At 39.3% G+C, this 144,179-nt stretch overlaps 1 protein-coding gene across 1 annotated transcript; it reads left to right on the top strand.

Moving 5' to 3' along the window:
• The first annotated feature begins 69,093 nt into the window (after window positions 1–69,093).
• On the top strand, window positions 69,094–126,258 carry EMC2 (ER membrane protein complex subunit 2). The gene is made up of 12 exons (XM_072330401.1): window positions 69,094–69,212; window positions 74,577–74,690; window positions 77,026–77,090; window positions 81,080–81,165; window positions 83,735–83,792; window positions 95,170–95,255; window positions 95,427–95,486; window positions 97,805–97,886; window positions 99,018–99,128; window positions 100,706–100,810; window positions 107,135–107,221; window positions 122,681–126,258. Exons 1-11 carry the CDS (start codon window positions 69,173–69,175, stop codon window positions 107,219–107,221), a joined length of 894 nt encoding a protein of 297 aa, XP_072186502.1. The 5' UTR covers window positions 69,094–69,172; the 3' UTR covers window positions 122,681–126,258.
• Window positions 126,259–144,179: the final 17,921 nt, after the last annotated feature.

The raw sequence follows: 144,179 nt of genomic DNA, 5'->3' as shown, positions 1-144,179 counted from the left end.
GGGGATAGCCTGTTCCTTCTTGAGGAACCAACCTTCCTGGGCCTACTGTGCAGGACTGAATTCCAAGGGACCTTCCCGACCAGTATCCCAAATAGTTCAAAGTCCACCCTCTGGAAGTCTAAGCTAGTGATTTTGCTGATTCCCCTCCAAACTTCACCCAGAATCAAGAATTCCACCATTATGTATTCACTCCCCCCAAAGCAGCTCCTGACCTCCACATCTCCCACCAGTCCTTCTCTGTTTGTGTACAGCGGTTCTATTGGGGCACTTCCCCTGGCAGACTCTCAGGAGCTGTGTCAAGAGGTTAACTTCTGCAAACTTCTTCCACATGCTTCTTTCCCCTTGTCCTATCAGCAAACCCTGTGAAAGAGTGTCCCCTTCTTTCTTACAACACCTACTTAGATATTGAAAGATCACTATTGGGTCTTCCCAGTTCTCGCAGCCTGTCTGTGTTGGATAAGAATTCCACCCCTTTGGTCATTTTTATGGCTCTCCTCTAGATACGCTCCAAGAGATGCAAGTCTCTCCTACACTGAGGACTCCACATCTGGACACAGTAGTGGGGGTCAGATCTCAATAGTTCAGAGTAGCAGGACAGAATCATCGCCCTTCACCTTCTGTTCATGCTTCCTTTGATGCAGCCCAGGATACAGATGGCTTTCTGGGCTGCAAAGGCACATTGATCAGTGTGCCATGAAACTGACCACCTCTCCTGTGAGGAAAGACTGAAAGAGCTGGGGCTTTTCAGCTTGGAAAAGAGAAGGCTGTGAGGTGACCTGATAGCAGCCTTTTAGTATCTAAAGGTGAGCTACAGGAAAGAAAGGGACAGACTATGGTTGGACTTGATGATCTTCAAGGTCTTTTCCAACCTGGGTAATTCTGTGATTCTATCTGGTGACAGAAATGATCTCAAGCTTAAAGGGGGTAGATTTAGGTTAGATATAAGAAAAAAGTCTTTTACAGTGAGGGTGGTGAGGCACTGAAAGCGGTTGCCTAGTAATGTGGTTTGTGTCCTGTCCCTGGAGACTTTCCAGGTAAGGCTGGATAAGGCCCTGGGCAACCTGACCTTGCTGTGGTGTCCTTGCTGCAGAGGAGCTGGAATATATGGCCTTCTGAGGTCCCTTCCAACTCTAAACTGTAAGGATTTATTGATTCTATTGCTGCCTGTAATCGGGTTATCTAGATTTATCCGTGATAGAGGCTGCTGCCCCTAGAAGGGGAGAAATGAACAAAAACAACGGCAGCAATCTAAGGAAAGAACTTATTTTACTAAATACGAGACACAATATGATACAATATAACTACAACTACTATATCAAACAAGGCAGAGAAAAAGAAAGAGAGAAAAAGAGTCCCGGAGAACCGGGGGCCTACTGCAATCTCTAGACGACAGGCTGGAACGTTGCTGATAGAGCGAGACGGCAGGGATGGAGCGCTCCAAAGCGATAGACAGGGCGAAAAGAGGGACGTTCCAGCCTGGGAGCGAGATTATATGTGTGTCCTCCTCCTCTGGTGATTCGTCTCTGGCCGCGTTGTCCCCTGGGATATGTAGTTTCCTCCAAGAGCTGAGTACTCGGGATGCTGCCATTCCACAGATCTGGAGCATGAACCTTCCACACTTCCGCATACCCTCTGTTACACTTCCACATACCCTCTGTTACACTTCCACATACCCTCTGTTACACTTCCACATACCCTCTGTTACACTTCCACATACCCTCTATTACACTTCCACATACCCTCTGTTACACTTCCACATACCCTCTGTTACACTTTCTTATACCACCAAAACAGTTCATACCGCACATGATGTCATGATGTAGAATATTGACAGCACAAAACCATGACACTGCCTCATGTCTAGCTTACCAACCACCACTACCCTCAAGTCCTTTTCAGCAAGGCTGTAGTCCATCATGTCCCCTAGTGTTGGGGTATGAAGTTGTCTTTGTAAGGATTTATGAGTGCATACGGTAGTTCTGAGAAGATGGAGTGTTCTAGAATAGGTGAGGTACGGCCTGTAGTTTGTTAGTGGGTGAGGGGTTTAGGTAGGTGTGTGTACAGGTCCTCTCACGTGCATCGGTTTTTGCGTAGTGGGTGTACGTGTCTGCACGGGATTTAGGCTAGTATATAAGGAATGTGACGCAGCAATAAATTGAGAGAAGACTTCATGGCATCCATGGTTATGTCTCTCTCCCCCGGATGGTCGATGTCCCAGGATAAGTCAGGTTAATTGGTGGTTACATTACCCCTTACCTTCTGCTGTTAGCAGGAGTTGCCCCAACGCAGGTGCAAGAACTTACACTGATGAGGTTCTTCTGGGCCCACTGCTGGAGCCTGTCTGGGTGTCTCTGGATGGCATCCTGTCCCTCAGGTGTGTCAGCCGCACCATACAGCTTGGTGACATGTACAGATGTCTCTGTCTCAACAATCTTTTGCTACGGTTTTGATTTTGTTTTTGAAGCTAGGGAGAAAAGGCAAGAGAAAACATCATTTAATTTGAAAATAACAGATTTAGCTGTTTCTGCTTTGTCCAATTCCTTTCTTTCAAGATATTCGAAAGGCCTTTTAGAAGGCAGATGTAGATCTGGGATTTACAGCGGACTTCAGTGAGCTCAGTTGAATTGCTTAGGAATAAATGAATTTGGTTCTGCAAGTATGACATAGTATGCTTTAAATATGTAACACAAAGGAAATTGTAAGTAAAGCTTTTTATCCCAGCATTCTGGAATCAGTGAGGAAGGGCATAATTCCATTTCGAATCTTTATTATTGGTGATGATAGGTGAACCTGAAAGAAACCAGTTCTGTTTTCTAGTCCCATGTTGTTAGCAGGCAGATTTGGAGAGAAAACAAAGTTCAAGATAGTCCAACTCGGGATCAGAGGAACAAATGAAGCTTTCCAAAGTTTTAATGTTGTAAAGTTATTTTTCAAAACAGCACTATAACATTGTAAGTTAGCAACATATTATTAATAAATCTTTTGTTGAGTAGCTTAAATTTCATTAGGAAGATGTATTCCTTTTTTTAAGGAGAGAGGGGGAAAAAATCCAATGTGCAATTATTTTGAAACGTTTTATCTTCTGGAGGTATTATAGGAATAGAATAATAGGTTAATATAGAAATGTTCCCCAGCCCTTCATGCTGACAGACTCTTATTACTGTTTTGCTTTTCTATTCTTTAATGTTTCAGTTTTAGATTCAGGTAAGAAAAGTAAACAATTTTAGAATGACAATTGCTTCTTAAGTAGAAAAATGTCTGATTTTGACATGAACCTGGTTTCAGCCAGGAGTTTAATGACCACTGTTAGATAGTCTCAGATATATTTTCTTTTTATAGCTTTAAAGCAATCAGGACCCGAAACTATTTTATCTTAAGGTGTACCTAGTATTTTAAAGCATTTTTAAAAGCTTCTTAATGGAGAGGATGCTTAATTTTCCCATGCAGACTTCAAGCATTATGTAGCAAATAGGTACACTGCTTAAAAAGGAAGATTGACTAGATTTCTTTCCATTTTTTTTTCATTTTCATTAAAGAAAAACAAAAAAGTAAAATCACATTCATGTATGTCAGAAGTAGTACCCGTAGAAGTTTACTAAGTTGGTGGGGAATTCATTTCTGTTGCATTTTCTTATTTTAGAATAGTGCAAATGCTTTGCTCCTGCTTTTTTAGTTACTGCACTGGCTAAGAAAGATTGTGATGGAACTGGTCATCTTCCTTTCAATAACTGTGGCATGTTGTAGGTACCATATTGGTGTAACAAGGGCTGCAAATGAGTAACACAACCTCACTTTTGACTCATAAATGCAGAGTTTTAAAATAACTGGAAGCAGTACTGATATAAATGCTGTGCTTACCCTGCTTGCTCTTTCTCAGCCTAAACTAAAAATGTTACTATGAGCACACTGGGCAGTTGTTTCCACATATTAATCTTGATCCCCAGAATCTTTCCCTACCTCCAGGTTTTCTGCTTCAGATGGGATTTTCACCACCACCATTTCATGCCCTTTTCTTCTTTCCAAAGCCTTATCTTTTGGGGGAACCCTTCCCTGATGTGCTTCAGCTCTCGTTTTCCCAATTGCAGCAATTAATGTACAGAAGCACAATGTATGATCAGCCTCCTCATAGAGGGCTTGGCTATGGATTTGGTAGGTGCCATTCTGCAGACCCTGTTTACCAACAGCACCTGAGAAGCAGCAGTCATCTGAGAGTTTAAAAGTTCAGTTTTGAACATGGACCCGATTATCAGCTGCTCAGTAAATATTTTTCTGTTAACATTTTGTTTGTTGGTTTGTTTTGCTTACTATGATAACGCACCAAAGATGCCTGAAAATATAAAATGAAGCTGGCTGCTCTCATTTTTTGTCCATGAGAAGTGGGCTGAGTCACCATGCTGACTGTGACAAAAACAGTCCAGCCTTAAAGTTCTCCTTGTACTCATCTCAAATCAGCTTCTCCAGGAGGGATAACATTGTCGGCACAGTTGATGAGGAGGAAAATTGAAGCAGGGTGATGATAAAGACTTACTCGGAGCTAACACAATAGACTGGTAGCAGAAGCTAGGAAAGAGGGAAAGATCTGACCTCAGTCTGGTCTCTAGCAGTACTTAATTGTTGTAGGGGCCTCCACTCGGTAATGAGTCTAAGACAGTGGAAAGGCAGAGTTTCTCACGGCACGGGGGGTTGTGGTGAAGATGTTCATTCCTTTTCTTTTGTTCAAGAGCTGTCTTTGAAGGCATTGTTCCTCCACAGCTGCAGTAGCCTACATTCATTGTGATAATTATGGGACAATATGTAGGATGGATGATTGATACATGAGATAAAGTTGTGTAAGACTATTACTAGGAGATCATATGGAGATAATAAATTATGCAAAGACAACTCAAAGAAATAAGCTAAGGACAATTTTAGTGGAGTGCAAAAATGGAACGGGGACAGCAGATCCAAACCGGGCTAAACATGGGTGGGAAACAAAATACAGCTGTCCCTTCAACAAATCACATAGCCAGGCATGAATTGTTACAGACAGGTAAGGTAGAAAAAATACAGGAAATAGTTCACAGATGGAAAATGAAACCAATTCTTCATGGTTATGGAAAGCCCTGCGCTCCCTGTGCTCCTCATCTCTTTCTTTCATACTAGAACAAGACCTAAGTGCACTGTTTTTTTTTGGCTAGGAAATCCAGGTGTGTGGTCAGGGTCTGTCTGTTGGAGAGGCTGGAACCAGCAGGAGACAGAGCAGCAGAGCTTGTGAAGCAGCCTGGTTACAGCTGCAGAGGTGCTGAGATACAATGCAGGAGAGACCACTGCCTTCCTGAGTGAGATGCACTCAGAGCATGGGAAGCAGAGCACAGGTAGGTAGGAGGTCATTCCTAAAGGGTGTGGGATATGTGGATGGTAGCAAGTAGGCAAGTAATTTTCTTTCTTTTTTCTTTTAGCGTTAGTAACATTAGTTCCCATCTCTTTACTAAGGTGTTTTGGGAGCCAAGTATTCTCACATTTCCCAGCTCTTTTCTTACTGAGTCAGTTTTGCTGTTCTTGGCAGTTTGAATTTAGCTTCAAGAACACTTTGGAAGACTTTGTAACAAAACAAAGCAAAACAAAAAACAACAAAAACAACATCAACAACAAAGTAAAGATGCAACCAGATTAACTGTTGCTATTATTAAAGGATTTGATGAGGTCAAGATACTTATTATTAACAAGCACCTACCAAGAGAGAACACTACTTTGGCCTTTTAGCAGATGCTACAAGGTATGAAGACCCAGTTGGATGCTTTGCAACAGGAACAAGCAGTAGAAGGAGGACTGTCAGATTAATGAAATCACCCTGTGTTTGTGGACTTCTCTCTCCTTTGAAAATAAACAGAGATTGGCTGCTGATTGCAGTGTTGAAAGTGCCTCCAGTGGTATGAATTGGCTCAGAATCACCATTCTAAATGCAGCCTCAGAGAGCATGGAGAAGGAAGAGCTGTCTTTCTCACTGTTGTATACAAAGTATGGTACTGATCTACGCAGCTTTTCAGCCAATGAAATACAACGTCTTTGGTTGCAATAACAATTCTATCCTGCCCTAACAAGGCTGTCACATTTGAATGTCTGAAAATCCTGTAGAAAAGTCTCTGTGACATGATACAATCTTAGAGAGTTTGACGCAAAGGCTGTTGAAGGTGGTGGAATGAATCTGTAGACCTCACTGGATTTTAGAGGATCGGATATGAAATTTTGACCAAAGAATTAGCCTAATGGATAACATAATTGTCTGCAACAGCATAACATTTCCCACACTGTGTTTAATTACCTTAAGATGTCTAAGAAAATAAAAAAAGTCCATTTTTCCTTTCCCCTCCTAAAATACTGAAAACTTATCAATTACTCATGCTGATCTTTTACAATAAGTCATTTGAGAAATTCAGGCAGCACTAGATGCATATGGGTATAGGATGGTTATGAAACTGTGAAAGTCCGATGTTTTAAGTTGTGGAAACAACCTTTGCTTGTGATGTTACATTATCTTTAAGCCCACAAAGAAGGTGTGGGGGTTTATTTCCATCTTTTTCTAAGCTGAGTTGTTAGCCCTTGAAAAATGGAAGTGCTGATATAATTTGAAATAGTATTTCCTGAAGGGCCATGTTGGAGTAATATTCTAGGAGCTTAATAAGTCCCATTGTGAGAGTCATTTGTCATTTTAACCCCAGAGGCAAATTTGTAAAGGTTAGTGAAGGCTATTTGTCAAAGTTAAATAATTCAGCTGCTTAAATTTGTTGTTTCTAAAATAAGTAGCTTGAAAATACTATCAGTTGTTGTTTTCAGATTATTTAGTTGCTTTTTTTTGTTTGTTTTTAATGGTTTTGGATAGGGTGGATGGAAAAAAGTGTCTAAGCTGAAATTGTTTACTCATTTACTTAATTATGAAGAAGTGGTTTTCTGTGTAAATACAGAAAACAGAGCCAGAAAGCCAAGACCGCACAGTTAAAGAAAAATAGGATGGTCCCTCTGTTTTAAAAAACAAACATCTCCTCATGTTAATTGCCAACACTCAAAACAATGAAGTTGTTTTAAATAGGATTTGTGTAAGAAGGAAACCTAATGTATTGTAAGTTAAAATTAATTCTGTTCCACCATTTGATCTCCTGTAAATGTGAATGATGGTTTGCAATTCCAAAATGTCCTTCTTGATATGCATTTCAAATGGTTATACTTGTAGATGGAAATGAAAGTTTCCAGTCCAGCAAATTCCACCTGCTTAAAAACTTTAAGCTATATTATAGTTATATAAACTATCTGGAATGCTAAGATAAAGGGCTGATACATTAACTGTGCCTTTGCAGTAGCAAAAGGATTTGTGGTTATTGCTTTTTAACATGTTTTTTAAAACGTAATTGTATGAAAATACTTACTACTGAAAAACATATTCCAATTAACTGTAGCACTGGCAATCTGTGGGGAGTTGTGTAACAGCCTTTCTTTGTTTAAGTCGGAGGAATTTCGACTTTTCTTTGTATTTTTCATCAAGTTATTTTTATTATTTATGGAGTTTAGGTAGCTGAGTTTGCAGTAAGCATGCTTACAGGGTTTGATTTAATTAAAATAGCCTTTAGCTAGGCAATAGCCCTTCCACACAGCTTTATAGCCAGTCACACCAAATAGTAAAACAAATACTGAAGCAAAAAGGGGAGTGCTTGTTTTCCTAAACTTCTTAATCAGGAATCTCATCCCAAAAGATGGATCAAATTATCATTTTTAATTTATTCAACATAAATGAATTAAATTGAAACCTGATTAGCTCACAGTTGGGAGAATCTCTCTGCAATGACTTGGAACATTTGCTAGGGATTATCTCCAAATCCCAGGCCCCATATTCTTCTGCACTGCCTTTTCTAGTGGCATCATTTGTTCACAGTAAGAAACCTTAGACCTTTCTTTTGGAGAATTGCTGAAAGACTTATGCATCTTTCACCTGTGTTTTTAAGTGCTTATACGTTCATATTATGCTCAAGAATTATCCAGTAAGAATTTCCTGACAATCAGTCAGTCAGTGTCTATAAAGCCCTTAGAGTTAGGTGAAGGCATTGTCCTGTTACTCTAAGCAGAAGGGAACTGCCATGACTATAAAGTAGTAGTTCCATTAGTTTGATGTCAAAACTATGCCTGCTTCTTTTCTGTTAAAGACAAAAGCTCTTGTGAAAGTGCTTGCTCATTATCGAGAAATAATGGGATAATATGGTGCAGTTAAGAATAAGACTTCTCATGCTTACATCAACAATATGCTAATGATGAGCATAACATTAGCCTGTTGACATATTGAATGCTTTAGAATAATCGTTATGTCAAATGTTTTTAGAAGTTCTACAAAGAAGTCATATTTTAAGTCCAGATCATAGCCAAAAGGTGGCAGTATTCTATTCAATATTCATTTACAAAACAGTAAAAAATGCACGTGTTTAATAATGCTTTATCTCCTTCTAATATTGAATCAAACTAGATAATTGTATCCTAAAATAAAGTCAGTCTATTAAGAGTACTCATTTAGAATGAAATCCTGAGAAATAAATTAGCAAAAACTAGTCTGTATTACGTAATTGTTACGTACTGTGGTTCCATTTTTCCCATTATATGTGTATTTCACTGACAGATAATTTTTTATGGAGTGCTTAGGTAGATCACAAACTTACCTAGAAGTCTTAGTAGAATTAACTGTCTTTCACTTCAAAAATAGACATTAACCTCATGTGATTTTTAATGAGCCAAAAACGCTGCTGTATGCTTTATACACACTGGGGACTTTCGAAGTGTTTTTCATGAAGGGAGTATGGGCTTTTCTGTGCTGAGATAACAGTAAGTTGAGGAATTGTTGAAATACTGCCTCTCTTAACTGCCAGGCTGTTTAACCATACATCAGTGTTCTGTCTTAGAAACATTTGCTTGAATATAATTGCACTTACAAACATTCTCCCCTATAAATATTTAAACTTTCATATAAAAATATTCTAAGTAAATTTTGATCCACAGCTATTCAGATATAAAATTACTGTAGTGAGAGAATTGGTTCAGTACAATAAGTACATTTTTTACATTAAATACTTCTAAAAATCAGTTTCTGCTACAACCTTTTAGAAATATTCACAGGAAAATCAAGTGGTCGATAATGGGAACAGGCCTTTGATTTGTAAATATATTTCACCCTTTTCAGTGTTGAAAACTTTTGATTAAAATTATATGTGATAGAAGAAAACCAGACTGAGAGAGCAGGACCTGGGAAATCTGATTGCAGCGGTACTGCTTTTTAACGTATTTCCATACTCGGCTCTAGTAGAATATAACTCACACCCATCTATCTTTTGTAATGTCAAGGAAAACAGAACTGGTAGAATTCCTAAGGGAAATAGAATTGTTAGGCCTCGAAGTTCAACACTGACTTCTCTCTTTTGTCTCCTTATTTTTTGGAATAGCCCATTTGCTTGCTAAATCTTTAATGGCTGCTCCTTTAAAAAAAGGCCAAAAAGCTGTTTTAGGAAGCATATTTCTGTTTGTGCCTCAAGAAGAAGGTGCTGTGAAAACTAATTAATTACTTAATCAAATAAGGCAGACCATTGTATCACTAGCAAGGACTTGGCAAACATCATGAATGTAAACAGGACGGAGACAGCAGACAAATACAGATAGATGTGACAGAAGGATCTAAGACTACTCAGAAGACCAGAACAAGTGGCGTTAATTTCTCACCCATTCATTCATCACTTTCTAACAAAAAAAGAAAAGTGCTAGGGAAGTACAAGTGTGTGTTTAATTGCTGACTTTGCTAATAATCTGTTTTGTGCTGGGGTCCAGTGTTTGTGATCCCTCTGCTTCTACAGTGTATTCCCAAAGGGCATTTTAGGAAAGCTAAATTATGCAGAAAGGCCTGGAAATTTCCTGAAATTATTCTGGGAACAAATCCAGAGGACAGTGAAAACTCAAACGTATTCTTGTGGATATTGAAAAGAGCTGTTGCTTGGGGCAGTGTGTTCCCAAGATAGTTATGTGTGTTCCTGGGTGTGGTGAAGTCTTCTCAATATATGCAACAAACCTTAAAGAAATTTGGTCAGGAAGCACAGCATGACTACAGCAATAATATATTTACATGATGTTTCTAATACTGTGATCACATCTGAAACGGAAGACAATTTGATACGTTTCAAGTAAAATGTAATTGTCAGAGTTTTGTGTATGTTAAAGAATTTCTTATGCATGCATGCAAAGCTTGAGCAGATTGTGCTCACAGTTTTCTTGTAATTAGGCTAGGTTGTGTTTTTTTCCCCCTGCATTCAAGAATTATGCCTAACAGTAAACTCTTTTGTGATCACATGAAATTAGCACTTTAAATTGAAGTTTCTTTACTAAGAGAAAGGTGAGCTTCCTAAACAGAGCAGTACAAGTGGCAAAAGCATTGGGAAGATTTTCTGTAAATTACACTGATATGTGGGAGGTTTGCATCTGCTGGATGTGTGCGTGCTGTACACCATACATTTACTGCTCTGGGTGCCCTGTGCCTATACACTTGTTTTGTGGGGCTGCTATCTCTGCTCTTTGGAGAGGCTGTGGTTTCCTCTTGAACTTTTCTGCTTCTGCCAACACCTTCTGGTTTGTCTAGCTGCCAAATGCGGCAGCAGGCAGAATGGGGGAGGCTGTGTGAACGTATGGCCATTCCTGAAGTGCATGTGCTGCATCACATCTTGTTAATAGGGGGAGACTGCACTGCTGAGGCCCTAGGGAGTTAGCCCTATGTCTTGCTGACACTTCTACTAAAGCATAACTAGCTTGCACATTTTGTCCCCTGTGTTCCTTCAAGAAAAGTTTGCAGATAAATCAGCAGTTTTTATGACATAGCAACTGTTTAGACTTGTCCACATTAATTGCGGATGTTAACAGGACATTTGCTCTTTCCCATTTGATGTGGATTCTCTTCTGGTGCTGTTTTTGCTGCAGACCATTTAGTATCTAGCTTGCCATTTGGTTTTCCAAGCTTCAGTTTTCACTGAACACACTTGTTCTACTTTAGTTAAATTATTATCATCCTTTAGTAATGGGCAAAATTTGCCAAAAACTGTTTCATTGGAATACTTGCTTCTATTCAGGATTGCTTTTCAGGAATAAAGTCAGAGCAAAATTGGTTTCTAGGAATTTTGATGTCTGTCAGGGGGTTTGGTGTTTAACTTGGGCATTAAATGCACGGCAGCATACAAGAGAAATATAATTCATATGAAACTATGTCCAGCTTTCTTGGAAATCACACGGAGACATTTCAGGGATTGAAATGATTTTTGTGCCTCCTTTGAGATCATGAGAGCATTGTTAAAGGATAAGTAGACTGGAACTGAGGTTGCTGTGAAATAATGGAAGCTGCAGGTCTGTAATTACAGGCAAAATTACATGGCACATAAGCTTAAATACAACATGGGTTTCACAAGAAACTGCTGCTTGCATTGCAGACTTCTGTGAGATTATACTCAAGATTCTGTAGGACTGGTATTTTCCGTTTCCACTTTTTCACATTCCTAAACCCACCCAATTTGAAAAATTAATTTTGGTAAATATTGTAATGCTTCTAAGTATTGTTTTAAGGACTGCTTATTGTTTGATATCCATCATATTGTAGAATATTAGTTTGCCACTTTTCTGCCTGAAACTCAGAGCGTTTTCTGTACATGATTTCCTATTTTAGGAGAAATTTCTGACTTTACAATTTCAGTAACGCTACATAAAGGATAAACCTTCTTTTCTGTCCCCCTCATTCTTCCTTCATGTATCAATAGGGAGCGTTTCGAGGAGGATTTTCAAATGTGTGATGTTATTCTTTGCCAAGGATTTGAAGTCTCACATACCTTTGTGGGACCCTTTACATTAGGCTTCAGTGGCTTGAAAGGATTTGAAAATAGTGGAAGCTGGGAGATAGATAGTTAAGAAGCAAAAGGGAGTGTTAACCGTTTGCCTATGAGTGTCATCCTGCAAAGCCTTAGTTAAGCTAGTATTGTAGGTCCTTTCCAACCTTGTGATTCTATGATTCTATGATTCTCTGAAACTGTTCCTGTGAGTAGTTATTCTTATATTCAACAGCCATTTCTTCATGTGTAGTTTTTTTCCTGAGATCAGACTTCATTAGCTTAAGCTTGCTGAGAAGTAAGGTGTCTGAAGGCATGTAGGTAGTTCTGAGTCTCTTTTTAGCAGTTTAACCTGTGGGACAGTTCAGGCAACTTGGAAAGTAGGGTAGAAGTATCAGAAGGGAAAGACTTTCACAGTTATTCCTAGAACTGAATGCTGACTCTAAACATATTTGTTCTACCAGAGGATGAGAAATTTAGATGCCAGGAAATACAGCTGACAATCAAGTAGATCGACATTTACGTGGTAGTCAGCCCATCAGGTATGTGTCTGCCTGAAGGGTATTGAATATTCTCTCTTTTCCTACAGAAACCAAATAAAAGGCCTCCTATTTATTTCCATAGAAACTACAGCAGGTACAAAGATCACTATAATACTATTTGATAGAGTAAGTTCTTAGCTTCAAAACACTATTTTTCAGTGTAGTCTCCACAATTATCTTGGCATTTTTGCCAGCAATGAACAAAAGCCTGCATGCCGTGCTTGTGAATACCTGCAGCAGTGGAGGTGACCCACTGTCACTGTCACCACTCCTGACATGCACCACCTCCTGCCTCACTGTGCTCACATCCACTGGTTGGTCTCTATCAACATTCAGCAAGCATTAATGAATGTCAGTGGGTGCAATTTTTTGTCCACGGAGGAATTCAATTCCATACCATAGGCACTTCCATGTCAGGTGCCATTTTGTCAGTGTGTCCCTCTGCTGCCATCTGTCACATATCAACAAAATGTAACGGAATACTGGTGGCTGACATAATAAAACAGGAGGCGTTACTTTTGGAGCAGGCCTCATAGATAAGGAGAACTGGAAGGTATAATAGCAAAAAGAATGTGTGTGCTGAGGGGCAGTAGGGGTCTGCTGATGTTACAGTTCTACTATGAGAAGTGACAAAACAGAAGATTGTCCTCCCATTGGCAAAATACATGAAAGAATCACAGCTGTCTCTACAAATACTTAAAGTATCTTCAATGGCTCTGAGCTCAAATTAAACTGACTGGCTCTAGCTATTGTAGAATTTATATGTTGTAGAACTTTTTATCTACATATTCCTTCCTTGGCTGTACCTGAGGATCATTGGTACGTAGATTTTTAAAAAACATTCAAACATATATGAAGATACAAAGTTTAATGACATCCCTTAATGAAAGTGTTAAAGATAATTTAAACAACGTTGCCATGAATAAAGGCACTATCTGTTTTTTTGCAGTGAAGTCATTAGGATGAGCTGGTGTGAAATAGCCCAAAGCAGAACTCCTTGCAGATACTAGCTTTCCAGAGTTTACAGTACAACTTAATTTGCAAAAGCTTCAGAGCAATAGTAGGCTCTCTGATAGAATATTTTCATATTTGCATGCATATTACTGGCTGTTCCATTCCTTCATATTTTAGCATACTTGTAAGGTTTGCTACCAAAAATTAAATTGAATTAACATCAATTGTTAGTAAAGGCATGGTTGGGCCCCTCCTAAAGCTGAAAGTGTGGAAGTAAGGGATGATTCAACATACTGCCTTCTAAACAACCACATGCCACTTCAGCTCACTAAAATAAAATTCACTTCTCTGCTTATTGCCTTATATAGAGTATAAATTACCTTGGAATCCAATTCAGTGTATTTGTATTTCAGATTTCACTGCTCATAGTGCTGTATGTTTTCCTATTTACATGAGTTACACTGAGATTATGAGAGGCAGCTGTGGGCTCTGCTTATCTGTTAAACAGTCACATGAGTAATTTGATTTACCAAAGTGCAGGGAATGCAGGTAACTTTTTTTTGTCATTGTTGCTCAGTAAATTAGAGGCAACTGACAGACATATAGGATAGCTGGACAAAGTGGCAACTCTCAGTTCACTTTGCATTGAAATCATTTTATACTTTGTTTTAAACTACATTTTGTCTCACACCATTCCAAGGAGATGTCGCCATTTTTTTTCAGTTACTCTGCTGTCCTCCCTGTGTCCCCTGTGGCTTGGGGCTGTATTTCTTGGTTATTTGACAAGCTCCTGGTGTTGGTGCAGGGTTCTGATCAGAAAGAGAAAAGGCTGTGATGGTGCTGAGGGCTGTCATGAAGAGGTATTGGCAAAACCAAGCAGCGCTCTGGGCTTTCAGGCTGCAAGTTCCATAAAACGGTTTGCTAAACATCAAAACTGGAATATCAGTCAATTTTCATCAGCTGCACTGAAAGAAAAAATAATATTGTTCTTGTAGGCATGATGGGCTGGAAGATTCATAGCAATATGCAGCAACTGATTCTGTGTCCTCTAAGCTGTTCCACTCCTTTGCATGGGTGGTTAAGTGTTGTCAGAAGTCTGGTGTAGTTCACAGGCAGGATTCTTTCTGTCATCTGCTCATCAGTAGCCGGCCCTTACGAGCTGATGCCAGGAGCAGAGGAAATTGTTTGTGGTCATGTAAAAGTGCACTGGCCCTGGCACAGGGCTGTCACACAGTGGGGTTAGGTGTGGAGCTTCCTTGGGCCTCTTCTCATGGTTTTGCATTTCTACACAGCTTTCTGTCAGACCTTGAAATTAAACTGATACTTGAAGCCAAGAGCTGGCTCAGTTGGTACTGACATGAGTCCAGTAGTGCATGCAACCTCTTTTTTAAAATCTACTGGTAAAACCTTGCTTGCATTGCAATTGATGGGAAGGTTTGAAGGCAGGAGAAAACCAAAGACGTCAGCAGGATTGGGGTTTCCCCCTAATACCTTGGCTTATGGTATATGATAGACTTGGCTTAGGAAGGGCTGGTCTGGAAGCATCTATGTGGGATCAGTGTGCCCACATCCATGGGCCCTCATGGGATGCATCTGTGTGTGCTGAGGAAGCTGGCAGAAGTGACTGCCAAACCTCTTTCTATTGTCTTTGACAGGTCTTGGAGGTGTGTGAAGACTGGAATAGCCAATGTCACTCCAGTCTTCCATAAGTGCAAGAAGCAGGGAAACTACAGGCCAGTCAACCTGACTTCTGACCCTGTAAAGGTGGTGGAACAGCTTGTTCTGGATGCCATCTCCAAACAATTGGAAAAGAAGGTCATCAGGATTAGTCAGCATGGATTCACAAAGGGAAACTCATGCTTGACCAAGTTGTAGCCTTCTGTGATGGCATCACAAGCTGGGTATGTGAGGGGAGAGCAGTGGATGTCAGCTACCTTGACTTCAGCAAGGCTTTTGATATTGTCTCCCATGACGTCCTGATAATGAAGGAGGGAAAGTGTGGGACAGATGAATGGATGATGAGGTGGGTTGAGAACTGGCTGACTGGCTGAGCTCAGAGGCAGTGATTGATGGTGCAGAATCTGATTAGAGACCCGTGACTAGCAGTGCTCCCCAGGGGTCACTGCTGAGTCTGGTCTTGTTCAATGCTTTATCAACAGCCTTGAGGAGGGAATAGTGTCCTCCATCAGCAAGTACACCGATTATACAAAGCTGGGAGGTGTGGCTGACACACCTGAAGGCTGTGCTGCCTTTCAGCAAAACCTGGATGGGCTGGAGAGCTGGGCAGTAAGAAACCAGATGGGGTTTAACAAAAGCAAGCGTAGAGTCTTGCACCTGGGAAGGAAAAACCACAAGTATCAGTACAGCCTGGGACATGACCTGCTGGAGAGGAGCTCTGCAGTGAGGGGCCTCTCTGCAGATACATACATTTACTCCCATGAAATGACAAGGAATCATCTCTGTTTAAAGCTGACCAGTTCTACTGAAAGTGCTTTATTATTCACTATAAGAACACTTTGACTGCAGGGTTATTTATTATAATATATCCACAGATGCTTTGTCAAGTGAAGTCTGAAATGTTTCAAGGGATGACATTTCCAGCACCTTCTTTTGAAGACTTGAAATTAAATAGGAACATCAGGTAGATTTGATTCCTTGACTCTTGTCCTACTTTCTGTCTGCCTGTTTTCTTTTATACTATTTTTATGTGGAAAAGCAGATTAGTGATTATACTGCTCTTCTGTTCCTCCATCCATCCATCTGCTTGTTTAACAGCCTTATTACTGAACCTGGTAGTCAATTAACTAAATATGACTGAGGATTAGAGGTCTCAGAACTATTAAGGTCTTCTGCATTTCATGAAAATTGAAACTAAAGGAGAGAGACTCAAGTCAGTGCCCCACTGAGTGAAGTTCAGTTATGGCTTGCCAGGGGGAATCTGCATAACTGATTACATGTTTCACAACTGTAAAGTTAAACTTGAGTACTGGCTAGCTCCAGCCTTTGTCTTGTAGTGAACAGTGGTGCTTGGTGTGTTTTTTGTTGTTGTCTTGTTCTTTCTTTTTAAAGTTTTTGCAGAAAGGATTTTTATATTCTTGTATTGGCTTCTCATTTGGCTTCATGAAAACTGAGTTTCTTGCATTTGCAGCAAGAAGCTGGAAATGGAGTTTTAGAACTGCACTGAAATAGATGCCTGATGAATTTCAGATGCTTTCAGAGCAGTACCCTGTATGCTAAGCTTGCAGTCCAGAGATAACTGGCAGGTCACATTCTGTGATTAGTTATGAGAAATCTGCAAAAGTTATGATTTAGTTCACTTTCATTTTAGATTGCTCATTAAAATTTTTATTGGATAACTGAAATGATTTGTTTCAGAAGGAGTTAATGAAATCCCTCCCAGAAATGGGATAGGATAATTAAGGATTTCTATTATTGCAATTTATATTGCTTTAAATATTTTCAACGTGCTTTAATTTCATTTCTTGCCAGAGAGCGCTCTTATTTTCACAGCAGTAACTGGTTTTATCTGTAAAAGAGCATTGTAGTGTAGCTTGCAGTCCATCCTTATTCAAGCAAAAGTCCCATTCATTTCAGGATTAATCTGTTATTATTAATAATCATAATAACGGGTTTTAATTGCAATTAGACCTGAGTGGGAATAGAGGGAGAAATATTTGAACAAATCTCCTTATTAAACCATTCGCTCTGAGGCTAGCAGTCACCTGGATGGTGCCAATGAACCTGACTGATGTGTGCTTCCAACCTGCAGTAGGAAAGCAGAACTCATAATAATGTATTCTCAGGCTTTCAGACCAGTACTTTGTTGTCAGAGAAAACAATTTATAGCCACCTGGCACTATACTGGCCTTGTAGCTTGATTTCCTAGCATTTGTCACTTCATTGTGTGGCTCATGCTCCCCTGTGTGGGAGGCCTGGAGCTACCTGTGTTGGCTGGAATGGGCAATGCAGATAAAGATGCAGTGAGGATAATAAGGAGCAGCAAAGAGGTGGAAAAAACTGTTTGCACTCTGCCTACCCTCCTGGTAGGTCAAACTGTGTCTCAAGACACTGCTCTCTCCTAAGTTTTCCAAGTTTGTGCTGGATGTGTAGCTATTGCTTCTTCGGGAAGCTGTGCTAACTGTTCCAGAACTGGTTCAAGTGTTCCTCCTTTGCACTGGTGTGCCAGGTTACACAGTCACTGAACTCCTTACACTTTCTTCCTTTGCAATTACAGATCCAAGAAGGGATTTGCCTTTCTTATCAGATACCCAGGAGTTGCCTATAAAGAGTACATAGAAGAGTTTCCTTTAAAGAAACTAAGGTGTTCTTAGTACATTTCTGCTGTTAGCTGTATATTCTGCAGACAACAATGCCTGGCCCATAGACTATCAGACACAGAGTAGACTTACCCAGGTTTTTCAGGGCTGCTATGCTCTGAAACAAACTGGTTATATTTAGTGTTTGATTTTGCTGAGCCTTGTATGGTGCCTCACATGGTGCTCTGGCAGTCCTGTATGTTGCTGGATTTTTTGGTGGGCTTTTCTCATTAAGTGTAATGCACAGGTTGAACAGCAGTCCACAAGAGCAGTGGTTTCATTAAATGAACCTTAAGGTGTGAATCGCAGGCTCTGGGGTATTACAGAGAGCAGTGTGGAGTTATTTGGAATAGGGGTGGAAGACTGCACTAAGCAAGCCCCAAGGAGTTCTCATGCGATCCTCTAGGAGCAATGAACAGTGCAATTGTTCACAGAGGAGCACTTGTGTTTTGATTTGAAGGGAGCAAACTGTTTTTCTTCAAATGAAGGGTGGAGAGTAAATTATCACTTATTCAGTGTTGATCACCCAGTGACCTGGGAGTTTATCTGGACCAGTCCCCACGTGATACAGTCTGCTGGATGATACAATGTCATCAATGACAAAAAGAACAATACCCAGCTCCTGGGGCACTTTTCTGGGGTGGTTACTGCTTCCATTATAAATCACCAGATTTCAGCAGGTCTGGAAGTTACAACCTTTGCTATTTTTGTGGTCCTAGTCATGAGTGTAACCATGAGGAAAATGCTGCATAGCTTAAGACATTTTCCTTAGCTTGACAGAACTTATTATTTGACATCTCTTTGTTTATGATCGTGATTTTCGATCCCCTTTTCCCATTTCTGTGATTTTGTAACATTGTACAGAATGGCCCTAATTCAGTTCAGTTCTTTCACCATTGTTAACTGAAACTATTGTTTCAGACAGTGAAAATAGGATCCATTGGATATTTGGATGCTTCTGGATAGTAAAATGTTTTCAGTCATCACTAGCACAGGGGTAGTGACTAAGCATCATACTGGATCTGAGTCACAGAGGACTAATGTCTGAATACTAATGTCTCAGTTCATAGATGCTTCCTTGGAAGAATCATCACAATTATTTCATGAAGCTTTTCTAGTGATAGGTTCATTAGTGTGTCCATACACAGAAGAAGTGAAAATGAGGTGCATTTTTTTTACAGTTTATTCTTTTTCCACTAAGAAAAATGTAGAAGGCCTCATTCATCAACCCAATCCATCTTTCCTCTCCTTCACACTATGTGCTCACAATAAGGCAAATTAGGAGTGCACTTTTGAAACAAAAGTCCCAGCTGTCCATCCTGACTGTTCTCTGCTTCTCATTGTCTTGGAGCACATGGACTAGATTCCTTTGGGTTAAACTAATTTTGAGAATGGACTCCTAGAACGTACCTAATGCTTGCCAGCTACAAGTAGGGCATTCAGTGTATGGGACTTGTCTAGAGATCCTCCAGAAGTCCTTTTAAAAACAAAACAAGCAACAAAACCCTTTGTGCCTACTCTGTGGAATTTGGGTCTTCCACACCAAGTCATCTGCTCTACCAGTTCTGTCCTCTTGCTCCTTTGTTAGTGTGGAAGCCTCAGTGCACAGTGCAATACTACATGTTTTTAAGGAAAAGAGTAACACAACAGCAGAACAACCATTTGTCTTCGTTTCTTCTTTATCTCTTTGAAAAGTAGTTTTGTTTAATGATCTCATAATAGAACAAGGATGTGTGGGCAATGTGCCATCTTGTGTTAGATATCTAGCAAACCACTAAGGCACTGAACTTTGTCTAGACACATATTTGTAATTTATCTTGTACATCACCAAGAATTAAAATCAGCAGCTTTTTTGTGTACAGGGAGGATGGGGAAAGCAGGAAGTTTTTCAGATGTGTGTCACTTGTTCTTTCATTCACTTTGTTTCAGAGGAGTCACTCAAGAATTGCACTGTTTTAAACAACGAAAAGGTCTATGTCTGTTTTCTTTATGTACCACCAAATATTGTGGAGGTAATTCCAATAAATGCACTCAATTCTATTTTCGTGAGTGTCTGATGGCTTAATCATATAATCATACACATAAATGTGTAGATGATATTTATTTGACTGTTAATAAAGGGGTCTTTTTGACTATTTGGTAAAGCATACTTTGTTCTTTCCTTAAGTAGGAAAAAAAGAAAAAAAAAAAAAAGAAGAAGAAAAAAAAAAAGTTGTAATGCTGTAGTTGAGATTTTAAACACACAAAAGTCAGGACATTCAAAATTATGACTCCCAAGGGCTGTAGCACAGACGTGTTGTGCATGTGGTGTATATTAAAACAGGGATTTCCTCTCCTTTCTGTCCTCTACTGCGCATTTTCTTCTTTTAGCTTTTTCATACTGGCTGTGCAGGAGCTGCTCTGTGGGACTGGATCGTGCAAGGGCCCAGACTACAAACAGGGGAATAAATTCCCTGTACATGAGACTCCTGTTCCGCTCAGCAGCCAAGGAGCATGGCAAGGAGAGGGAGTGCCTGGGGACACTTCTGGGTGCGCAGCAGCACTGTGCATGGAGCAGCTGGGATGGGAGTACAATGCCGAGTCCTGTCTCCACTTAATAGTGGTGTCACGCTAGCTGTTCTCTGCCGTCCATATTGTAGCATAATCCAAACAGTGCTTTTTAACTTTTCACTTGCGCTACTTGTGAGTCTCTTCTTTGGTGTGTTCCATTTGTGTTGGTTATAAAGTAGAATAGAGTAGTTCAGTTGGAAGGAGTCTTCAAAAAGCGTTTAGTTGAATTACCTCTTCAGGGCTAACCACAAGATAAAGCAGATTAATGAGGGCACTTCCCTAATGCCTCTGGAATACTGAAAGCATGGGACACATCTTCCTGCCCTGTTAGCAGCTTTGTTGCCAACTGCTGAAAGGTTTCACAGATCTTAACATCCATTTTTAAATGTGGAGCCCAGAAGAGCTGTGCAACCATCAAAGAACTGTTAGGTCTCCACTCACAGGCATGCTGTGAGTATCAAGGATATTCCATGAATGATGCATTTGTCATGAGTCAGATGACAGTGACATTGACTGATGACAAAGGCTGGATGCTTCTTAGTCCTCCCGGTGATAAGAATACCTGAAGAGGCTGGGTCCAGGTACTTACCTTTTATACTTGCTACTTTTGATGTTCTGTATTCCCACAAAACCCAAACAAAGTATCTCATTCTCTTTCACATGGCTACTGTTTTTGTTTTTGTTTTACTGGTCGTACACATAATGTCCCCTGTTTTCTGACTTGGCATAGTAAAACTCCGCAGAGTTCTTTAACAGTACAAATTTCTGAAGGCTGATAGGTGTAAATTGCCCTGAAGAGAATGTTGGTTTGTTTGCAGTCCTCCAAGCTAAATTCTGCGGTGGAAGAGCTGCTCTGTCCAACTGCTCTCTTTTTTAACAAGTGTAAGCCATTACACTGATTTCTGGATTTTTTTTAATAACAAGTACTGGAGACTGCCATTATTAGTAGCTAAAAGTTCCTGCTTTTTCAATTCTATAAACATTGGGATAATTAAAATATTATTCCAAATACTTTTGAAATAATAGTTTTGGTTTAGATACTGCTTGTTAAGCACTTACTGTAGTAAAAATAAACACCTTTCTATTTCAAGTTATTCAGGCAGGATATTATTTCCAAGCACCTCCGGGCAGGGACTGAACCTGTCTTTGTATCAGCAAATTTGGAAGAAGGGCCCTATTCAACACAGAATTTCAATATTAATATTAAACGATCATCTTCGTATTTGAAAACACTGAATCTCAATACACAGAATTTTGTAAATGCCAGCAACCTATTTTAAAATCATGAGTGCTTTCTTTTTCAACTACTCATATTTTTCTCTGGTTTTTCTGCAACTTCTTGATAAACCGAGTACTGGATCACAAAGCAGAATAGCAAGACTCGAAAGTTAATAACTGAAGTGTAGTTGCTCTGAAAATTATTTTCTCATTTCCAGTGAGATGGCTGAAGACTATATGGAGATGTGTCAGGAGTGATGAGTATATACGTTGTTGGCTTAAGGAGGAATTCTATTGGAACTAAATATTCCCACCACTTCAATGGCCACTTCACTGAAGATGAGTCACAGCTACCTCTGAAGATGGGACACCTTTTTCTGGTGGCTTCAGGTTACTGAGTCATTTTTTAATTAAGTTTTGTCTCTTATGGTTTAATCCAGCAGGTGGCTGAGCACCACATGGTCCTTCACCCACTCCTTTGCTTTCCCAGAGGGACTGGGGAGAGAGTCAGGAAAAAAACAAAATAGAACTCATGGACTGAGAGAAAACTATTTACTAAGATAGAGGAGAGGAGAAGGAGAATAGTTATGGCACTAATTATAATATACGCATTAATGTTCATAACAAGTGCAATTGCTCACCACCCCATGCCCTGAGCAGCAGAAGAGAGCGAGATGAATTCCCATCCCCTTCAAAACTCCTTCCACATGATGTCATACTATATAGAATATCCCTCTGGCCAGTTTAAGTCAGCTGTCTTAATTCTGTTCCCTCCCAGCTCCTTGGGCTTTTTACTGCAAATGGCCTTGGCTCTGTGTAACACTGCTTAGCAGCAACTATAAACACTGGTGTGTTATCAACATTGTTTTTCTCCATAGCACAGTACCAGACGCTGTGAAGAAAACAACTCTATCCCAGATGAAACTATGACAATATCCATCCCTTATTCCATATCATTTACATCATGCACTGGTCCTACCATTTCTACACATCCCAACCATCATCTATCATGCTTTTTGTTTTATATACACACACACGTATTATTCCCAGTGTCTACAGGCCATCCGTGTAAATTGTCCATCTTATTAATTTAGTTCATAACTTTGGACTCCATCTGACATAGCAATCCTTCAGTGCAGGAGGAATGATTCACAGTGTTGGGTTACTGCATTCAGAAGCTAATTCTGATTCCCTCAGAGTTTGTTCTTTTTTAGCTTGAGCAATTCCTACTGTACTACTTTTAACAAGACACGTAACAATCATAATAATGATGACAGTGGTATTACATAGCAATTTAACATCATACAGTTTAAGTTGTGCTGCACCCACGGCTCTCCATGCAGTCTTTAACAATCCATTGTATCGTTCCATTTTCCTGGAGGCTGGTGCGTGATAGGAGATGTGCTATATCCATTCAGTGCCATGCTGTTCTGCCCAGGTGGTTATGAGATTGTTTCAGAAATGAATCCCACTGTCTGACTCAGTTCTCTGTGGGGTGCCATGTTGCCACAAGACTTGATTTTGGAGATCCAAGATAGTATCTTGTGTGGTGTCATGGGACATGGGGTATGTTTCCAGCCATTCAGTGGTTGCTTCCACCATTTTAAGCACATACTATTTGCCATGGTGAGTTTGTGGGAGTGTGATATAATCCGCTTGCCAGCCCTCCCCATATATATGTATTTCAGTCATTGTCTTCCTTACCAAAAGGGCTCTGTCCACTTGGCTTGCTTAATTACAGTACATTCATGGACAACTTGTACAATAGCATCCATAGTCAAGTCCACCCCTCTGTCATCAGTTCATCTGATGTGTGTAGATTGTGTCTCTTCCTTGATGGCCTGAAGTGTCATGGACACATCAACCTAGAAGTAGTTCACCCTTATGTTGCCAGTCCAGATCTACCTGAGCCACTTCAATCATAGAGGACTTATCCACTTGCTGGTTGTTTTAGTGTTCTTCAGTGGCATAACTCTTGGGTATGCGAGCATCTAGGTGATGTATCTTTACAACTATGTTCTCTATCCAGGCAGCAATATCTTTCCACAATGCAACAGCCCAGATGAGTTTGCATCTGCACTGCCAGTTGTGCTTCCATTGCCGTAATCACCCCTAGAGAGCATTTTCCACCATCCAGGGGTCCGTGTAGAAGTAACACAATGGCCGCATCTCTTGTTCAGTGATGTCTAAAGCCAGCTGGATGACCTTCACTTCTGCAATTTGGCTCAATTCACCCTTTCCTTCAGTAGCTTCTGCAACTCATCATGCAGAACTCCATACAACAGCCTTCTACCTCCAGTGCTTTCCCACATCATACCAGACGCTCTGAAGAAAACAATTCTGTCCCAAATGAAACTAAGACACTTTTCTAACAATAGCTCTTTACTCAGACATATGAGAAAAGTTCATCTGGGGACCATCCTTAGTGCCCTTTATTTCTCTGTGATACTGTGACCATGTTTGTAAGACACTAGTTAACAGCAGTACTGATCAAATAACTGTAAAAGTAAACAATCTGTATTACTCTGTAATTGCATTCACAGGGTGGCTAGATGTATGTGTTTTGCTAGAATGAGCCCACGGGTAATGTCTGGCACACCCATGTATTCAGGGGGTCTCATAGCATCTATGCTGACTCCTAAGAATTCTCAGAACCTTCCCTGTGAGCTCTGCATTTTCCTACAGGTTGATGGCTTTAGCCCATACAAAATTCCTGCTTACTTGATATGTGGAGCTGAAATCTGAGCAAGGTTAAAGAAGTCCAAAAAATGAAAGCAGATGTAAAAGAATTGGTTTGGATATGTGGTTTTACTCAGTGTTGCCAATTCAGTTTCTATTTTATAACAGGCTTCGGCGATGGATAAATGTTGTATTTTTAGAAAAAGAAAACACTTGGTAGTACAAAGGAAAGCGTATTCCAAGGTCTAATGGAAATTATACTACCTTCTCTTTCTTGGTCTACAGAAAGAAATAAAATGAACTTACTCAGGCCTGTTTTTGATAAAAGGAGAAATTGAGAGCAATCACAAAATGGGAGCAAATAGCAGACATGATGAGAAAGTATTGGATGGAGCAGAAGTCAATCAGCATGATATCGTAATTGAATATAGTAGATCACTGCTTTTGTTTTCAATGAAATGCTGTAAAATGGAGTACCTTTTGTCCCTGCTTAAATATTTACAGATGATTTTTGGAAGCTGTTATTAAATTAGAAGTGTGCAATTTTCTATCTTGTATGTTTGCGTAAACTCTCTCAATTCACATTTTCTGTGGAAAGAAGCACAAAATGTTTAACTTCATGGTATCTGCAATTTTTTCAGGTTACACATCTGAGTAGATTTATTTAACTCAAAAGAGGAATTATGGAAACAATTAAATTTCCTCCATATTTTCATGTCAGTGAATTGCTTCCAGTTCAGCTTGACAAGATAGTGTTTGTTTGCATGCAGCTAAAATGAGACATCCCATAAAAACAAATATTTGCCATTTTTGTCATCAGCACAAGCATATCATATCTGCTATCAACAGCTGGGAAAGAAATGAATATTAGGGTATTGGAAAAAAAAACTTTTAAACTAAGTCCCAGTAGGTGTATTTTGCAAGAGCACCAGTTTTACTCAGAATTACATTGATTTTCATCTTTGTCTTTCACTGCCGTAATTCTGCCTTGGATCATTTGTTTGAATACGTTGACAAATTTACAAGAAAGCTGTTCCAGTTATGCACAACATGCCTGCCATTAAAACTTACCATTTGGGTTTGTCCTTCCTGATGAACAATAACATAAAAAGCAACATGTTTTCAACTTGCAAAGTGTTGTCAAAGATGCGTTTTGCAAAGGGTTCCCTATTGACTCATTCTTTGTGTTCTGTCATTATATATAAATCTGAGGCTTTTCTGTCCCTCAGCAAGGATCTGTCTGGCAAGCAAGGATATTTTCAATAGCAATAGAAGACATTAATAATAAGAAAAATGACTTGGTAGTTCAGTGTATCTTTCCTTCTCCTAATGAAAGATTGCTCAATACAATGTATTTTGCATTATTATTTTGCCCAGTCCAGTTTTAAATAACTTATGGGATATAATTCTCTGTACTTTCTTAATGAAGTTCACTCTTGTGTGTATCTAGTTTATTGCAGTCTCAAGTGTGTATGTTTTAATTATTATTTAACTATTATTTTTGCTTAAGAGCAAACTCAGTTCTGTCTCTGTTATGCTTTTGCGTAGCCCTGCAGAACTCCTCCCAGCGGTAGGGACTTTGAGTGCTTCACACTGCTATGTCAGAAGAGGAATTTATGTTTCCTCAACCTGCTTAAGAGGAACTGGGTCTTTGTAGGCTCTCTAGGATACAGCTGGAACTAGTTAGAGTTTTCAGAGCCTTATGTTTGCAACAAGCTCAGATCAACTGGAGAGCAGAAAAAAGAGGAAGCATATCCTCTTTCTCATTAGTACAGGGCAGAATGTCTGAAGTATATCAAACAAAGAAAAATTATTTTAAATTTATATATGAATCCTTAGAAGACAGAAATAAATCCTGAGTTTATTCCTCATACTTATAGAATGCATGTTTTCCTATCTTTTACACTCTGTGCTTAATTGCTAACATGAGGATTCTGGAGGCGATCTAAAGCAGAAGCTGGGAGTGGGATTTGCACCTAACTTTGACAATACTTCAGACCTTCCTGAATATCCAGGAATATCCGTTCAGGATACCAAACATAAGAACACATGTTATTCTGCAGCTGGACAGATCTTCTGTCTGCAGTGTCACACTTTACCATACTCTAAAGTATTAACATCCTCAATGTTGCTAACTTTCCTTACATCTATTCTTCTTATGGTTTCTTATACATCGTTGGTGGGATCAGTGAGATGATCAGAAATATCTGAAAGGATCAGTGGTCTTTATCATTAATTGTCAAAAATGGGTGAAATGGAGGAATTAACATATATTATGGTTTCATGTTAATCATCTTTGTCTCTCTCATCTTTCAGTCTCTGGAAAAATCTACATTACCTATATTCTGGAAGAAGTACACTGTCTCATATATGACTAAATAAAAGGACCAGGGAAGAAAATGAGTTTTGATTTTATGTGAGGTATCAGTATTTGTACTACTGGCATGTGGCCTTTATGTTTTAAACATGGACTGATATCAGTCAACGGTCAGAGACATATATATGTGTATATATATATTCATACAGGTCACTCCAAAAGTAATGCATGTCTCTCCAACAGTAATGCTTCCCATTTATTTCCATGGAAACTACAGCAGATATAAAAGATCATAGAATCATAGAATGGCCTGTGTTGAAAAGGACCATAATGATCATCTAGATTCAATCCCTCTGCTATGTGCAGAGTCACCAACCATGAGATAATAGCACTATTTGGTACAGCAAATTCTCAGCTACAAAACACTGTTTCTCAGCATAGTAACCACTATTAGCTGTGTATTTTCACCCGGAATGAACAGGAATCTGCATGCTGCACTTGTAAAAATCTGTACCAACAGAAGTGATCTACTGTCGCTTGACACAACTGTTGAAACTCAGCATCCACTGCCTCATTGTGTTCACATCCACTTGTTGGTCTCTGTAGACGTTCAGCAATCATCATTGAATGTCAGTGAGGGCAGTTTTTTGTGCATGGAGGAATTCAGTGACACACCTTTGCTTCATTTGCATTTCCATGTCAGACACCATTAATGTCAGAGTGCCCCTCTGCTGCCATCTGTCACACAGCAACAACATCCAGTGGGATACTGGTGGGAAGGTTTAGCCTCTACTGTGGTACGACCAACATCTGCCTCAGACATTGTGGGTCAACATAATGAAATAAGAGGTATTACTTTCAGAGGAGCCTTTTCAGTAGGGCGTGGGGACAGGACTAGGGGTAATGGGCTGAAACTTCAGCATAGGAAGTTCCGCACGAATGTGCGCAAGAACTTCTTTACAGTGAGGGTGACGGAGCACTGGAACAGGCTGCCCAGGGAGGTGGTGGAGTCTCCTTCTCTGGAGATATTCAAGACCCGCCTGGACGCCTACCTGTGCGACGTGGTGTAGGGAGCCTGCTTTGGCAGGGGGGTTGGACTCGATGATCTCTAGAGGTCCCTTCCAAACCCTCAATTCTATGATTCTGTGATTCTGTATGCTGTACACTGCATACCTGACTTGGATATCTAAAGTGAGATGAATTCTTTCAAGATTGTTTCTTGAATTATCTTGTTTCTTATGCTGTATATAATAGACTGTAAGATAGTGCAATTCAGAGGTGGTAATTTCAAGCCTGTGGAGCCTCCACAGTTGCTTGAAGAGACTTCAAACGTATCCAATCTACTTATTATTTATTCATTGTCATCAATTTCACTGACATAGAATTAATGTAAATGTCCATCTCATCCTAGACCTGTGGGTGGCACGAAAATCTAGGAGTTGCAGCCCCACCCAGACTGTTCAATCTACAAACAGCTGTAACAGCTTGAAACTCCTGGAGAACCATCTGGGTGCTCCAGTCCTTCAGCTTGGAAGCATGTAGTGAAATATTCTGCTTTGTTTTGTTAGACGAAAGCCTCACCCTGCAGAGAAACATCTCTCAATTAAAACATACTAATTCTCACTTACAAAAATAAATAAAAAGTTTACATAACGGAACTTCTGAAATGCCAAGAGCTGAACAAAATAGCCTGCATGGCTTGAAACAGCAGTCTTAGATCTGGAGACCCTGGTTCACCCTTGAGATCTAGCTGGTGGCTTTAGCATGGTGAATTAGCTTATAGGAGAGGCTGAGGAGGAACTGTACATGCTGTTGGAAGGGGACAGGACAGGATCCTCCACTGCCACGTGTGATCTATAAGGGCTGTACATTGGATTGCACAGCCATGGGAACTGAGGGCTTTTAGGAGCCCTAGCATTAAGTGAAATCATGTTTTAGAAAAACCAACATTATTGTGTTTTCTTACTTGTTGCTCTCAGTTTCTGCTGAGAACCCACAGTTTTCAGTAACCCTGAAATTATGCCTGCCAACTATGGAGCTGTTTCATGAGTGGAGCTGTACTTCATACAGTTCTGTCTGCTAAAGCAATTAAAAGCTATCACTTTGCTTCAGCATTATGGAGTGAAGTTTCATAATGAAACCAATTCTGGAGGTTGATGGGAACACTTGGCACAGATTCCGTATTTCTGACTTTTCTACCTCTTCTGTTCACAGTAAAATTGTGATCCGATTCAAAGCTAATTTAGTAATGTTTAGAATGAGCTGTTCCAGAGCCAAATAAATTAATGGGAATCTTCCATTGGTTTTGGTAATTCGTATTGAGGAGGAATGTTTTGCCAGCAGCTCAGATCTAAGCTGCAGATAGGAGAAATAAATCTGCTTCCCTTTTCTTCCTTTTTTTCTTTTCTTTTCTTTTCTTTTCTTTTCTTTTCTTTTCTTTTCTTTTCTTTTCTTTTCTTTTCTTTTCTTTTCTTTTCTTTTCTTTTCTTTTCTTTTCTTTTCTCTCCTCTCCTCTCCTCTCCTCTCCTCTCCTCTCCTCTCCTCTCCTCTCCTCTCCTCTCCTCTCCTCTCCTCTCCTCTCCTCTCCTCTCCTCTCCTCTCCTCTCCTCTCCTCTCCTCTCCTCTCCTCTCCTCTCCTCTCCTCTCCTCTCCTCTCCTCTCCTCTCCTCTCCTCTCCTCTCCTCTCCTCTCCTCTCCTCTCCTCTCCTCTCCTCTCCTCTCCTTTCTTTCCTTTTGTTTTCCTTTCTTTTGTTTTCCTTTCTTTTGTTTTCCTTTCCTAGGTTTCTCCTAGCTTCATAGGAGGAGGCAGCCAGTACAGAATACAGTGCAGACCCTTCCTGTCTATTCAGAATACCTTGGTTATTTCAGTCAGTCTTGCTTTATGCTCTTAGTTCTGTGAGGGTTTGGAACTCAGAGCAAAGAGAGAGAGGCCAAACCTTAGCATGACAGAAAGCGGGCTTTGTGTCTTATTGGAAAGCTCTTCACCAGTCTTTGTACTCTCTTGAGCCATAAATTAGATAAGGTTTCTAGCAGTATGCATAATTGCTAATAAGGAAGAATATATAATATAGTTCACCAATGGTTCTTGATCAGGAAAGTGTCTACATATGCACTATATATGTGCATAATGTTCTATCCCAAAGCAGATGGTACATTTCCCAAGCCTGTTACATGTTGCCTGAAGGTGTATTTCTCATTTTTACATGCAAACTTACCTGGTGAAAATTTCATGGAGATGAGAGAGAAGAGATGCAGAAAAGCAAAGATTTTCCATTCTCCAACTGACCCAGTGGAAGACAATACTGTAACAGTAGGAGTCTGAGTAATTTCACAAAATCATATATCAAACTGTGAGGGACCCACAGGGATCATCCAGTCCAGCTCCTGGCTGAACCACACAAAAAACCCTGCATCTGAGACTGTTGCACAAGTGCTTCTGTGACTCCATTAGGCTCTGACCTGAGCAGCCCATTCCATCCCACCGCCCTCTGGTGCAGACCCTGTCCCTCACCCAGCCACCCCTCCCCTGACAGCTCCATGCCATTCCCTCGGGCCCTGTTGCTGTCACACAGAGCAGAGCTCAGCGCTGCCCCTTCTCTCCCTGTCAGGAGCTGCAGCTGCCATCAGGCCTCCATCAGCTCCTCTGCTCTGGGCTGAGCAAACCCAGTGGCTTCAGCGCTGCTCATCCATCTCACCATCCAGACCCTTCCCCTTCTTTATTGTGCTCTTGTAGATGCTCTCTAATAGTGATTTATAATGCTCTCTAATAGCAATCTATGCCCTTTTTTATAATGTAACTGACCCTGTGCTTGAGGTGAGGCCACACAGAGCAGAAAAGAGCAGGACAACCCCTTCCCTAGCCCAGTGACAGGACTGGGCCTGATGTTCCTCATGGTTGGCCCTTTTGGCCATGCTGCTGACTCATATTCAACTTGCTGTCAACCAGAACCCCCAGCTCCCTTTCCATTTGGCTGCTCTCCAGCCTCTTGTCCTGTATTCTGTACATTTTTGCAGGTTTGCTCCATTCCAGGTGCAGAATCTCCAGCACTTGTTCCAATTGAACTTCATGTGGCTGTTGATTGCCCAGCCCTCCATGTATGTAGTAGTTTGTTTGGATTTTTTTTCCAGAAAATATCTTTCTGCAGAACAAAAGCTTTGAGTGAGAAAAATGTCTTCAGTAGTTGCTGACATACCAAACGGGAGCTTTGTGTTTTAAAATAATAAGTAAATGGCCTATAATTTTGTTTAGCTCATGGGAAGTTCTAGTAATGAAGTGTTCACAAGACACTTCACCTCCTCCACTCCCCCCAAGCCGTTATAGTTGACTTTCCTTGATAATGTTTCAAACGTTCTTCTTCTCCACCCCTGTTCCTAGGTGACACAGTATCTCTCACATACGTGTTGTGGTTCCTTTCAGGAGTCTCCAGTTATCAGTAGCTGATATGAGAAGTAATTTAATATTACAGTGGTAACATTTTTATAACTTTATTTTTTTTAGGAAACTTACACTGTCTAAGCCTAAAGAAATTAGAAAACACTGCCAAGCAAATTGTATTTTGTTTTTTGCTATTTCTCCAATGAACTGAAGAAACAGAAATGATATCAAATGATAGTTTTGTATTTTCAAATTTGATAGACTTCAAAATTAAGAAAGAATATTGTATTAGCTTGTCATTTGCTTGACTTATTACTGTCCATCCACCTATCTTATCATACGTTTTCCTTCAATTTAGTGGCCTGGAAATCTGATTAATTTGTTGTGGCCTGCTACTTCTCATTAGAAAATAAATGGTTTTGAAGGGAAACCTTATCTTGGCAGATAGCCCTCCAAGATCAAGATCATCTCCGTTTGAGAGGGGTTCGGGATGTTCTTTATTTTCTTCACAGTAAAACAGTAAAGTTGAGACTAGAGTCTGCCTTGAACTGGTATTTCAGTTCAGAATGCCAGCACACGTGAAGAATGCTCTCATTCTGACCATTTGTTGTCACAGGTTGGTTGAGAGATGGTAGCACACAGCGTGTATTGTTATGAAGAAAGTTTGTACTGCCTTAGTATTAGAAGCTGAAGGGCTTATAGAATATTTTCTGGCCCTGAAAATGTTAACTTTTTCTTTCTTTCTTTCTTTGGGGGATGTTGTTTTTTTTTTCCCCCCAGGTATCTGAAGAAAAAGTGATGATTACAATAAGAGAAATTGCAAGAGATTTTCCAGATCTAGGGTCAGTGGTGACATCCTCATAAATCATGGGTAACCCTAACACAGACAGTCTTAAAGAGGTTTAGTTGTCATAAACATATACACTTAGGTAGAACTGTTCCCATCATATTTATCTTTCATTCCATAGCTTATAGAAACCAAATTTCTGTCATCGACAATTATTAATCATGCACTTACCCTGCTGAGACATCTAATAAAGCATCAAGTGCGGAGTCTGAACATGAGTGAGAGAAAAGGAGAGAAAACATAATCCAAATTTTTTAAAGTAAAGGGAAGAAAAATCTCGTGTAACATCTGCTCACCACATGTTCATAAATTACAGTGGGATTTTGAACTTTTCTTCTCTCATCTACATGTCACGCAGATTTAATAGTTCATAATTTTACAAAAAACAACATAATTATGCACCATGCTCAAAAGAACATGTGATCAGCTCTCCGGCAGCACCGCTGCAATCTGCTCTGTGTTGATGTCAAGCTTGCAGCAGTTCAGCACGTTGTGCTGTCTCAGTCCTTGCATGCGAAGCTCATTATTCATGGCAAGATTGAAGAAAGCACCACTGAAATTCAACTCATGATCCTGGGCCTGAATATGATAACCTTTGACTCTCCAGGGAAATTAACATTTTGTGCTTAGACCACAAAAAATACTGGAATGTAAGATCTCACTGAGAAATACTATTTCTCATTGAGAATACACCTTTCCACCATCGGTGCACTATAGAACAGGTTTTTATTTAGCTTAAATGAGAAAGAATGAACAAAGCAAATATTACATAGAAGGCACATTTTACAAAACTTTTATACACTGCTGAGCTACAAATCAGAATCTAAAAATATGTGCTTCCACTTACTTGACTGAGACAAGTCAGTGGTGTACATATGAGTACACAGGCAATGAAGTTTCCTCTTGCCACTTGCTTCCCATGAAACTGATCCATCTGTGCACAAAATCTACTTACAGATTCCAGGTCCTGGGCTGACTCTGCATCCAAGGGAAACCCATGCAAATATTTATTCCAAGATGTGAAAGGAAAGAGGGAATTTAGATGCAGAATTAGGAGTAGAAGGAGAGAGACAAATATCATGAAAGGAAATTGTGCTTTTGTTTTGTCTTTTTAAAATTGCTCTCTTCCCTACCAAATAATGACATCTTAAAGAGATAGAACTCATAAATGTACAAAGATTTTTCCTTCATAATGTACACACAAACAAAAAACATGGATTCCAGCATGCAAGAGGCAAAAGCACAATCTTCAGGAAGCACACTTGCAGTAAACACATTGGAGATCAAAACCATTCCAAAATTAATGTGCTAAACACAATGGCAACATTTAGATTTGTTCAGGCCTCAAAGATACAAGCTTTAATGTAGTTGTAATATACAGCTTCAGAGTACTCTTCAAGAAAAATAGGACTTGGGAGCAGCTGCCAGAATGAGAAATTTCTATGTTTTTTATTTTCCTACAGATGATAATTCTGATTTAGGGCTCTGTATTAAACAAGAAAGGGTCTGCAAACACAGTTTGAAATGCTTCATATTGGTGCCCTAATGAAGATCCCACAGATGCTATCATCTTCTTCTACTTAAGTTAATAGATTGATTTAGGTACAGGTTCTGTAAAATTTAGTAGGAAATCTTGTTGCAGTTAGAAAATCCTAGCAAGAGATTGATTTCCATGCAATAAAATTTCTTCATTAAATGAAACCCTCATATTTCTTCAGAGCTCTTGAGACAGCTACCAAATTTTATAAAAGGCCATTAAACGTAATGCACAGCTGGCAGTGCCCTGCTGGCAGGAAAGATGACTTTCCCCAGCTGAGTTCTCAAAGAGAGGTCCAAAGCTGTCATGGAACTGAACAGGGCTCTGTGTGCCACAAACTACTAAAGAAAACAAAACACTGCACAGGAGCAGGGGGCCACTGAACAACAGACTGAGTCCCCCAACCCAGGTAAAAATGAAAATAAAACGTTTGAACGCACTTCTTCAAAACTGCCTTTGTCTGCAGCTACACAGTTATTTCAAGCACATGTGCTTTATTTTGTCCAGGAGTTAAGAAAAATCATGAAGTCAATATGCCTTGCCAGCCTAAATTCCAAGGTTACAGAGCACTGTAACTGAAGAAACTCTTGGTCCATCTTTTTATCATTCAAAGGTAGAGAAGATGGTGGTATTTTCCTAGTAACAACCAAGTGAGATTGTAGCAAGTCTTTCTATCATCATGATTTTTTTTCAGCCTTTCCCTTTGCCTCTGTTGTTGTCAGGTGCACTACGATCCTCTGGTCTTGCAGACCTACTGTCTCCTCACACTCAGAAAACTCAATTCAAATAGATGTCTTGTGAGTCTGCAAAGATAAATCAATTCCAGTGTTTTTCATCCTGGGAAAAAAGAAAGTAGAAATCAGTTACACAAAGAGCATGGAGAACTTCTGACTCATTCCTAATTTGATCTAATCTAAAGTTTATTGCACTCAGAAGAATTTGGCTGGTTTCCTTTTAGCTTTATTTCAGGACAATTGTTTGTGGTGCATGCTGCATCCCTGGGTGCTTCATCATTTTTCAGTTTTCATCCATTTTTATTTAAGCCTTTGGTTAGCGATATGGGGTGATATGTTGAGAAAATAAACTACTTGTCTTTGTTGAAATTACTCTTTTTGGTATGAAATGTTGGGTAATTATTGCACATTATCCAAGGGGAAAAAGAAAGAGTCCAAGAAGTTTGCAAGATTTTTATTAAAACTGAATCATGGCATAAATGGACAGCTAGAAAGCAGTCTGAGAAATTCAGCACTATCAAGTTTTCAGGTTAATTCCTTCAGTTGTTCAATTCCAGAGAATGCTTGGATTTGTCAGACAAGGGGATTGATAGCAAACTTCTTGTGAGGAAACTGTTTTCTGGGAAATGTTGATGACCCCATGAGTGCAGTTGCAAAGAAAGCTCAGAGAATATGGAATCTTCTAGTACAAATAAATTCCTTTCTCAGGGAGGAAAAGTACAGAAGATCTATGGGACAGGAGCCATTTGTTCAGGGAATTGATTTCAAAGAATACCAAAGCTCAACGATACAAGCTCATAGAAGACCGAATAGGGTAGTGAGATATTTGCTTTCCCGGATTTAGCTTTGCTTCATTTTTACCTGTACGTGTGAGGAATTCATTGTTTGCTCGACTTTTGCAGTCTGAGACTAACCATAGACCAGATGACTCCTGTGGCTGCAGGACAACCTAACCCTCCTGACAGCAGATTGAGAAGTATGTGACCAGAGATTTTAAGTATTGGAAAAACTGCTGAAGAATTTGTTGTCTGGGAGCTGTAACAATGCATCTTGCATTAATAATGCATCATAATGTACATAAGAGGGGAAATCTTGAACAAAGCCCGTGTGAAGCATGTATTCACTACAGTGCTGTGAGCCGCTGGTAGAACAGATTTGAGAATCTTATTCAGCTAGTGGACAGAAAACAAGTATAACAGAAGAAAAAGCAAGAAAAGGCCTCACCTAATGTTGCAGAGTAAGGCTTCTCTTCTCACTGAAATGTGAAGTTGGATTCCCAAATCTTTGTTCCAGATCTTGGCTCTATGACAAGTAGCCATAAAGAGAAGAAAGATGAATGTGACTATAATACACAGACAAAGCTGTGCATATCTGATGCGTAAAAAGAATTTGGGATTTTGAGGTCTACTAAATCAGTTGAGTCTTATTCCAATGCGTTTTTCTGGTTCATTTGGCCAGAGAGCATGTATTAAATCTATATGACCATACACATAAGCAAATATTGATTTTATTAGTAAAGAAATCAAGAAATATATTTAATGTCCTAGTATCTGGTTATCTGGTTCTAATACACATTCCTTCTTTACTCTGACTTCTACATGAATGATGGGCCCAGTAAATTAAGAGCTTTCCAGATTTCCCAACCTTCCAAAATTCCCATAGAATCATTGAAATCACACCAAGATTGGAAGAGACCTCCAATATCCAACCATCCACCTACCACCAATATATGTCCACTAAATCGTGTCCCTTAGCACCACATTTAAACGTTTCTTGAACACCACCAGGGATGGTGATTCCACCACCTCCCTGGGCAGCCCATTCTGGAGCCTGACCACTCTTTTGGAGTATAAATTTTACTTAATATCCAATCTGAATCCATTTGTCATGATGGATATACAAAGGCACATCTTTAGTGAATAGCTTCAAATGTTTTTTCTGTCACGCCAAGACTAATATAGAAAAATGAACTCAAGAAACCTTTTGACAAACTTTTCAGTAATCTATGCTTTTTATATTTAACATTTCATGTAAATTTGACATTGGACTGCAGTTCTGTAGCAGTATTTTAGCTACTGGACACCAAACATTGGAGATGTCTGATGCTGAGCGATCTGCTCAGGAAAGCTGTGCTGGATCACATCATTTCATGATTTCCTTAGAAAGAAATTTGAAGAAGCCTTCAAGATGTGCCACCAGTGGAGGCAAGCGTCCCTAGGTCCTTCTCACAGCTAGGGGGAATGGTAAGATTTTCCCATGCAGGAATTCATAGGTTTGGGGGTAGATCTGACAGTTCTGTAGGAAGACGTTACCAGCCTGGATCCTCAGCAACTACTTGCTACAGGTGGCAGGTGAGGGAATGTTTGTTCTTCCCAGCCCCACCAAGTGTGCTGCTGCTCGGGGCAGGCATGAGGGAAGGCTGGGAAGGAAACATCTGCTCAGGCTTCCGAACATCGGTCAGTGCCAAGCCATGCAGAGCTGATGGTGGCTTTGTAAGGCATTTGGTGATGCCGTGTGTTCATGCTCATTTCACAGATATTGCTGCTGTCTGTGCTGGGTTTAATATTGGGAGGGATTGAAGGAAAGTACCTTGGGAAGGATTATATGAGGAGAAGACACATAAACCTTTCTTCCTGACTGAACTTTGTTATTTTCACAAATGTGGAACACATTTGGTCTGGCATCCCATTTGATTTGTTTACTGCTTTTGTGTCCTACATTTGCAGAGGCTTTCCAACTACAGATACTTCTTTCATCTGGCCTGGCTCTGTCTTCTGCACAGAAAGCCCAGTGTAGGTGGGTGGAGTACATGTCCGGGGTGTTTGGGTGGGCTGTCAAGGAACACGCTGAACTTTTGGAATAGCCTGGGCTGTACTTTCAGCCCAACTCAAGTGTAGAAATTCTGGGATTAGTTCGAAAAAAAAGATGTTAGGCGGTATTAACTGTCAGCCCTTACCTTGGTTGCACACAGCTCTTTCTTTATGTCGTCAGTCCATCTATATGCATTATTACAGAACTGTTGAAAATTATTCTGGCTGTGTGTTTTCAGAAACCTGTGGTATGGCTCATTTTCAAACACTGCTTTTGTTATAAAATTCAATGACTCCTGCCGTGACCTGAAACTTGACATTTTCTGCTTGCACTGTAGGTAAAATAAGTACTAGTTTTCCATAGAACTACAGTTCCCAGTTTTGTTGGGAAGTATTCCAGTGAAATTGCCTTTTTCCAGTTAGAGCCCTCTCCTGAGCATCTTCTTTTTCTCCATTTCTGCTGACCTTCACCTTTTCAAACATGCTGAGAAATTATGGTCTGGCTCTGCTGCCTTTGCCACCTGTAGTATATGCATATCTACATATCTGCCAGTAGAATTGGGGGATCTAAAAAGAATTACTTTATTCTACATATACTCTGAGACTTGGTGCATAGACTTATTCTGTAGTCTTTCAGATATGCATTGATTTCACTTAAATGCTTCTGTAATAGCAAAGAAGAAGCCACTTTTCCCCCGGAAGCAGTTGCCTAACGTGTATTATTGTTGGCAGCATCTGCAGATAAACTTCTTGTAATTGATTTAATAATTTTCAAATAAAAAAATTATGATAGCTGTGGACAGCTATAAATAACAGAAATGAAACACATTATTTGCACAGTGCCTTCACATGCACTTGTTTAGTTCCTTTTGCTGTTAAGTTAAAACATCTGTTTCTATGGAAGTGGAGCATTCCATGCAACAAACACAGCACTGGAAGTGACCCACATATTAAATGACAACATTTGACAAATTCTAGCAGTTGATTACTGGGGAGGAGTAGACTGTGGTTATAATCAGAGTAAACCAAAAAAATGTGTACCTTTATAAACCTAGAGTATAAATGAAACATCTGTACCAAATCATGTCTGTAAGCCAGCACTGTAGCCAACTACCAGACCATATGATAATGGGGTGTTTTTAACAATCCCTATTTCCATCCCCATCCTCCAAATCAGGTCCAGCATGTGCCCACTGGCATGAATTCTGCTGAAAAACAATTGGGAATGTGTTAGGCTACAGTGCATGCTGTCAGCATGGATACAAATGCTGTAAAAAGTTAGTCACTCCAACACATCCTGGAAATCATAAACACAGGTAGAAAATCAGGTAACTACAGAGAGTGCTGTAGGCTACAGCCTTTCCAAGGTGTATTTTAACCATGGTTCACACCTCACACCTTGATAAGTGTGGATGTGCTTCAGTGACTTTGAAATATGCTTCTTAAGGAAACACAACTCTTATGCAAGGATGCAAGGTATTAAAACAGCAGCAGCACGTAAGCTGTTGATAAGCTGAGAGCGCTCAATCTGACTGAGAAACCCAGGTTTGGTACTCACTTATTTAAACATAATTCTTTGGGTCTGTGGAACTGGTATTCAAAAATTCAAGTAAGTACAGGGGATTCTAAGTGCTTTCCAATGCTTGTTTAGTGGGTAAAAATCAAATGAGAACTAGTTTAGTCCATCTTTTTACTCAGATTCTTAAGCAGATATTAGTAGTATTTGATTCTTATTATTGCGAAATATTTTCTGAATTAATACTACAACTGAAATTAATACACATTTTTAAAAATCAGTGTTGCATGATCATTGCTCATAACTCATCTTACATGATGATCTAAGTGGTGGCTCTGCTTGAGTGGCACTTGGATCACATGACCTCCAGAGGCCTCTTCCAACCTCAGCCATTCTGTACGATTCTGTATGATGTTGTAGATAACATAATATAAAAAAGTTGTTATGACATAGGAATGCGTTCAGAATTCTTTGACCAGCATGATTGGTGCTCAAGAAAAGTTGAAATACTGCAGTTTTTCTTGAGTAACACTTTCAAAATAATTAGCATGTTGGAAGCTTTCACTAAACAACTAGATAAGTGCTGCTGGGCAGAATCCAAAGAACAGGCTAACTTAATGAGGTTCAACGAGAGTAAGTGCAAGGCGTTGCATCTGGGTTGGGGCAATCACAGATATTTATACAGACTGCTGGGGGAACTCATTGAGAGTAGACACATAGGGAAGGATTTGGAGTTTCTGGTAGACAAAAAGCTGGACCATGAGCCAGCAGTCTGCACTTGCAGCCCTGAAGGCCAAAAGTATCTTGGACTACATCAAAAGAGGGGTCAAGGGAGGTGATTTTGCCCCTCTACTTTGCTGTTGTAAGGTGCAATCTGGAGTATTGTATCCAGGCCTGGGCCCCAAGTAGAGGATGAATGCTGAGCTATGGGTATGTCCAGACAGGGGCCACAATTACACTCAGAGGGCTGAAACATGTCCTCTCTATCTGGTTTCAGATTAAAGAAGGGAAGTTTAAGTTAGATATTAGGAGAAAATTCTTTACTCAGAGAGTGGTGAGGAACTGGCCTAAGTTGCCCAGGGAAGCTGTGGATATCACATTACTGGAGGCATTCAAGGCCAGGCTGGATGGAGCCCAGGGCAGCCTGATCTGGTGGGTGTCAATGCAGCCCATGGCAGGGGAGTTGGAAATGGATGATCTTTAAAGTCTCACCCAACCCAAGCCATTCTATGGTTCTTTAACATTCCTAAAATGCTATAGCAATCAAATTATGCTATAGTAATCAAATTATGTCATTACTTAGAGCTAACCTTACAGGGCATTATGGCAATGAAGATTTGTGTCTGAATGTTCTTATTTAAGAAAAATGAATAATTTTTAAGATGAATTACAAGTTTTACAATAAGTCTGTAGTGAAATTCCATAGAGTATTCATTTGCAATACAGTTTTGATGAATTTGGGGTATCAAACATATTTTTGTTCTCAGCTTTCTGTTTAAATTTGCAGACAGTGTACAAGAAGCTTAAATGCTTAGAAAAAGACATAGAAATTGTGACTGGTAGGTTCTGAATTCTAGAATAAGTAGAGGAGAGTGGAGAATCAGTGTAACCAGTGCACTTAAATTTACAAGAAAATCTGAAATGAAAAGCTGAATTGGTTTGAGATAAATACAAAAGGGGAAAAATTAATAAAGCTCAAAGGACTTAGAAACACAAGATCATCTTTGGTCTTAACATTTTATTAAACTTTTTCATAGATTTATAAGTGTTATTGTCACAAGAGACTATTAGATCATCTGGCCTGACTTGATCTTGTATAAAAGCAATGTATAGTGAGTCCTCTGAGAGGGCTCTTCCTCAGTTTATTTGATACTATATAACTAATAAACTACAATGATATTACACAAAATGAAATAATTTGTCAAATAGAGTATTAAGCAACTTTCAAAATATACCTCTTGAACAGCCTTTTAAATTATGTGTATTTGAAACTCCAATTAAAAATGTAATTCCTAGTATTTATCTGAATTTCAGTTCATGTTGTCTGCTTCTGTTGTTATAGCATCTGGCACGTATAGGAATAAAACCGCTTGAACGGGGCCATCTAAATTTTCCTTATTTTTTGGCATCTTTCGGTGTCAAGCCATCAGTATATGCTTCAGTATATTACTTTCTGAGTCATTTATAATGGCACAGATGCACTGTTTTATAAAGCTGAAAAAGCATCTCAGAACCTGCCAACGTCAGTGTCTAATTTCTGAAGGCTAACCTTTTGGTTTGGAAAATTTTTACAATGGTTGTATTTCTGACTAATGAAGGTTGTCAGCTTAATCTACCTCATCAAATACATTACTTACTAAAATTCTACTTATATATAGGAAACGTGTTGGTAATCGGCAAAATCATTCCAAATTATACATAAAAACAGTTTCGGGGTTTTTTTTACACCACAGTGTGAAGGTTACAAGTTACATGCTTTGCCTCACTGGTCATGAATAGAATTTTATATACTGTAAATAACAGCTAAGTTAAAGACAATGGGTATTTTCATAGAGTCATAGAATCACAGAATGGCCTGGGTTGATCACAATGACCATCCAGTTTCGACCCCCCTGCTATGTGCAAGGTCGCCAACCACCAGACCAGGCTGCCCAGAGCCACATCCAGCCTGGCCTTGAATGCCTGCAGGGATGGGGCATCCATAACCTGCTTGGGCAACTTGTTCCAGTGCGTCACCACCCTTGGGGTGAAAAGCTTTCTCCTAATATCTAACCTAAACCTCCCACATCTCAGTTTAAAACCATTCCCCCTTGTCCTATCACTGTCCACCCTTGTAAACAGCCATTCCTCCTCCTGTTTATATGCTGTCTTCAAGCACTGGAAGGTCACTATGAGGTCTCCCCAGAGCCTTCTCTTCTCCAAGCTGAACAAGCCTGTTTCTCTCAGCCTTTCTTGATAGGAGAGGTGCTCCAGCCCTCTGATCATCTTAGTGGCCCTCCTCTGGGCCTGCACCAAGTTTAACAATTTTAAACAAGTCCAGATAAATTCTGGAACACCTCTGTTCACCATGTTAGGCAGGTAGAGCTATTCTTCTCCCAGCAAATCATGCTACATCTATTTTTAGGGCTGTATCATATAATACTCACTCCAGCAGAGAAATTCTGAATTTTGTAAGAGCATGACTGCTACCATTTTGCATTTTTCTTCTCATATCATGTACAATTATTTCACTTCATTTTGCCATTTGTACGTTGTATGGAAAACTGTCTGTATGGCATGACAGTTGAAAGTCTGGCACACAATCTTGACAGCTGTTTTGAAGTGAAGACCATGATGCGTGCTGCATCTGGAGGTGCTGAGGTTTGAGTTCAGACAGTGGAAAAGTCCAATTTCTCTTTTGGGATGACTGGGATAGATTTACTGTATCTAAGCTATACTATTCAGGAAGGGGACTCCATAAGGATCTACTCAGGCAGATGCCTTTGCAAAATCAAAGCCAAACATTCTATGGCACATTTTGGGATACTACAAAATAAGTTAAGTAAAAACAAGCTAAATATTCAGTTAGAGGACTCATGGAAATTGCCTGTGCTATTCTCAAATGGGAGCCAAAAGGTACATGTCTCCTGTTTGATTTTTCTTCTGATTTTTAAAGTATGTTTTTGTTTAATTACTGTATGTCATTGTGAAATTGGATCCCAAATTCATAGCAGACTTTATAGGTGACTGGAGATTTGCTAAGATTGTAATAATATTAACATCAATAAATTCAAACCTCCTTAATTAAAATGAGGTTGTCTTAAAGAAGGAGTGTGGAAGTGAAGAGTTGTTTTTTTAAACTTGATCTGTTGAGATTTTTCATCTGGGATAATGATGATCCTTTATTAGTGATTTAATGTCCTGTCCAGTCAAATGCTATTACTTCAAACATTTGTGTCATCTAAAACTAGTACGTCCTTATAGTTGCAATGAATCATTACTTTCATGGACTTTATAATGAAGCTCCTTAGAAAAATACAGTTGATTTTGCTTTATTTCACTGTCTGGGAAGGTCACTAGCTTGGTTATTAGAGTTTTCTTGATTTTTTTTCTAAGGCTCTGCAAGTATTTTCATCGTTCTGGATGAGACATGGTGTTTCCAGTGAACTTAGCGTAGTGTGATGTGACAAGTCCTGCACACATCTCTGAAGAAAGGCCGGTGGGCAGCACAGTGGGCAGCACAGCACCTCTCTGTCTGCACTTCTCTCACTCCAAGAATGTGTTGTATCACATAACAGCAGTTTGACTTGAAAAGTGGGGCTGGAGAGAGTGTTCCCAACCTCATCCCAGTGCCCCTCTCCTTTACAGTGAAGGAGCTGGCAAGGCACTGTGATGCACTGTTTCTCTCCGACACCCAAGCATTAGTGCCTGAAATAATGAGGCTTCATAGGTTCTGGAAGTGGGATCATAACATTTGTGACAGAACTCTGCACTGTGGTGGAAATCAGCATGTCAGGTTAATAGCTGGACTTTCTAGAGTCATAGAATCACTGAATGGCCCAGGTTGGAAGGGACATCAAGGACCATGAAGCTCCAACCTCCCCCTTCCCACTGCCCCCTCTAGTAAACAGAGCCACCAACCACCACATTTTCCACATTTGATACTGGACCGGGCTGCCCAGGGCCCCATTCAACCTGGCCTTGAACACCTCCAGGGACAGGGCATCCACAGCCTCTCTGGGCAGCCTGTTCCAGCACCTCACCATTCTCTTGGTAAAGAACTTTCCCCCAGTATCCAAACTAAATCTTTCCTTCTTCAACTTAAGAACATTTCCCCTTGTCCTGCTGTTATCTACCCTTTCAAAGAGTTGGCTCCCCTCCTGTTTATAGGCTCACTTTAGGTACTAAAAAGCTGCAAAGAGGTCACACTGCAGCCTTCTCCTCCAGGCTGAACAAACCCAGCTCCCAGCCTGTCTTCACAGGGGAAGGGCTCTAGCCCTCTGATCGTCTTCATCCTCTGGACCCTCTCCAACATCTCCTTGTCTTTCTTGTACTGGAGGCTCCAGACCTGGATACAGTACCCCAGATGAGGCCTCACAAGGGCAGAGTAGAGAGGGACAATCACCTCACTATCCCTGCTGGCCACCCCTCTTGGTGACTTGGTGATGTGGAAGAGTTTTTCCAATCTTAATGATTTTATGATTTGGCAAAGCTAATTGCAGACCTTCTTGGGATACTCTTGGATGCTATGGCAATGGTTAGTATAGAAACCCCAGACTTGTCTTAACTCTTCTACTTCAAATGGTGATTGCTACTGAGTGCTTCATTCTGTAGCCATACCTGATCAGATTCCAGTTCAAGCATTGCCTCATGCTTGTTGTTCACTTCCAGTTTCAAGTCTATATTTTCATTTGATGTCACTGGCATTGGAAATTCAGAAATCTTTGCCAGAATCAGTCAACTGAGAATAAGGTAGTCATCCACATAAACTTCCACTCTGGTTGTGTTTCAAAACATTCAGTAGGGCCTATGACAGCCTTACAACACTACAGCTCTTTGTTGAAGACCCTATAACACATAGAAGTACAAAATGTGTTTGTATTTTCTGGGCAAAATTCTATCCAAGTCATTCCAGGCCAGAGAAACGTGCAACCTCAACAGAAAGACTTTCTCCATTTGAAATAAAATACTAGCATTGCTGTTGATGTACTCACTTTCCCCAGGCAAGCTCCATCTTCATGTGGTTTTAATTGGGTTCTGACACTCTGTCTAATCAATCCGTATTAAAGAAATGGCAAAAGAACTTGAGTTTAGTTTTGTGTATTTCAAAATTGCATATTTAAAGGATTTGAGTATCAGCCACAGAGTGATTTTACATTAAGTGAAAGCTGCTGGTAGGAAAAGAAAGATGAGAAAATCTCAAAGCTGCTCAGTCAGCTTCACTCACAGCACATCTTAAGTAGAAAAGCCTTGTTTATCATAAATTTGATATTATGCATTACATGAGTACCCAGCGTATTCCTGGCTTGTTATTTTTAAGAGTTGTTACTTCTTAACATCAGAAATGTCATGGAAGTTCCATAGTTACCACTTTACCCCTATGAAATGTTCATTTTCTGCTTTCTCTCATCAAAATAGACTTAGAGCCCTTTAGAACTTCTGGAAGCTGGAGAGGTTTTAATTGAAGGACCAATGGCCAAGTGACAGTTGGGTGGCCAGAAGTCTACTCAGCACCTGAAAATTCCTTAGTTCTCTTGTTTGAACTGTATTCAGCTCTCAGTAGCTTTCATGGCCCTTACCATTAAGTCAAGCAGAGTTACAAAGCTTGTCAGACATCTACCATTTTAACCTTAATTTAAAGGAAAATGTGTGTCTCATTAAACAGATAACCTCATGGTTTGTCAGTCAACTTACTCTAGTACTGAACGCACTGTCTTGCAAGTGCTGAGCACTCACCTGTATTGAAGTTTGCATACTTGAATGATCATCCTGAATCAATTCAGGAGCCAAGAATATCTTCACTATGTCTGACATTCATACACCACCACCCAACAGGAGAGTGGGCCAGTACATACACCCAGTATTTACAAACTTACACACTAAAATCAATTGTGAAAAATATGTCTGGAGCTAGAACAGAGAAAGCTGCTCACCTGGCTGTTCCACTCCAAACACTGTAAAGCACAGTATTTATGGTTTTACTCTCTTTTACTCAATGTTGTCTGCAGTGCAAACCCAAAACTAACAACCCCCCAATTAATCCCTTCACTGCAGCTTCCAGGGAGCCAGCTGCCATTTCTGCCACTGAGTCATAGATATTGGACTTTATTAGGCTTTAGTTCACATGATACCTGGCTTGGAGTAGACACATCTGTGTAGTGAAAATTAATGAAAAAGTATTTTTAGATCATTTATTGATTCACTTACTTATTCACACATTTAAACTTCCTTCGTCTTTTGTGTTCTGTGTCATTTTCTCTGATTACACAGAGTGAACCAGCATGGCAGAAATACTCAAACCAGTCTTTGGCTCTGATTTCACAAGGCTATCTCTCTGAGTAGGTCATTATGTAGTCCCTTTCCTGAATAAGGGACTTAGATACTGTAAGTCCTTCCCAACCATCCCAAAAGAGAATTTGTACTTTTCCACTGTCTGTACACCACCAGATGTAACATCCATCATATCCCTAGTTTCAAAACAGCTGTCAGCAGTGTGTGAGAGAATCTCCATGCCCTGGCATGGAAATTATATTTCATGTGACATACAAGTGGCAACATCAAATTAAAGGGATAATGGCAGACAGTGCTCCAAAAATATCTGATGGATTGATGGAAGCATAAACCAGAACTCAGGCATCTTCAGTGGCACTCTTTTCCATTTGCCAACTCAACTGAAGCACATATGTCTGGTACTGTCCTCCCTCCACAAATGTATTTCCCCTCTCTCATCCTAACTTTGGAATAGTTGTAGAATCCTTTCCTCTCAGGTCTGGTATCAGATTATGTTTATTCTTCCAATTTCACTTGCAGAAATTGTATCCAGGGTGGAGTTATTTCTTCAAACATCTCCTAAAATCAGCTTCGTTCTGCCTTCCCAGAAACTTACCACATTGTTTAGAATAGACATACTGAGATCACCTAGCTCAGTTGTTACATGCTGGAGGGAGACATTTCCCATCCTAGGTGTGCAGTTCCAGAACAGCCTTCCAGACAAAGTGCAAACAAACAGCTGAATCAGGTCTACAACAGATTTTGCTGCTGAACAGGAATTATCTTCAGTGAGATTACTTAAAGAGCTCCTTTGGGGTGCACTTGCTGTGTTCCTATGTTAAATTGCTGTGTAGTTCCTCACAAGCAAAATCTATCCTCATACTAAAATTCATTTCTGTTAGGCATATGGGTATGGGCTACCTTGTTCAAAACAGAGTGGATGAGCCAAGCTTTCTTCCTAGACAGAGTTTATGCTGAGGAGCTGCACTTCCATCCTACCTATACTGAGGGGACTTCTCTGTATATGCTTTGCCAAATATCCTGCAAATTCTGCATTATGTAAATTGAAAATTGTTTTCTAGGCTCAGGTTGTGGAAGCATAACCAAAAATCTGGTGGTGAAAGTGGTGGTGCTTGAAGTCCTGCAGAGAGCAGCCACCCATACAGCTCTCTTTGTTACTAGTCTCCTGCTTTGTGTTTCTTATGTTCTGTGGGTAGTCTGCTTTCAGTCTACTGTTCCTCTCCCCCTCTTTCAGTGGCAATCAGAAGCCAGTCAGCTGCCCCATGCTCCTTCAGATTGGTTACTTTGGCATGTACCAGAGTAACATGGCACTCCCTGCAAGAGACCAAGGGGCTCCCTTTCTCTGGTCTTAATTCTGCCTGAGAATTCAAAGACTTGTTTTACAGCCACAGAAAGTAATAGAAAAAAATCTTCCCCCCCACATACTAGAGCTGATGCTCCTTCTGATTCTATTATTCTATGATTCTGTGATTCTCAGCTACAAAGCCTGTAAGACACGGTATAGCCTATCACATACCTTTAGTTACTTACCCCTGTTGAATCTTCACTATGTGCTCAGTATGCAAGGTAAAGTTTGCATGGTTCTGTGCAACACCATTTCAGTGTTCTTTCCTTTGGCTGAATGCTCTGGGAGGCAGAAACTGAGGACAGGAATTGCATTTTGGCAAAGCTATCTATGTGAGCTCTTGGGATCACTGTACTGAGAGCCAAGCCTCACACCAAAGGTGCAAAATCTGCTCATGGTTCTGAGCTGTTCATTGTGGCCACAAAGAGCAGATAGTTTGAAGAATGGTTTCCCAGGGAAACACTTCGAAACTAGAAAAATGCTATTTTCAATGATGGGATCAAGCTCATCCTTACCAAGGAATTGAAAACAAGTTTAAGAACAGCTAGAAAAGCATATTCATAAGCAAGTGTTGAAGATATCCCGTATGGCAGTTTCCAGCTTGCTTGCTAGACGTACTCTTCTGCAGCAATATTCTCCTTAAGGAAACAGCAACAGGTTCAGAATAACCTACTGACTGGTTTCCAACATTCTTTAATATAATTTTTGGACAGCATAGGCAAGTTTATGGCCCAATATAACCCAGCTTGGCTTCATTGCCCAAGACAGTCTGGTCCTTTCCCATCAAATACTTTATTTTGGGATCCAGTATATAATGATGTTCTGTTAGAGCTGCCAGTAGGAGTTGTTATTTTATGATTGCTGGTTGTATTTACTTTGAAAAAATATCTTAAGAAGATGAATGCCTAAGATAGTTCTGTCGCGGCTGATGGATTTTTGACAGAGTTTCTGAGAACAGAAGGGAGGGTGGTTGTGGGCCATGGGCCAAAAAATGCCTTATCCCCAAAAAATCAGAACAAGAATGGGGAGTAGCAGCAGACAAAATGAGTGTACAATGAGAAGAGTGCTTTAAAACACTTTCTGTAATGAGTTGTTTTCTTAGCTAGGCCTACTGTGAAAAATTTGCACTTCTTTCTCTTTTTAGTCCCCTGAGAAAAGCTTTACATATGTTTTAAACAGTGATAAATGGCTCAGTTGCCATAAAGCCTTAGTCCTGATTGATTGCAATGTATATTGTACATGGTATGTTACATGCCATTTTCTGACACTTGTTTCCTGTTATTAGTCAAACTTCATTTCATCCGGAACAATGGCTGAATTGCCAGATGAAAGGTGAGGACTCTGGCAAAAAGGACAGACCAGTCATGTTTTTGTGTCAGTGATAATCAGGACGAAATTAATTTTGCACGCTAATTAGCCAATGTGAAATAAGGGAAGCCCATGGAGGACATTTCATTAATCAATATTTCTGTTTTCATATTAGCAAGCTTTTCTAATGCTTAGAAAATAAATTCCACCTAATCTTCTACATGGGATGCAGGAAAATGACAAAGGATGGCACCTGGACCTCTTCTCACTTTCTTGCTGGCAGGCAGTATAAAACAACATTTGGACTTAAGAATGTGAAAGGTGCCGTCAGAAACGTTGTTAGAGCCATGGAAAAACACCAAGTAGAGGATTTGCTTGAACACACAAATAATTTTTGGCTATCTATCTTAAACTTTTAGCTCTTTAATAAAGTGGTAGGTGACATGAATCTAGTTAGAAACAATTAATTGCAATGCTTCTTGACTGATACAGTGACCGTCACATACACATAAATGTGAATACTTGCTTGGAGGAAGCTGGGAAGATGGCACAGAATGAGTACTTCTGCCAACTGGCACAGGTGACAGAAGGATTAAGTGCATCTCTGTGCCACGCTCAGAGTGACCCTGCCTGTGATGGCTCTGGTCTGATGACACTGATAGATGTTGTAGTGTCACAGTCATGTTCAGTGTCATCATCCTGCACACAACAGCAAAATGACAGAAGTCATGGCAGAAAGCACCATGAGCAGATAGTGATTTGATTGCAGGGCTTCATTTCTCCTGACATTTTGTTGGTTTCTATTCCATCTGAAAAATATGTGTTCATTGAAGGACGCTGAAAAGTAAAAGAACAAATCAGACCCTATGGAACTGGACAGATTTCATTCACTCATGCTGGAATCAGCTCTTTTAACAGGTAAAGACTCGCAGAAGCCTTTTTAAGATTTGCCTAAGCACAAGCATATCAGGGGGTGCAGCAACATGTGCCACCATATAAGGGTTAATACAGTTTGGCACAGCCAGAGTGGTAACTGCAGATGAAGACAGTTTGGCTGTGGATGCTGATGGAGTTACTCCTTTCCTGGGGTGTGCTGGAAGTCACAAGGCCAAAGGCCAAGTGACTTCACTCTTCTCAGAAGAGGCCATGACACATATCCTGGAATGTCGCACTGAAATTGCAAAAACATCTGACATGGACTGAGGCTCCACAGACACCAGTGTGAGCCCTTGGACATTTCTCACTTCCGATCACTGATTTAATAACCCAGCACATCTCTCAGAGCTATTAGAGATAAGTACTCAGCTATTACTTGTAGATCACATCTATACTATTGTGTAGTTTCATGTCTTACTACAACTTAAGCTATCAAAACAGGCTTTTTTCTTTTTGCCCTTGTCAAATAATTCTGAGTGCCAGACTGTTTCTCGATACCTTGATAAATGTACTCAGCTCTTTACCTGAAGGAGGATCCTTTCTCAGAACTGATGATTTTAGGATTAAGTTACAGAGAAACCGCTGTCCGTATGTGCTGTGCAAAGTAAGCAAAGCCAAACACAGCCCAAACTGTAATAATATCAGAAAAGCAATAATTTGAAATGAGGTGGCTTGTTACAAACTGCAGTCTGTTTGGAGAAGAACTCCAACACAGCTCTTTTTCCTCAGCTCTGGGAGGTTCAAGGGTTCCATTGGTTACAGTTTGTACAGTGCTGTGAGTTCTCCACATAGTGCTCTGGAAAGTGGCAAGTTGATCTCATCTTTCATCACAAAATCATATATCTGAAGGATGCAAATGAATAACCAATGGCAAAGCTAATAAGGCCACTTAGGATCTTGGTTATTAGTCGCAATGAGTTGTGTCTTTCATAAAGGTTTTGACTTTCAATGAAAATAAAGTACCGAATCAAGTAATTAAAATTAGCAGAGTTACACCACTTTGTACCATATCACAGAATCACAGAATGGCTTGGGTTGGGAAGGACCTCAAGGATCATGAAGCTCCAAACTCTAGCCAAGGCAGGGCCACCAACTTCCCCATTTAACACTAGACCAGGCTGGCCAGGGTCCCACCCAAACTGGCCTTGAACACCTCCAGGGATGGGGCACCCACAGCTTCTCTGGGCAGCCTGTGCCAGCACCTCACCACTCTCTTGGTAAAGAACTTCCCCCTGACAATAAAGAATGATGCTCATTCTTACTAAAATGACACACTTCCTTGTGAATTCTAAATCTGACAATTGTTAGGAAAAATAAATGCATTCTGTGATTGTTTTTCCAAAGTCTTTCTGTCAGTAGCATGACAACCATAGTACACAAAGCACTTGATCTGGACGTTAGGTTGTTACTGAGAATGTAAAGCATACATATCTCCATGAGAAATAGGCAATAAAGAAAAAAGGAATGTGGAAGAGTACAAAGCTCCATGAAATCCAGGAGGATCTGCATTATGATAACTGATTAGCTCCAGAAAGCACTTCAGTCCATGCAGGTGTAAAGGTTATAGGCTGTTACTGCAATTTTTGTTGCAGAATTTCATTAGAAAGATACAGCCTGAATATTCTTCTGGTTAGTAGACTAGTTCGTATTAAGCCAGTTTCTGTTATGCCTGTGCCAAGTGTCCTCCTCTGCTGGGTAGTGCACTGAAACTACAGCCCACCTCATTCCGGGAGGCTGCTCTGTAGAAGACAGGCAGTTCCTACGTGGGAAAAGTCCCTGTGAAGGTGTGCTGCAAATCCCAGGGCTGTCTGCGTCTGTGGCAGCTTCACCCACATGAGGGCTCAACACTGGGGTGCTCGGTACCAGCCATGGGGACTGGGGGCATCTTCCTGTCTGAATGGTATGAGGGAAACTCACTGGGAAAGTATTCCATAGTTCTGGGGAGTCTGTTCTTTGTATAGATGTTTATTCTTCAGAAATACAATCACATATAAGCAGAATTAGCACGGTCTCTTTAAGGATTTTGCAGTTCTGGATGCTGTGTGGGATGGATTGGAAAAATAAAGCTACACAGTGACACCTGCAAACACTCACCCAGAAGGAAAGTATCAGCAAGTTTGCTGGAAAGCAATGTTCCTCTAAATACAACAGCATTTGTTTCACCTTGCTACTGAAACAGGAGACTACAAGTGAGGAGCTAAGAAGAATCTTCAGCTCCTGCAGGCTGCTCTGTTTCTGTGATTTCAGCACAAATATAAGGCAGCTGAGGTTCCCAGATGGGCCTTCTGCCCTGCTCTGCTACTGATTTTGAGTATTGTCAATGAGTACTGACATTCTCAATTTATTAATTTATGAAGCAATGGCTGCAGCTGTGTTGACCACCTTGCACTGCTGCTTTCAGGACTAAGCAGCAATTGGTAAAATACTCAAACATCATAGTGGAATAAAGCACTAATAGTCTAGGGCAGTTTTCCTGTGGTATGAAAATGAGCATGTTAATGCTTCTGCTTCGAATCAGCCTGCCAGTTAAAATGAAAAGAATGTGCACTACTACCATCCTTCCTCTTAGGACAGTCAAATATATTCACCTCTGCTTAGAGAAAAGAAGCATGAAATAACCATAAATTGCTTCAGCAAATTACAGTCTAGACTTGCTGATTTGTTTTAACAACATGAGATATCAAACCCATATGCAAACATTATTGTAAACTGCTGTTCCTAAATGTCTGTAAACGTATTGTCCTGTAGACTGAGTGTCACTGCAGCCAAGTAATTACTTAGATTTAATGTGGAATTTGTAACAGGAAAGGAGTATTCACTGTGTCACTTAGAGCAGTCTGCTTTTTCTCCTCTCCTGACATCTTTAGACAGAGGGTCTGGGTTGTCGCTATCATTTGACAGAAGTGCAGCTCTCAGAAGATGAGAAAGCTGCCTGTGGTTAGGTAACACCAACACAGACAATGAGCTGTGTACCTCCAAGAGGAAAATGAAACAGGAGTCAGGCTGCATTTAATTTTTAATGATTTTTTGTGGTTACCCAAGTTAATCTTTGTAATTCGTAGTACCTTCGGGATGCACTCATTTCCTTCTGAGCAGCAGCTATGGAAGGCAGAGAGGATTACCCTTAAGGTTTTCCCACAACAGAGCTTTGCCTACTCCTAGATGACGGTGAAAACTATCGGTGGCTACAAGTGATTTCTTTCCTTTGGTAGCACACAGTGTTCAGCCAACACACACAGCACGTACATTACAATCACAAATTCATAACAATTCCCACTGAAAACAAGACGTGGCTGCAACTTCAGCTTTCAGTGGGCCACGTGGTTTTACAAACCCCATCTTTATAAAACAGATTCATGCACTTAGTCAAGGTTTTCAAACCTAGGAATCTAAAGCTTATGACATCTAGTTGGATTGTACCTGTGACAGTGGCTTCTTTGACTGGGGCTTAATGGTTGTATAGCTGACAAGTTAATTTTGGAAACAAGAGCTCCTGAATGTATAGAGTAATTGCAATACTTAATTTCTGTAGTGAATTACTGGCTCGTAGAGTCCAAAGATGCCTAAGCAGTGAGGTAAATGCAAAACCCACCAAAACTGCTGTCAAAGAGAAATGTCATGCAATGAAAGATAATGAGTTTACCACTATTTTTCTGAAAGTGAAATATTGCAAAAGCACACCGTACAAGTGGAACAACTGAAACTGAAAAACGACATTAAACCTGCTGCCGCACACTTCCTCTGCAGTGTCATAGATTTTGAACGTGTTGCTCTCCTGGAATGTGTGTGCAGAATGAGGAGGATAGGGTGATGCTGTAACCGTGTTGTGTCTTGCCTGCACAGAACCACCTCTCAAAATGCTCCCTGTGTGCACATAGCATCGGTAGGATTTTCCACCCTCTCCCATAGGAAAAGGTAGCAGTCTTTCAGATAAACTTGTTCTGAGGATTGTAATAGGACTTTTACATTATTTTTTATACAAGTGCTTTTTCAGTTTCAGCTTTATCAATCTCAGCAGATAAATAATGTTTGCCCTTCCCATTTCCTATGTGAGATGATGAGTGAGGAGGTGCTTTTTGACAGATGTCCAGCAAGTATTTTCAGAAGGGATTTTTCAGTCAAATGTAGCTGTTACAGCTGTCTAGTCAATTTAGCAGTGGCATCTCAGTTTTCAAACTTCAGCCAAGTTTCCCCATAGCTGTGACTAAACAAGTTCAGTTAGAACTGCGTGGAAGGACATAAGAGCTCTTTTTCTCTGCTTAGAATCACTCCAACACAATTTGTTTTTGCTTTCAGAAAACACAAAATCTATGCCACCACATGAGAAGGAAAAGAAGTCAAGAAGTTTTGATAGTCTGAAAAGAAGAATGTAAAATGAAGGTAACATTCACATTTAAGTGCAGCATAAATCCTAAGGTCTTTGCCTAGAATTACTGCAGGAATTTAAGTACATCTTCTTTTGGCATCCCAGATTCCTCTCCTGCAGAAACAAAAGACATTTGTGTTATTGAAGAAAGATGAAAAATGAGAAGAATAAGAAGATATTAATGGAATATAAGTGCACACTGCATACAATCTAGATTACTAAACTTTTAGTACAAAATGTTAGATTTCAGTTGCTATCGTTAACCGTATATGAAAACACAAGCAGGTAATCCAGTCATTGCAAAACAAGAGAAATAAATGTTTCATTTACCACTTCGAGAAGCCTAAGCTGTAAATTTTTAAGGAATGTAGAGATTCCTTCATTTTAAAGTTCTGAAAATGTTAACTTCCTCACCTACTAGCAGGAAGGTGTGATCTCATCAGTACACCAGTGAATATCAACTGTTTCATGAGGCCATGCTTTCTTGTTTGTCATTTGATAGCAAAATATTTTAACTAAGCTGTCTGTAAGTATAAACCAAAATAAATACTAAGCTGACTAAAATGAAAGATGATGCTGAAGGTAATGATAAATTCCGTTCTTCAGTCAAAACTTTTCCTTTCATTCTGATTTTCAGAAGTAAAATATTTTTCAAGCAACAGCCTGAACTACTCAGAAAAGAAGCGATCCAGTTACAATGCCTTATATATGGTCAGGTTCTCAGTAGCTACTTTTTTGACAACTTTTGCACATCTTCATTTCAGAAATAGTGGAATAAACTCTTGTTCTTTTCCACATAATGACCCTTGGGTTTTTACCAGTGATACCTTTGAGAAGAATGTTGTGGTTGAAATTTTCAGTTGCTGTACTAATCCGTCTCTGGTACTCATTGTCGAACTACTGTGCAATTGAGGGAAAGACAGTAAAAACTATTATTTTAGCAGTCATCTATTTGCAAAGGAAAGTGCTGATGACTAAATAATTTGTTGCACATGTGCTGATCCAGATTCTGCTTGTCTTTTGCAATCAAGGCTCTCCTTGATACCTCTTCAACTGAGACTACAAGCATAGCCAACTCATTCCCCAAACACTGAAGACCAAGTTTTTTCTATTTTTCTAGAAATTAGTACTTTTCTACCCAGTGAGTATGAATGTATGAACACTGGAAATAATATGTAGGATTGTCACAGAGTAAAAATAAACAATTCTCAGAAAGTAAGCATCTGAATGGCAGTACCCACAAGCATGAGCTTGTTTTACATTACCAGAGATGTACATATAACCCTCTAAATTCTCACAAGGAGTCTTCAACTGAGAAGCTCTCACACCATGGCAAATGGTTTGAGTTCACCCATTATTCACTCACTAGAGGAAACTCCACTTCAGAAGTATAATGAAGATTTCACTCTCAGTATCCTGATAGTTGGTATTACATCTAGGGGTTATGCAGACATTACCTTTCACTTCAGTCACTGTGATGTCACTTCTTGAAAAGGTGTTTGGAGCATAAATCATAGAATCACAGAATATCCTGAGGTAGGAGGGACCAACAAGGATCATTGAGTCCAACTCTACACACAGGACCACCTAACACTCAGTATTTCTGAGAGCACGATTCAAATGCTTCTTGAACTCTGTCAGGCTTGGTACTGCAACCACTGCCCTGGGGAGACTGTTCCAGTGCCTGACCAACCCCTGGTGAAGAATATCTTCCAAATGCCTCTCTCTCCATGTTGTTCCATCAGATCCTGTAATTGTCACCAGAGTGCAGAGCTCAGTGCAGTCCCTCCACTCCCTGTGAGGAGCTGCAGCTGCCATGAGGCCTCCCTTTGGCTCCTTGGGTCTTAACAAATGATAGTCTTATGTCCTTTCTATGTTGTGGTGTCCAAAACTTCACACAATGCTTGAGGTGAGGCCATACCAGCAAAGAGCAGAGTGGGACAATCCCTTCCCACTCCCATTGACACTGCAGGGCCTGGTGCTCCCCAGAGTATGGCTGGCCCTGTTGGCAGCCACATCTGACTCATGTTTAATTTGATGTCAACCAAATCCTTTCCATGAGGCTACTCCCAGCCTCTCATCCCCCATCCTGTACATTTATCCAAGTTTGCCCTGTTCCAGGGGCAGAATCCAGCACTTGCTCTTGTTCAACTTTATGAAGTCTCGTCGAACACCAACACATCACTTAGTGATTTGTCAAGTTCTCTCTGCAAGGCCTCTCAGTCCTCAAGAGAAATGACATCTCCCAATTCAGTGTCACCTACAAGCTTTGTATACCTTCAAGTTCTGTGTCCAAGTCATTGATGAAAACACTAAAGAGAACTGGCCCTAAAATGGAACTTTGCTAGTGACTGGATGCCAGCTTGATGTGACCCCATTTGCTATAACCCCATGAGTCCAGCCCATTGGCCAATTGTTCACTCATTGTTTTATGTTTTTGTCTAGTTATTCCTGGACATTTTGTCATGAAGGATACTGTGAGAAACGCATTAAGTGGCAACACAAGTGTAGTTACTTCCACTTGACAGGGACTGTAAGAATGCGTATATTCACTGATTTTTTTCTTGCCTGTAAAACTATGCTAAAGACATATGCACAATTTCCTTGAGTTTCCACAGAAAGCAATTTCAGCACATAATCTGTGTTCCTCTCTGGTCAAAGTTTCCATCTGCAGCTTACTTTCAGGAGCTGGAAGACAAGCAGTTGTGTTGCAAGAAAGGACTGTTGACGTCAAAGCTATGTCTGAGACAGATCTGGTGTGCAGCTTGAGATTATAACTTCCCTTATACTTTGGTCCTTTGAGAAAGGTTGTAGTTAGAAAAAAAAAAACAAAAAAACAAAACAAAACAAAACAAAAAAAAACAGTTGATCATTTTATGTGATTATAGAAGTGTTTGGATTCCCTAGTAAGTCTGATTGCGTAGTCACTGGCAATCATCTGGAGATTTTAAGATTTAAGATCTGAATATGAGGAAAGCAGAAATGAAAAAAATTACCATATGCAATTCATATTTGTGTCCTTCAAATATGTTAATTTTTACAGATCTTACACGAGAGTTGTATTTATTACCCACCTCTAAGGACACACCAAGCATTTTTACATTCACTGTTGCCTTTTCCAAAACTTGCAGTTTCAAGGAACAGCAAATGAGTGATAAGAAATAAGTAAAGAGGAACTATTTAATTAAAAACGGGCAACAGAACTTATCACCAGACTTAAAGGAAAAGAAATGCATTTTTAACTTATTCTTACAGCACAATCTCATTAGAGCAGAGGGATGTTTTGATTGTGTACTTGCTTCATCTTCTCCCAATAGTATTAACTTTACCTTTGTGATACTGGCCTTTCCCAGGAAGCTAGCAAGAAGAGACAGAAGACACAAGAAGCGCCGTCAGATACATTTCAAAATAAAAAGCAGCTTATTAGGGAACTTGGGAAATACTTCCTCACTTTTATCAGTTTCCAAATGAAAAATGTAGCCATTTGCAGTAGCTTGCAAGGAAGCAGATACTAAAGTGCACTATATCAGCACCTCACACAATTTGTTAATATTGCAAGTAAGTGGTTAGAAAGTTGGAGCACTTACAGCCTAGTGAGAAAGGTACAAAGGGCAGATGCCCCCTTGTTTTCTGGCTCTGCATACAAGGTAAGCTATGCAGTGGTTAATCATGCCATATGTGGGAAGCATGTATGATCTCCATAAGTGCACAGGTAATTCATCAGCTGCACTCAGGGTTAATGCAGGGTAACTCTGTTGGATGCTTGAATGGACCTCGGTAGAAATTGGAAAATGCTTCACTGGAAATGACAGGAAATTGCTTTATTGTAATGACAGGGCCTCACTGCAGAAGAGGCAGGGAATTCAGATTCTGTGATCCATTTTCATAATCAATGGTATGATTATCGCTGTTCATGCTTTTCTGGGAATAAAAGCTCTGAGACTTTAGATGTGCTAAATGTCAAATGTTTCATTTCCAAATAACACATCTATTTTGAAAGCAGGAAACTATAATTTGGTGAGAATCCTTCGATTGGGAGAACAGTAGGCAGATAGAAGAAAGAGGGAAAGGTGAGAAAGGGAAAGGGTCTGTTTTTGCTATTGTTTTTCTGGGAAAAGGAAGACAGGGAAAAGAAGGCAACAACTGTTAAAAACATGGAGGAAATCTGACAAATGGAAGATAATGACAATACCTGCATACGGCAGTTGTGGGTTGAATGTTATCCTTGAATATTCAACAGGAGTCTGCGCTGCCGTGGGTCATGCAGAGAGAAGATCCAGAAACGTCTGGAGTTTTCTGTGAATTTCAGAGAGGGAAATAATGGAAAAGAGGAGAAGAAAAAAATAAGATTTGCAGATACACAGTGATGAGAAGACCTGAAAAACTGGTATCTGAATGGGAACAGTTACGTACCATATAGTCACGAGGTCAACACAGAAGAAAAGAATTATTAGCATGTTTGCCGTATGGTAGTTTAAAAAGGAGAAACAAAAGATGGAACGGTAAGGGGAATCTGGCTCAAGATTAAGAGAATAAATATGGTGGAGATAGTCAGTGACAACTGCTTAATGGGAAACTGTGGTGATATTTAGGAGATCATCAAAAGGTAGTATGATAGTCAGAAAAGTGGGAGAAGAGAAAAAATGCAAAGTAAGAGCCACATTGAAGAAAAGCAGGACTGTTTTACAGAGTAGCCCTTGTTTGTTATAGATTATTATACATGCAATGGAAAAGAACAGAGGAGTAGGATTAACACATAAACACAGTGTTAATTTCAAGCCTGGAAAAAGTAGGTCAGCAAGCAATAGTATCCCTATGGGACCAGAAAAAGTCCAAAATCCATTCTTCACTTGTGGTTATGTGCCATGGCACAGTTCCTGCTACAATAGATGTTAAATGACTCTTATCACCTTAAATAAAAATAACACAGAAGCGCTGTAAATCAAAGGAAAAAACTAGTCATGTGGTATGAAGCAAACAACCACAGATCCATCAGAAGAAACTCCCTGAGTGTGGACCAAATGTCTGTGAGACAGGCAGATGGTCAGAGAAGCTGAACAAAATAAGCGGTGAATAAGTGAAGAGGTTCTCTAAGAGCCCTGACGAGCATGGAACAAGCTTATGAGCGCTGGCAAGATATGCATACGTGTTTAAAGATAAGACACACAGACCTTTGGACAAGCTGAGATCTTTATTCTCTCTCCCTAATAACATTCACAGTAGGGTACATGTGCCTCCTGTTATTTTAAGGAATTCCATCAAGTTTTTCCTGCCAGGACTTAAGAAATGAAATATACACAAAGTGCATCTACTCGCTGCATAGCATTACAGCCTGTAACAGCTGCTGGATGGTGGTGGATTATTTATGGGGAAGTCTGGAGGCAAGAAGACATGGTCTCCAGAGTTATTTGGATGCCAGTATTCCAAATACTATATACAATGGTGACTTGCTTTATCTGTTGCAGCATATGGGAAAGTGGAGGTAATTTTTTTATTGGAATAATACCTGGACGCTGATGAACTCATTAGCTGATCTGAAAATCTGGAAAGGGCTCCCCTAAGCAATGCAGGTCCAAGTTCAGCAGACAAGGGAAATTAGGAAAGTCATGCTGGAAATTTATTAGTGTATAATGCTTACAAACTTTTCAGGATCACTTCATGGTCAATAGCATTTTTATAGCACGTTTGTTATTGAAATTCTTTCCCTTTTTTCTTTTTTTTTCTGCTTACTTTTTCTGCCTTCACAGAAAAGCACAAGAAGGACAAAACACGTTTTACAAAAAGCAGCAACACCTGCTTTATTACATGAGATGTAACACATACAGTTCTTTCTCTTCTGCATATATACACCAAATAAATACAGCCCATATGGCATTCTGAGTACGTATGTGTTCACATTCATGCCACACGTAGTTATCCTTTCAAGAAGTCACCTGCTAACTTCAGTGCTATTCCACTGTCTCTAAGTACTCCTGCCATGGCAATGCTGTACTGAAGGAGATACTGGTCTGCAGGCAGATGTTATCTCAGATAAGTTCTAAGTCTCAAAATGTATAAAGCATTGATTTGTCTGCTGAATTGAGTACTGATTTAATTGCAGCTTCCTGCCTGCAGTTTTGAGATCACGAAACATGATTTCTGAGGCTTGTACGTATTGCTTGGTGGTTTGTAGTATTTCAGTAATGTCTCGAGGCTTTCTGTTTCATTGCAAATGCATTTGCAGCAATAAATAGTTCAACAAGCACTGAATTTTATTAAACTGGCAAATGCACGTGATAAAGAAAGCTAAACAAGCCCGCAGTCAGCTGCGCCAAAAGCAAACAAGTGTTTGCTTTTAAATGCTAAAATAATGTGCAAATGAGATTCAGCACAGCTGAAATGTGTGTATAAAATTAAAGTTTAAGAGGAGAATGGTCACACCATCAGGCTCCATTTCCAAAACAGAATGGATTCATCATTTCACGATTAAGAAAATCCTAAGCCATTTTTTCCTATCTTTGCCCACAGTGCATTGCTCATTCAATGTGTTTGACATATCAGATAGACCAGAACACTTTGCCCTGAACCAGATCTTCCTCTTTTAAAGCACTTGTTGGGTTGTTTTTCACCTGACTATAGTAACTGCTTGAGAACCAGCAGACAGTTGCACCAGCACAACTGAAGTGAGGTTGTGTTCTCAGGAATGAATCAATAGATCTGGACGTAGGCAGGCAACTACCTACATCAGCATTGTGTCCTAGTCTTACACGTAGCACGAATCTCCTCAAAGTGATGCCCTGTACTGTAGTTCCCCTTTGCTTTCTACTTTCCCTTCCCAAAATGTTTGCAGCTAACAATTGCAAAAGAGGAAAAGGCAGCCTTAATCTTTTGTCTCGTAGCTGCTGAGATTCAGGTCCCAAGCAATGAGCACCAAGATTAATCCTCTGGTCATCTGCAGCAGCAATGGCATATTCATGTTGATCAGCTGGTGGCTCACTCCACAAAACACCAGGTGCTTCCAGTGAAAAATACCCCATCCCATGTTTTCATTTTATTTTTATAATTATTGCATATATTTCTCCTCCTTTTCCCTTACATCCCATCTTTAACATCACAAATCCACAGTTTGCATTTTATAGTGTTATCATGTCCGCACGTATCCATGATGACTGATTTCAGGGCTTAACACTGGAAGGCAATGCGACTGCAATTATATCAAATTCTTGTTTTTCATACAGATAGAATTCAGAGTCTCAGAAACATGAAATCCAACTCCCAATGTGATCGTTCCTATTTTGTCTGTTCTTCATTCCCTTCAGTGACACACTCCACAGTCCACCCAAGCAGTCTTTTGCTGCACTTGATTATCACCACCAGTTATAACTTGCTGTCCCATCTTGGTGTATAGTAGTTTTTCTGTAAATGGAGCATGGTAATGTCTGACATAAAAGACCTATTTGAGTAGACAGGGCTCCACTGCTCTTTTCAAGACGATAACCTTGATAAGAACAAAAATATTTCATGGGTTTCCTGGCTGAAAAAGCATGGTGCCACTTCATGCCAGTGAAGAACTTCCTTCAAAAATATCCCTTTGCAAGTCTGGTGACTGCAAAATATAAATCTGAATAATGGGGAATGACTGGATTGTTTTGCCCAGAGAAACTGCTGATTCCCCATCAGTGGAAGAATTGTATGGGGCTCTGAGCAGCCTGGTCTAGTGGGAGGTGTCTATGCCTGTGGCAGGAGGTTTGGTATTAGATAATCACTTCCAATTCAAATCACACTGTGATTCTACAGTTATTGCTGTACCTCACAGGTTAGATACACAAAGGCTTGCAAATGTCGCCTCTTAACAGTGGTGAAAGAAAGGAAGACCATCACCACTGGAGAAGAGAGAAAACTCACAGGAACTCTGTGTTAAGAACTTTAATGACTCATTCCCTGAGAGAGAGAGATGCTAATAGCATTGTTTTGTCTTTCTCATTTTTGATGGCTGTAGCAAGGCTCAAGCAAGGAAAAGAGATACTCCTCTAGGGAGAATTCATCTAACTAAGCATGGGCATTTACAATGAAGACATCTGCATTTCGCTAGTCCTCTCTATTCCCTTTATAGTTAATGGAAAGAGTTGCTTTTAGGCTGTGATTTAGCTTTGGCCTTGCATATGTACTTTAGGATGAGATGCTCCCCACAAACATAGAGTGAAGCGAGATGAATTCTACTGCTGCTGACTTTTAATGTGAATATTTTCCATAAAAGAACTCACTTGATTTGCAGGCAAAATTACAGCCTTGTTTCGATTTATTTTATTTATATATTTATTTTCTGAAGCTGCAGTCTATTAACACTCACTCACTAGATTGTAATGATGTATTGTATATTCTTTCTTAAATCTTATATAACAGCTCCAATGTGTAACAATGTCATGGTAATTAGAATCACAGTTTAGATTACTATGAGGCGTTTTCTGCCTGGCTTGTGCTTTTAAACTATTTCTCTCATTTGGCAGCCATACTGCCAAGGATGTGGCAAAGCAGGGGGGAGCTGTTAGGGCAGTGGGAAAGATGTGTAAATCATCTGTGGAAGTTTCTATCCCAAATTAAATCTAGTAACATCCCATGAAAACCAGAATCCTCCTTAACTTTTTTTTTTTTTTCATTATCAGTTCGTGAGAAAACTTTCAGATATTTTTCTTCCAAAATCCAAGGGCTCTGTTTCTTCCAAAATGAGATGGCTCTGTAGACAAGGATGCAGCTGAAGCTGCAGTGCTGGTAGGATTTGTACAGAACCAACTAATGCGGCTGTTTCAGAGCATGCACTCTGAGCATGTGAGAGCCACAGTGCTCTGCCATTGCAGTCTCCATGTTCTACTGTTGCTTTTCAGTTCACTATTTCTATCCCCAGAAAGAAGCCTGAAGCTGAAGAAGAACTGGATGAAGAAAGCAGCAGGCTAGCATTTGGAGAACTGGCAAGTATCTAACACATCTCTCTGTAGCAGAGTGTGTAGTCAAGGCATTCTTGGCCCTCTAATGGATTTCCTTTGATTATCTGTGGAGTTATTTCATATGTTTGGTGCTCTTCAGCTTGGTAGTATAAAAAAGCAGCAGGGGAGGCTGCTGCAAATACAAAAGTGCATTATTCCTGCCTTGATGCAACAGTGGTGGTCACTATATCTCCTCCAGCACTTCCTGTGCTTCAGGTACCAGGTACCACATACTTCTAAGTACTGACTCAGAGTATAACAGCAAGCGGCTGGGCTGGTCAAGCAGTGATGGTGTAGAAATTCATACATGTGGGCCAAGCAGCCCAGAACAGTTTGTTAGGATAATGAGGAGATAAATTATGGATAACAAGATACATGGTGACACTAAACTTCTAGGACATAAAGGGTGGAGCAGGATTGGAACATCTAGAAAAAATAACATGAACGTTTTTCACCTCACCAACCTACACTACTCACAGCAGAACCTGGCACTGAGCTGAACTTAACACAAATGTGTCTGAATATTGAACAGCCTTTATAGTGGCTGTACGTAACATGCCATTCTGGGGTGTTCTGAAACACACAGAGAAGCATAATTTCTCTCAGTGTGAGGAGGTGCCTCTCTCATGGTATGGCATGGATGTCATTTCTGCTTCTGCTGAATTCAGAATAGATTAGTTATCGCCATCATTTATCTAGGCACCTAAGACAACCAGCCCTTCTTTCCACTCTGCGTTACTTTTCTTTTTAAGGGTAGAAACAGAAACCAGTGCATCCATGAATAAAACATGCTGCCCTACAAAGAGATCATTTCCCCTCCAAGGCCAATGATTGTCCTGACAACAGAGTCTCAGAAACATTGCAGAAATAATGAGACATAGCTGAACACAAGGAGAAAACTTGGAAGAAGGAGCAGAATTAATAACTAAGGATTGGGGGAAACACAGGAGAATTCCTTGTTAGACAGACACGAGGTTCAGAAATGAGAAGATGTTTTAAACGGTCAGGATGTCAGAAGGGTGTTAAAAAAACATTCTGAAGCAGACTTCAGCCCAGGGAGAACGCTGTAATTCCCTTAACTTCAGTACAATTTATTTCAAGTCAGACAAAGAAGACTCCAAATGTACATGACACACCATTGCAGCTATGAGGATATGAGTAACTGGGCTGGGAACTGGAGAGATGAATGCAGGAGGGACCAAATGACTCTCTGCAGCCACAGACCTACAGGCATACAGCTGCTGAACGCCCCACCAGTCTGGACAAGGTCTGTGGGACTCACCCAGCTGCATATCCCCAAAACAAGCTCCTCTGGGCCCTTCCCCACCTGCTCCCACCACAGCCAGCAGCCCCAGGGTGCTGAAATATTCCCTGCCCCAGGAGGAGCATTCTCCAGAAGCAGATAAGGAAAGTCTAGCATGTATCCTTTGCCACCGATAGTGTTGTGTCCTTTTGTAACTGCAGTGCACTGCTCCCTCCCAGCATCTTTCATGGGGAAGCTCAGGGTGGCTCTGCCCATCTCCCAGTTGAGCTGGCCCCATTCCTTGTGTTCATTAGGACCAAAAACTAGGGCAGCTGTCCCATGGGGGTGGGCACCGGGCCTGCCTTCCAGAGAGCTCCCTCCAGCAGCCACTCATTGCAAAATTTTGTTAATTCTAGTTAAAGGAAGTCGCAGCTCCCAATACTACCCAACCTAATTTAAGTTTCTACAACTTATTATTATTAATGCATTCATACACTTAATTAATGCCCACAGGATCTAGTTAAGACTGTACAAAAATTCTTAATTAAGCACGGAGAAAGCAGTCTTTGCGACAGCTATCTCAAGCTTGTGTACACTGAGCTAGCAAATGTTAAGATTTAAACACGTACTGCCTTATCATCTCAGCACAGAAACCTGGATCCGCAATGTTCGCTGCCATTTTAAAACCGTCTCAGGAGGCTTCCAGGATATCGTTTAGAGTATCACATCATGAAGGAAATACTATTTGACATGCTTAGAATTGTTAGTGCTGTCAATTCATCAAGCTGATATATATTTCTTGTTTTCCCCAGTGCTCCCAAGCTGCCTCCTCTTTGCCTTTTTTCCTGGCATGCTGAATGATGTAATTCTGGGAGTGCTCTCTATTTGTGAGTGTCAATAGCTAGGAAGATTTATCTCTCATGTATAAAACCCCCCTGTGGCTATTACCTCCTCTTGTCCTCTACCTTAGGAGTTAGAAAGAATTAAATTGACTACAAACACAAGTGCTGAATTAGAAATTCCAAATGTTACAGTTTTGCTGCTTTCCAAAATTGTTTATGCTGATCAAAATCAGAAAAAGATGCAAAATTTACCAAGATGACTTATAAAAATTTTACTCAATCTTCCATTTGTGGTGATGCTGTGGTAAAACACAAAAGCAAGCTAAAATGCTCTTCCCTCTCTATTGCTCTTGTAAACCTGCAGCAAGTTTACTAATTGATTTTTTTTTACTTATTTTTCTTTCACATTAGGAAATTCATAACTAGATGCATGGTAGTGTGTAAAGTTCCAAATTTAATGTATGAGTGTCTGGTGGGGTTGGGTTCAAAGGCAGCTACATGAAAGAGTCCTTAATGCCAAGTCCTTAATTTATACAATGAAAGTATCTTGAATTTCTTTTGTTTTTCATCCACTGGTTTATCTTCTGGGACTCATATTTACCATCATTACACAAGTTATTCATATCTGTAAATTCTCTGTTTGAGAAACGTGTCTATAATCTTGAACTACTTGTCAAGAAATGCATCTGAACAGGCACATGAATAATTGGTTAACACAGAAGAGAAAGTGGAATGTGTACTTTAATCCCCAGCTTCCATGGATCCTACACATCTACATTCATTCTTGCAACACAGATATCTCAGAGTTGATTTTGCTTGCTTGGCATCTGCCACAAGGATGCTATCCTTCTTACACTACTAAGTACCCTCAATATTAATGAACTAAAACAGCTTTTAGACCTGATTAGGTGATGAGCCCAAGTATCTCTGTGTGTCTTGTATCTCATACACTGGACAAAGATTTCCATGCTTTTATATATATATGTAGGACCAGAGGGAATGGTTTCTAGCTATGGCAGGGGAGATTCAAGCTGGACATTAGGAAGTACTACTTCTCAGAAAGGGTGGTCAGGCACTGGAAGGGACTGCCCAGGGAGGTGGTGGAGTCACTGACCCTGGGGGTGTTCAAGGAATGACTGGATATTGTGTTGAGGGACATGATTTAGTGGGAGCTATTAGTAATAGGTGAACGGTTGGACTGGATGATCTTTTAGGTCTTTTCCAACCTTGGTGATTCTATGATTCTATGATTCTATGATAGATAGATAGATAGACAGATAGATAAGCTGTATGTTACATTACCATCATTTTTCTCCTCAATATGTGTTGTTTCTCTGAACTGTAATTCTGGCTGAATTGTCGTTGAATTGACTGATAGGTTTCACAATAAAACAGAAAGGTCTTTGTTTTAATAATAAACTGAGCAAAAAACATGTGTTGTTTTTTTCTATTTTTACATGTAAAATCAGCTATGACATCTACAAAATGCTTAGAGTGATTTTTCTACCTTTTATAATCATTCCCCTCAAAAAACCTTGCAATTGACACCATAAGTGGAATCTGGATCTCTACCTTTCCTGTTGGTTCCTGCAGAAGCGGCCCAAGAGCAAAACATGACAGATTCAGAAAACAGATTTCACCACATGACTATTGCCTTTTTAGAGCCTTTTAAGCTTTATTAGCAAAACACTTTCAACTTTGAATTAAATGATGGAGCTCGCTGGCGCTATAAAACAGTTTTCAAAACCACTGCTTTCATTTCCAAGAAGAAATAGCTTAATACCAAAAACGTTTCTGTTTCCAACTATAACAGTTATCTGGCATAAATGGATATTGTGACAATAATTCCCTGCTCTTACTGAGTGAAGAAGGTTTTCTCTTCCACAGTACAAAGAGAGGAATGCAATGGATAGGTCAGTTTTGAGCTCAGCAGAACGCAACATATGTGATTTTACGCAAGTAGCTCACCACTAGATCCAAAAAGGCAGTAGGCAATACTTACAGTGCTTAACTTCAGGATCCAGACTCTTATAATGCAGGTGAAGTGCTACATGTCTTAGGAAGCAATCAAAAGTAACTGGAGAGTGGCCTAAACGTAACTAACAGAGAGATCAGAATTATCTCTTAGAACTGTAACTGGACCACATGCTTGTGAGACATGATTTCCTAAGTCCTGCTGAGACAGAAAGTTTTGGGCAGGTACAGAAGCACAAAGCTCAGTGTCCAGGGAACTGAAAGTCAGTACCCCTCCCAAACTCTTCAAACACACATTTCTCAAATTTCCGTGTATTCAGCATCAGGTGACAGCTGACAGGGTTTTTAGAAGGACCCAAAGTTTGGATTTCTGTCCTATAAAGTTTTGTCTGTCTCCATATTAGGCAATACAGCTAGCTCAGCAATCCAGCAGTGCTACACTCCACAAGCAGATTTCTCATTTTACCTCAGTTATATATGTGTTATACTGTAATGTGTGGAGCAGGTGTGTACTAAATCCTTTATGGTCCTGGTGCTTAACCAGTTTGTATTCATTCCTTTATCTATAAAGCAGGAGCAAAACTTACCTACTCCATAGGAATACTATGAGAAAAAATACATGAAGGTAATAGATGCTAGCACTGTAGAATTAGTTGGAAGTCAAGTGTTGCTGCACAAAGACTAAATGGTGGTTCTTCCAGTGACTTAGAAGAATATTAAAAATGATCCTTGAGAAAGGAGAAATAAGGTAAATGCAGTCTTTCTAGATCATCATTTGAATTCCAGTTTAGGTCTTACAGCTGTCAAAGTCATTAAACTTAATTACATTGTAGATTTTATTAAGATTTTATTTATTTTTTTTTCCTAATTCAGAATAAACAACCTAAATACAGAAACATTATTATTATTTTTTAATATAGGGGACATTTATCAATGGAGGTGGGAATGGACTTTGACTAAGGAGTCTGATACCTTTCCAGAACAGCTCTTCTCAGAGCCGAAGGTGAAAGTGAGATAAGTTCCTAGTGATATTTTCTAAAAAAAAAAAAATAAATAAAATAAAAAAAATTGTTCTTCTAATGTATCTGAGGTTAAAAACATAACCATTTTTTGAGCATCTTTAAAGTTCATATTACCCTGTAAAGAAAGCTACAATTATTTCTTACACCAAAATGGAGAGCTTTCTTTACTCTGAATCCCTCCACCTACATGGCTGTGGCCAGAACAAGTCATGGCATTAGGAGACCCAGAGGAGACAAAAGTGGCCTGACTCTGTGTTCACTCACATAGTTCTGGCTGCAGCCTACCTCAGGGCTCCTTGACTCAGTGCCTAAAACTTGCTGTCTTCATTGTTTATTAAACAACCATTGGTTTGAGGAAACTAACAGAAATCAACCACTCCTCGTCTTTTCCAAAACAAGTCCTGGAGGAGCGAAAGAGTGGTTAGTAAGCTTTGAACAAATAATAGCAGGTGTCTTAGTGCCACACAAAATGGATGCCGAAAGCTTATAGAGATTAAAAACAAAAACATCTGACAAATTTGTTTGTATTCATAAATGTAGTCTCAGATTCAGGATGTCCTAGGATAACAATTCCTGTAGCCAGGACAGATCTACTTTAGAATTCTAGAAACATAGAATGGCTTGGGATGCAAAGAACTTCAAAGATCATCTAGTTCCAAACACTCTGCCATGGGCAGGATTGCAAACCACTAAACCAAACAGTAGGTCAGGTTGCCTCATCCAACCTAGCTTTGAACAGCTCCACAATGGAGCATCAACAACCTTCCTAGGCAACCTGCTATAGTGCCTCACAACGCTGTGAAAAAATTCCCTGACATCTAATCTATATTTCCTCTCTTTTAGTTTAAAACTGTTAATTTCCATCCTGTTTATAAGCTCCCTTTAAGTATTGGAAGGACACAGTGAGGTCTCCCTGGAGCCTTCTCTGGGCTGAACAAGCCCAGTTGCCTCTGTCTTCACAAAAGAGGTTCTCCAGCCCTCTGAACATCTTTGTGGCCCTCCTCTGTATCCTCTTCAACAGCCCCACATCTTACCCATGCTGGAGGTCCCACACCCAAGTGGAGTACTCCAGATTGGGCCTTACTATGGCAGAGCAGAGGGGGACAATTCCCTTCTTGTCCCTGCTGGCAATCCCTTCGGTTGTAGCCCAGGATACTGTTGGTCTTCTGTTCTGCAAGTGCACATTGCTGGTTGATGTTAAGTCATTCATCCTCCAGAACACTGAAGTCCTTCTCTGCAGGGCTACTCTCAAGGAGTTCTTCTCCCAGTCTGGGATTTCCCTAACTCAGCTGCAGCATCCACTCTTGGCCTTGTTAAACCTCACATGGGCTCACTTTTCAAGCCTGTCCAGGTCACCCTGAATGGCATCTCTTCCTTCTGTCCTATCAATTGACCTACTCAGCTTGTTGCTGTTTTCAAACTCACTGAGGTTGCTCTCAAACCCACCACCCATGTCACTGGTAAAGATGTTACAGAGTAGCAGTCACAAGACAGACTCCTGGGCTACACCTCCAGTGTCTGACCTTCACCTGGACACAGAGTCATTTACCACAACCCTCTAGTCGCAACCTTCCAACCAGTTCCTCATCCGCTGTACAGTCTACCCTTTGCACTTGTATCTCTCCAATTTAGAGACAAGGATGTGACTGTTTGCCCCGTCTCCTACTTTCCCTTAGCACCAGCTTTGGCCATTGCAGGAAACAAGATTTGGGCTGGATGGGCCTTCAGTCCACTCAACACAGCTGCCTCGTGCTCCGAGCTTTCAGTTCATCAGGAAGGCTGACATTCGTGGGCGACCCGCGCGTGAGGTCCGACCGCCGGCAGCCCCACGGCGGGGCGGAGCGGTGCGTGCTGCGGGCGGTGCCCCGCGGCGGGAGGCCAATGACGGCCGGGGTCGTCACTGCGCCGCGTCACGCGGGCGGCCGCCAAGATGGCGAAGGTCTCGGAGATGTACGACGTGACCTGGGAAGGTAACGCCGCGGCCAGCCGCTGGCCTGGTTAGGGTCGGACCGGGAGGGCCTTGCGCCTCGGTGCAGAGCGGAGGCGGTGCGGCCCGCACGGTCTGCTCGGTGTTCCGCTGCGCGCCGGACCCGAGCGGGCCGGAGCTGGCATACTCTGGCCGGGCGGTGAGGCGAGGTGACGGCGGCTCCTGCTGGGCGCTCGGGCTGTGCGTGACCGCAGCCGCGGGGCTGTGCCGCCGGACGGGGCATCTCGGCGGCCGGCCGCAGTGCGCAGCTGGGCCCCGGCTGCCCGTGGTACAGTAACGCGGAGGGGGAGACACGCGTGTCGTGCCCCCCGCCCAGCCGTGGTACGGGGCGGGTTCCTCCTCTGAATGAGCTGACCCGAGTATCGTGGCATTGAGAGAGTATGTTACATCCCTGTGTCTTGCTGGGAATCATATAGAATTGCTCAGGTTAGAAAAGACTTTCAAGGTCATCAAGTCCAAAAGCAGAGGAAAGAACTCAGCGGGGCCTACAGCACATCGTGGCCCTGTCCTCCACCCAAAGTCCCAGTGCTGCTCTTTAAGAGAAAATAGCTCTCGGCTGAACTCCTGGCTTGATCGGCAGTTTGCATCAGTTCCCTCTTTGTGGGGGGGGCTGTAACAAGGTTTGAGCAGGCATTCAGATTTGTGTTTAAGCCTTACTGGCCAAGGATACACCAGATAACAGCTTGGATGTCAGGCTGGTGTTAGTTTGATGGTTCCCTGATGAAGACGCAGCAGTTCCTGGGGGGATTTTTACTCAGCTGCTTCCTGATGACATCTTCCAGAGTGGTTTTCTCCTTACTGTTTTCATTCAGAATTTGGATAAAGACTAGAAAAAAGCATCTTTCCTTATCATACTTTATACTGTCTTTCATGCTATTATCTGTTTGGTAGGGTAGTTCAGTAAAGTGTTATTTCTGCAAGTTCTTTTATGTATGCTGCGAGAAGGTACTGCAGCAGTTTGTGAAGTTGTGGCTGGAAAGTTGCAGGGTGGAGAAGAGCATTGATTGACAGCCAGCTGAAAAGGCTGGTGACATCCAGATTTGTATCAAAAATAGCACTTTTAGCAGGAGCAGGGGGTGATTGTCCCTCTGTACCCAGCTCTTGTCACGCCTCGAGTGCTGTGTTCATTTTTGGGCCTATCGCTACAAAAAAGACAGCGAGGTCCAGGAGCATATCCAGGGAAGAGCAATGAAACCGCATGGAATCTGAAACACAAGTCTTAGGAGGAGCAGCTGAGGGAACTGAGATTGTCCAGTCTAAAGAAAAGGCTCAGGGCAGACCTTATTGTTCTCTGCAGCTCTCTTATAGGAGGTTGTGGTGAAGTGGAGGTCAGCCTTTTCACACAAGGTAACAATGATAGGCGATGGCCTTAAGTTGCCTCAGGAGAGGTTCAGGTTGGATGTTGGGAAGAATTTCTTTACTGAAAGAGTGATGAGGCTTTGGAACAGGCTGCCCAGTGAAGTGGTTGAGGCTTTCAAGAAAAAGAGTAGATATGGCATTGAATGACATGGTCTGGAGCAGTCACAGGCACGGTTTGATGGTTGGACTAGGTGATCTTAGTGGTCTTTTCCAACCTTAATGATTCTATGAAGCAGTAGAGAATAGGCTGTTGCATGGGAGGGAAAGTTGTGTTGGGCACTGCCAGCAGTATTGTAGGGCTTTCCTAAAAGTCTAATGCATGTTTGAAAATAATATTTCTTTTCTTTGTCATTATGAAATGTGTAATAGGATAAGTGAAATTCTTGAACAGACTGTGGAAAGACTCTTCACAGAGGAAAAGACATTTCTCTTTAATTCTGCTGTTCCCCAGCACAATGAGGCTTTTTATTACAGGGTCATTCCAGGAGGGTTGTGAACTGGTCCCTAAGGGAGAACTTGAACACGGCTCTGAGAAGTGATTGTAGCATATCTTGAAATTTGTCTGAAATGCTTGTTTTTGTACCCAGCTGACTGGTTGGTATTTATCTGAAAAGTGTCCTTTGTGTACTGAGTTCTTGATAAATGGGATGACTTACTTAAATATTGCTCAGATATCAAAAGGAGATTGGGGATTATGGAAGAAGTATGAATGTGAGGCATGCGAAGTACATTTTGTACTCTATTTTTCACTTGTTTTTTTTTCCTGTGACAAAGCTAGCTGTTAAACTGTGATGAAACTGTAGTTTAGGTAAATGTGTTGCATAGGTGTGAATTAAAATATGTATAAGAATTAGAAACTCTGTGCAATGACAGGGAGCCCAGAATTGCTGGTCTGGCGAAGCAGTGCAGTGCTATAGATTAGCCTGTCAGTACCAAGTGGCCACGTGCAGCCTCCTGCAGGAGCCTCATAGGCTGAAAAGGACTTGGAGACCATTCATAAATATTTAATGTTATTTCAGTGGCACATTAAGGATGAATTTGGCCCACGAGTGGTTTCTTTGGGAAAGATACAGTCTATATAAAGTTATTTTAAAGACTGATTTTGTAGCACAGAAGTTAGCCTGTGTGTGCAGGATTAGCTTGACCTGCAAACAAGAAGTGGTCACGGTGGTCAAGAACTAATAAAGCAACAGCTGGCTTTCACAGAAAAGCTGTCTGACATATTGTCAGAGTTGAACAAAATAATCTCACTTTTCTTTCTCATCTTTGCACCAAGGCATAATTGCAATAACATCTCAAACCCACCTAGCAGGATCAGACTTCCAGCTAGTGAGATGTGAGCTTTCTGGAGACCTGAAGTGCTGTTCCTGTTGCAGTCCGTCTTTCTACAGCAAATATCAAAACCAGAAAACCAAGAGAGAAATGAGATATGCTCTAAACTATGTTTATTTCAATTATTCACTTGTTTTCCATTTGAAAGCTTTTAAATAGCTCTTGTGATGACTGTTGTTTAAACTACTTGGCTTTTCTGGATCTCTACGTTAGTGTTAAAAATTGCTTTGCTTACGTGGTGGTACACTAAGGAGTCTTATGTTTTCACGTGAGAAGTCTATCAATGAATTCTTTATAATTACTGAAATAACCAACAAGACTTAACGGTCTGTACGTGTGAAGCCATTTTTTTTTTTGCAAGGATGTGTGTTGGTGAACATTGTATGCAACAAAGAGAAAAGCCCAAATGAATTGTAAAGCTGAACACTGACTTCAGCATCTCTACTCATTAAAGACATCCACTTTAGATGACAAAATTTCTTCCTTCCTCTGACTTAGGTGCTGAATTGACATTTACTATGTACCGGAAGACTCAAAAATGGAAAACAGTCTCACATTTTGTCTCTGTCATCATCTGTTTGCAATTAAATGATGATGAAATGTTTTTGTTGTGTTCTATACTGTGTTTGCTTGCTTCTTTTTATTTCTGTTTTCTGCCAAAACCAAAGGACAGACCAGTTTACTCTGAATTTTATGTATGAATTGATGTGATTACAGCAGGCAAAGGTGAGATCCTGAGATTTGAGTTGAGGCTGCTTTGAAAGCGGAGTTGATGCAGCCAAAGGCAGCACCAGCACTGCCAGTTGAATTTCCTTTTCTTCTTCCTGCAAGCGCAGAGTGCCGGTCAGGCTAGGGTAAGGACTGGGGCTGGAGACCTGCCTGGAGCAGGAGCCAGGGCCATACAGACTGTGCGGGTGGAGGTGAGACTGTTCTGCCAGTGGCAGTGTGGCTGTGGGGGTTTGTTTGCTTGGTATTTTAAGAGGAGAGAGTTGAGCTGAGATCTGGTATCTGTAACAGAAGGGCAATATAAAAATGAGCTCCAGAAATATAACAGCTAGGGAATGACCAGGGCAGTGGATTTTATGTGTCGGGGTCACATTTTCTCTTGTATGTCTTGTATGTTTCTCTTTGTATGTCTCTGCTAACAGGGCTAACTACCTTTATCTCATGAGGTGCTTTTAGATACTGAAGATTTGAAACCTGTGGTTCACGTGAATACATATGAGTTATTATAAAAAGGCTGCATAGTATCTGGTTGCTCAGCCCATATTACCTGACACCTTAACAAGAACAAAATAGGCTTTATTTCCTTTGGCTTCCTGTAAACTGCTGTGTGTCTTTAGGGAACAACAAGCACTGTGGCAGGTATCCTTGTTCCTTTGCACTTGACATGTTTTGATTCGTATGGGCAGAAGAGCCTAAGACTAAAAAGATGCATCAAGACCAACCTGCATTCATGACAGAAGAGTAATTGCATCTAAAGCCAGGCAGTTAATAATCAGAGTGGTTACCCTTGTATTACATGCTCTTTGTACATTTGTCTGCAAGACTTAAAATACTATTGGCTCTTTTGATATCTTCCTTAGCAAAAATTGGCAATGTTGTTGAAATCCTTACTTAAGTTTTACTGTGATTTTTAGCATTCAGTACTTCTAAAACTAAATACATAAGTTAGATGCTATTCTGTTTGGAACTGCACTGGAATGGACACACTGAGAATTTCCAAGTAAATGCATAATTAGGAATCAGATGGCTTATTTATTTGTATGCATTTATCTTGTCAGTTTTTGTGAATGTTTGTGTTCTCTCGCATTCTTGCTGCCTAACTTTGAATTTCCAGGGACCATCTTGTGTCTAGAACCATTTAACTTTACTTGTGTGTATGAAATGTAACCGTGTGGTGGGTTTGGTTGAATTTCAAAAGGAAAATGTAGCACAAAGGCAGTATTATGGGTGATTCCAAATTGCTTCAGGTAGATAGAACAAAGTTCAGTGCTTAGTTTTCACCTATTGGTCATGTCAACTGTGTGTTTGGAGGTGCAAAAAAAGCTTGTCTTACTTACCTGAATAAGCAATGGTTGCTTTTACCTCTGAGCTCATCTCTGATATATGTGGAAAGCTTTTGCTTCCATGCCTGTCTGTCCTTCAGTTTAAATTGTTGGGAGCACACAGATCCTTTTTGGAATGGAATTTTATGCCATTTCTTACACTGATAAAAGTGAACTGCTGTTGAGTTCTCATAGTTATTCTAATGTTTTCTTTAAGTGAAAATGTATCTACGTGGAGCAGAAATTTGATGTTGTTAGTAAATATAAGTGTAAAACTACGTGAAAGAAAGCCCTTGAAGCCTGTTTTTCTTAAAACCGGGGCAACATCCATTACATTTTATTGCTTACCGTGTAACCACTGGCCTGCAAACCTAGAAGTTGAATTATTTACATTACGGCATGAGCAAGGCTTGAGTGATGCAGCTCCAGAGGTCTAGTATGTACATACATCTGTTCTCTAGTAGTTCCCTTCTATTAGTAGAAGTTGCTTTTTCAGATCTGTTGCTTTCTAAACCATGCTTCGTATACATATTTTAAGAAATAAAGTTCAAATTCCATTCCTATTTGGAAATCTGAATCTTTTCATTTCTTTTCACTTTTCCCTTTAGATATGCGTGATAAAATGAGGAAATGGAGGGAAGAAAACTACCGAAACAGTGAGCAGATTGTGGATGTTGGAGAAGAGTTAATTAATGAATATGCATCTAAGCTTGGAGATGACAGTAAGGAAATGTTTGTCAAAGTATCCATTGCTTTTAGATTTTATTTCATTTATCTGATTTTGGTTTTCACTTTTTGACTCCCTTTTATACTTCTCTGTTGCCTCTGTGTATCTGATTGGTAAAATAGGAGTTCTTTTAGTCTGAATATGTTGCCAAAATTCCCAGGTTTTATTTCTTTCCCAAATATGGGCTGCAGCGAAGACAGATGTAAAGATTACTCAACAGAATAATTAGTTTAGTATATTATTAGTTAGACCATGATGTGAAAAGAGCACATATATTTCATTTAGCTTTCATTTGACTGATTTTCTGTTCTTCAGCAGCACTGAAAAATTAAAAAAGGTAATCATAGAATGGCCTGGGCTGAAAAGGAAGACAATGGTCACCTGGTTTCAACTCCCCTTCTATGTGCAGGGTCGCCAGCCACAAGACCAGGCTGCCCAGAGCCACATCCATCCTGGCCTTGAATGCCTCCAGGGATGGGGCATCCACAACCTCTTTGGGCAACCCGTTCCAGTGTCACCACCCTCTGAGTGAAAAACTTCCTCCTAATATTTAATGTAAATCTCCCTGTCTCAGTTTAAAACCATTCCCCCTTGTCCTATCACTGTCCACTCTTTCCTCCTCCTGTTTATGTGCTCCCTTCAAGTACTGGAAGGCCGCAATGAGGCCTCCCCAGAGCCTTCTCTTCTCCAAGCTAAACAAGCCCAGTTCCCTCAACTTTTCCTCATAGGTGCTCCTGCCCTCTGATCATTGTAATTTTATAAAACAGAGAAAGATTTTCCAGAATGAAGTCATAGATCCTGCAGAAATTAATATTAAAGCTGTTTTCTTTATAGCATTACGCTAGTGATATTATAGATGAAGCTTAAGTCTACGTTTCCACTATCCATGCAATTATTATTTTCATGTAACTTTAGCTGACTTATACTAATTTCAGTAGACAGAAGTTTGGCATACAGTGTTTCATATTGGAAAAAAATTGTTTGTTTTGGTCAGAACCATACAGTAGCACACTACTATAAGCATGATATAAAACAAAGTATTAGAAATTATTACTTAGTGTGTACTTTTAGGCTTGAGTATTAATCTTGCACAAGCAGGTTTTTATTTTAATGATAGATTTTTTTTTTTCTTCATTTCCCTTTTTTATAGTTCAGATAATTTAATAGAATATAGACTTAATGTATTTCTCCTAGTCTTTAAATTTTTATTAATCGGTGCTATATGGAAACTAGTGGATTTTTTGCAGTCATATTTAATGCATTGTATTTACTAATACCTTACAGTATTCTAATAATTTTGCTTCCTTTTAGTAAGTGTCATGGTTTAACCTGTGACAGTAAGTTAACTTTTATCTTGAGTGTCTGACTGTATCTGGTGTTCTGGAATTCACATAACTATTTCAGAAAAGCACAGTCATGAAAGACCGCTGGAGATTGAATACCTGAAGGCGCTGTGCTGTACTCTGAGGGATATTACAGTGTAGCTGTAAGGAATGTGGTTGGTAGGCTGCGGGATGGGCTTTATACAGGTACCTCTAGAAGAATTGTCACTGTTTCCCTCTTACTTAGGAAATAAAAAACATTTGAAAACCAAGCTTGGTTTTACTCTCAAGTTACAATGTTGTTAGCAATTTATGAGTTACATTTTAGTATGGAGATGTTGAGGATCTTGTTCCTCTCAGTTAGGAAGACATTAGCTTCTGTTTCTGTTCTGTAACATATGTAAATCAAATCAGGTGCGCCTAGTAAGTTTAGAGCACTTGCAGTACATGTAATGGCAGAAGGAAACATTAATACATGATTTTTCTATAGTTTGTATAGCTGCTCTGTTAAGTTCTTCAAATTCAAGAACGTAGTGGACCTATAATAGAACTAATATAATCTGTCACTGATTTAGAAAAATTGCTCTATTCCAGGAAGAAAACAGTATAAAACTTCTGGCAGGAAACAGTTAAGGGAAATTTGTTTTCATTCTAACCTGTGGCTGTTCTCTATGTCTGTTCAGAGAGTGTGTCCTAATGGGGATCTGTTTAAAAGCTTGCAGCTATGATGTTAGGAATACCGGAGTATTTGAGCTTTTTGCCTCTTGGTATGTCAGAAGGTACTTTTTTATTGAAAGCAATAAAACTACTTAAATGCACTTTTAATTGATTCCATCAGTTTCTTGAAACGTCCATTGTTCTGTAATGATCCACAGAAGTACGAGGGGAAAAATATATGGACATAGTTCATTGATCTGATTTTCATCCTAGGTGTTTCCCTTTATGTTAAAATAAATAAATAAAAATGATGAAATCAGTTATCTCAATTTATGTCTCTTTTGTGTCCAGTTTGGATAATATACGAACAGGTGATGATTGCTGCCCTGGACTGCAGTCGAGATGATTTGGCACTGGTAAGTTTTTAAGCTGACTTTTCTCTCAACCTTTACATTTTCTTCCTGAGTACATCTTCAGGATAGCAGTTTGAACAGTTGTAGGATATTCTGAACTCCATAACTTGGCCTTGTAGGATATCAAAAAATAGACTGCTGTGAAGAAACTGCCTCCACCCAGTTTCTTTAATGTGTTTAAGTAGATCATGTCTCTTCCAAAAACTATTAAAATGTTCACAGCTTCTCTGATACGGGCTAAATTTCACACATACTGACGTTGCCATATTGACCAAAAAGTGTTTGTTTATTAAAAAAAATCTCAATGTATATAGTTTTTTTAATGTTTTTTAATGGTAAAAATGCTCCATCACATATATCAATATGATATTGTGCTGTCATTGCTGACAGTCCTTGACACATTGGAGCAAATCCAGTTGATGTGTCTACCAAGGTGAGTAGAGCTGGGCTACATAATGTGTACAAAAATACTCAGACATGTAGGTCTGTTAAGTCTTGAGTAGGTAAAGAAAAGATCTTTGTTATCTTCAAATCTGTAATTCTGAATGTGTAATATGTTATAAAGTTAGTGTAAACAGGCTTTTGTAGATGTGCAACAAAGAACGAGCATGATAGGTATAAGTGGCAGCAAAGAAAATTCCGCTTTCCAGTATTAGGAGAAAAAGATTTAACCTCAACAGTGGTGAACTCTTTGGGACACAGAGCACAGAAAAGAAGTGGTATTCCTTGGAAGTTCTTAGAAACACATTACTGTGTAGCCCTGAATTACCTTCGTTATGTTGGAAGCTGGCTTCATAATGAGTGAGGATGCGATGCAGGTGACCTCCAGAGGCCCCTTCTGATCTGAATTATTCAATAATTCTTAATATCATCATATCATCATAGTATCATAGTATCGTGCGAGTTGGAAGGGACCTTAGAGATCATCGATAAACATTGCTAATGGTTATTTGATTTTAGTAACTTTGTGCGCAGATGTATTTGAATTACAAAAATAATTCAGACAAAATGAGCCTGTTTTGAACTCCTAACAGCAGCTCCCTAGATGAAAAACAGCATTTTCAAAGGTTCAGGTCCTTCACAGGAATTACTTTTGTATGTGGGAGAACAAGACACTGGAAAAAGACATCACATAATGTCTCTGAGCTTCAGGTGCTGTCATTAGGTTGAAACAGTCTCCAATATATGAGGCATCAGACTAGAGGTTGTATTTGGGAGAAGGGCGGTTTGAAAGTAGGCAGAACCAGATAAGTTTATCTTGAGATTCGTATATATATGGAACAATGGAGTACTGGAAAATAGAAAACAGCACACTGAACTTCTTGTAAACCTGCTGAACTTCCCTTTTTTGGGAGGGACTCAAAAGAAGACACCATTGTATTGTAGTTGTCTGTTCAAACAAAAACAAACCTACTGTATAAATAAATGCATTTCTGTGTTTGGATTTATGTCTAAATCAATTTTGGTATTTATTTTCAGGAAGACTTTCATGGAATTGTTGAGGCAGCCAGTGCTGAAAGATCAGTTGTGAAACACTGTTGTTTTTACTAAACGTGGCAGAGATTTTGAATTTGTTTCTGTGCCCTCTTAGAGATATTGCTCAAGGTGTGGCAGTGCAGCATTTTATATACAGCTCAGAAAGGGGGTAAAAGCTTAGAGGGAAACAGAGATTATTATTATTATTGTTTGATTGACTTACGATGAAGAAGTAGTTAATTCAAGCAAGTCAGCATCATATGTAACTTTCTCCTACAACTGTAGCCCCAAAGGTTTTTTAGCAGAGAGCTTTTGACGCTTGTGCTTAGAGGAACGGATCTCATCTTCTCTAAATGAGGCTGAGATGGATTTTACAGTCACTTGGAGAAGGGAACACTCTGGGGAGACATCACTGTGGCCTTCCAGTACTTGAAGGGAGTGTATAAACAGGAGGGGAAATGGCTGTTTACGAGGGTGGATAGTGATAGGACAAGGGGGAATGGTTTTAAACTGAGATGTGGGAGGTTTAGGTTAGATATTAGGAGGAAGTTTTTAACACAGAGTGTGGTGACGCACTGGAACAGTTTGCCCAGATTGTGGATGCCCCATCCCTGGAGGCATTCAAAACAAGGCTGGATGTGGCTCTGGGCAGCCTGGTCTAGTGGTTGGTGACCCTGCACATAGCAGGGGGGTTGAAACCGGATGATCATTGTGGTCCTTTTCAGCCCAGGCCATTCCATGATTTATCTGGCTTTTGATTTGTGTTAATGTTGTTTGGTTTTTGCTTTGGTGAAAGTGCCTGTTGCTGATAGGCACCTGCATTACCAGTATTGACATACTTAAGTTCAGATTTATATTTCTTTATCTTTTGTTATTCATTAAAATTAAAAAATTAAAATCCTATGTAGCTGAAAAAATCATAAAGCAAATTAACTGTAAATTGAAGTTTCACAAATAAATGAGATTTGCCATTGCAATGGCTGAGTTTGAGAGAAACTAAAAAGTTCTGTAGAACCAGTTCTCTCTGTGAGAACTGATAGAGTCTACTGTTAACATATGCGGCATTTCAGAAATATATTATAATACACGATTAGAGGGAGTACAGGTTAAATTTAAAAAGAATGGTTCCCAGTACTGCTGAGATGGGAGCAACCTGAAGATATGAATAATCTAGCTTATCATGAAGGGAACGTCTTTTGGTTTGTTTTGAAAAGTGCTACAGCAAATTGTTTAGAACAGATTATTTCTTCCAATTTCTTAATCCACAGGAATTTGTTTTGGTCTCATAGCTCCTGTTTTCAACTGGGTAGTGACCTAGTCAGGTCTGTGATGAGTGGTTCTAGTCTCACAGTACTCCTGCATTTTTCATCAGCATTTCTTCTGTTGTTAATTGTTTTTTTTCTGGATGAATGTTCATCTGCAGCTTGTGGGATCCAGTATTACTGCAAACAAGTTTTGTCAGTTTTGAATGAGTGTTGGAGAAAAGCAGTGAAGATTTTTCTACTTCTCCAGCAGCTCTTTATTTACATACACAGTGTGTGTGCTCATTTTGCTAATTTTTACTGATTTATTTATCTGGTTATATTTCTTACTTTGACCAGTAGAAGTGATGGAATGGAACGGATTATGTGGATAGACCTTAGCCAAAAACTTAGATCTGAAGAACAGGTTTTCAAGCTCAGTTGTATAAATAAGTGCCTTGAAAAGGAAAGCTGTGTGTGAAACTTTTAACAGAACTTCAACCGTTGGTCTTCTGAAGAGATTGGGGTCTACAATGTTTCTCATCAAAGAGTAACAAATGAGCTACAAACCTTGCACTGCTGCGTAGCCACAGCTATGATATGATTCCTCAGTCTGCTCTGGGGAAGTTGTGACTCAGTCCCTCTACCAAACATGCCATTTTCATTTTTTTGCTAATCTGGAGCAATCTGTCTATGTTGAATTCCTTTTATCCAGCCCAGATGTCTCATTGATTTCAGGAGTTAGAAGTTATACCTCCTCTGCCAACAGGCTCTGTTCAAGCCACTGACAAACATTTTCTTTGGATTTCAAAGTTTTATTTAAAAAATAAACACAGAGCACAGAATTAGCATCGTTTGTTCCATTATAAGATATCCATTTATTAAGGAAGTATCACGTAAGTTCTTACTGTCTTTAGTTTTCTTAACCGTCTTGTGTTATTATGAGGAAACTAAGTAGACTTCAGTGTTTCATAGCATCAGAACTGTTTTAGTAAATGAGTTTACTTTTCAGGGCAAATAGCTATTTCCAGGAAGCCTCAGTGATCGAAAAAACTAAATGGAAAATATTTCTTAAAATCTTCTTTGTGAAAAGACAAACAACTTCTCACAAAATTTCAGTTTCTGAACTTTTATCTATCAATATATTTTATTGCTTATTTAATAAATGGGTATTTACTTTTAATCAGAGGTCACATTTCAGGCTGTTGAATTCTTCAGCTTCTCTTTTCCCCCGCTTCTGCGTTCACTGTAGTATTTTTGATTTTATTTGTACAGTTTTGTCTTCAGGAACTAAGGAGGCAGTTTCCTGGGAGCCATAGGGTGAAGCGATTAACTGGAATGAGATTTGAAGCTATGGAAAGGTAAAACCTTTATTTAACAAAAAAATGTATTTTCTGTGTGGAAAAGTGCATGCTATTTCTTAAGAAGGAATTCAGGCATAATAAAAGCATGGCAAAGCAATGCTATCCAGTTTCTATAAAGAAAATAACGGTGTGCATGATCATGTTATGTTTAGTCATTTTTTTATTGTGTTTTTGCTTGTACTATACAGTGTTACATTTTTGCAATGTTCCGTCAGACTTGGTAGATTGGAAAGATCTATTACTTGACAGTCTAAGTTATTATACAGTAAAACACGAGGCACTTTTTTGGCAAGGTCTGTGAGGTATACATTTCATCTTGCAGATCTAGAGCAGAATATGAAAATGACTGACAGACTTTTTTTGCTTCACTGTACTTCTGGGCTCCCGATTGCTTCAAAATGGAGCTCTTTGTTTTCCAAGTGCTTATAAGTCCAGTAGAACTTAATATGAATCACTGTAGAGTTCTTTGTAGAAGCAATTCAAGAATGGCAGAAACTAAAAGAGGAAACATTGTAAAATATCATATAAAATGTTTATAACATACCAAATTTAATATGAATTATTAAAATAATGAACAGTTGAGAACTTTTCCAAAAGGAATGAACTTCATTTTGTGCCATACAGAGTTAATGGGATTTCGAGCTTTTGGCCCATCTTTAATAAAGGAATTGGAATTTAGAAATGAATATCTAAATACTTTTAAATAATATTTATTTAGCAGATGTTCTTTATCCATTTCCTTGCAAAATTAAATTTGAAAGTATAGTTTGATATGATCCATGAGTGAAAGTCCTTTGCTTGAAACAAAAAGGGAGGATAACTGGGTTTCATTAGCACAGGAGCAGTCTTGGTGCAACTAGAAGTTCCAGGTTTCTCTACATGTACCTGAAAAATTTCCATTAAGCTTACCAGTCTCCTTTTGGTGTAGGGTAGGACTATACTGAGAGCTTAGCAGCGTGTTTCCCCCCCTTTTTCCCAAAACTAAAAAAGCAAAAGATTATAATTCTGTTCAGGTGTGTTTGTCTACACTGAAGGTGGTACTGCATTGAAGCAGATCTCTGTAGGGGATAATGTCCCTCCAGACACTGTGTGTTGTTTCAGCAACGAAGTGGGACTGAGCTTCACCTTTTCAAAAGCATTTTTTAAAGTTGTTTTGGCTGGTTTAAATCCTTGAGGCTGAACTATGAGGGCAGCAGTGTAATGGAAGCTGAGGTTACTCGTCAATAGGTTTTCACTGGAAACTGGAGGAGAAAGAGAGGCTTTGGGTGTCGGTCACTGTGTAGAGAAACCCACCTGTGATTATTCTGAACTGTGCCCTAGGAAGTCCTGCTTCTTTCCACTGCCTGTAAATGAAGCCTAAGGAGACCTTGTCTGGGGTGATCACATGCTCTGTAGAAGTGCAATTCTCATTAAATTTTGTGTGCCTGTGAGAGCTGTTAAAATTCTGCCTTTCTCACAAGAAAGGGCAGATACTGAGGAACATCCTCATATGCACTTACTGATCAAGAGAATACTCTTCTGGAACTTGACTTAGTTAACCTGAGGTTATGGGCATTGTGTTCAGCCTTGTGAAATACATAGGATAAAGGTAACAGCTAATGGGGAACACAAATATGGCATTTAATGGCCATTACTGCTCAACTTGCTGGTAGCAGTCACCTTCTACTCATTACTGCTTTTGTGCTGCTTTTCACGTTTGTGCTTATACCTTATGGTAACTGGACTGGAAAGCTGAGCTATGCGTGTTACAGCAGCGCTCAGGAAGCAGTGCAAGTATGTAATGGGTGTCTGAGGTGAGAAGGGGATGTGCAGCAACAAAATCAGCAATACCTTGGAAAAACTGCTTGTCAAAATATTTGTGAAGGAACAGAGCATGCCCTGGTTGGTGATAGCCTGGTAGCTGTGAAGTCCAATGTATTTTGAGTTAAGTTGTTTAATTTGTCCAGTTTGTGTTCTGCACATGGCTGGCTAAATGGATAAACCTGTTTCCCAGAAGACAGACAGTGTTTATAACAGCTGGAGTAACCTATTTCGAGCAAACTTCAAATAGCAGAATTAATTAATGAAACCTATGTAGTGGTGGCGGAAAACAGTTTCCTTTCATGATTTGTGGTAAAGTCCAGGGGTTGCTCTAGTGTTACGAGTCCCTGTAGTTTACTGTTTGCAGTTTAAATTTATAAAATCATAACAGAAGAGACATACGAGAAGGTTTAAATTGCAGTAATGAAGTGAAAAGTCATTGTTTTGAATGGCCTATCAGATTTTGGGGTTTCTGCTTCTTAGGAAAGAAGAGAGATTTGGGTTGTGGTGATTGGATCTATGGGATACAGAAGAAAAGAACAGAAAGAGGGAGTATGAAAACTTTGGTGTAAAATGTATGAGTTCCTGAAATTGTATTCCATGAATGAATTGCCATTTATTTTATTTAACTTTGCCTGCACAATTTTGTTTGCATAATTATAGTCCGTATAAAAAGTATAGGAGTATTATTAACTATTGCAAGGACAGTCATTTAGTCAAGAGTTCTGTTTTAGCAAAAATAAATGTGAATGATTTCTTTAAACAGGTATGATGATGCCATCCAATTATATGACAGAATTTTACAAGAGGATGCAACCAATACAGTAAGTTTTAAAAGTTTATTTTTAACTGCAGCAATTTATTTGAAACTGACATTTTGTGGGTTTCACTCTGGATGTTTGTCAGCATTACTGTATTTGTTTCCTTTAGCTTCCTAGTATTATCACTGTGTGTGTTACCTTTGTTGTAACAAATAAGATTCTCTTTGAGAAGAGATGATGTGGCTTAATACTTATCATGTGACAGGACAAGGGGAAATGGCCTCAAGTTGCGCCAGGGCAAATTTAGGTTGGATATTAGGAAGAACTTCTTTACAGAAAGGGTAGTTAGGTACTGGAATAGGCTCCCCAGGGAGGTGGTTGAATCGCCATCCCTGGATGTGTTTAAGAGCCGTTTGGATGTGGTACTCAGGGATATGATTTAGTGGAGGGTTTTTAGAGTTAGGGTACTGGTTAGGCTGCGGTTGGACTTGATGATCTTCAAGGTCTTTTCCAACCTGGGTAATTCTATGATTCTATGTCTCCTGAACTTAAGCAAGTACTATAGCTGTTAACCTTTCCAGCAATCCTTAGTGAGACTTAGGTTGATGTCACTTAACAATGTTTATTATCAATTGTTTGTTTGAAGTATATGTTTGTCTGTTACTTGATTTTGAGGAACTGCATCTCTGTTGGTTAGACTTCTCTGCAAATAAAATACTTTGGCTATTGTGGACATTTGGCAGTCTCTTGTAAACCCTCACTGGTACATTTTAAACCTCTGTCTTTCTGCATTTGTCTTGTTTGATGTGTTTTGTTATTTAGGAGTCAAAATGGATTATGAGGTTAGCAAGGCTAATTGATATATATAAAGTGCAAGCACTTGCATTAAGTAAACCATTACTGAAAAAGGGATGATGTCATTATTTTTGGGTAACGCATCTTGAAATAATACCAAGTTGATCTCTCAGACAACATTGATAGAATAAAGTCAGTCATTTAGTGTTGATTTAAGTCCGCAGTTTTTTTGTGTGTAGGTAAAAAGAGTTATTTCAGTTCTTCACTCCTGGTTTTAACTTTCTCTCAACTAGTTTGACTTGAACTTTGTTTGCAAGACAAATGTAGGTGATCTTAGTAAGTCTGTAATGTTTATGGCAAAAAGTTCTAACACAAAATGTATGGATTACTGACATAAATTTTCATGTATCTCAGCAATGCACATCCAAAAATACATTAAGTCTTCCAAGTATGTTAAAATGAGAAGGAAACCATCTAAAGTGAAGCAACAAGAGTAGGTCACTTAGGTGCACATTTATGGCTTTCTGCTAAAGCCTTTGGAAAATGGAGCACCATATACAGTGACATCTGTAGACCGTGGGTCTTTGAAGAGTACATTTTTTACTGTTTAGCTTTTCAGCTCTCAATGTAGCTAATGTCATCTGAGTAAGGTGCTTGTTGGATAGTTTTCTAGAACAATATAGTTAGAACAATGCCTAATTTAGATGTTCTGTGTGAGAAAATCATTGAGATCCATAAAACATGAATATTTAGAAACATAAGATGTAAATTTAGTAGTAGTTCCACCACTTATTGTATTTCTGAAAATCTGAGACTTGAAGCAAAGAGTATAAAATGCAGAGCAGAAGTTTCTTGCTATATAACTCAGTCTTGCCTGTGAAAAGTGAAAATTAAATATAAAGTTTGGATAAATTGACATATGTAGGTTTCTTTGTGTCTTTTATCTGTTAATTATTTCCATGCGCACATGTGACTGCTGTAGGAAAATAATAGAGATTTTTAAAAAGAAGCTGTTGCTCAGTTTGTGTTGGCAGCCACCTTACTTTATAACAATTTCTTCTGATGTGTGGACACATGGAGTTGGTTATCTATATTAAACAGTTTGGCAAGTGCTGTGAGTGAAACATAGACATTTGTTAACCCAAATCATGTAAAAATCATACATTGCATCAACTGACAGTTTCAACTGGTGAAGAAGCATGGGAGGAGAAAAAAATCTTTTATTTTAAATTCCTAACAGGCTTCTCCGTTATAAGCGAACCTTGAAATTGAATTATGTAATGGGCACTTATGGTTTTGGATGAGGTTTTACTGCAAATTTTGAAATTTAAGTTAAAGCTCATTGTTATATTTCATTTAAAGATATAATCTGAAGTAGCTTTCTTAAAATACGATAATCTCTCAGTATTTCTCAACCTTCTCAATTCTCAGTATCTCTCAGCCATCAAACTTCACTCTAGACTTACTTTTTGAAAAGGTTTATTCATGTAACAATGGAGCAAAGTTAGTTTTGTCATTTTAGAAATCATGTTTCATTTTCCAAAGCTTGTAGGTGTTAGGAGTCAGCCTCTTCTCTAAGGAGGTTAACATCATTGAATGAAATGCACAACTTGTCTGCATTTAAATGCAATCAGCATGGCAACCTTTTTCTTTCTTGCCCATTTCAGTTGAAATACAAGCAAATTAGAGTTGGCAGGTTACTCTGTTGTTAAGGCAGCATAATATTTTCCATTGTGGGTCCTTTTTTATTAATTAAAATTTAATTTAGTATCCAATTGAAAGTCTTTAAACTAATGCCAAACAGTGGCCGAGTTATTTGTAGACCAGCATATACTTATCCTGTTTCTCAGAATGAAATAAGGGGGTCATTGTTTTTCAGAAGGACTGGAAGAAAAGACTTGGTTGTTTGTTTTTGCTGTTAATTTATTTTATTGGGAAGACATTATCCTGTTGTACTTCACTCCAAAGCCTTGGATACCAACAGGAAAACAACTCAGTAGAATGCAATTTTTAGTATACTATGATGAAAAACACCCAAATTGGCTAAATTACAGGTACTTGAAAGTGTTCAAATACCTGTTCAAAGTTCAAAGAGACTGCTGGATTTTTTTATTAAATACATCTTCTAAATGTATTGAGCATAATTTATATCAGGCTGTGGGAGAGAAAACACAACTTCTAGCTGTTGTTCCTCATGGCTGTAGTGTTGTGGGAAATGGTCAGGAAGCAGGGAGGTTCCTTTCTTTTCTGAGTTGCACCCAGGTGGTGAGTAGGGCAAGGAAAGAACATCCCAAAAGAAAAGAGTGAAAAGGGAAGAAAGCAGAATCGTGAGGCCCAGAGGGAGAGGGACAAGTACAGAAAAGTTAGGTGGTTAGTTAACAGATTGTAGGTATAGTGGAACAGGTGGTTTGAAGGGTAGATGGGAGATCAGGAAGGAGCGATTTGTATTAACATTTTAGTCTAGTTTTATTGTTTGTTTGTTTGTTTTCTTATTATTTATTTATTTATTTTTAATAAAAATAACACTTTACTTTGAAGCACTTGTTTTCCTCTGTCAATAAACAGCTTTGAGACCTACTGGTAGAAGTTGTCTCATTTCGTATAGCACCTGGTATGTACTAGATCTGTCAGTAACTGTTTAGGCTCGAATAATGAAGGCATATACCAAGTAAGCAATTCTGCAGTTCTGTTATTTCACTAAAGAGAACACAGGTTTACTTTGTATCTCCTGAGGATAATGCTGAAGACTAAGGTATGCTGCTTTAAAAATGCCAGAAAATGCAAACTCTTAAAATGACCAGTTGTCTTTTGAGTTATTAGGTAATATTGAGCTGTATTGATTAAGATAATACAGGCTAAAATTTTATATAGCTTTGCAATATAAAATTTAATGGTGCATTTAATCCCCAGTTATTTTTAATTTGTATGCTGATCTTCACAGTGTTTTCAGTGCCTTCATTAGTGCTCTTCATACTACAGCAGCAGTTATATTTTGGATAAGTTTTGTAAAATGTAATGAGAAATCTGCTCGGAAATTGACATATCCATATTTTTCTATTTGATACTCAAGACCTAATTTCTTGGGATGAGGTTTTTACATAAGAATTTTGCAAATTAAAATAGTATCTTGAGTGGTTTTCTATTTCTTGCTTGTCTACAGCATCCACGTCAAATGAAACAGTACTGCCATTTTACATGTGGAGAGCAGATGAAAACACAGCTCTGCTGAATTGTTTAGGACTCAGTTTCGGAGTAGAAGGCTTTCTAATTTTGCCAGTGATCTCAATTTTGTAATGGATTTTAAATGATAATATAATTTTTAAACCATGTGTATCAAATTAAGCTGAATACATTTTTGCATTAGTGTATCCTGGCAAGGGTTTCTGCTTTTGGGGAGTAATTTGCACAAACATCCATCTATTTTGATAAAACAGCTAAGTATTTTTGTGAATTAAGCCCTTCTTTAGATGGCTTGTTCAGAAGAGCAAGGAAGACTAATGGTGAAAAAGAAACTGAGATCAAATGTCCAAATCTTGGACTGTTGTCTAAACCACTCCACTGTCATCCTAGTACAGCTGGAGTTTGTCACAATACTTCAGCTCAACCATCAAGAAGGTAGCAGAGCTCTAAGTCAAGAAAAAGGGAAAGTGAGATAAAACAGTTCTGCCTTGATTCTAATCCCCAGAAAATCTGATGTCTTTATTGGCATGATTCTTGCCACTTTTTCAGATAAGCTTTTAATACAAGAAGACACTGTATATGCTTGCTTAGCTTAGGGTATGTGGATAATCTCATTACCTTCATGGTCTAGTAAAATAATTGTGGCTCACTGAATGAAGAATTAAAAACAGAGTTTAAAGAACAAAACAGTAAATTACGTAAGAACCTGGAAAGACCATGGCTTCACCCTGAACACTAACAGCTCTGTTTCCAGGAACGATCAACAACAAATACATGTATTTCACACTAATTAACACACTTCGGTAGTATGTTGAGATTCTTCTATTAGCCAAGCTATCTTGAGATGTCTGGAGACATGTTGGAGTCCAGATAGCAGGAAAAAAATCAGAGTAAAATCTTAGGATTGTATAGCATCTAAAAAGGCAAGAATTAGATATCATAAATAGCTTCCTAGCTTTCTTTTTTTATCATTGTGTATTTTTACCACCTTGACTTTATAAGTAACTTTTTTCCAACTGCTTGTCTTCATAGATCAAGGTAAGAGTAATGAGAACTGTCTGAACAGTGGTACTTATTTATAGTGTGAACAGTGATAATTCTTTACAATTCCTGCAGTAACAGTGCATTCATTTTGAAGAGACCTCCGTTGAAGTTCTTCCAGATTTGTATGTTTGTCTACTGGAGGCTTTTAAGTTTGAAAAAGGAAAATTGCTTACCAGATGAAATACCTGCTAATAGAGTTTTGTGAGGTCACATGTATGTTTCATCATAGATGTTGATGGCCGTGCTGGGAAAGTTGCAGCTAGTCCCAGGTTTAGGTTTGTATGGTGGTAGGCTTAAGGGGAGTTGAAGAAGAAAGTTTGGCACTGTGCCTGACACAGGATGGAGTTAGTGAGAGATATGAAGAGCTGCAGCTGCTTCTTTGGATAGTCCCCAAGGAGATCTGGTGATTAAACTGGGGGGTGCAGAACAGGGATCCTGAAGAAAAGTTTTCATCTTCTGACAGTTGGAGCATCGTCTGCCTCTGTGAAACTTGCTTTCCTTCTTGTTTAATCACAGTGAGCTGAGATAGGGGAGTGCATTCCAGCATTTTTCCCATGTTTTCCTTTTGTGGGTGTTGCATTTTTTTTTATTTTTCTTTTTAACCTTAGTGGAGATTTTGTTTCTTGAAATAAAGTATTTGAAGACATAAGAACAGCTATCCTGAATTTGTGCCAAAAGTGCATTTAGCTTGTCCTATTTTGACAGTGACCAATAGCAGATACTGGAAGAAGTGTATAGGAACTGGGCAATCATACGTTATACTCTAGTCTGCTTTGCCAGTTTCTATTAATCTTTATGTTATGGTTTTCCTGTGCCAGAAGTGGTAACTATATATTTTATAGCTCTTCATGAAGTTTTTGCATAGATTTTTTTTTACCTGCCTTTTGAACTTGTATAAATTTGTAATAAATTCAGTGTGCATGTGTCCACAGTATCATTCAGCAATGAAATTTCATCATTTATTTGCTGATGGAGCAAATTTCTTTCTTTTCTTCTTACCCTTGTCTGCTATGATCAGCAGTTGTTTTCTGTTCACTTGGTTCATTCTTATTCATGATTTTATGGATCTTTTGTGATTTTCTTTCCTCTAAACTGAGAAGTCTTAATCTGTCGAGCAGTTCTTGTTGCCTTTCTGTGCCCTGAAATCCTGCTTCTTTCCAAGTGTCCTTTTTACTTTTATTTATTCTTTACATGAGGAAGGGGAGCGCATATCTGCAGTTAGTATTAAAAAGCAAGAGCATTATGGAATTCTACAACAGTTGCACTGTGTTCTTTTCTGATAATTCCAGCATCACTGGGTGTTTGGTTTTTAAGGGAAGATTTTCTGTATTGTCTTCTTTTAAGACATCTTCTAAACACTGAACTGGCATTTTATAGAACTGTTTATTGCAACTCCAGCATCATTCCCAACTGGCCAAATTCAGAGAGCTTTGCTGAGTACATTAAGTTAGTATTGTTTCACCCTTTATGCATGCTTCCCTTCATTTGGATCAAATTTCAAGGGCTGTTTATTCACGCTAGCATTTGTTCTTATGGATGTTATTCTTTGCAATTGACTTTTTTTCTTTAGACTTGAGTAACTCATTATCATCAATCAACTAGAGCCAGTCTGTGCTAGATCACTTAAAATGATGCTGAACATGTGACCGTGGGATTCTCTGTGCAGAGAACTGACTTTTCTGTGTTTGATATTTTCTAGCTACCTGTATACCATGCAAAGAACTGCCCTTATTACTCCAGGGCAGTTTCCTGTAGAACTGTTTGAGAGATCCTGTTGAAATTCTTTTTGAAATCAAAGCTTGGTTTTAAATGGTTCTTCATTGATCCAAACCATTAGCGACTACTTTGAAGAGCTCCAGTAGATCTGGGTAGCCTTACTTTTCATTTACATAAACTGTTCTTACTCTCCTTTAATAAATAACATTTTTTAATGTTTTCCAGTTCTAGGCCTGAGCTTTTCAACCTTTCTAGCTTCTACCAATTCGCTGTGTGCTGGTTGCAGCCACAATGTGCTAGTGTTGATTTACCTCTAGAACCCTATTAAACAACTGTGTTTGATATTGCTACTTGTGCTTTGACTATTCAAAACATAGTTGCTTCAAGTCAGAATCTCTGTTCCTGCATGGAATCACTTTCATGATTTGCCCTGATTTCAACTTTCTTCCACGGTTAACTTTAAAAAAGAAAAAAAGAAAAAGTAGGTCTGGTAACCGCATTTGTTATTGTGGTTGTATTCAGATTATGTGGCATTTTTTGACGTCTGTATAATTCCTTTAACTCCGTTGTAATTGTTTACACCTTTGTTTTAATTTGCTCTTTGCAATTTGAAGGAAAGTATTTTAATGTGTCTCTTAGACTAATGCACCTTGTCTGTGTTGTTAAATCATAAGACAACTTATGGTATGGTTTACTAATCAAATGCCGAAGCTGTTAAATGTTCAAATCTTCACTTTGAGTCTACTTAATGCCAATTAAAAGGAATCATAACAAATGGGAGATGAGTACTTGTGCCAGATTGGGGATTATTAGTCCGTTAGGAAGGTTTGTGGTTTAATAAATGTGACATACTAAAGTACCTCAGTCCAGATGATACTGATTAGGGTATAAGTGTTTCTTTAAGATGGCATATATCTTTCCATTAAGAATGCTGGATTTACAGAGTCAGCCAATAACCATTCCAATATTTTATTTTAAACGCTGGAAAATGGGCAGGGGGAATTCCATATTGTATGTTCTGTGCAGCCAAGCACTGCATATCTTATTGCAACACAGTAAGTTTTGTCTTTTGTTGTTGTTGTTATTTTTTTTTATTTAGGGTGGAAATAGATTCACTTTGTTTTTGTGTTGAATATTTCTCAGAAATCTCACTTTTGTGAAGAGCTGGGAAGGGAGATGTGAATGTCATTTTTCTGTCTTTTTTAACATAATTGTTGCAACTATTCGGTGTGCTCTGTAAATCCCAAAACAATCTCAGCTCGAGTTGTTAAAAATAGCTTTACTGATATTAAAAGAGGTAATGAGTTGCACGTATAAAATATGCCAGGTAAACCTATAGTATGGGTGAGACTGCCTTTTGTTTGGCAGAGTGACTGTTAGCATTGGGGTGGTTCTGAAGTAAAACAGTTCATTTAATTTGATGGAAGTAGAGAAGATGACACTCTGTGTGCCATTACTTAATCCACCCTCCTCAGGAAGCTGCCTGGACGTGAGTCCCAGTTCACTGAGGAGGAAGCTGTTGCACACAGGGACTCAGAGCATAAATCAGAGGAAGGATTAGAAGTTTACAGCATACAAAGTTGCCCACATCTGATTTTAGTGCAGGTCTTCTCATACCTGATTTTCTTAAAGCAGACACTCCTGGACTCATTGAATTTCATTATTTATAAATAATAAAAAACAAACAAACTGGTAGCGTTACGATATTTAAAGAGGAGCTAGAAAGTGTGATGGGAGAGTAGTCTGTGAATACAGCTAAAGCAGGTCTGTTTTGCTTCCAAGCCTTTATTTTTCAACCAGTCCTAAGATTCCTTGGGATCACAGATCTGAATAATCTGGATCTCTTCTGCTGAACACCTGCCTGCATGTATGTCTTTTGGCTCTGTGTTCAGAACATTTTTGTTAGAAAAGGAATTTTATGTGTGGTTTAGAAGCAAATAAACTCCATCAAGTGTATGCATAATTTGTCTTATTCTGAAGTGTTACCATCAGAACTTGGTGCTTTATCCCCTTACCCTTGATGTCTGATCACATTACATGACATGTTTGTTATAGGTAAACATCAGCTGAAATCTTTGATGAGGAATAGTTGTAGCTTGTCCTAAACTGACATCTCGTTGTTACAGTGATTTATGTTATTTGGGAGTATTGTGGTTAGGAAATAAAACAGCCATGGAGAGGATCTGTTTGCAGTCACTTTTAGAGGACTTCCTTTGCATGCAATTGAAGGATTTACATTAGAAATGAAATAGGAAGATGGCTCATTTGTAGAGCGTTACTGTTTGTCATTGCCAATTAAGTTGTCAGATGTGTTGATTTATTTTATATATTAAACAGATTATTCCAGTTCTCAGGCAGCTTAGTTTTGATCGGTCTCTTGATGGCTCTTTTTGCCCTTAAAATTCTGAAGATACCAACTGAATTTTCAGCCCAAAACTTATATTTGAAAGTAGCTAGTCTGTCACCTGGAAAAAACCTTCTGTCTTTGTAAGCCATAATTGCAGGCTGTGCTCCTTTGGCTTTCTAGGTGGTTATCCCACTCCCTCTTCTTTGGGGTTTCCTGCTCAGTGAGCTGTGGGTAATCCCAGCCCTGGGTGGGCAGTTTGACACTGCTGCAGCACTTCCCCCATGGCAGAGGTAATGATCTGCTTCATGAAACACTCTTCGTAAAATGTGATAGGGAGCCACTGAGTTGGTGTTTCGGGATTTGGGCTTTGTGTTTTTGGTTTAGTAATAGTAGCAGTTGATAAACAAGCTATCTGATTCTTGTTACACTAAAAAAAAAAAAAAACAACAAAAAACATTAAGAAGGTTTAACTATGCTGTTATCTTTCTTTTAAAAGCTCTCTAATAAAATAAACTGTATATTATTGCTGTAGTGATAAACGTGGTCAGCAGTTAAAACTTCGAGAGTCGGTTCTGGATTTTAGCCAGATGTCTCCCAGTAAAAGTAGAAAGATGAATGTCATTCCACAGGTTGCAGTTTGACAAAGACACAATGGCTAACAAAGTGAATGTGGGTAAACCCACTCTGCTGCCTGTATTCTAATTCTTATCATTTTTAGGGATTCTCTCTTTACCTCTGCTTTGTGTTTAAACTGAAGAGTGAGATATTTTTTCCTTGAATTATTTTCACTGCATTTGCAATGAATATATGTGCTTGAGGGAGGTGAAGAGGACAAACTTAAAGGATAGTATAAACCTACAGTTAGCATTAAAAACATGTCTGGTTATTCTGGTTTCTTATGTTACTGACCAGCTTGAAGTAGTTTACATAAATGATGCATGCACTTGCAGTGTTCTTCCAAGAGAAATGAATTTTGTCAAATGACATTTAAGGATAAGGAACTGTTTAAAAGAACAGACATTTAAAACACTGTAAAAATACAGAAACTCTTTCAGGGTATATGCGAGTGTAATCTTAGGAAGGTTCATCGTGAAGAAACTAATGTGAGTACTATCTGCTTTTGTGCAGTCAAGGCTTCTGTAAGACTATACCCAACTTAATAACCTCTCTGTAAGGAATGAAGTGGGATGAGAGTTACGAGGGTAATAAGCAATGGGACTGTATTACAGGAACGGTGTACAAGTTTTTCATGAATATTATTATCTCACAAAGAAAAGACATTGAAGTGTGTGTGTGCATGCAGATACATCATGCAAAACAGACCATCTGTCTTCTCATGTCTGACCACAGCAGTTGTGATCACCCAGGGAGCAGGGCTTATGAGCACAGCATTTGGCCCATAGTGCTCTTTGAGGCACGTTATGCTGGAATTTGGAACTGTTATTCTGTCAGATTCCAGATCTGATGACTTTCAGACTGGTGGAGGTGTATTGCTGTTTGCTCCAAACTCTGTCAGACTACTGGGAAGATGTCTTGGTTTGAATTACACCTTAAGTACTTGTAGAGGTCAGGAGACTGTGTTTAGAGAACTGTAACCAATGTGTTTTGGAGACTGGACTATAATAATTAGCTATTAAAATGCTGTGTATATTTTCTCCTGGTGGTCCATAACAAGTCTAATGGAGTTCAAAATTTCAGTATAGTATAATTATTAAGTCTTTGTTTTTACATTCTTAATGTTGAAATACATATTCTACCCACATATTGAAGTACTGCTGGCTTTTGCCAACAAAACAGCTTTTTTTATATTCTGTTTACACTGAAAGGCCTACTTTGTGCTCCAGAAGTGATGAGAAGCTTGTTTGTGCAGTTGGTGTATGTTCAACAGCAATTAAAGATGGCATTTAGCTCTTCAATGAGAATCTTTCAGAATGGCTGAAAGCCATATTTATACATTGGTGCCCAAGATGTATCTGTGGGATTCTCCAAAACTCAGTCACCACGTCTCCTCTGTAGTCTTGGACCTTGTGAATGACAAGGTGGGGGTCTCTGGAATGTCTGAAGATTAGCATCTCCTGCTGTTTTGTAATTATTAGAATCTGGACAGTCACTTATTTGAATGAAATAATGCATACAGTTTGTGCCTCCGAAGAAAAGCATACATAATGTGATTGTAAGAAAAGGTTTTCAGTCTCTCAGTGGGATGTCATAGGGTATGTTTATAAACTCCAACCTAGCAGTTGTTCTGCAGTGGAATTCCACTGGTATTGAGATAATAATTTGCACAGTCAAATTGCTTTCTTTACAAAAACCCAGGGAATTATGAGACCCTAATCCTTTATTAATGTCAACCCATAGGCAGCAAGGAAGCGTAAGATTGCCATTCGAAAAGCCCAGGGGAAAAATCTTGAGGCCATCCGAGAGCTGAATGAGTATCTGGAACAGTGAGTGTCTCACAAGAATACAGATTGTGTTTTACTATTCTGATAAATCTTTTTAATTAAAATGGAATTTGCATTTGATTTATGCTTTTCCTTCCATGCTGGTCATTTACAGAATCCCTCTACACATTCTTTCCTTTTTGCCTTTTTGCCTCTCTTGTCTTTTCTGTACAGATTTGTTGGAGACCAGGAAGCTTGGCATGAACTTGCAGAGCTTTACATCAATGAACACGAGTAAGTCATTTGCAAAGTCTTCATAAAAAATGTTAAATAGAAATACATTCTGTGCAAGTGAAAAACCTCAGTGATTATTTTGAAGAACTGATGTTAGAAAGCATGAAGTCTCATTCACAGTATAACAAACTTTGTCAGGAAATAATTAACAGCCTTGTCAGACTGCTAGGACATTAACAAAGTATTTGATTTTAAAACAGAATTTAAATAATTACTTGTATGTTTCAGGCATTTATTAAATCCGTTATTTTTAATTAATGTTCTAAGCGTAGCAAAGAACAGCACATTTTCTTTAGTTTTTCTTTCAAGTGATGTTTTTTACTGGGTGTAGATTTTAAATTCTTTGCCTCTAAAAGCCACTGATCACACCAAACTGTGTGCAATACTCTTATTTTCAATTAGACTATCTCTGCAGGAACTTTCAGTAACCTTTAAGTAATAAATAAATAAAGCACGGATCCAAAGTCGGAGGAATTTGGTCGCCTGGGTACAAAACCCAGTGCAATCAAGAATGTTGGATGTTGTTGTAACTTGCTTATTGGATATTTAATGTTTTTGTTAGCTTTTTTTATTGCTGCAGTGACAGGAGGAAATCCCAGTGTGAGAGGATTAGCTCAAAGCCTTAGTGCAAGTTTTCTAATATCACAGTATTAATTCTAACCTCCACCCAAAGGCGTATCTTTTTCCCTCACTTCTTTAGTTCTTTGGCCCAGCCTGAATTATACCACATTGTTTCCTTCCTTCCTTTCTAGTAGTGAAAGAATCAGATTCTCCAGAAAGAAATAGCCTTTCTCACAGTGATGAAAAAATTATCCCTCATTGCCTCTCCTTCTAACCCATTCTTAAAGAAAGCGTCTCCTAAACTCTTTCAAATGCTGACTTAAGGAATAATTGAATGTTGAATATATGTATATGGTTAGAAATATATTTAAGCAGAGAAATCTCTTTGTGCATGATGCAATGGAGCAAACATCCATATTCCATTACAGTTTGTTTTGTTTTCTTTTGTTTTTTGCTATAGAATTTATTACAAAAATCGTATAATAAAACTTGAGAAAGAAATTGGTTTTGCTTGTATTTGCCTTGGGCTGTAATTCAGAAATAAAAAAGCTAAACTTGGCCCATTTCATTGAAAAAACTGACTGTGCTCACTATTACTTTGATGGGCATCATTTATTTTTATAATTATTTGGATGAAGATAAAAGAAAATGAATCTTGGCTAAAAAAGCAACTAATTGCTAATTGAGAAAAAGCAGTATCACAAATTCTGCCTTACAGCTGAATTCACCATGGTGTTACTATTGTTTACTATTGTTCATAAACATGCCTAAATTAACAAGATGTGTGTAATCCTCAGTTACACTTTTTGTTCTGATGAAAGGAGGGTAGTTTCTGTTAGAGAGTCAGATTATTATCCTTTTACCTCTAAATAAACATTTGAGATATATACCCGACAGTTACAAAAAAATCACTATTTGCTTGTTGTAGGAAATAAGATTTTACTGATTGTGTGATTTATTATTGTTGCTGAATTGCTTTCACACTGATCAAATCTGTCAACACTGGTGTTATAAACTTCGTGAATTTTAGCATCATGTCATTTAAGCCATGAGCATCAATGCTATCTCATCTGTACTATCCTACAAATTCTAAAGGAAACCCTGTTAGTTGAAAGATTGTGAAGCTAGATTTTTTATTAACCCAAACAAACATATAAAAATGTAATTTGCTTTGGAGGGTTTTCATTTAAAGAATAAGTACTAGATTTTTTTTTACAGTGATAACATGCTGCTATTTAGACTAGGGTAGTACTGTTTTCATATACGTATATTTAGACTGTCTGACTTTTACTACTGTTCTGAGGGCTTTTTGACCACACTTCTGTGGTTGGGTCTGAGTTGGTAGCTGTCTGATGATGTTAACCATGATCTGATATATAGTGTGGTGTATGAATCACCATGTAGCTGCAAAATCTTGTAGGAGGAAAAAAAAAAAAAAAGCTACTTTGTGTTGTGTTTTCTGTTATATAATGCCTGTTTCTGCATATTGCTTTTGTTAATAAGAAATGACACTTATTAGTAAAAAAGGCTAAATATTTATGCTTTCCATATATACTAAGACATTTTGTATATTTTTCACTGTTTTTAATGTAAAAAAATTTGTGGTTTCAAACATCAGTTAAAAATAAAACATTTCTTTACATTGTGAGTCATGAGAAGTTACAAAACAAGTAAGACTCCTTTTATTGTACTGTGAAGAAACCAAAGTAAGCTGTGTACTGTTTCATTTTTATGTTGCTGTTATTATATTTTTTCAGCTATGCAAAAGCAGCCTTCTGCTTAGAGGAGCTTATGATGACTAATCCACACAACCACTTATATTGTCAGCAATATGCTGAAGTGAGTATTTTTCTGAAAAATCAGTTATGTTTGAATAGATATTCTGGTTTTTTTTTGTGTTACTGAAGCGGTGAAAATGGAATAAAAATTGTTTACTTAATTTTTCCCTAGGAGATTTAAGACAGTGCATGGTGAATGTTAACTTCTCAAAGAACTTGCACGTTAAGAAAGCCATTTTGTTTCTCAGTGTGACTTAACTATAAATAATAGTGGCAGGAATTACTGAAGATAAAATATTCCTTTTAAATAGGCTGTTTTTGCACTTTTCAAATTAACTGTATTGGAAATTAAACTTTTCCACAATACTGGAAAACTATATAGCATAACTACGAAACTGTGATATATTATCTATTCTTGTGGAGCCAGATCTTGGAATCCTTCACATAGGAAATGTTGCTTGAAGGAGCACTCTCTGTGTGAAGAGAGGATCCATTGAAGTCATACGTCTAGCATTTTGGCCACTTGTAACCATTTTTCAGATGTGTGATATTTTTTTCCTAAATTATGCTTTAACTACTTGGAATGGATTTGATTTGTTTTGTTAGCAAGGATAAAATTGAGTTAGCATCAAAACTTGAAATTCTAGATAGCCTTGTGGTAGAAAAATTATGAAGCATGTCTTCTAATGGTTCTCTCTTTTTGTTGCTTTAATAGCAGTCAAAATTAATAGAAAAACAATGTAGCGATCTTTAAACTTTGTGTACTATTTTTCAGTTAAATAGCTAATGAAAGACAATGTGCTGTGTACTGCTGTAATGCTATGCTGAAGGAATTTAGAGTTAGTACAGGTTTGTAACAGTCAGAATATAGGTTTAGATTGAAAGTCCATTGCAGTTTCATAAGAGACTATCCCAAGATTCTAAGTATTGAAAGTGCAAGATAATCACTTTCTATTTGTATAGCAGCTGATTTAAATTAATGCCGGCTTTTCCCCACAGTTAAATATTTTTACATTAATTCACTAAAAAGTATTCAGGTTTTTCCCAAGCCAGTGTTTGGCCTTTGGTAGAACTCACCTGGAATATCATGTCAAACAGACCTGACATGAAGTTTCGTAGTATCTTTGAATCAAGAGTGAATGCCTGAAAATATGGATGATGTGCAACTTTCAGGAGCCTATTGTTTTTACAGGTTAAATATACTCAAGGGGGGCTTGAAAACCTAGAGCTATCAAGAAAATATTTTGCACAAGCACTGAAACTTAACAACAGAAATATGAGAGCTTTGTTTGGCCTTTACATGGTGAGTCTGATTATTTTTTTTCCCCCCCCCGGGTTATCATTTTTGTGTGCTTTAATGCGTATATATCACCCTTTGGTGTGTTCTGTATTTGATTCTTTTTGATATAACATGGTGTTTAATAACACTGTTAATAATCCAAACTATGGAATAGGAACAGCATTATGCCAGTGACTAAAAGTGATAAAAGTTATTAAAGCTGGTTTCGGTATTCCAGTATGTGTATCTTGATTCCCAGTCCCAAGCAGGGTAATGATACTTCATTAAATCAGTTTTCAAAGCATTTTATTAGGAAGTTTAAACTGTAGTTTTCAGTTGCTTTTGAAAATGTTTTCCTATGGAAACAAAGTCTTGGTTTCCTGTGCTTTCCATATATATATTCAAACTTTTTTGTTTTTACTTTTTGTTCTACATGTCTTCACATCATTTGATCATTGATTGATATAGCCATCTTCCAAGTTTAACTATCTTAAACTATCAAACCACCCTTCAAGTCGATTTCCTGAAAGATCGGTTCATTTTTTAAATATTTATCATCTTTATTATTTGTAAGAATTTTCCTTTATGTCAAGCCCTTTTGGGCTTTAGTGGTCCCAGAGGCTTCAGCTGCACAATGCTGGTAGGTGACTAAGGCTAATCCATCTTCATCCACTTTAGATGGCTGTAAATCCCCATGTTTATGAATTCAGTTGTGCCCCAATGTAATTTCAACACCAGATCCCAACTCACTTCTGTTATCTATATAGTGTAATGCCTTAGTGACAAGCATAGCATATGCTAGTTCTTTTATACTTAACAGACAGGATCACCAGTTGGCAGCAAAATTTCCTCAGCAAAGTCCTCTTACACAGTATCAGACAATAAAATCTGCATTATTTTCCATGCCCTTGCTGGAGATAAATACACATCTGTGCATATTTTTTTTAAGGTTATTAGAGCTGTGCTGTTTTCTTCCCCTTTCTCCCTTAGCAGTCTCCTCAGGGGATAACCTTTCTGATTTCTATGGTTATTTTACATTGAGTAATACTTAGACCAATCACTGGAGCATTACATTAATTTAGAAATGCATTGAGAATAGGCATTTTCTGCAACTTGAAGAAGCTGATCAGTGCATTTCTGGTCTGTCTTCTCAGTTGAAGTGTTTTTAAGCTGTAAGTCTAGCCCATTTTTTCCACAGAATTACAAACATTAATGCAAGAAGGCAACTTCTTGAAAGGGATTTAAAATCACACACTTCTCTGCAGGATGGTGAACCTGCTGGTACCAGGATGCCATTGGCCTTCTTGGCCACCTGGGCATGCTGCTGGCTCATATTCAGCCAACTTTCCATCAGCACACCAACTGTCCATCAGTACACCAAAAATTAGCTGATTATGTCCGGATTCTGTTCTTAACTCAGTACCTAACTGGACTTAAGTCTGGTTTAGTGAATTAGAACAAAAAGTAGTTTAAATAGTTTAGTTAATGCTTAATTGGATGCCGTCTACCAGTTTTTAGTAGTTTTTACTTACTTATTTATTTTCATGCACATACATTTCTTAATTATACTGCTTTTCTGCTTTTTTTTTTTTTTTTGCTAGTCTGCGAGCCATATTGCCTCCAATCCAAAAGCAAGTGCAAAAATGAAAAAAGATAATATAAAATATGCCAGCTGGGCAGCGAATCAAATAAATAGAGCCTACCAGGTTAGTATCTAATTATTTTCTGATGCTGCTAATATTCTCCGTTGTTCTTTCCTGCACTTTAATTAACTGCTGTTCAGTGGGTTAGATGTGATAGGTGTAAATTGGTGTCATTTGTTTGAGTTTCCTGCATTCTACTTGTTTGTCTCCCTGGAAACCTAAATTAATAAAAAGTTGATACTTTACAGTTATTAATTTATATTACTTATAAGCTTTATACATTTCTTTTTAAATTAAATGGTTACTGCATGTATATTCTTGTAATGCTGACTTGAAAGACTGAGTTCTAAAGTTAAGTTTTTAAATTAAATTTTGTATGTCTCAATTTTTAAAATTACTAGTTATCGCTTCTTTACTAGAAATCAAATTAAAATTTACAATTTTGTTTCCTTTCAATTTAATCTTAAGGAATATTATTATTAAAATCATATTTTAAGTAGAATAGAATAGTTCAGTTGAAATAGGCTTTCAAAGGTCATCCAGTTCAACTGCCTAATCAACAGTTAAAGCACTTTTGTGAGGGCATTGCCTCTTGATTCAGGTTGGGTGTTAGGAAATATTACTTTTCCCACAGGGTGGTCAGGTGCTGGAATGGGCTGTCCAGGGAGGTGGTGAAGTCACTGTCCCTGGAGATGTTCAAGAAGTGTTTAGATGGTGTACTGAAGGAGGTGGTGGTAAATATTGGTGATAGGCAGATGGTTGGACTGGATGATCTTAGAGGTCTTTTCCAACCTTGATGATTCTGTGGTGTAGCGAGAACTATTGGTGATGGGTGGACAGCTGGACTGGATGATCTTGTAGGTTTTTTCCAGCCTTAGTGATTCTACATTTGTGTGTTCCTAATAATTACCTTAGGATCTACAATTGAAGCTTGGTTTATCTGTAAAGCTGTGAAAGTTTAGACTTTTTAGGCCATGTTCAAAGCTTACGAAAGTCATCAGGAATCTCTTCAGGTAATTGAGAAGTCATGAATAAGCATTTAGATTTACTTTTGTTCACTTGTTTTTTCTCTGCAAATGTGAAAGAAAATGTGCTTTAGATAATAGGTTCTTCTGTCGTTCCATCCCAAACATACTATGCCTATTTAACTTCCTTACAGATATTAGTGATCTAGCAATCAAAGCTTATGTTTGTGAGCTTTATCATCTGTAACGGATGTTCCAGTTCTTCCCAGAACTCTTTTTTTCTGAGCAAAAATGTTGGATTTAAATGAAGAGACTTTACTTGCATATATTGTTCATTTCTGTCCGTAATATTTCAGAATCCAGTAGTTATTTTACTGCTGCTGTTCAAAGTTAATTCTGCCAAGTGGCTTTTTGACCAGCTTCATCTATTACAGAATTAAATCGGGATTTTCTTTTATGACCAGCACAGTTTTCTTAATATTGTTGTGTTAATCTACTGCCAAAAGTACAGCTTTTGTGGCTGATGTGCTCTTGATGTATTACAATTTTTAAGTAGTTTCCATGTCCCCTGATTAAGTCTATAGTTTCTGACTGTACTTTACTGTGAAGAATATCTCTTTAGAAGCAGTTTTGTAGGAAATATGTTGCATCTTGAGGATATGTTAAGATTTTTCTACTTGTCTGCGTAAGCTTTCTTTCTCTGTTTTACTGTTTAAATTACTCTTTACTCTTGATTAATCAACCATGTACCTGTTCACAGCAATAAGGTGTGTACGAATTACAACCGCCATCTCATTTCCCATAAATAAGCATGACTTCTTTTGAGTTCACTATGTCTCGTGTTCTAGTAAGAATGTTACTGATGGAAAACATAAGTGTATCAGGATTTATGAGAAAAAGCAAAATTAAAGATTGAAGAGCAGAATACACACTAGATTTGCCATTGTCAGAATAAGACAAATTTTAAAAGATGTCTAAATTTTAAGTGGAAACAATTATTCCATGTTTTACTTCTTAATAAAACAATCTCTTTACCTTGGGGGGGGATTGAACATATGTTTTAAGGAAGTATTATGACTAAAGTTTCTGGTTGAAAGTGCGATTAGACATCCCTTAGCTTCTTCTGGGAAATGGCCTCCTTCATGGTACATCAGAATGAGAGTATAAAGTCAGTGTCACCCGTGGGTTGGTGGTATACCAAGGTTAAGACCTATAAAGGCATCTCCATATTCCCATTATAATGAATGTGTAAATGATGGTTTGTAGTTACTTAAATCAGAGTGAAATAATCTTTTTATTTTATTATTATTATTCCTCCCCGTGGCTTTCTGTTAACATCACAATCTCTAAGGAAATTTAAGTACTTGTGTTGTTCTTAGAATTTTTTACTGGGAAGCATACTTTCAGTGTTTCTGTGAAATTACTTTGGAATTTATGTGAAGAATATTTGGTTGATGCTTAGCAGCACGGGTCACATTAAGAAAACTAATATTAAAACACATGTCATGAGTTCTTTGACTTAATACTTTTGTGATGCATTGCATAGTTTAACTGCTCATTTTAGCTGTTTGGAACATAAAGTGACAAACATCATATCCAACTAGAATTTCAGAGGGAGTTTAGCTATGTAGAAAATCATATCTATTCAGCCTAGAATTTGGTGAGTAACTCATGTGGACACACCCTTCATCTTCAGAGTACCACCAGAAGCTGTAGTGACCACTACTGAGCTTGTTGCTCTGGCATGACTGCAGAGGGCTTGGCCACTCCAGTTTTTATGTCAGGGACTTACAGCACCCGACTGCTACACCAAATAGTGTTTGGTGATGTAGTAGGTGGGTAGCAGTTTCCTCTACGAGTCAGTACTGATGTGTTGCTCCCCTGGTTTGTTGAGTGGTTGGAAATTGTCATCTGTCACTATGACATCATCTTTCAGACATAAGGATGAAACCTCTGTGGCATTTGCAAGTGAAAGCCCTCACAGGCTCCCTCCATTAGTGGAGGATTGTCTAGCCAGGTTATAAGCTAGTTACTTATATTGTCTCTATAAATTCTCCTCACTTTTCCACATGTTATCCAAAGCTCTCTGCAAAGTGAAATGAGACCATTATAAGCCTGTTGAGCTTGGCATCAACTTGTTTTATTAGTTGGACCTTCCTACGCTGTTGAATGCAGTTTTTCCTTGAGTCATGTTCTAGAAAATGAGATGCATTTAGAATCCTGACGTGGGTGCCAAGTCAAATTATGTGCATTTGTGACTTCAAAATCTGCAGTACACCAGCAGTACGCATAGTAATTTTGAAAACCTACTTTATTTTTTTTCAATTCAGCACTGGCCATAATAGCATGGGGGTTTTTTTGTTTGTTTTGTTTTTCGTACCATTTACTTGAAGTATTTTCACTGCTTCTTTCAGTTTAGTTTATTCTGTAACAGGTAGTTTCCTTTGGCACTTCATTTTTGCTTTTCCTGTGCATTCTTGTTTGAAATCCGAGGAATGCTTTAGTTTATTGTCTTTTTAAAAATCAATATTTGTGTGTAAAAAGAAGAACATATTTTTGCCTTTGCCAGACTGTAAAACAGTGTTTTTATGGAAAAAAATTAAAAATATATCATAAAAATAGTTAAGGGTATTTTGGTTTGGTTTGGGGTTGTGGTGTTAACTTTTGGGTTTCTGATGAGTATCAAATAGCTGTGCTTTATGTGGTTAGTATTTTGATGTTATATGTCTAGCCTTGCATGTTGACTACTACTTCTCATCTATGCCTAACTTGAGAGATGAAGAAGACAGAAAAGGTTTTGTAGCTAGGGCTGCTGCTTGCAGCTGGAACTGCTGGCTGCTAACACCGTCATTCTGTAGGCCGCTTGAGTTTAATTGACTGAGTGAAAAGAAAAAAAAAAATACAGAAATACTGATTATTTGAAGAACTGTTATAAATTCAAGCTTAGTTTTGCATTGCTTTATCACTGGAAAACTCTGGATTATTCAGTTTCTGCTGATCCTGTGAAGAAGCCTATCATTCTTGTGACTGAGAACAAGTCCCACTGTTACTTTAACATTGGAACAAATTGTGGCTACCTCTGGTGCTCTTCAATTAAGTAATTAGTTTAACATGTCCTCTGGTAGAAGCATTTCAGCAGAGGCAGGGAAGTTTGATTAATGCTCACAAAAATCTTAATGTGATCCTACTTGTAGTAGTTTTTCAGATATATAGTGCCTTTTGGTACATTGCTTAATTCTTCTGTGTTAGCAATCCATGTGGTATTTATGGTTGGAGAAGTGATTTTGTTACAAGCCATTTGGGAAACAGAAAATTAAATCTTGATTTTAAGAAATGGATTCCGGTTCAATCAGTCAAATTGCTGTGTAATGGCAGAATAGACAAAATAATTGTTCGTCGGGGTAAATTTGAAGTGATTGGATGTCCAAGTATACTTGTGTTTGTTATGATGCAGAGTTTGATTTTACTTGTTCAGTTTAAAGTAAACGTCAATATCATGAAAGCAGGCACTCCTGAAACTAACAAGTAGTGTTTTTAAGCTAATATCTTGTGTCAGTTTTGTTTTCAGCGTCTCTAAAGAGAAGTAAATACGATTCTTATTTGCAAGCTTTCCTCTGCCTGCTCTCCGTATGTCCTGCCAAACGTGATGTTTGACCACAGTGTATTCAGGCTCCAGTGTTTCTTTATGTTGTTTTGGAAGTGCTTGAATAAGAAACAATGCTTCTGACAAGGATTTTGTGTTCTGGTTTTACATGTACTTGTTTCGATGAAAGGGCTTGGAACTGCCGAAGTATCAGCTTAGGACTCTTCTTGTTTAGTTTGAAGAAAAAGAGGGCACAGTACTAAGTTCAGATTAAAAATAAAAATTACTTCTCTTGCCTGGGAGAGTCTAAAGAAATCTTTGATTTGTCATGATGTAGAATATTGACAGCAACAGCACAAAACCATGGCACCTCTAAAGTTGACTATTGCAGGTCATTATGAAAACTTTGCAACCTGGAAAATGGTACGTTCACTGCTTTTACTCTAGCAGTATGCCAGTTCATCTTCTGAAAATACGAAATATGAAAATATGGAGTTTTCAGTATGTCTCCTATGTCACAATAACTAAATTTCATTCTCCTGTTTAATGTGAAATATCTTTTCATTTACTGTACTGAAGCTGTTTCTTCAAGATCAGCACTGATATGGAGTCCCGCTGTTAAATTGTAGGCAAGGGGTCAAAAGCAGGTTAACAGGTCGTGCAGCTTGTTGCTGGTGTGATTTTACCTGGGTCTGATGACTTAATCTTTCTTAACAGGTCATGAAGAGTTTGCTAAATTAAGTTAATTACAACAGAGAAGGGGCACATTATAAATCAAGGACAAACTATTCAAGACAGCAGTGGTATTTGAAATAAGAAACATAAACACTCAATAAATTTTCGATTTTAGATGTTAACAATTAGGCAAATAATAGACTGTTTTACTAACAGCAAGTTACAGTTACTGCTTCTGTAGTTTCGTTACCACTCCAGCCCCAAATGCAAAACTTTTAAAATGAAGGTATATTAGAAATGATTGAGAGTTTTGTTTGACTGAAGACCAGCATAGTCAATAAATCCACTGTTCTTGATGCGACTGATGAGTGATGGGAGCCATCACTACAGTTGGAATACTCCTTTTGAAGTTAGCATGGGGTAATCAGCAGCTCCTCCCCTTCTTAGCTTTCCTTTCCCAAACTTGGCTGCACATATCTCAGAGACTCGAAATCCATAACACTGGAAAATAGTATCTAAAAAGCTGTATTTTTCATTGTTATCAAGTCAGAGTTTATTTCAGATGCTCTCTGAAATTGCTGTTGTAGCAGTAGGTTACAGTCAAACATGAGGGAATCACTTCACTTACTTTGAACCAAAAAAAGTAATTATAGCATGACTGCATTGATCTGTAGTAGATTTTTCTTGGTCTCACTGCAACTAGAATAGAAAATAGATTATATTTGTAATTTAAATAGTAGCAAGACTTGGACTTGATACTTAAGCTAATCTGTTTTCACTCACATCAAAAAATAAGTCAAATAAAATTCATGTTAAAGCTCACAGAGCAAACACAACAACAGGAAGATCTCTGTCATTAGAGAAATATTAATTTTCAAAGTGGACTGTTTGTTAGTACTCAGTATTAACTTCGGAGCAAGTGATTGAAATTAAGGTTTCTGTTATTTTTTCATTGATTACTGGAGGAAGGATGATATAACTTTTGTAGTAGTAAAAGTGATGAGATTTAGTGCAACATTAAAGAGGCTGTTCTTTTAACTTTGTAGTAAATACAGTTAATAATTTTTAGCGCTTTTTCTGTCATACTTAATGCTTAGAACCTTTACTTGCACAGAATATTTTCTTATAAGTGAAGAATATATATTTATTTGCTTATTTTTTTAGTTTGCAGGTCGCAGTAAGAAAGAAACTAAATACTCCCTGAAAGCAGTGGAAGACATGTTGGAGACCCTGCAAATCACTCAGTCTTAGGTTGGCACAAAGAGATCCAATATTAAATTTTCAGATTCTTTGATCAAACTTTAATAACTTATGGGTTATGTTACTCCAGTGCTGTTAAAAATTAATTTTCTATTGATTTATGTGGCTGTCTAAAATTACATTTTCTGGGAATTAAAATGCCTATTTATTGCTGCTATCTGAAATGTGATGAATACCCACTGAAATGAGTAACTTGTCAAAGCAGATGACATAAAGAAATGTAATGAGTTGCACAACAGTCCCTTTAGGTTTTGTATGTACAGTACCTGCTTTTAAGCCATAATTTGTAGAAATAAACTTGTTAAATGGCTAAAAGGAATTACAGTGATTTATTGGACTTGTCAATGGAAGCTACAAATTTACATATGGAGATTAATAACATATGTTAGAAAATTTTATCTTACTTGAATATTTAAGAGTTAAAGCATGCTATGGATGTATACTTTGTTAACTATTTACTATACAAGAAGAGATTATTTTGCACTAATAGATTTTATTAGAGGAAAACATTAATGATTTTATGAATTGATTGATATCTGGTATTGTAGAAATGGAGAAAACTGTTTTGTATACTTTTCTTCAGAGTGTCTCCTATATTGGCTTACAGCCAAAGACATTTGTCTCTGTGGCTTTCTGGGCAAGTGCTTCCATGTCTACTGAGTTCTCCAATCAGTATATACATGTGCTTTTTTTTTTCTTTTTTTCTTTCTTTCTTTCTTTTTAACTCCTTCTTTGTGTCCTTTGTTGTACATATGTTCCACATCATGAATTTAAAAACCATCTGAATACAGGGAATGCTTGCTGGTCTGTTCTGATTTTGGACCTACGGTACTGCTGTAAGCTATGGCATGGGAGTTTCTCCACAGTAAACAGGTTTTCCTGCACTGTAAGGATGAGACAGTTTGTTCTACTGCTTTGTACTTAACTGAAAAGAATGCAAGTATTTTTACAGCCATAAGCATGAAAGATCTAATGCACTGTAAATGTGTGTTGTATTTGTCTTTTGGGATCTTGACTCTTTACTCAGGTGACTAACCAGCCACCTTAATCCATAGATTTTGCAATTCTGGTAATTTTGACTTGTGCTCCCGCTGTCAACACAGCTACCATTCATTTATCACAGCTTCAGTCAGGTTACATAACAGTAATGTGCAGGCCTGGCAGATTCTAATAAAAATAATTACAGTGTAATTTTCCTGATTGTTGCTAGCACCCAGCTGATCAGATCTCCAAGTTTAAACTGCCTTATCTATATAGGTGTGTAGGTTAAAGTCTGTGCATTGAAATGTCCATTTTATGGCCTTGGGATTGGAGTAATAAAGCTGAGCTCTTGCTTAAAAACAGAGCATGAACAAAAACTTGAAAATGGTGGTTGTATGACTTTGTGCCTTTAGGAAACATAAGATCTCATTCTTAGTATCTATAAAATAGATAAGCAGTGAATAATGATGGTGTGACAGGATGGGTGCTGTGCCCTGAGAGTAAATTGTGTCTATAATCTTACATTAACTTGTTTCAGTCCTTAGGAATTACAAAAATGCTGTATTATTATTAAATTACCTAGTTTTAACAAGCAGAAAAGGTACAGATCCTTTTGTAATGTTATTTTCAGGTCAGTTATTGAATTAATGTTTGCAGATAGATTACGTATATTTCAGGCGGAAAACCAAGTGAATCTCATACGTGAGCCTACTTTAAGTTTCAGATTTCTACTCTTTTACTGTATGAGTGTGCCATCTAGAGTTTTAAATCCTCAGTAGTTTTTCTTTTACCTACATCTCCAATAATTTCATTGTATTCTAAAATGAAAAATGATGGGAAGCTGTACTGTAGAATTCACTTAGTCTGAGCAGTTCAGTAACCAGAGTTTATTCAGTGTAGTTGGTACTTAGCCTCATATTGTATTCCCTTCCTAAATGTAAATCTATCTGTGGTTTTTACTGAAAGTGTTACAGTAGATGCTGTAGCATAGAGAAGCTTAAGTTGATCTTTTGAGTTTGAAGCACAGTAGAAGATCATATTGTAAAGCTTCACGTTGAGAGTTCTCAGACTGATCTGTATAAAGTGATTAATGCTATCAAAGTATTTCACTGTGTGGAATTTATAATGATGAACAGCTCACATATATTTGTCACTTGTGCAATGAGTTTGAGTTATGCAGCTGAGGTTTATGAGACTAACTCCAAGGTACTGAAAAAGGAAAAAAAAAAAAATAAAAAAAAAAAAAGGCAATGCTGAATTATTGTGTGTCAGGAAACTGGTTCTGGAAAGTGTTGCATCTAATGCTTTGTTCTGAGGCAACTTATAACAAGGAATTTAAATGCAAGTCTTAGACATTCTGTAAAGATGTTTCAGAGGTTTGTTGGCAAATGTTATCTTGTTGACCACTTCAAAACTTCTAGCCTTGATTACTGCTAAGGATCTTTCTCATGCTCTCTGATTTGTGCTTATGTTTTGGAACAACTCTTACGTAGTAGCGTTTACAAATTATCCTAGCAAATACTCATGGTGTATTTATATTTACTTCAAAAATAAATTACTCCTATAAAAAAAATGCATGAGCAGCCTTTCATGCATCTATTGAGTTGCAGCAATGGAAATACAGTTTTGTTTCTGTATTTAAATGAAAAGCATCTGACTACACTTGTTCACAGAGGAAAGAACTGTGTGAAATGCCCTGCACTTTCAGCAAGTAAGGGGTACAGAAATGAAACTGATAGAATGTGATCTTTATAGAATTCAGTTTCCAGTCCAACTCAGTGATTTTGTAATTGGTCGTTGGTGCTGTCTTGTGTTAAAGAATGTCTCCAAAGAATGGGTTACTTAGTTAACAAATGAATTTGATTATATTCCCTATTGTGCTCTGACAGCAACAAATGCTACATAAAAATATTATCAAGTATGCCGTCTCCTCTTTCCAGAATAAAAGGCTGTGCATTGTTCCAGTTAACAGAAAAACACTGAGGCCTTTGCAATTATCAGTATGTAGCAATTATTTGAATCTTTGTATTGCACATCCATACTTTAATAGTAGGCTTGATGTGGGGGGCGAAGTCATACCTGATGAAGGATTTGGTTCAGCTAGCAAATTCTGGTTCAGAAATTCGTAATACAAATTTCCACTGCCTTTTTAAAAATCTTTTTGTCTAAATGCTATACAGTTCATATTCTCTAGTTGAAAAAGTACTTCTTCAGAACATATCCCTAAATCTCGGAGATTTGGAGCCCAGAATATCTTGCAGTTACTATTGGAAACTGTTATTAGTCAACGGAGAACTTCCTCTTGGCAGCGTTGTATTTGTGATGGCATCCATGTTTGCTAGTCACTGCATTTACAGTGGAACTTGTGTTTCAGCCAGCTTTAGAAGGGAGGGGGAAAGGAAAGCAAATTAAACTTGACTTACTGGCATGAAATTGTTAGCTTCTTGTTACTTGCAGCCTCATCTTCCAAGAACACCAACTGTAGCTGTAGTCAGGTTTGCAATAATAATCCTTCTTGTAACTCAAGAGCTTCCATATATTTAGCTGTAAAACCAACACTCCATTAAAATCTAAAATATACCAATTTCAGTTAAACAGTGTTGTGCAATGTGCACTTATACTGGAACTCAGAGACAGAGCAGAACAACTCTCCCACCCTCACTCATGTTGGTGTTGGAGTAGGGGAGCATCAGAATAGTTGTTTAATGTTGGGACCTTTTTCCTCTAGGAAAGTAATACTGCTCTAAAGAGCGTTTCAAGACATAACATTACTCACATTGCTGACTGCTTGAACAGAACTTTAGGACTAACTATTATTTAATTACAGATATTTGAGTCTTTGTGGAGAATAAAGTACTTGATATTAGTCTTATCTGGAATGAGACTGGACCCAGAGGGACCTGTATCTTCTTAATAGGCACTAGCTGGAAGTTAGATTTAACCCAGGTGCTTGTTTTCTGAAATGGACAGTAATCTACCTGCCTCTTCACAAACAAACAAAAAACCTCAAGAACACACCAAAAAAACACCCACATCTGGTAAAGAGTTGTTTTTCAGGTGCTGTATATGAAATGGAAGATCTTTATCAGTAAATTTAATAGGTTATTTTTATATAATTTGTTCTGTGATTGGGAAGCCCTCCTTTCAATACAAAGCAGTGACAACCTTTGAATGCTGTCCTGAAATGCGGAAGGTCTAGAGAGCAGTGCAAAGACCTGTTCAGCCTATATGTCATACTAGAACTCTGTGGCAGGTCTGAAATGAAATGCCATTAGTCTGCATTTAGGATCATGCAGGTTAGTGTTCCTGGTGTGCAGGCACTGTGCCAGCTGAAAAGAGCTGAATAAGACCAGACCAGTACAGCCCAGAGTCTGCAGGGTGGGTGGCCAAAGCCCCAGCTCCTGATTCTCCACCCAGCCTTTAGCAGGCTTGCACATCACCATCAATCTGCCTGCAGGATTCTGCCCTTCTAGAGACTCTCATCGGCATTTTACTTCTATCCTACTCTGCTTGTTAGGATTCTTGCAGATGATTTATGCTGATGTGCAACCCTACCATTTTCTCTGGAAGGTGTGAGGGTAGAGGTGAATCATTTTGCTGAATAGATCCTGGGTTTCCAAAGCTTTTGTACTTTCTTAACTTCAGTGCACTGAGTTATTAGTACACACCTAAGGGTCAGAACAGAACCATTTACCTTGGACTGAAAGGACATCAAGCAACAAAGACCTGTTCTGTTAAACATCTGCAGTCTGCTTAGGTTGTTATGGATGCTTGATAAAGAATGTCAGTGGATTTTATCATGCTGAACCATGTGCAGTTCTATAGCAAGATCTGTTATCTGCGATGTCTGTAATTTAGTTTTTGCGATCGCTGGACTGTCTTCTGTGTGTGAGAGCATGGAGTGAAAACTTAGTGAAAACATTTCCAGATGGGAAGCCCTTTGTCCAAGGTCAGAGGGATGGATAGAGGGGCACCTTTTCAGTTTGCATGAGTCAGCATAGGTGCAGTAGTTCTTTCCTGTAAAAGTTCACAAACATGCTACATTTGTGTGCGGCGTAAATAATGGAAGATATAAGACTATTTAAAAAATAATAAAAATCCTGAAAAAAAAAAAAATCATCGTTCTCATCTTACTTTAGCTGTTTTCAGTGTGACCTTGTTGATGTTAGGATTTGTCATGCCGTTTGGCTGGCACATAGGCATCTGCCTCAGGGCTGCCAGTGCAGAAAGACACGTTTAGAGTGACTGCTCCCTGGGGAAAAGTTATTGATGGGCTTCCACCATTGCAGGTCATGACCTACTTGCATTGGCAGTAGAAGCACTGCTTGCCCCACAGTCAGTACTTGCTTAAGTAAGATTCCTCTTAGGATTAAGACCCAGTTTTCCCTAAAGAATGAAGGATCTTTTCCTCTGATGTAAATGGCTGTTTTCTGTAGCAGGATTTTAGCTTTTGGACATGGTGTTTGGAAGTGAAACTTTAAACCAGGCAGATGTAGTCCTCCAGGGAAGAGGCTGCAAAAATCAGCACTGAAGCAATTTCAGAAAAGTGAGCAGCAAGTAAAATTAACCATTACTCATGTTTATTTAGGTAATTGAGCTTGACACAGTGGTGTGTCTGACAAGTTGGTTTGTGTTTCTTATTCCATTAAATACAGATATGACACTCAAAGCTGTCATTGGCCAGCTGAGACAGATTGTTTCAGTTTGGACTTTGGAAATCAGTAAATGTGAATAGATTGCCATGTGGGCAGCAGCACAACCAGAACACTGTCTCTTTCCCTGGACAGCTGTTGGAGTATGTTTTGTTTCTTAGAATCAAGAATGAAAAACATGAAAAAAATATTAATGTGTCTATTGACAGTCAGTAAATGCTGTGTCCTTTTTACTCATTTACGTTTTCTTCATTGACCGATTATGGATTGTTTGGGTGTTATTTACTGGCATGCTTTATTGTAAGCTGGCAATGTTGAGAGGGAGAATTGAAATATCTGAAAATAATGTAAAAACTTGGACTTGCTGACTGAAATTGAGATGAATTGTTTGTAAAATGAACACAGAATTTCTGTTTTGAGCTTACTAAGAACATTCAGTGAATTGTAACAATGTTCTAATTGTAGTCAGGCCAAGCTTTTTGATCAAAACTTCCCAGAAATGTGATGTCTGTATGGAGCCAAAAATTCTAATAAGCTTTTAAGTAAACTTTGATTTAGTTAAGTGTAGGCCCCACCCAGCCTAAGGAAGAAGCTCTTGTTAATATGGATATTTTACTCTTCTTGGGAAGCTCCCGTATTCAAGTAATACTGAGCCTGATTGGTCATATGAAAGAAATGAGTGCACCTAATATCAGAGTAGTTTCAAGGAACATCAAGGTTTTTCCAAATGCAGACCATCTTCTTAGTAAAGCAGTGATGTAGATGTGGTCATTTGAGAACAAATTTTAGGGAGGAAATTGATGGATGATGCCATCACTTTGTAAAGGAATTGGATGAAGAAGTCTGCCGAGAGATTTATGTGTTTTTCCTCAGGCCCCTTTTTGTAAAGTCTGCTGGAGGCAAAACCCTCTGCAGAGAAGGTTCATTTAGATTGGCTGCATTTCAGCTATTTAACTACTTAACAGAAAGTGAATTTTGACAAGTGCCAGTCCAACAGACTGATGAGCAGCTGATAGTGCAGAATCGGGATCCTGTTTGGGTTCCAGACTGAGAGCACCTGGACCATCTGTAGCTGGGTGGTGGGGCTTGCCACACAGCTCTAACATCTGCTTTTAGGACATGAGCAACCTTTTATATGTCCTTTCAGTGCCTGCTTCTGCTTGTGCTGTACAACCTTCTGAATGCCTTTATAACATGAACAGTGCTTCAAATACATATATATTTATATACATAGTGATTTGCCAGTTCAGAAGGGATCAATAATATGATTTATTCACATCAGCTCTAGCCAATGTACATAGAAACGTGTTTATTTATTTATTTATTTATTTATTTATTTATTTATTTTTGTGAGCTCAGAGGCCCTATTTCTCAGCTTTTAGACAACAAAGTAATGGATTGAATTCTCAAAGTCATCAGCTTCCATTTGGCTTCTCTGGTATATTTTTTATTCCAAATTGTTTTGAGAATCAGACCACATATTTAAGTGCTTAAGTGCTTAGTCATGGATTTGATTCTTAAATTTAGGCACCAGCTTTTTTGTTTTGTTTTGTTTTGTTTTTCTCCTAATATTTTGTTTGCCAGACTCTTAAATGGAAGCAGAATGGATAGTTTTCTAAGAGTCCCTGGCTGTGTATTTTTAAGCTATTGAAAAATACCTTTTTTGTATATGGGCATATGCATCTATACATTGAATCATAGGAAGAAAGTGGCGGATGTGATAGGTGATTGATACAGTAAGAACAACACTTGGACCAAATTAATGCAAGGATAGTTGTGAAGACTGGATTGATAGATTTTAATGAGGTAAAAATTCTGCTTGAAATACAGAAGGAACAAAGTTTGTGCTGTGACAGGTTCTGGAGCCACGTTGTCATGCTCCTTCCATTGCTGCAGCCTCTTTCCTGCTATCTCCCACTGGTGACATCTTTTGCTGTGTTTTTGTGGGGCAGGGTTTCTGTTATTATGCTGTGACCATCCATGACAGACCCAGGAACTGAGAGATGACATCTAGCCACTCCAGGGTAATTGTTTTCCCTGTTGTTTTGTTTCCATTTCAAGGGTGGGTGAGGACTCGGGGCGTATTCTTTGGCAGTGAACAAAAAAATATCAGAAGGTTGCCAGATGTTGGCTATCTTCACCTATTTCTGATCGTTTCAAGTAAATGGAACAAAGGGAACAAAGACATTGGGAGGATGCCTGTCTGCTGTCCGATCCCAAGTGGTCTGCAGAAGGTACTGGAGCTGACTCGTCAGTCCTACCACAGGGCTGGAATGGAGAGGATATCATCTCACTTTGACCTCCCTGAATAAGGAAGACTATTTAAATGATAGTATCAAGGGCTGGCCAGAATGCAGGAATTTTGTTTTACAACAAAACTGAGGTCTGACTTTTGTTTTTATTTGACGTCAGAATAAAAAAAGACAGAAGCATTTTCACTGCAAAAAGAGCCATACCCACAAGATTGAAATCTACGCAGGACTACCAGTAACCTAATGGCTGAGTCATTTCCCTGGGCTGTAGAGGATGGAGATTTACTTTTAGTTGTTCACCTGATTAAGAGAATCTTTGAACTTCAATTTCTCTTATTCCCGGCAAGAGACCATCATGTTGCTGAGTCAGTCTCTGTCCCGCTGGTGGTTGGAAAAATGGAAGAACTCAATAGGAGAGATGGGTTTTTGATAGTTGTGTTTCTCTCTTGCTAGAATTTTCAAAAATAAACTTCACTTTGAGAAAACTTCAGTGAAACAAATGTTTTTTTGTGAAAAGCATCTGGCTTTTATGAGTTCTAATGGCAGCACTATTAAATTGTGATCTTTCGTGACCAGAATGTGGACTTTACCATGTCTTTAATTTACAGTGGCTCCGTGGTATTAAAAACAGAAATGTAATTTACATCTTTTTCAGCTAACAAACCTGGAACTATACAGAGGAAGAAAAAGTGAGAATATATTGTCTGTACTTGAACCCTTTCTTTGCTTGGTAATGCACTTGGTGTGGTATGGATGTAAATGGGTCTGCTGGGCTTTGAGGCAGCTCCAGACAGCAGGGAGAGTTGGAGGCTGCCAGGGATAGAAATTTTTATGGAGCTCTGCTGGTGTCTGAAAAGGCAAAGGTGGTCTGTTTTATCCTGAAAAGCCTGGATGCCTATTCTGTGCACAGTTTTCTGTTCCTCCAGTAGCTAGGGATCAGTTTTGTGTGTGGATCTGGGCAGTTCTGGTTCCTATATGCTTTTTTGCTCATTTTAGCTCACTATAAGTGCAGCTCCCAGCTAATGGTCCTGGCCATCATCTTCTCCCTCTCAGTCTTAAAGGTCAAGTGATGGAGGAAACAGCTCTAAGTGAAAATATGAGAGATACCATGAGAGGTACTAGTACCAGGTACTAGGTGAAAAAAAAAAAAACTTCCTTGTTGTCTCTTCAGAGCTTGGATAGTGGCTTTTATCCACTGATAAAAGAGTTGGGTTCTCTTAACTGCTCACTGCCGGTGGGTTTTGTTTTTTATATATAACTTTAGCCAGTTTGAGATGATCTGTTTCCTTATTACGCCCATCTTTCTGTAAAAGACAGCTGTAAATGCTGTTCTAGGAAATTGACTTTCCACCTGAGTCATTCAACCTGTGAGGTTATCAAAATCTTTCTCACAAATTCCAAGTGCAGAAGAAAAGGGGTAAGGTTGCTGGAAATGGTCTTTGATGAACCATTCTCCCCCTTGCAGAGTGGCAGAGGAGTCAGTAAACCTGTTAAGATGAGAGAAATCTCACAAATATGAGGGAGGCGGTACTGTTTGTGAGGCCCACTGCTTTATGAGATAAGTTGTTGACTTGGCTCTGCAACTGAAAGCAATTTGGTAACTTAGGCTTTTCTGCTTCAGGTTTCTCAGCTGTAGAATAGGATCAATGGAATCCGTTGTACGCAAGATGACATTGCTTGTGGGTGTTACCATGAAATTAATACAGTTCTTATCAGTTTTGTCCTGCTTAACATCATAAATATTGTATTACTTGTTGGCTGACCAACCAGTTTCATCTCTGGGAATGAAGTAATTTCTGTGTACAGCCACTTCTCACGGGTAACAATAAATGACTGTCAAGTGGGTCACCAAAGTCAGTATTTACTGTGACAGGAAAAGTGTAGGGTAACCTCAGCAGAATTCATGTGCAGTTTATACAGACTCCAGGTGTTTTAGACATTTATTCTAGGCATTTGTTTTTGTAAAAATAAATAAATAAATAATCTTAATATTTCAGGTGGTTGCTAATTTATTTTTTTTGCTCAAACTGAACTTTGTTATGAAGAGATGGTAGATGTAAATTAGCACGTCTTGCTAACCTCAAACTTTCATTAATTATTCGTGGATTATTTTCTATGCATGTCAAGAGCTCTTGACTCCGTAGTCTTAATTGAGTTTATAAAGGTTAGTCTGCCGTCTAGATCAACAAAAGAAATGCCATTGAAATATGTTTTATGCAGCATTCTGTAGATGTTTGACTGCAGAACGGTAGAACAAGGAGAAAGAAGAAGTGTTCCTGAGTATTAGAGGGCTCACAGCTAATCTTGAGATGGATTATTCTGTACATTGGGAGTCAGACCCTGCTCTGATTAAACACAGCAGAAGTTTTTATTTTGATCTAGCTGTGAGCTTGGTGTTGGGACTTCAGGGCAGTGACTGCATTCCCTTAAAACACTAATTTGTATTTTATCAATCCATTTCAGGCCATTTTCAATCATAACAATAGTTTTCTGTGTGTTTGTAGTTCGGTGTCAGCAAATAGCTTGCAATGAATAAGACACAGAACAGTTCACATCTTCAAAGAAACTGATTTAAAATTTTCTCTTATTTTTAAACTATTTTTTCCATCTCAAGTCTGGAAAATCAGCAGCTGATTTATTTATTTTTTAATTATTATTATTAACATTAGGCAATTCTGGCCTGTTTATGTGTGCTGGAATTTGCCAAAATTAGGAACGCAATATTCCATCTTTAGCAAGCCTATAGAGCAATAAATAACGACACACGACTGTATGTGAGTGTTGTTAGTTTAATTTTTTTTGTGTGCGGTGTTCATAAAATGCAACAATCCTCCAACCCAAGTTCTGCAATATTAGGCAGCAAGTTGTACTCTGAACTAAACCAGATGCTGATCACTTCTGTTCCTATTATCGACTTGGGGCAGAGATGGTAACCAGACCTTACTCACAATGTTAACATTTGGAACAGATTAACAGCAGTTAGGCTGAAATGAGAAACCTCCACTTTAGTGAGAAGGTTCAAAACATGTAATGCTGTAAAAATCAGGACGCCTGTATTATGTTAGATAGGAATAAAGAAGTTAACTGTAGGCCACACTTTCCTCTCGCAGGATGTGTTGTTTCCAGTTCACGAGTGGCTCTTTTAAAGGACATGTTTATGGAGCATAATGAGGTTTAAGTCCTGATAAACCATCTACTCGATGAGGTATAGTATATCAGAACTCTCTGTGTTCATTCATTGTGAGGTAGCCTTCCCTGGATCTGAGCTTGGAGGAGTTTTCTGCCTTGGGGATGAATTCCCCATGAACTTCTGAAGATCTGAGACCAAGAAGCTTTTGAATGGCAGGTTTTTTCCTCCTTCAGAAGTGAAACCAGTGAAACGTGCCTCAGAGGTGCCCAGGAGAGCACATGGAGTGTGTATAGCCTGTACACTGCATGTCGGGCTGGAGATGTCTCTGCCTGCTTGTGGGATCTCAGAGGATGCACTGGAAACTGGAAGAGTTCAACCTAAATGTGACAGAGTTTTATTCCTTTTAGTCTAAGAATGAGCTGAGCCTTGTCATCTGCTTGTCATGTCTGTGGCTGGACTTGATGATCTTCAAGGTCTTTTCCAACCTAGGTAATTCTATGATTCTATGATTCTACTTGTCAAGCTTGAGCAGTTATGGCTGCAACCATATACTTCTGCAAAAGTCATTCAAAGATATTGCTGGTTTCTCACTGTGTCTATTACCTGCTGGCTTTTTTTTCCATGTAGTTGGTGAGAGAGCATAGTAGTCAGGTTTGCATAGAGTAGTTGCTTTTTTCAACCCATATGGAAGGCTTCTATTTAGTTGTAGTTTTATTAGTGACTGTATATGTGAATGTTTAGAGAGGTGAAGCTAGGAAAGTCATTGTCCTGGTTATCTGTCCAGATTGTTCATGTAGTAGTCAACCCAGGAAAGTAGCCAAGGAAATCAACCACTCCAACTCTGCCAAGGAAATCCAGACCACTTTGTTTGAAGACCTCCAAGGAGGAGATCCCACTGCGATATGCCACATTCATAGATGGAGGTCATCGTGGCATTACTGAGCTCACCAATGTAAGCTAAATGGGTTATTAAACCAGTGTAATTACACTGGGTAAACTACTGTATGAATTTCCATTCTGTCTACGTTGACTTGAAACCACTGCATGGGTAACTGCAGCTGCAATACAATTTGTTGGCCAGAAGGGGCAGAAACGGGTTGCAACAGCAGGAAGTTAGCCAGGAGAGATGCCAAGACTTGCAAACATTTACTCTATGCAGGCTGGTTAGAGGTATGATCTAAAACACACATGAACAAAAGATGAGGAGATCCTAAAAGAATTGAAGAACTGCCGGTTGGTAATGCTGCATTGTATGTGTCAGGTATATGCTGATGGATGCTTTGACCCACACCAAGAGCACAGGTTTTCTCCCTAGCATTTGTTCACAAAAATGAGTTGCTTATATCTGAGCATGGGCTTGCTTGTGCTCACCCAGTATGATTGTGAAGGAAGTTTCAGGGTGTCAAGAAAGAGTTCTTCACCAGAGGATGATCAGTCACTGGAAGAGGCTCCCCAGGGCAAGTGGTCACAGCCCCAAGCTGCCAGAGTTTGAGAAGCATCTGGACAAAGCTCTGAGATTTATGGTCTGATTTTTGGGTGGTCTTGTGTGGAGCCAGAAGTTGGACTTGATGATCCTTATAGGACCCTTCCAACATGGGATATTCAATTAAATTTAGGTTTGTGACTGGATTTGGGCATGCCTTGGAAGTGTCCTATGGAAACAGGTTGTGCATTTTGCTCTCCAGTAGCCTTCTGCACCAGGAGGGTCTTCTCTGTATCTTACCATTACCTCAGTTCCTTATTGTAGTTGTGCATTTGTAAGCTGTTGAGTGAATGCTTTTATAGGTGATGTGGTTTTATGTCATTTTTATTCCTTTCAGATTTTATTATAGAAAGCACGTTTGCCTTTTTCTTGACCTTCTAAATATTTAGGCGTTATGAAAATTGATCAATCTTTTCTGGAATTACAGGTCAGTGTAAAGCCATCCCTGGCTGTGGTATTACTTAGGAGCTGGTCTGTATTTCAGGCTGTAGCTGGATCTTTTCCATGCTCCTTGTGTCTCAGATCAGGAAGAATGTTTTCAGATGGGAAAGAAAAGCTGTGAATACTTTGCTTGGAATAGTATTTTCCATGTAGAAGTGAAAAAGAAGTGAAAGTAATAAGCTGTTAGTATTTTAAAGCCTGACCTTCTAAAAGATGGTGTACAGAGGGAGGGGTGAATGTTTCTCCCTTAGGCAGGATCCTATCACTGAGAAGGCTTAGAGAGGAACAACCTAAAGCACTGTCTTAGTTTCAGCTGGGATGGAATTGTTCTCTTCAGGGTGTCCAGTATGATGCTATGATTTGCTTCTAGGAGAAAAACAATGTTGATAACACATCAATAATTATAGTTGCTGCTAAGCAGTGTTGTGCAGAGCCAGGTCCTTTTGCAGCAAAGCACCCAAGGAGCTGGGAGGGAACAGAATTAGGACAGCTGACTTAAACTGGCCAAAGTGATATTCTATAAAATATGACATCATGTAGAAGGAGTTTTGAAGGGGATAGGAGTGCATCTCACTCTCTTCTACTGCTCACAGCTAACTGGACATTGGTCAGGGTGGTGAGCAATTGCTTGTGCATCACTTGGTATACACACTCTCCCTATGTCTATATATATATATTTAATATGTATATATACAGTCATAGCTATTTTCCTATTCATAAATAGCTTTATTTCAGTGTTCTACTTTTTTATTGTGTTGTTTTTTTTTTCCTTTTTTTTTTTTTTTTTCCAATTCTTTCCCTCATCCCACTGGGAAGGGATGGACTGAGCAAACAACTGAGTGGCACTGAGCCACCTACTGGGTTAAGCCACAGCAGGCACCGACACTGTGGAGCCATGCAAGTGGTTGCTTTGAGGCAGTTTGCATGGCTGTCTGAGCTTGAAGAAGATTTTGATTTGAGACCAAATGTAGGTTATCATGAGGTAGTGTGCAGTACAAGGTAGTGATGCAGGAGCATCGTTTTAAGTAATGTGCTGCTCAGCGTGTGCTGCACACTGCTCTGTGACTGAATTGTAGGTATCTCCTACTCTACAGTGGCTGTAATGGTTTCATAAAGCAGATTATATCAAGAAAGCAAGGCAGAGTTTTTAAAAGAAAACCCAAAGTGACCCTGTGTCACTCAGAACTTTGGTCTCCTACCTTCTCAGTCCCTCACTCCCTCACTATTACTTCACATTTTCCATCTTTTGGACACACAAGAGATACAAAGTGGTGCCAGACCTGTTTCTAAGTCTCATTTCTTGGTAGTGAAACACTTGCTCATCTTTTAGCCTGAGCAACTGGAAAGATATGCTCAGCGATGGAGTATTTCCATAGGCATTTTTTTGTTCTGAAGACAAATCACGCTATTCCTGGCTCTTGTATTTTAATTTACTTTTATTTCTGGCTCCTGCATTTAATCTTCCTTAACATAAAGCACTGCTGGTACAACCAATCTGCCATACTATACTTAGTGACTGAGTTTCAATGTGGAGTTGACGTGATGTGAACCAAGTCACAGGTTGCAATAGGTCTAGATTTAAAACCAGCCAAAATGTAACTGTGGGATAAAAATCAGTGATGTTTACAACCTAGGAACTGTGTTTCAAACTTGAGAAGGAAAATGGTTTGGCTTATTTTTTTTGTTTTATTTACTGCCTTAATGGCTTCACATGCTGTTGAATATATATTCATATATGTAAATATATATATTTCTGAAGTGTTGCTTGCAGGTACTTTGTCCTAGAGTATCTGTACAAGTTGTAGGTTATGGCTGAACATGAAGTGCCATACCTGCACCTTCCTGTGCTTTGTTCACTCATCATGGCCATGAAGTGACTGAAACACTGAAGCTCAGCAGAGTGAGAACTCCCCCTTAGCTACCTCTATTGGTTTTTTAGTGATTTCAGATTGGCCAGGTACAGACAAGGAAAATTTGGTTTGAATTTCATTAATGGGCATCTCAACTGTCTCTATCTTAAAAACAAAAAAGGCAAAGCCACAGCCTACCACATGGCGGCTGTGCTCTGAGGTTTCCACATGAGTATTTGCTGAATGGAAGTTAGTGTGGAAGGCCGAGGCTGAGGCCATCCCATACTACTACGATACCATTACCTGTACTGTGATTCTCAAGAATGACTGACATCCTTGAGGAATGATTAAACTGACCATGCATCAACTTGAAATGCTCCAAATGAATAGCTTCTTTTTAAGGCAAAGCTGTGGTTTTAATGATGTGATTCAATTCTATTTGTTTATGACCATTTCTTTATGACCATAATCTTTTTCCTCACAAGATCTTTTCCTCACCAGAAATTTGAAGTTAAAAATTATTGGCTTTTTTTGAAATCATAAGCACATCATTTGTTGTGGGATTTTGTTTTAATGTTTGTTTTTAATGAAAATTTGAGAATTTCTGTATATCCAGTTCTGGCTAGTGCTCAAATATACTAATTCTTCATTTTTTTCTCAGCCTTGTTCCAAATACAGAAACCTTTTCAGGGATGGTCCTTCGTCCAGATGAGATGCCTTCATCACTCCATTGCAGTGAAGCAGAGGCACTGCATCCCCAAGGATCCCCATGGCTGTGTATTGTGATACTTGCATTCTGTTTAAGGCAGCTTGCAACAGGCAGCTGTAACTAACATTTGGTGGGGGGAGAAAACAAGTAAATGAGTAATTGTGGCACAGGATCTGACCAGAAATGGATGAAGATAAACTTAGCCTTCTGCTGCCTTCCTTCCACCTTGACAGATGACCTTGCTGAGGGGACAGCAGGAGGCTGCCACCAGTCCTCAGTGCACTGCTCTGCCCCTTGCTTTTCCCTGCTTACTGGAGGAGAGATGGGAAGGTGATGGTATGGATCCACAGAAGAAAGAAATTGCGTGTTTAAACACAGGTGTGGAGAAAAGTACAGGGCTGATTTATAGGAGAAGTTGCATACACACTATAAAAATCTTATTTGAAAGCTTTCAGGGGGAAAAATGAAAATAGAAGTGTTCACATTCAGCAGTGATTAGACTGATGCGGATCAGCACTTCAAACCCCCATGCCAGTTTCTGAGATCATCACTGTATCGTCTGTCATAATCTTCCTGGTGCTGGCCCTGAATCTGAGAGCTGTTCTGGTTTTTTTGTGTGTTTTTTTCCCCCCCAATTTGTTAAACATGAAAGAGAGGCAGGAGGAACGCTAGTCAAAGATGAAGGTTTTACGAGTATTTCTCATTCACTCAATGTAAAACAAATTCTTTACAGCATAACTGGAATGTCTTTGCATATATTGCAGGATGGCTGTGCCTAGCTCTGAGAGCAGAGCGGTGCCTTCCCAAATCACACACAGTCAGCTTGCAGCCAGCTTTACAAGCAGCCCTCACTCAGAGATGTGTGTCATTGCTGTTTTTTACAGCTGTCAAGACACACTTCTAAAAAATGGAAGCCCTATGAACCAGATGTTACCGAGTCCAGTGTGGTCTACATTGGACCCCTTCCAAACCTGCCTGCATATAATTTTCAAGTCCCAGCAGCCCTGCAGTGCTAGAAGATTAAAATAAATGAATAAATAAATAAATAAATAACAGGCCATTACTGTACCCTTTTATATTACTGAGAGCTCAGTTATCTGAAGCACCACCAGGTAAACAGTTCAATCAGAAGAATTCCACCTTAGCATTAACTCCTACTGCTTCCATATTTTGTTTTTTCCTGATTTGAAGCAGATTCGGATTACCAGCTCTAAAACCTGAAAGGTTCTAATCGATGATTAATATAACTATCCAGAGTGGGATTTTTCCTTTTCAATCATGGATACTGGAGTGTACTGATATGGCATTCTTGGACAAGGAACCCCAGTTGAGTTTTATGGAGATGTGGGTAGGGTACTTGTGTGCACCTGGACCTGATATCTTAATTTAATAGAGGAATAATACAATTTACAGAGCTGCTAAGCAACCAGTTGTTCTGATGGTACCGTCTTGAGAAAATGTGTTATTTCAGTCAGTGGCGTTGAAGCATTTGCTTATGGTCAAATAAATGCTTGGATACTTCCCTGAAGATGAAGAATGTTCTCCTGAGCTCACGTCACTCAGTCAATGGGGGACATAAATTAGTGCATTCAGTGCCTGCAAAGTCTCTTGCAGTAACCCAGCTCTGACTGCAGCCAAGCTCTGAAAAGGCACTTAGGTTTCTCAGCCTCCTTGAATGGCTCTGTGGGGCTGAGCTCTTACCCGGAAGGCAAAAGGATTAGTACTATGTGGAGAGCCCTACTTTTAGATGGTATTTTCAGTGTGTCCGTTACTATCTCACATTGCAACAGAGTTTTAAATATTATGACAAGTAACACTGGAAAAGCAGTTTAATAACTCGGTTACTTTGTAGTCAGTGTTGATTTTCTTCCTTTTTTCCATCTATCAGTATATACGATTTTGCATATATTGGCTGTAATAAGTTTGTCTTTGACAAAGTCTTTTATTCACATCGCGTAACAATTCCCTTAGGTTTGGAGCAGAAAAGTGTTCAGAGAAACAGCAAACCAAGGAAAATATTGGTAAGCATTTATAAGAAGCAACAATAAATGCTCAAAATGTGTATGGAAGTAGAAGCACTTGGTTATGGATTCTTTATAAAGGCAGGTAGGAATACATTTAGGGCTCATGTGATGAGTCAGAACTGATGGACAAGTTTGATTTTGGATATTAAACAATAGCCACATTTATTTTAGGGGCAATCTACAGGTTGGTTGTTATTTCTCTGAATGATGTCTTACACTCCAATAGTGGTAATGCAACATAAGCCTAAATCACATAAAACTGAGAAGTGGAAGAAATATCTATTTCTGATTTACTCTGTGCAAAGCTGATTTTATTTAAGATTTTGTTTTACATAGAAATAACAATGCTATTAAGAAAAATTTACAGTTAACATTCGTTGTATAGATTTCTTTTAACCTGAGTAAATGAGACCCTTTGCATCATTATCCTCCTTTTGGATGTAGATTATCTCCTAGTTCATCTCTCTTTTAAACGTTTAGTTTTGTGTTCCCCTTTATGAATCTGCCCGAGACAACAAAGCGTAGTGCAGATTTTTAACCCTTTTCCTTGTGTTTAAAAATTCTTTCATGTGCCAAATTGTCTTCACGGCTGTGGATGTGGCTCCCTGCTCCGCTTTCTCAGAGCTCCATCTGAGCTCCTGCTAAGACTGAAAGCTTTGGGGGAAAATAAATCTAAGATGTCAGTGACTTAAAGCCTACTGCTGTAAGTTTAAGATGTTTGCCTAATATCACATCACCGAAATGGAACAGATAAAGATGAAGTGTAAAGTATATGTAACGTGGCTTGCAGTTAAATGCGGTAATTGGAGAATGCAGGCAGCAGATCTGGGAAGGTGATAAGGTAAGCAAAAGCTTCTTGGGAAAGGTAAACTATCTGAAGAGCTGACAGTGATATGCGCTGACTGGAAGAAACCCAAAATTGTTTTAGCCTTTAAGCATCCAACAGACATTGGAGTAATTGAGTAATCATACACTCTAGGCCCAGTGTTCCTGTCACCGATACCTCATGCATCTCAGTTATTGGTGTAATTTAAATTTGATAGCCACATAATGGACCAAATTCTCTTCTCTACTTTTCATAAGTTGCCCTGTTGGATTCAATGTGAGGAACGTTTGCATAAGTGCAGAGAGCAGAATTTGTGTCATGAGACTTCTTTACTTTCTCAAAATGTGGTATCCCCTGCAGTATGCATTGTGCAGCACTGTGTAAGACAGAGTATTTATTCTGAAGGAAAATATCCTGAAGCACCATAGGTTAGTTCAAATTCTCAAAAAGTGTAAACTGCTCGGTTTCTTCCAGTGCTTAAGCAGCTTTCCTCAATATTTATGCCAGAAGTTGTCCTCAAGTCTCTCCTGCTGTTGGTGCCAGCACTTTGAAGGTGTGTTAGGTTCTGCGTCGTAAAAGATGACGCCTGCCTGTACGCATTTCTCAGAATGACAGCTTCTACCTTTCAAGGGTCGTTTGGGTCAGAAATTTTCATTAAAAAATATTTGAGAACATGCCACATACCTTGTCTGTTTATTCAATCTTAATATTCAACAAAACATTTCAATATTGCTAAGCAGCCAGATCAGAGTAAGCTCATTGGAACACGGGAACATCTTTTTGTTCTTCTTTTATATATAGCACCTCATACAGCTGAGGCTTGGGGTGAATGAGCCATACTGCAGTGCAGATAGTAAATACTGGTCATCAGGAGGGCTCTGAGGTGTGACTTTCACAATGAGCATACAGCTTCATAAAGCAATCTGGCCCTAATTTTCTCTGTAAAACAGGGGCAGCGTGCTTGTCTGCATCTCTGTAGTGCTGGGATGATTGATTAATATGTCTGAAGTGCCATATAACAGCCAACGCTGATCCAATTGGCCCCACAGCTTGCAGTGGAAGGAAAGCCAGGCTCCCAGCTTAGTGCAGAAAATTGCCCCTCACAGGACTCATCTGGATGGTAGTAAATAGGCATTGGGGGAGGTTTTTGTGTTGTCCTTTCTTGATTTCTTGACAGGGAGTTAGTTAAACTTAGGATTTGTCCTGGAGGATTCTTGTACAGACTTGTGTTTCCTTCTACCCCCCCTATGGCCCCTAGAAAAAAGATTTTTTCAGACTGGGTGCAGTGAAATAACATAAACCTGGTGAACCCCAGCCATCTAAACCCCACTCCTTCTGAAAGACATGGTCGCTGTACCACCTAATCCATAGCTCTTTCTGGCATGGTTTGGGCCGTGAAAAGTCTCATTTCTTCACAGAAAGAGCATCTCAGCAGTTGTGGGATTAGGATGAGCAAGGGGCTGATCCAGGAGTCAGCATGGACAAGAGAACCCTGTTGGAGGAGTGAGCGTACAGCTGCATGGATGTGAGCGGTGGTGCACAAAGCCAGGGAACGTTCTGGCGCACGTTACTGATTACAATAGCAACAGCTCTCTGGGCATCCTCTGACAAGGGGCAGAATGTCTTCTGGTTGTTACCTGGTTCTGCTCACTAAGAGTCCACGTATTACTGGGCTATCTTTATGTCAGGAAGAGGCATACACTGTGTCTCACCTCGTAACCCTTTCCTCCACTCTTTCCCTCCTCTTGTCCATTGCTCCCTACAGAGTGATTGATTCCATCTTTCATTATCCACTTTTCAAATGTTCAGACAGAGGGTGTGCAGCTCCCTTCCTTTCTGCCCTCACCTCAGTCCCTGCAGCCAGACATGGCCCTGCATGGTAACTGCTACCTATGGAAAATCAGGTGAATTGGAAGTGTTTCTGACTACTGATAGCTCGCTCACATTCACTCATACTCTCTCACTGATCTGCATCTGTCCATTGTTTTTTGTTCTATTTTGTTAGATATTTATTAGAAGGAAGTTTTTCTCTCAGAGGGTGGTGACACACTGGAACAGGTTTCCCAGGGAGGTTGTGGATGCCCCATCCCTGCAGGCATTCAAGGCAAGGCTGGATGTGGCTCTGGGCAGCCTGGTCTGGTGGCTGGAGACCCTACACATAGTAGGGGGGTTGAAACTAGATGACCGTTGTGGTCCTTTTCAGCCCAGGCCATTCTATGATCCTATGATTCTAAATTTGATTGAAAAGCAGAAGTTTGCAAATATTTGTAAGCTCTTTTCACCTATGAATTTTAATAGGACATAAAAACCTCTGAAGTTTTGTGAATTAGAGGTCAAAATCTTCTGGGGAGATATCATATTTTTAAAGGAGATCCATCTAGAAATAAAACTCCAAGTTGTTATTATAATGCAAGTTGTTTTACAAAAATAATGATACTTGGAAAAGTGCCCAACATGACTTCTTTCTGCAGGAAATATATGCTATCTTCTGCTGCCTCATAGTGTTGGTCTGTTTTCATACGTGCTGTTGGACTTCTGTTGCTCTGGAATAGCAGTTCTTGACTACTACGTCTGGTTTCGAAGTAAGTATGTGTTGACTCCAGCAAATTCCCAAGGTAGCATTTTTTAAAATGAAGATCAAACCAAAATCTGGTTCAAAGATGTGACTGAAAAGAAGTGGGACATATTTGCCTCTATTGAATTCTGAATGCCACTAAGAAAAATAAGCTAAAGTAAAATAAAAGAAGACCAGTATTTTCCTACGAGTTTCTTTTCAAAATACAATAATAATAATAATACAGGTGATTTTTGTGGCAAATAATAGCTTTTCTGCTTTCCTTCCTTCTTTTGGAAACATACAATTATTTTTTTCAATGCTAACAATGAAATACAAATCATACAATATACATGATTTTATTCTAAAAATGGATCCAGCTGCCTTAGAGATTTGTAAATGCTGGAATAATATATGAGATCGTCTTTCCCAGTGCCCCATAAAGGTTAGACTTTTCCAGTGAGAGATGTCAGCGAAGGTGATTATTCTGTAAGCAGAATAAGCCTGGGGATTTCATAGCAGATCTCAAATGTATTTAGTTAGACTAATTAGCTCATTTTAAACAAGAATTTGCAATTTTGTTAAAAGAAGAGCGCATTTATATTCTTTATAGCACATTTATATTCTTTATAGCACATTTATATTCTATAGGACCAGTTCAATGTAATTAAATGGAAAAACAATGTAATAAATTCTTGGAAACAATCCCCTATAAATATTGGTTTATCATTTGGCATTCTCCTCTCATTTCCACCGGATACCAGTGGGATTTGTATATCCGCTTCCTTTATGTTTCTAATTAAGAAACCACGTCAGATTTGTGGAGAACCTACACAATCTGTCACTTTGACTGCTGAGGAATGGGCATGCCTCCCTGACCCCTATCCCCATCCATCTGAATAGATCCAATTTCATTGATTTATATCTAATAGAATTTCATTGGTGGCTACTGCATAAATCCATGATGACTTTCACATTTGGTACCTAAACAACAATCAGATGGAATGTGTCTGTTTCAAAGCGGCCTTTCTTCAATTTTTGAACTTTGCCTTATAAGAGGAGAAGGAAAGGTTTAGCTGCTTTCATTCCTAAACAGTCATAAAGTTGTCACTTGCTTTTGCAAGGCATTTGATTCATTTGGACTTTTTATTTCTCCCTCAAATCTGAAATTCGGTCATACTCAAAAAACAATTTATTCAGAGAGCAGCTTTCAAAACTGTTAAGATGACTGATTAGGATAGGTCTACTGCTATTTTTTTTAACGTCTTCTTTGTAAAATCATACCTTGTGCCAGCTCCATTAACAAAGCCAAGCTGAAGTGCATTAAAATATAATAGAAGTTATTTTGTTTGTTTGCTGACTGTGCTGATTAGCAGAGCTTTAAACTAGATTCAATTTTGGAATGGGGTGTACTGAGTGATAGAGAAGGGCTGGTGAACCCTGCCATTGTATAACATAGCAGAGAAAACCTCAGAGAAATTCCCAGGCAGTTCCCAAAGGGATTTGGGAGAGCTCCTTCAAGAGGGTAGATGCACTGATGGCGCAGCTGAAGTGCCTCAAAACCAGTGCACACAGCACAGGAAATAAGCAGGAGGGGATGGCATCTATGGTGCAATTGGAAAATTATGACCTAATTGCTATCATGGAAAGAAGGTGGGATGAATGACACAATTAGAATGCTACAAATGAGAACTGCAGGGTTTTTGGATGGGATAGGCTGGGCAGAAGGTGTAGGGTTATTGCCTTTTCTGTTAAGAAGTGGATAACCTGCAAAGACCTGACTCTAAAAAACAGCCACAAACAGAATGAAAGGTTGTGGGTTAAAATTAGGGATAGGACCACTGAAGGATATCTAGTGGTCAGGACCTACTACAGGTCACCTGATAATGGAAGCCTGCTGATGAGGCCTTTCTTCTTCAGCTACAAAAAGCGTTGCACTCACAGGCTCTCATCCCGGTGGTGGATTTCAGCCACTTGGGTGTGGCTGAAAAAAGCCATGGCAAGCTACAAGCAATCTGGGAGACTCCTGGAGAGCACTGAGGATAATTTCCAGGTGCAGGTACTGGATAGACCCAACAGTGGTGAAGCATTACTGGAGCTGGAAAAATACAGGGGTGCTCTCTGGATGTGCAGAGATAGATGGGATCAAGAAAGCCAAGGTGCAGATGGAAATGAAACTGGTGAGGGGCGTGAAAAATAGTAAGAAGGGATTCTACAGATATATTGATCAGAAGAGACAGGCCAAGAAGTGTGTACCCCCCAGTTAATGAGAAGGGAGAAATGGCAACAATAGATATGGAGGAGACTGAGGTACTCAGCCGGTTCTTTGCCTCACTAGCTGTCAGGTGTCCCAGGCCTCCCATGTCCCTGAACAACCCCCCCTCTAGCTGGGGGTAAGGGAGAAAATCCCTCCCACAGTAAGCACGGGGCAAGCCTGAGACAGACAGACAGAATACATACAAGTTTGTGGAGCTGGACAATATGCATCCCAGGGTCCTGAAGGCACTCACTGACGTAGCTGCCAAGCTGCTCTCAATCATATTCAGGTCATCTGTGTGAAACACTTAAAGGCAGTGACTGCTGAAAAACAGTGTTTTGTTGCTCAGAATTGTCTCTATCAAATAATGTTATTGTGCTCTTTGTACTTGTTGTAGTTTCCCCAGGAATAAATAGGAAGCTTACTTTCAGACTAACCTATGTATATACTTTTACTGAATTTTAACCAACAACAAATAGTAGGCTTGATGTACAGTGAATGGTTACATGCACAAGCTCTGATGTTATAAACATAATTTCTATGCTTTAATCTCTCATCTTTTTCCTCTTTGTCATCAGAAAAGAAAAAAAGAAGAAAGAAAACAGAAAAAAAAAGAAAAAAGAAAAAAAAGAAGTTAAAAAAGAAAAAAAAAAGAAAAAAAAAAAAGGAAGAGAAGTGGTAATAAGGAGACAAATATTTCTTCAAATATTCTTTGTCCCCAAATCTCTGCAGAAAGGGGTTTCTTGAGCAGCCCACTTAGATAATACAGCAACAGGCAGGAATATGGGGCAGAGGCTTTTCCACATGCCTAGAAATGTCATTTGATGTTGTTCATGAGTGTGTCTGCCTGATAGGATGCACAGCTGGAGCCTGTGCCTGGGGATAATGAGAATGTGTATCTCTACCTGGAGTCACAGCAGGTCAGTTGTACAACATCCTTGTGGTGCAGGAGCTAAGGACTCCTTGTCCAGCCCTCCTGCATTAGCTGCCCTGTGTTTCACAGGCCCTGGGGCAAGTGTGGAGAGAGAACATTTCCTCTTTCTCCAGGCTGTGGAATATCCTTTTCAGCCAAAGTGTGTTTACCTGTCCCTCTGTCTCATCCCCTGGCATTTCAGTGAAAGTATATAAATAGCTGGAGGCAAATCTAGGGAAAGCCTGGCAAATACTCTGAACCTAATGACCTCCCCCCCCAGGCTTCTACGTTAATATGCTGGGGCTGGGTGCTGCTGGCTTTGAAGGCTTACTCTTTGTTTGCTGATAAAGCTTTAAAACATGAAAATGGAGATTATTTTTTTCAAGCTTGAAGTCTGTGGAGTTATGTAATGACTTCATGCACTTGTGACTGAGGAATTCTCTCTGATGCTTTAGAAGGAAAGAAATAACACATGAATGTCAGCACAAATGTATGTGCAAGCAGTGATAAAATAGTAAGGCTGTATAAGGGAGGAAAATAGCATGTATGTAATCTTTTTAAATGGCATAAATACTAAGAAATCTATTGTTCACCAATTCCCTCTTTTCTTTTTTCCTAGCAAATAAATAGAACCTGGTGCTTTTAAGTCAGTACAAAGCAGCTAATGGTTGGGTTTAATATATAATAACTCTCTGTTTAACATGTGTAATATTTCCAAAAACACAATCCCCCTGAATTAGGACTTAGGTGGAGCTTTGGGAAAGAGGCACGGGAAGAGTGAAATGTGATTACATATTTCTTCAAATTTCACTTAGGAAAACATTCAGGGTAAGAGCTTATCCTGAGAAAAACACTTCCAGCCCTCCCTGCCTCTGCTCTGCTGCGGCCAGAGGGCACCGCCCGTGCTGAGGGAAGGGCCTTAATATGCCAGCAGGAAAACGCTGTGCCTCTGTTTTTCATGCTGAAGGGAATAGCAACAGTTAAGCTCAGAACCAAAATATTTTCAGCCTTCGTGCTTATTAAAAATAAACCAGAAGGCCACAGTCAAAAAACGAGAAGTTTAATCCTGGTTGTAAAGTTGCTTCCACACAAACAGCGGGATGCAAACTGATACCTGTAAACTCTCTGTGGTTGTCAAGCTGTGATGTGCGACCAAAATATAACCATTAATGTTGCCAGTGACAATCTGTGCCCTCACCTAACCGTCAGAGAAAACAGTTCAAAAGAGGCTTTCAGTCAAAATCAACTGCAGTGAAAACAAGATGGCGATCAGGCTTGATGTGGCTCCTGCACTCTCCTTGCTTTGGTGTTTGAAAAGTTATGCTACCGGCCCTGACAAACAATACTCTCCAGGCTCTGTGTTTGGGTGTGTGTGATGCATGGCTCCCAAGGGCCCCCAACCCAGGGTGACAAAGACCTGGTGGCCATGGGATGTGTGACAAAGAGCCTCTCCTCAACAACTCCATCCTGGAAAAGGTAGTCCTCCTTTTCCTTCACTCCTCATAAGACATATGATCCCACAGCTGCCTATTTTAAACCTCAGGTTTCTGGTTTGGGGGTCAAACTAGTGAATTCTCAGACCACTGGCAAGGACCCCTGCCCTCCTGACAACTTGTGACCACAATTGGAAGATGGTGCTGGCCTCCAGCATGAGGTTTACAGAGGGTCCAGCACCACAAGACTTTTGGAAGCTGTTGTAGCATGTATGATAACTCATTATTCACTTCTGCAGTTCATCCAGCCTTCTAAATTACAGATGGAATGACATGTGAAGAACAAGTATTACATCTGTTACCTTATCTTAAAACTAATAGGCACTGGGTAGCACATCCAAGCAGCAGTGCACAGAAGCTAATCCATCATGTGGATTAAATTAAGCCCTCCACATTCCCCCTGAAACCAGGGGTTATGCAGTCTGTAGACCAAGGAAGAGTCCACAGGCTGCTACTGCAGTAGCAACAATATTTTTTCCTTCCTTGAACATTACTGCTATTATTTTCCCTCTCTAGAAGGGAACTTGTTTCTTATTTACAGTGTAATGATGATTTCAGCTCACCTGTTGTTGATTATACCTTAGGGTAAATAGTCTGTGAAGGTTTTTCAGGAGAACGATAAATTTCATTGCTTAAACATGCTTTGACTGCACGCTTTTCAAAAACAAGAATAATTGAGACATTTCAAGCTTTAATACATTTAATTACAGATGCTGGGCTTCTGCCAACTAATTTGTTCTTAATTATCTCTAAACCTGGGGGATTCACATAAAAACACCAAAGTAATATCGGCATCTGACAGAAAGGATCAGAGAAAGACTCTGGATGGGATGCAGCTAAGAGAACAAGAATTAGTCTATTATGATGTTAAAAAATAAGTTAATATATTCTAAGACAAAGGTATTCTTGTGCTGTACCTGTCATCTGAGAAGAATGCACAAAATGGGCCTAATCATCCATGCCCTGGCTTTGTGATCTTATTCATGCTTGGGTTATGCTGTATTTACACAAGATCACCTAAGGTCAGGACCCCAATGTGTCAGCAACAGAGAAATATTACAGACTGTTCCATAGGTACTGAACATAGGGAAGTAGAGATGAATGTGCTAAGGGAAAATTCTTTCTTTTAGCAAAATCCAAACCACCACAACAAAGAAAATAGAAGATAATACATTCAGCACTCCCTCACCATGAGATCAGCTGTGCTGGCAGCCAGCAGAATGGGCAACCTTGCTTTTAGAATTCTCTTCTGCAAAAAGAGTTATGCATTTGTAGATTGAATAGCAAGAAATATTTAAAATCTGATCATTTATGATGAGTCACTGATATCTCTGAGCCCTCAGATGCCAAAAGAGCTTTTGTAAACTTGCACTTGGACTTACAATTACTTTTTTTGATAGGGATGATACTGCTACTCATTTAAAAGGTAGTAAGGCTGTGTTATTCCCAAAGCTGTCTTTTAAAAATGCGATGGTGTAAACAGAAAGCTTGGCTTTCACTTACCTGTGATTATTTAATGGATCAGCTGAACATGACCTCATTAATGTAGAGTCAGTTACAAAGTGTGATATGTTTCTTGTGCGGCTAAAAAATGTATCAAAGCCATTTCTGAAACCCCCTCTGAAGTGTAGTAACCTGCATGTAAGTGCAAATGCTTTTCAATGTAATTACTTACATTACTTAACATAGGCAGAAGAAGACAATTTCAACACCAACTTAGAAGCCAACTTATAGCAATTATTCCTTTGGGCCTTTGCTACCCATTTTCTGAGGATTTTTTTCTAAATGGTTTCTAGCAAATTTGTTTAATTAATCTACAGGACCAACAGGAGCTGTTTTAAGAGTGTAGTACATTAGCTCAAAAAGCTGGTATGTGATCCACTTTCTTCATGTTGTCACTCACACTCCTTGTATGTATTCATTTCTCCATTTCTTATTGTCTCCAGTAGATAGCTCTTGGATGCTTAAAATTTTTATCACTTTGTATGACTGTCAATTTGAAGACATCATTTCCAACACCTCTTTAAGCATCAGACTAGAGAGCAGCCCTGCAGAGAAGGACCTGGGGGTCCTAATGGATAAGAAACTTAACATGAACCAACAGTGTGCTCCTGCATCTTGGAAAGCAAATGGTATCTTGGGCTCCATCAGGAGAGGGGTGGCCAGCAGGGACAGGAAGGTGAATGTCCCTCTCTGCTCTTGTGAGGCCCCATCTGGAGTACTGTGTCCAGGTATGGAGCCCTTAGTACAAGAAAGACAGAGAGCTGTTGGAGAGGGTCCAGAGGAGAGCCATGAAGATGATCAGGGGGGTGGAGCATCTCCCCTATGCAGACAGGCTGAGGGAGCTGGGCTTGTTAAGCCTGGAGAAAAGAAGGCTGCGGGGTGACCTAATTGTAGCCTTTCAGTACCTGAAGGGAGCCTATAAACAAGAGAGGAGTAAACTCTTCGAAAGGGTAGATAACAGCAGGACAAGGAGGAATGGTTTTAAGCTGAAGGAAGAAAGATTCAGGTTGGATGTCAGGGGGAAGTTCTTTACTAGGAGAGTGGTGAGGTGTTGGAACAGGCTTCTCGGAGAGGTTGTGGATGCCCTGTCCCTGGAGGTGTTCAAAGCCAGGTTGAATGGGACCCTGGGAAACCTGGTCTAGTAAATGGGAGGCTGGTGTCCCTGCCTGGCAGGGGGGTTGGAGATTCATAATCCTTGAGGTCCCTTCTGTGATTCTGTGAAGTAGGGAGGAAAGGATTGAGTGCAGCCCTGTCAAAAAAGGCCCGGGGCTACTTGTGGATGGCAAGCTGGACATGAGCCAGAAATGTTCCCTTGCAGCCCAGAAAGGCAACCATATCCTGGGCTGCATCAAAAGAAGAGTGACTAGCAGGTTGAGAGAGGTGATCCTGCCCCTTTACTCTCTGCTGGTGAGTAGTGCATCCAGATGTGGAGTCCTCAGTAGAGGAGCGCTTCCAGAGAAGGGCCACAAAAATGAATCCAGGGATGGAACATCTCCCCTATGAGGACAGGCTGGGAGAGCTGGGGCTGTTCAGCCTGGAAAGTAAAAAACTCTGAGGTGACCTGATGGCGGCCTTTCAGTATCTAAAGGGGAACTACAGGAAAAAAAGGAGGCAGACTCTTTAGCAGGGTCTGTGGTGATGGAACAAGGGGAAATGGCTTCAAGCTCAAAGAGGATAGATTTAGGTTAGATGTAAGGAAGAAGTCTTTTAAAATGAGGGTGGTGAGGCACTGGAACAGGTTGCCCAGAAATATGGCTGATACTTCATCCCTGGAGACATTCAAGAAGAGCCTAGAGAAGGCTCTAGGCATCCTGATCTAGCTGTGGATGTCCTTGTTCATTTCAGGGAAGTTGGAGTAGATGACCTTTAAAGGTCCCTTCCAACTCCTCCTTTTGGAGATGTATCAACCAAAATGCTCCAGGAAGAACCATCAGTCTTCCCAATCTTGTTTCCATGTTTCATGCACATATTTGTTAGGAGGATCTACATCACTCACTCAGGGCATCTGGGATAGTAAGCCTGAACATTTTATCCATTGGGACTGGTAAAAGGCTTGGAAAAAGTGGATGCAGTTATTTATCTTGTCAACTGGACAATTGAAGAAGCAGTAATGCTAAGGAAAATTTGCAGTTAGATCGGGCAATTGGCCCAAACTCTGTCTTATTTGAGAAGTTCACAAAGTGAAGAGTTGCCTCTACCTTTTCCTCAATGGCTTTGACTCTGCCCCGCTCTGCATGATGCATCACAGCAGTCTGGCATTACAGCACCCATCAGCGTCAATTCTGCTACTTCCTTCTGTGTGGCATTTGATAGCCAAAGGTGTTTTTAGTAGTAAAAACCGAAAACACTCACTGTACAACGATTAAAAATAACAGCTGCTAGACCTGAGCATTTATAGGAAATAGCCTAATGTTTCCTTTAAAATCTTTTGTGTTCTCCTGGTGTTATCAGTAAAGATACTAAATTGCTGCTATCAGCCCATGAGCTTAATTCCTGTTCACAATTTTTTACCTAATGAATCCCTGCAAATTTGAAGAAATGTTTTTTCTTTTTCTTAATAACATTTTACTTTAAGAAAACAAGAAATATTGTACATCAGTCCTCATCTGATGCAAATTGCTCCAGGTCCATTGACTTCACCAGAGCTATGATGATTTACACCAGATGGCCCACCATGTTTGATATTATTACATTAAGGTATTGGCATATGTATAATTTGCTTTGTACTTTATCAGTAGTATTTGCTTTCTATCAAATCCAGTGGACTTTTGCAACCTCTACTCATGGGAATAAAATCCATTCCATGCGAGTAATTATACTCTATGAAGGATGTATACTAAATAATGCACCTAAAATTTATTTGGTCAAGATTTTTTTAGGCTTAAGCCATATTTTAAGCAGATCTGTAATATTAGGGCGTCATGGTTATGTCTGGAGTGTTCTTCATGTAGGAAATCCGTGTTTTCCTTTTCTTACATAAACGTATACATGTAGCTTGAAATGTGGTCTGAAATTTACTCTATCGTAAGCACAAGCTATGTAAAATCATAAATTTCACCTGCATTTCCTCTTGGACAGGAGACTTTTTTTTCATTAATAGACATAAAACCATAGCAAGGTTTGTCTTAGACTGTAGATAAGCAATTCTATATCTTATAGTAAAGGGAAATACAGCTAAATCACCTTCATAAATAGTCCATAGCTTTCCAAAGATGGGTTTTTGGTTTGGCTTATTGACTTTGCATTTATGAGGCAACTGTACAAGAACATCTGGTTTGTTTTATCATTAATTCTGGGAATACCCATTAATAATGCATTTTTGGGAATTGTTTTTGTTATTCCTGGAGAGCACTGTAATGAACAGTCCTATGCTTGTTCTGTCAGGAGACAAATTTTGGTTTAGAGGTTATTTTGCAGACTTAATTATATTAGTTCCTATCTCCTTTTTATTGCCAGAGAGTGTGTATTATTAAAATGAATTGCTGAGAACACGGCCAGTGGCCATTGTGGAAACCTAAACTTCCTAGTAGTTTAGAAAAGAGACATTTCGCCTTTTTCTGAAAATGGAATTCAGAGCTTTTTTTTTTTTCCCCCGTACCTCTGGCCTGTATTCATACAATCTTAGGAAAAACACAGTATTAGTAACACACACCTTTTCTGTTCCTTGTTATCGATCTAGCTATGAAACCGTTATTAGTGGATAAACTGTCTTGCTGTTGGCAGGAAAATGACATCAAACACCCCAGTCTTCTAGAATTCCTAGCTCTGGTGTAGTTGGATCACATAACCTTATAAACTGAAGCAAGATTTTCCCAGGTCACTTGGGCAAGCAGTGGTACATGTTGTCCTGTGCTTGAAGACCACACCTATGGCAGCTTGGCGTGGTTAAGCAGAATCTGGAGCTCCCATCAAATCCCTGAAGATGAAGGAGCTATGGAACTCTGCACTGGAAAAGCTGCATTGTCTGGTGGTTAGGAGTAGAGTCAGTAAACAGAGAATCTATTCTCAACTTTGGTCTGATGCCTGATCCATGCAAAGTGTCTCAGCTATATTTATAGCATCACAATAATGAATCTAGTGTGAAGCTAATTAAAATCACATGCGATTCTTTCCCTTAACTTCCTGGGCGTCAGATCAGATCAGATCCACACACATACACTGGGGATTTCTACCTCATGTCTGCTGTGGGCTGAACACCACCCTTTCATCCCTTTCTCTTTCTACTTTCATTCTGTTTGTTTAGCTGAGAAGGAGCCTTGCATAGATGCCAGCTGAGCAGAGAGGGGCAGGAAGAGGGCAGGACACTGACTGTGGCAGACATTTGCATGTACCCATGGGAAACAGCAGCACAACATGAGACCGAAGTCCCAGCAGCAGTGTCTGGGCTCAGAAACAGCAAGAAATGCCAGATCTATGGACTTTAAACATTTATTGGTTAAAGAAGCAGGATTTTAATTTAATTTTATTATTTTTTTTTTTTCATTACAAACTGATATTTTAACCCCAGACACAGATCAGGAGTCATTCTCTTTAGTTCATTTTCCAAAGAAAAGGGCTATATTTCTTCAATTGCTTATGCATTCTACCAGCCCAGCTATGTATATGACATCACTTACAGCACTGACTTTATATTTTTCCAGGACCATGTATAGAAGCCTCTGAAGAGATCAGCAGCTGGGGAACATTTTGGATATCCAAATTCCTAATGACCCCAGAGTAGTATTCCCAAACCTCTTGGCAGTTCCAAATTTCATGCCAAAAGTTGCCGGCATCTGTCTTACATTTTGAACATTTGTCATCAATATTCTTATTTAATTTAAACATCCGCTTAGGGGGGTCACGTATTCTCAGTGAATAAAATTAGCTGCATGTAACCAATCTGTGAATTTGAGTTTAATCATAGAGCTCCGGTCTAGTTACAGATGTCTTTGTCCACAGACTGTAGTTTACTACTGAATGCCTTCCCCATTAGCTTTGGGATTATCAAGCAAGGATTTATACCGTGTAGAAACCTTTTTCCTTTCTAAATACATAACTGAATGCTCTCAGTGGGAGGATTAAATTCAGGCTCTCTGAAAGACCTACAGCTGGTTATCTCCTTTAGTACTGACTTTGCGAACCACACTAAGGTGAGGGGCAGGGCATGGGCTCGCTGCCTCAGGAACACAGCACAGCTCAAATTGCCAATGAAAGTCACAATTCAGTTCCCACTCCATCTTGTTCCTGGGAGGAGGAACCGGGTTGCCACCATCTAGCTTTCTGGGTCAGCTTATTACCCTGTCAGCTCTATTGACTGAATCTTTGGAGTTGCTGTTGGAGTTCCACAAGATCTCCCCGTCTGTTCCTACTTCTGCTGCTGCTTTTGCTTGTGGTGCCTACTCACACCCTGCACAGGTGCAAGAAAAAGAATAATGAAATGAAAACAACTCTGTCGCCCTGCTCTTAAATGTCCTTGGTAGGATGTGATAATTGGTCTCGAACTCTTCAAATCTTTCTTTGTATAATAAACATCCTGCACAGATGTGATTCCCAGCTCTTCACACAGCAAAAGATAATTCATTCATCCATTACCACAGTTCATTTCAGCACAACTATAGCTTTGATCTGACAGTAACAGCAGTATGCTAGCAGTGCTTAAATACAAACATTTCAATTAATATTCTTATTTGTATTGTATCAACATCCTCAAGGAAAAGGCTGAAACAGGTTCTGATATAAAGCCTCTGGTCCCCATCCTGGCATAAGTTGTGTGTATATATATGTATTTGTACAACGTTTAGCCCATAACACATGCAAGCAATTATGAATTATGACCTATGCTACAGATGACACTGCAGCCCATAAGCTAGAATTTCCCACTGCCATCATTAGAACTAGAACCAGCCTTCCTTAAGGAAGAAATTATTCATGCAATTGCTGGAGCTGACGTATCCCCCCATCTAGTGTATCCAGCAATAAGTGCATGAACTGGCATGCACAACTTGTTGATGTGAAATCAATAAGACTTGAGGTGTCTTTGCTATGGTAATATATATAGTTCTTCTTTCTCTGAGAGACATTATATATTTTGGTCAATACTGCGTTTCCCAGTGTAGCAGCACAATCTCATTCCTCCTCAAGAAGTTCCATGGCCTCAGATGGCACTGAGCAGCACTGTGAAGGCCCAGTGCACCAAGCTGAGTCCAACTAACACAGTGAATACTTGCTGTTTATTTTTCCCAATTTCTTTATATTTAAAAACAATACACCTTTTCTTTTTATTTCCTTTCAAATACTTTTGAAATACTGAAAAGATGTAAATATGTGAATAACACAGAAGTAGAAATCAAGGGTCATGAAATTGCAAAGAATCCATGCGGAGCCAAATGACTGATGTGTGTGACTGATGTGTGAGCTGTGGTGCTAACTAATCCTCCTTCAGGTAAGCCTGAGCTGTCTCCCAAGACACATGCTCTTCAGCTATTCATTAATGTCACCAGACCAAATTCTTGCAGTGCTTGCAGTCATTACTGTGGATTTAATTCTGTTGTGGCCTTTGCACTATCCATATAAAAAACCTTAGAGGACAGAGTTGCTCAGAGCAGCAGGCAAAGACCTGGAGGCCAGAGGCATACATGTACTTCCCTTTCTCAGTCAGCACTGTCTGACAGCTTCTGGGATGCCCAAACCAGGTGCTTCATTTCCCACCTGCATTTCCCTGTTCCATGCTCAGGCACTGACTCACCCCATCCATTCATTCCTTCTCTCTTGTCCCAGCCATTGGACCACACAGACATTCCATCTCCTGGGATGTGGGGTTCTGCAGCACAAATTCCTGTCTGCTCAACTGCACATAGCCCAGACTTTTATCCTCTCTATCCAGCCTCACCTGACTGCTACTCACAAATAAGAATTAAAACTGAAGATGAATTTTATGTTATCTCCAGGCTTCAGAGTGAGAACAGAATCTCTACCACTGCATATTAAAGGCACTGTTACTGTTTTTGAGGTTGGAAAAAAGGAAATGTCTCAAGAATTGCTTTTCCTCACACAGTGACTCTCCGGAAGGGATGGATGTCACCTAGAAATTTTTCTAAAGGATAAGGATTAATTTATATATTTCTCTGCTTTTTCTGTCCTCTTAAGTACATGTTGGAGTTGGGATTTGAGGCCCTCATGCTGCTGAAGACAGTGTGGACCACAGGCCAGTGAGGGGACATCAGTGGCAGGTACAGCAGGCAGGAGCCACAGTGCCTCACCCCTGCCTACTGGCCTCGGTGCCTTCTCCACTGGGGCCATTCCCTGCTTTGGCCATGATGGGAGCATGAAGGAGCAGGAGAAAATGTGTCCATGTTCTGCAGTCAATCCATAGATTTGAATAATCATCTGATTTCCAGAGGATATGTAACAGGAATGGTCAACAAGGGTGTGTGCAATCTTTCTCAAGTTATTTTACAGAATTTTGGTCAAGAAGCAGAAACTTAGTGAAGCAAGACTTGCTAAAAGTCAAAGCAAAGTCCCAGAGGCCCTTAAACAAAGGGAGCTGTGAGCATCAGTGGGGTGCACGAGAGCCAGTGCGACTCAGGAAACCCTCAAGACCCAAGGCTGGAGATGTGCCCCATCCTACTAGCACACCAAGGAGATTTGCAGATTTGCTTTAAAGCCTCCTATTCAATCTGTCTCATCTAGATGTTCTGAGTTTTCTCCTATTTACCAAATGTAACATTTGGTTCATTGTTTTGTTCTGTAATTAAAACTGCTTTAGGGATTGGAGGCCTTCTGGTATGCTGGCATCAGAGAATGTCTGGAGCAGCTTCACTGCAAACCTCTTGCCAGCCCAAGTCCCATGTCAGCGTTCAGTGGGGAACTGAAGAGTTGGATATGTTTCTTCTGTCTCCATGCTTAGCTCACTGTCTAGATTTATGTCAGTTAAGAAAAGCTGGGATAATTTAAAAAGTTGGAAAACACTGTCAGCTGTTTTAAAAGAGCCCAGTGGACTGGGGATTGGTACTTGTGGGGTTTGTGGTCTGGTCAGGGCCCCTATCAACACTCTTTAAAGTCATTCTCATGGTTGCTAGGACAGCACCGAACTTCCAGAGATCTTTCAGGCAAACTCGGTAGTCTTCCCACTCCTGACAAAAACTAGTCTCAGAAATAGTATCTTCTGTCTCTCAGCTGTTGACTTTCCTTTTAAAGCTTCTGGACCAAAGATTTATCCATTTTTGTTAGCTGTAGTAGTGACTTGGACAAGCAAACTCCAAGCACACTTTGGATGCCCCTAGCTAAGGAAGGAATTTGGCTCTGCATGGATTCTGTAATCCTTTTGAAATCAATTATTTTTGCTCTAATCTCTGCTAAGGATCCCATAACCAGAGCACTACATAACATCTCCAAATCTTAGTAACATCCCCAAAACAAATGCCTGGGTTCTCAGATGAGGCATGGAACAAACACAGGTATCGATGGAGCTAACAGCATTGCCTGGGGAGATCCTGTCCCTATGGGTGGAATGTTCTAAGGGCAAGGATGTACCCCAGACAGCTTGCTGTACCCTGCAGTGTCTCCTGCTTAGAATCTTCAGCTTTCCTCTGAAAGTCAGCCAAGTCACTTTGACCTCAGTCTGTGGTCATTCTTTCAGTGTACATGCTTTAAGGGAGGAACTGAATTCTGAAGGGAATGCATTCTATCACTGGCAGAGCAAAATGAGCACAGGGAGCCAGGCAGAGAGACTACAGGAGTGTCCTGTTGTCTGCAGGTTGTGCACCTCAGCATGAGTAAGAGTCCCTCCTGCAGCTCAGCAGAGCTGTGCAGATGCCCCTCAGCAAATCTTTAGTGCCAGAGAGATGGAAAAATGTCAGTGCCTGCTAGGCTATAAGGTTGCTGGAGAAAACTCAGCAAATTTCAACTTTGGTTTTAGGTATTTATCCTGGTACATGAGCAGAATATGTCGTATTCCCTGCTGGTGATACTCTCTTTAAAATTAATTTAAATTCCTCAATTTGTCTTTTCTTTTCTGAAAGCAGGAGCCATAGTTCTCAAGTTGTCTGATCTGTAGGAACTTCACATGCAGAGAAATGCAAGTGTGATATATGCATATGATATTAAAGTGCTTCATGTGACTGTTGCCTTTAGAAGTTTACAATCACAGAGTGAAGTGCAAAGGCAGACTGATGTAATTTTCAGTTAGATCTATCTTACAAAACATGACATGAGTTTCCATGTCACAGATTAAGTTATTGGTAGATAAACCAGTGCATTAAGTAAGGGGAAATAGCTAATTGTGTGTGAGGACTGGAGAAAGCATTGCAGCCAAGGGTTGTGTGATTTGTCTTGTCACTCCTCATATATTTAGTTAGTTACGAGCAGTTTTGTTGCCTGTCTGAAGCTACTTGAGAGCAAGCTTTGAGAAGAGGCTCTGCAGATGAGATATGAGCAAGCAGAGATGCACAGTCAGACCACAGAAGTTATACCAGAAGTTATACTGGGACACACAGAAGTGACCAAATGAGAAAAGGTTCACTGTCAGCTGTGTTAAAGTTTCAGATAAGCTGAGGATGATGAGGCAAGTGGTAAGGTCCAGGCTTCCCCGACAGAGAGTCTCGGGCAGCAGTGTTGGAAATAAAGCTTGTGCCTGCAAGCAGAGCTGTCAGTGCTCTTTGAGAGGAAAAAGTGATGAGGTGATAACTGCAGAATCAAGTGAAGAACTTTATTTTATTTTATTTTATTTTGTATTATTTTATTTTATTAAAGCATAGGGATTAGCTCTCTCTCTGTTCTAAGAGAAGAGAAGAATGTGAAAATGACATAGAAAAATAAGAACCCTATTTCTATTTTGTCTGTTTTAAGGGAAGGCTTCAAGAATGCCTTAAAATCTACCCCCTGAGCTGCTGTTTTGTCCTCAT

The sequence above is a fragment of the Excalfactoria chinensis genome, chromosome 2 (genome assembly GCF_039878825.1).
Source record: "Excalfactoria chinensis isolate bCotChi1 chromosome 2, bCotChi1.hap2, whole genome shotgun sequence".
Lineage (NCBI taxonomy): Eukaryota > Metazoa > Chordata > Aves > Galliformes > Phasianidae > Excalfactoria > Excalfactoria chinensis.
Note: the sequence above shows the minus strand (reverse complement) of the source record. Positions and strands in the feature narration are given on the sequence as shown.

What these genes read in the sequence shown, in the direction of transcription:
- EMC2 (XM_072330401.1), top strand. Translation starts at nt 69,173, where the DNA reads ATGGCGAAGGTCTCGGAGATGTACGACGTGACCTGGGAAG. An exon ending in GTCGAGATGATTTGGCACTG is followed by an intron (nt 77,091 to 81,079) that starts GTAAGTTTTTAA and finishes TTATTTGTACAG; the next exon opens with TTTTGTCTTCAGGAACTAAG. An exon ending in CTTTGTTTGGCCTTTACATG is followed by an intron (nt 99,129 to 100,705) that starts GTGAGTCTGATT and finishes TTTTTTTGCTAG; the next exon opens with TCTGCGAGCCATATTGCCTC.